The 111,636-nt window shown below is 38.4% G+C and overlaps 1 protein-coding gene across 3 annotated transcripts; it reads left to right on the top strand.

Moving 5' to 3' along the window:
- The first annotated feature begins 53,471 nt into the window (after positions 1-53,471).
- LOC118793131 (protocadherin Fat 1-like) lies at positions 53,472-108,310 on the top strand. Of its 3 annotated transcripts, XM_036551151.1 has the most exons (30): positions 53,472-53,496; positions 56,286-59,571; positions 67,885-68,199; positions 77,852-77,913; positions 81,018-81,347; positions 81,519-81,729; positions 82,089-82,157; positions 82,440-82,579; positions 86,058-86,333; positions 86,687-86,897; positions 87,676-91,749; positions 92,705-92,901; positions 93,165-93,318; positions 94,067-94,300; positions 97,000-97,389; positions 97,766-97,980; positions 98,435-98,572; positions 98,742-98,885; positions 99,071-99,268; positions 100,079-100,880; positions 101,009-101,140; positions 101,520-101,677; positions 101,970-102,432; positions 102,541-102,694; positions 103,080-103,190; positions 103,495-104,126; positions 104,660-104,779; positions 105,130-105,188; positions 106,724-106,759; positions 107,375-107,420. In XM_036551151.1, exons 2-28 carry the CDS (start codon positions 56,313-56,315, stop codon positions 105,177-105,179), a joined length of 13,239 nt encoding a protein of 4,412 aa, XP_036407044.1. In that variant the 5' UTR covers positions 53,472-53,496; positions 56,286-56,312; the 3' UTR covers positions 105,180-105,188; positions 106,724-106,759; positions 107,375-107,420. The 3 variants fall into 3 exon arrangements, with proteins under 3 accessions (XP_036407044.1, XP_036407042.1, XP_036407043.1); XM_036551149.1 differs by lacking the exon at positions 105,130-105,188 and having other exon boundaries at positions 107,375-108,310; XM_036551150.1 differs by lacking the exons at positions 82,089-82,157; positions 105,130-105,188 and having other exon boundaries at positions 107,375-108,310.
- The last annotated feature ends 3,326 nt before the right edge of the window (positions 108,311-111,636 follow it).

The following is a 111,636-nucleotide window of genomic DNA, read 5'->3' on the forward strand; positions in this document are numbered from 1 at the left end:
AATGTACATCGGCCTCCTAATATGATTGAGGGGGGAAATGTTGAGAGGAGGGCTGTTCCCAAATAAGACTTTAGGCCATGGTATAATGGATACGGGATTGTATGTTGTATTCAAGTTGCACATGCATCATTCAACAAAAAAGAATAAAGATTTTGACCAGCACAGCCAATGACTGGTCAAAAGTTAACATAAAGTAAGCAAGAAGTTGTCTGAAGCTTTCTGTTCTTCCTTAAGGATGTGTTGTATATGTATGTTAAATAGTAGAAAAATGTACATATTGGATCATTTCACCTTGTTTAAAATTATTATACCTGTACGTCAATCTTAAAATCACTGCACAATGAAAGTGATATTGTAATTGTCAAATTGTATTTGCAGGTCATGTTGTACAAATAATTATTTCTGACCACATTGGGGTCACATTTATCCTGACCCTTGTAGTTAATATTTTGTAAATCCTCCTCTGGCATAGATTACACTTAGAAGACACTTGTATGAAGTTCTGGTGCTTCTGATTTTTCCTGGCAGGGGTGTGTTGAATGCTTTGGGTCCTTGTTATTTAGTAATGTCCATTTTCAGCCAAGTTTGTGCTTCATGGCAGAGGAAGGAAAGTTTTTGGCCTAAATTTTCTGGTATGTATTGAAATACATAACTCCATCTATCATAACATTGGTTCCAGTTAAAAAACACCGCCAAAACATTAGAAACCAAAAACTCAATTTTCATTTCATTAGATGATCATACTTGTTTCCCACTGTCATTCAGATGTAAATTGCCAATCTTTTACAATCTGAAGTTACTCTGTGTAGTGATATTGAAATGATGATATTAAGATAACAATAAAACAGGAAACAACAAAATTAACAAAATTAAACAGGAAAAATGACCCAATATGTACAATTTTTTATGGCATATACATTTTTCCTCTTTCATTAGAGATATGAATAAATATGGAAGTCACTGTATGTTGGAACTAACCACTACATATATAATACTTTGTGCTAATAATATTATCTAAAATTAAAATAAACAATTCTGAATACCATTATTCACGCATGTGTAAGAAAGTAAGAATATGTAAATAATATGCACCAATGTGTTGCTTTGATTTTTAATATCTTTTGTAGGTTGGTGTGGCTCATTGTTCCAGATTGAAAATGCAAAGATTCTTTAAGTAAGCTTGGGAAAATCATCTTGAGAAGACTTGTTCAATTAATTAAGAACATAAGACCTGATATCCTGTCAAATGTGTTCCAGAAATATTCTCAAATAAAACATAAATTATGAAGTATCTCCCAAAAATTCATTATAGACTGATGTTATTCATGCTCAATTACAATATTACAAGAAGAACATTCCACAGTAACATCAGCTAAGTCAGCAAAAGATGCCAAAAACATGAGTACAAGACTTAAGTTTCACATCCAGGTCATGTGACCAAAAGTGCTTGGTGTGTGACTTTTTGTGAAAGATTAATTTGTATGGCCAGAGAAGAGTGCTTTGGATGCAAGAATTATAAATTCAACCATCTGTGCACATAAAACAAACACTATTAATAGGGTGTCATTTCAGAGAACTTGCACAAGGAAATGATGGGTTGGCATTAACCCACAGGCTACATGACTGCCTCAAACTCAATGACAAAAGTTAACTCATAATGACTTATTATTCTTTCCCCTACAGTAGTAGTAAGTATTTCAAAATCTGAAATGAGCAAAACCAATTACTGCAATGAAGTTGGAAACTGGATAAGTTGTTAAATATATCTCATGACCTGTGCCTGAAATATGTCTGTTCATTTACTATTCAATCACACTGCTGATGGGCATCTACTCTACCTAAGAGGTGTGTAAACACTAATCAAAATTCACTTAATAATTCAGTAAATCATTACTTACAGATTCTTACCAGAAAGAACCCTTTTGGATACACTTACAATATAAGATGACAGTGGATCACAAAAGGTTATTAGCAGCCTACATAAAATTGTTTATTGACAGTCAGGGATCTACTGTCCCCAAGAAGAACAACACTAGAGCTATACCCATTAAAATAATGTAGGAAATGGCCTCAGTTGAAACAGCTGACAGTAAAACTGTGTAAATTGGCAGGTTCCTCTGTCCAGGATGGAAGGGTTGCTGAGGCACCCGTCTCTTTGAAAATCCCATTTCTGGGACAGAACTATTTCTCTGTAATATTCCTGCTGAGGTGTTTTCATAATGCTTACACAAGCATTATATGACACCTGACAAAATCATTCATTAACAGTTCTTCAAGTTGACATGAAGCATCATAGATGTTCAGCATGTCACTTTCTGTGTCAAGGTGACATTACAGGTCTTGACAATAGCTTGTGGCTATTGTTGGCTTGCAGTGTCTTTTTTTCCACCGGGGGACTACAGGTCAGTAAAGTTTGTATCTTGCTTGGCCTGGCCAGTATGAAACCATGATGATGTTATAGAATTCCACAGTAAGCTTTATGGACTATCTTGGTTATCATTATGGTACAATAATTAACAAGCAGCCACAGTAATGGAGACACTGTCAAGACAATTGTGACATTGTAGACATCCTGTCTAATTTATTTAATTTATTTGGTTAGCTTATCTTTCTTGTTATTAGTCATATAGTCATACTACAAGTGAAATCTTTTCAGGAAATCATCCTGCACCCCTATTGTCAATGGATTTTTCTGTGGGCAGGTTGTCAAAGATGTTCTAAGATGATGCCAATGTAATCATTACCCTCCGTCAGAAAGATACTGATAGGGATATATTTTTGTCTTCTAGCAGCTATAATCCTAGTGCCTGGTCTGGTAAAAGCTGATCTCCTTAAATGCTTTACAGACTTAGGGCCCAATTTATTAATGGCACTTATAAGGTCTGTTATTTTGTGTGCACAATTAAGCCTCAACATTACAGATTAAAAGCAACATGCTACTTACATGAACTTCTGTTTTTTCAATATTCAACCCACCTTATTATTTCATTGTGACTAGTCAACTCTAGTGGGATCAATTACATATCTACATCATCAGCTGTGTCCAAGTTCATTTCATCACAAACTTACTAACTCATGTTATTTTCAATCATTTATATTCAATGTCAAAGCATTTGTGACCTAGATGATGCTTAAAGTTTAATAGCACAGTGTTTCAAATTAATCTCACACTAAAGGCCATGCAACATACTCTATAAGTGTGCTACAATTTACATGCAAGCTTTCCCTCAAGAGGGTCCCTGTCATAGTGTCTTTACTGCTTAAAAAATAAAATAAAAATTTTAAAAAAGCATAGCGGAGTGAAAGTAACATTCTAATAGGGGGGGTTGACGACACAGACTGAGACTACAGTGTGGAGCTCAGTGAGAAAGGATAATAGTGTTTAACATGACGGGAATCTAAATGAATGAAGGTCCGTATTCTCAATGATGAGTGAAAAAGAAGAGGACAAAGGAATTTCATCCATGGTTCCACATGTTTAAGTTAAATTTACAGAAATAATGATTCATCTTTTAAATGCCACTTAAATAGATAGGCAGGAACACAGGGCACAAATGAGTTTTGAGCTTTGGAATGCTTAAAGCTTTAGACGTGTGAGCTTTCTGTATGCACAGAATATAAAGTAAATACGTAAGAATAAGAAGCAAACTACAATCAAACCCAGTATTTGTTACTGTTTATTTATAGAATTAACATGCACTGAAAGGTCATTAATAAAGGTTACAAACAGCAACAAATACAAATATTTTTTGACAAAGATAGCTTCGCGATCCAAAGCTTATCAGTTGATGTAAGTTTGTATATTTGTGTTGCCTCAGAGCCATTATATCATTTATCCAGGCTGGCGGTGCAACTTTGAAATATCTGACCCCAATATACAATAACACAACAAAACCATTGTTCTGTGATCTTTCTATATGAAAGAAAAAAAGCGTGTGAATTAGTCACTCCTATCTCATGAAATAGTCCTTGAACTGTTTTGCTGATAACCTGGGCCTGACACTTCAGAAGATAGAACAGCTAGTGCTACTCTTAAAAATTGTATGATATAGACATTCCAGATTCTCAGAGATCTAATCCCTTGATCTGTCTTTTGATACAATCATATTGTTGAAAAAGAAAATACTTGGTGACATTATGAGCTATGGCAGTGAGATGTACTTAAATCAGCTAAACATAGACAATGTCCTGTCATATCACTGATGGATCAATAATGTGTTCAGATCTGTACACCCAAAAAGTAATTGGCCACACTGAGAGTGCAACCGAGGTGAATGACGTGGTAAACTCCCAGTTAGTTAGATATCTTAGCAACTTGAAATGACACTGTTTTATCAAGATGAGGAATTGAAAGATAGAGTGGATTTATTTGTCCTTCTAGAGAAAAGGGGACCTTACTGGATCCCCCCACAACACCTACCACACATTCCTTGTTTGGTATTATTCATTGATAATAAGGGAATGGATGACCTAACCCAAGATGAACTGATTAAAGCAGGCTGTATCAGCCTACAGTGCTATGGAATGGCTGTTATAGTCTAACTGCAATAAGCATTATTTCATATCATTATTTTATATCTTGTTGCCTGTAAGGGATCACATCTACAGTAATGCAATTTTTTAAATTTATTATATAATTAATCTTTGCTAACAGGATGCTCAAATGAGTGCTTTGTTAATTTTGAGAAGCATTAGCCTGTACCTGCTCTGAGGTATGTTGACAGATGGAGTATATATCATGACCTATCCTCCAGTCTGTTGAACAAAAGACCTGGAGTTTACATGTAAAACAAGAGAAAGTATGATCATTCTAAATCTGTGATGCACAAAAGCCTCCAGCATGTTCATTTATTATGAATGCTCCACTCTTCAGCATTAGGAATATGTAGGAATGATTATGGTTACATATCAGGGGTTTAAAGGGTCACTTGGACTCTTTTTTTAGGTGTGCATTAGACAGATGGTACTTAAATGTTCACAGCATATCAGAAGACAGTTTCATCTCAGTGGGCTCACCTTTAGTATACATCTGCAGCTGCATTCAAAGACTAAAGCTTTTTTCATAATCACAAAAGCACAAATTCTGTACAGGTGTGACAGCTTAAAAAAATGTGAATGACAATTGAATGTATGGCACACAGAGGTGTTAACACACCCCATGCAGGTCATAAATGCCTGATAATTAGTTTAGAATGAAAATGAAATAAAAAGTGATTTGATACGACAGGAATAAAAATAAATGTTCGGATGTTTAATATGTCTACACTCTTGTCAAATGTCACTGCTATAGTCATGCAGGCATATTCATAACAAAAAATTATCTGACAATAAACAAAGAAATAACTAAGTAACTGCTATTGCTCCTGTGAGGGAGAGCCTTTACCACCTCTCCCTAGAGACTAAATGTTGATTGATTGTTCACATGTTTGTAATTGGTTTGGGGAACCAGCCTATTGGTTAACAAGCCACACCTGATTAATTGGAGGCGGATTAAACACAGCTGTGGCTGCAGAGCAGGAGGGAAGGTTCATTCTGCCCCTGCTTTTGGTTGATGTAGGCTGGTTTCTTCATCTTTGTTTAGTTTTTAAAAATAAATTATTGTTTCTTTTAACCTTCACTCTTTTTGCTTCATTTATGGGAGAAGTGTCGGCCAGCTTCTCTACAGCTCCCTCCTTTGAACTCTGAATTTGTTTGTATCATTTTATCAGTTTTCTTTAGCTAATGCTCTGCAATGCACAGTATATGTGCATATGATAGAAACTTAATTCTTGATAAATTGAATTCAGAAGGTTCATTTGTCATTTGACTGGTTAGTTAACTCGAATCATTTTATTTATTTATTCATTAGAATTGGCTTGCTTACTGTATAGTCTGCTCACCATCAGCCAATTGTGTCAGTTTCATCATCCAGTGAGTCAGATTTTTGGAATTTCACATATATGACATATTTGCAGGGACAAGCCATTAGCACTAAAGAATATCTTCACAATTTACTGAAATGACTTTATGCACTAATAGTAGCTTGGTTTACATTTAAAGAATGTTAGCCAGATTCACTGCTAGCCACCCTAAAGGACACATACAAGGTTTTTATTACTGTTACTTTTATTTAATCTCACATTATACTTTAGGGCATGTATTTTCCATGACTATTGACCACAATAACAGCTAAAGTGTATGGTTTGTACATTGTCCCATCTGTGCTTGAGTCAACCCTATTGCACAGCCAATACACTGTACAATTCTTTTTTTCAGTTGAGAATAATCCCAGCCTGAACAGATTTGTTTGCGAGAGCATGCACTGTGCAATATGTTCTTAGATCAAGCAGTGTCTCAAGGCTCAAGGAACAGCGAATGGACCTGCACATGGGGCATGGAGGAAAACATAGCCCATGTCTCCTGGCTGAATGTGGGTTATGTTGGATGGGGTTACATCCTAACTATGGCTTTAGCAGACTGAGACACAACTGTAATTTAGTGTGAGCTCAAGGTAAGGCTGTTGGTAGGAGAGAGAATGAAACAGATCAGTGTCAGCAGTAGGCTACAGGCAGTGCATGAGTACTTTTTTCCATGTCCATAAAATTTGATAATTGACCAAAACATGCAGTTGTAGCTAGACATTTAAACCCAGACACCATATCACTTTGCCAAGCTGAGATATTGCAGCTCTACTACCTCCAGCTCAGCTGTCTTCTTTAAAGACAGACAGGGTTATGTACAGAAATAGCCTCTCCTGTCTTAGTATGGGATGGAAAAATGCCAGGATTCATAAAACCACCATCACAAAAAATTGTGTGACTGTCACTTATGGACAGCAGGCCCACCACTTTCAGATATGTAATGAAACCATCTATCTAACGCTTTCTCTAGTCTTCATACAGGAGTGGAGATTTTATTTGAAGGTGTGGGGAGTTCTTTTGCAATAATACACATACCTCAGTGAACAATTCTGAAACAAAAAGCAAGCTGTCTTGAAATATTATTCAGCAATGAATGTGAAGAATGGCTCGCTATAACAAGGCACTTAAAGGGATGCATGTGGATAGATTTTAACTATATAACTCTCCATATCATGTTTGACCTTGCCCCCTCCTGCTACTAAATGGCCCATAATTTTGTGTAGTATTACAATTCTTTTCCCTGTAAATATTATGAACAAGTACTATTAATATTTGTGCAGTGTACAGCGAGCAGAATGTGAACCTAACTACTCATATATGCAGGTGTCCTTTATTGGGAAAGTACAATATGACAAAAATACCAACCAGAGGTTAATGATCCATTTTTATCACCATAAATTACTTATTGAAAATGAACTTTTCTCATAATGTTCATTTACAATTATGAATATACACACCAGAATATGGGACAATTCAGATTAGCTGTTGTGATACAGCAACACAGAGTCAGCAATACCTATAAGGTAAGGACTAATGGTAAAATAAGATGGGCAGGTGTAATTGAAAAGCTTAGCATATAATTATTTTCATTTTAAGGGGAAATTAATAGTGGAGACTTGCAAAACATACAGTATGTATCCTAATTCTGGTCTGAATGAAATATGTTGGGCAGTAAATTGAGTTTTACATGGCTTCAAAGGATAACAGCTATGTTTGATCAGTTTGAAAAGTTTATTTATTTATTTTTTGTAGATCTACCATACACACGTATTAAGCGCTCTTCCTGGAATTCAGAATTATTTTATACTTGTTAAGTATTTTATTCATAATCTCAGATATTATATGACTAATATGGCTAGTCCTCTCTGCATACACTGAATCATTCTTTTGTGGCTTTAATGGGGTGAAGAAAGTTAAAAAATCTCCTGGTCACAACTTTAATTGGCTGGATACCAATTTAAAGACTGCCTTTCCTAAAGGCCTTGTTGGAGAGTGACAAAAGTGATAATAGCTATATTTCAGGCAAAAAAAATGATTAGAGTGTCCTGAAATTTTGTCCAACTATATTAATATAAAAGATTGAAGAATGCAGAGACTACTGTGAATTAATGAAAAGTGAGATAAAAAAAAAAACAGGCAGAAGTGTCTGCATATTTTCAATGGCTGAATATTGCATACCTATTCACAAATAGGTAGCATTCCCCCTAAATGCAATTCATGCAGAATAACAACATAACAAGGTTATGTAGTACTATAAAACTGTGCACTTCGATGTCACACTTCAAAGTAAAATACTTCTAAAGTCAACACTGTCACTCAGGCTATTCAAATGAATAGGTTTAGAGCAGAAATAAGTTTGACATTTCCTCTCAGAAAAAATCAAACTGACATTTATTTATTTATTTATTAAGCAGGGACTCTGTACAATTACTTACAGTTACTTAACCAGAAGTACCCAATTAGCTAAATTACATCTGTTTCTGTTCATCCAAAACTAACCCTTTGGGGATGCCAGTGGCACAGTCAATTAATGAGGAGGTCTCGGTACTAACACTTACACATTGCTGTCTCATTGGTAAATAGCTTTGCACCCATTTCATTACACATTTAATTGTGACAGTTGGAGAGGAGCAAACTATGATTAAGGGTATCAAAAAGCTTTTCTCAGATCTACAGACACAGCTCCTACCATACTATACCACACATTTTCTGTTTGGAGACATCAGTGATATTCAAAACAGATTTGGTTGGATGTGGTGATGACATCTCTTAAATTCTATTCCTGAAATCATGTTCAAGACCCTGAACAGACTCAATGAAATAGCTGGGGATTTAATTTAAGATTTAATTAATCTATTGGATAATATGGTCACTATAGAAGACTAAATATGTAATTTTTGCAGTGCTATACTAAATAGATTAATCTCTATGACAGCTCATCAATGTAGAAAAAAATAGTTATTCCTACGAACAGTACATGATCAGTCATATATTTGCAAAAGACAATGCTGGAAGATGGCGTTGTAAAGGTTAGTTTTTGTCCATTGTCAGAAGTTGCTTGCAGGGTTGGCACTTGTCAGTTGGACATGTCTGACAAGTTAGCAGCAGCTAGTAGAAAGATAATTACATGCCGGCTACTGTTACAGTCCAGTGTGTGGAGCAGACACACCATGGAGGAGATGGGCTTGCTGGGAAACAGCCATTAAATAAAACATACCCACGATTTTACCCTTCGATTTTTACTTAGATTATCCAGTGCCTTTGGATTGTAAAGGTTGCCCTTAAAGTATAGGGATTGTTTCAATGAGTTGCACTTACCTCTGTTTTGTTTTGTGCAAGCAAATGAGACAAAATTTTATTTTATTACTGTGAATGAAAATACAGTGTAATTATTTTTACTGAGTATATACTTTAATGGAGTGTCTAAATTTGGATTTTTAAAATAATGAATCAATATATTTAGTAATTGTCTCTGTAATGGTGTAATAAACATGTGAATGTTGGGACCCCACTGCTTGAACAAAGAGTCAAACATCAAGATGTGTCAGTTGTGAATTGAGTTACCTTGTGAAGTAGAGCGTGCTTACTTCACAGTATAATGCGATTACGGGTATTATGAAGCCCGGCTTACAGTCTGGCATGGCCTACTGGCCTACTCTCTCTTATGGAATAAGAGATGTTCATGATAAATGTCCAAGCTAGAGCAAAACAATAATATTTATTTGATAAACACGCCTTGGAGACATATAAAGAATGTAATCTGTACTTTGTTTTTGACAACATCCTTAGATGACCACATATAGCTTGGTCTCAAATCTACTTTTACCTTTTCAGCAAGAATAATGGAGAAGATCATTCATTCATTCAGTATAATACAATTTCAATCTGTAACACGTTATGAGTAACAAAAATATCACAGGGAAAATGTCAATGGCATTTAAAAAACCCTTATAATATTCAAATTAATTAATTTATAATGTTATGAATTATAGTGTAACAAACATTACTCTTTTTCCTTTCAATCCAACACTTGTATGCTCCTAAATATGTGCTCACACTTTGCACAAGGTTCACAGCCTGGGAAAATTCACTGACGGAAAGCTAATTAATACAGTGAAGCGCAAAAGAAAATGTATCACCTTTCATGTCAATAATCTCAATCCACTTAATCTCCTGTTTTTCTTGACAAAAGTTCAACTGCTCTCATGGTGACCCTCTAAAGGTTTATTCACATTTGGGACACAAGAGATCAATCGTTGTTTTCAGATCTCTTTATAGATTTATTCTTTGGTTTAACTTTGCAGTCTACGTGATGAGGAATCTGAAGGACATCCTCAGGTCAGGTCAAACAGACTATTTCATGCCTACCTCATATTCTACATCCAAAAAATTACTTAGCTAGTAAACTGAGTAACTGAATTGTATAACTATTATTATTATCACCAGACACATCAGCAAGAAAGACTGTGATGTGGATTGTTAAATTAGTTTCATGCATTTACAGCTCCTTTATGAATGTGGGAATAACAATGAATTCAGTCATTTTAAAGAGTAGAATATTACGCATGCTATGTAAGTATACTTATCTATAAATATGTATGCATATATGTGAGTATAATCCTCAGAATATTAAGTATACTGTATATACACAGGGGTTTCAATTTCTAAGAGAAACTTTTACTATTCCTCAGAGACTGTAGCTGCACAAAGGTTTCTGGTGAGTAGAATGCTTGTGAGATTGGCAGGTGCAAACTTTGCTAAACAAGAGGATCGGATAACCTACAGGCTGAACCCTGATTAATGCCCCATAAGCTTGCTGCGTCTCCTGGCTACAGATTTCTGCCGTCCATATGCACGGATAGAGAGGCACAAAGAGCATTAGCTTTTATTGGTTTACAGTTCATCAGGACTAATCTTTTCACTGGGACCGGATAAATTGTCATCTTAACCTAAGATCAAAAGCTCCTCTGCGGGAACTGCTGTTCATTTCAAAATGAGCTGAACTGGTCTGGATAGTCAGTGAAACATATGGTGTATGCATGGTTCTGCTGTTCTCCAGCCCCTGGCTTTTCTCTTTTTAAACTGTATCTATTTCAATCCTTAGAAAATGTTTTAAAATTTCCTTGACGATTTGCTTTGATTTGTAAAATTCTTGAAAATGTCGAAAATAACTAAAAAAAAAGTAACTATACACTTTTCATCACTTACCACACAAATGATCACTTCTGACTCATCATCATTTTCCTCTTTCTTAAAGCAGTGGACATGTTTCAGTCATACTCTTCAATGTTTATTTTAGTTCCTTAAAAATTCATTGTTCAATTACGTGACTCAAAAAAGCTGTGACTGGGGATGCATGTTAAGCACCTGTTAAACTAGACTTGTTATCAGGGTTCCCAAGTGGCTCAGTCAGTTGAGGCACTGGGTCCAAGCGCAGGCTGTGTCCTACAGCACAGACCTGGAGTTGGGTCTGATGTGTATAATTTTCTGACAATGATGAGATTCTACAGCAGCCAAATACAATTGGTGCTGTTCTGCTAGGGTAAGGAGGGCTTCGTTGGACTGTACCCCATCGCCCCATCGCTGTAGCAGTCTTCAGAAAATCACGAGGTGTGTAGTAGGTGTAGGTGTAGGTGAAGTCACTTGGATGATGTCAATGGAGATATAACAGTTGGCAGTGAGGTGCATCATGGGAAACAGCCATTGGCTGCACACAAGTGTATCAGAGGATTGGATCCATTGTGCTCCAGTGCTCCTGTGCAAGCTTAGAAGGGTGTTGTGGAGAGGCAAGCTTAATATAGTTAAAAGATACAAAAGGGGAAAAAAGAATTCTAAAACCTAAAAAATAATAGAGTCTCCAACCTTTGAAATTATATAAATGTAATGTAAATATAATGTAAGCATTTACAAATAGGGAAATGAGGCAATGTTCTCTATTTATCATTTCTTCTTTTACTTTGCCTCTCTGAAGCTCAATTGAAAAGGATCAAACACATTTTATAACTCTATGATCCCCCTACTTTCATCAAAATGCACCACATTCTCCTTTTCCATTTAGTGTAATTAACCACTTCTTTTTTTTTCTTAAAAAAAAAAAAAAATTAACCACTTCTTGATTTTTGAGCTTTTATACTCCTAGAGAATGCAGACAAAATAACGTGAAAAGAGCTCTGTCTAATCTGAGTGAACCCTTGGAATAGGAATACCAAATATTTCTAAGGACACATTTTTGTAGTTTTGTTACATGTCTGCTTATTCCATCAATAATTGTTATTCTACGAACCTCCCTTTGACAGGCATGAAATGAGTGTGTACATGTGCATCTGCATGTGATTATTAAATCAATGCTCTTTTTGGTGGTACTTGTACTTGTTAAAATATCTGCTCGGTCCCTTGACAGAAAACTTATATCTATATGGGAAGGACATATTTGATGAACAGACCACATGGTAATTATCTTGCAAAACTTTTAAGGAGCTTTGAGATATACTAAAGCACAGTAAAGAAAAAAAGAAAAAGAAAGATTCTTCAATATTTTTGAAATAAAATTGCATGCTGGTAAGTATACCAATTTCAAAACATCCAGTGAAGTGCTTGATGAATATTAATTATTCATGAAAACATAAACTGTGATGTGGTTTACTGAATGCCCTGTTCTGAAAGGGCAAGATATCATTTGTGTTTAAATAACCTCTCTGAGAATTTTCAGTGTTCTGAGAAGTGTGTTTCAATACCACTTGGCAATACCAACAACACCCTGTCACTGCTTTAAGGGTTCTAATATGTTATCTTGTAATAGTGTATATATTATGACATGTACTTTGTTCTTTGCAGTGGGAGAATGAGCATAATTATTACAAGTATGGCATTGGATGATTTATTCATAAAGGTACAAAATTCTGAGAATGGCTAACAAATTTGCCAGTGACACCAGTGTGACATCTGTATCTGAGAGCACCAGTTAATAGTGTAGCATGGTCTGTTTAGAAGCAATCTAGTAATGCTGATCAGCAAGGTGTTTAATAGATGACAGATGAAAGTAGTATTCCATCTGTTTGCCTGGTTGCATATCATCTTTAATTTATCAAGCATGCTTTCCAGTATAAAACAAATGGAAGGCTCTACTATTTATAAATGCAAGTTGACCATAGTTTTTCAAATCAAAGCCCATCTTTTTCAAGTACAATTTTTTCTAACAGATATCAAACCAGGGATAACGCAGTTCAAATTGTGAGACTTAATGAAGAAATGACAGCCCTTGACATGCTGGTGAGATGAATGTGGATGCAAATGTGTATTGTTCTCAATTCTAACTTTGCATATTTCCCCTTGACATGAGGAATAGTGTTGAAAAGCACACCAGGCGGTCAAGTTTGGTGTGAAGCAGCTGACTGTTCATAAAATATCAGGAGCTATAATGACAAAAGATTAACAAGTATGCTAATAATAACAGAAGTACAACAGGAAGACAAAGTCATGCAAATGTGATAGGGTTCAGAGGAAAAGAGGAACAGAATTAACAAAGTTACAAAACGCTTCCCATTCACCCTATATATGATAGATGATATAAAGTGATACATGACGTAGAATAGCTGACAATTGCCCAACTCCACACTGTGCAGCTGTGTTAAAGTAGCCCTATTTAATAATGTCCTCAGAAGAAGTTTGTAAGTGAAGACAGCATTCATAACATTTGGACAATTGAAAATCCAAGTCAAATCCATTTCAATTCATGCAACCAAAGCTTTGACCATTCCGTTTTACATATTTGTGTGGAAATTTACAATGCTTCATAAAAAATTCTGCACATCAAGGCAAGTCTAAATCATACAACAGAAAGTTTTCAGCAGCATTAAGAATCCTTTAGGGCCCTGTTTTGATCTGTAAAATGCAGAACATGAAGTTCTGCAGCTCTTATCTAGCCCACTGGGTGAAAGATCTCCAGGCAGACAGGACATGGTGTGCCACATTTGTAAGGCACAAAAAGGTGCCACAATAATCCAGGTCAAGACACTATTGAAATATCAGTATTTTATGTGGTGCAGTTAGCGGAAAATACACCTGCACAGAAGTAACTATTTCCCCCTTGCTTTTCTTAGAGCTTGCTCTGACTGGGTGCATCAGGGGTGTGACATTCTTTATTGGAGTGTGACCTGGTGCAAGCACAGAGAAAAAATGTCACAAAAACTGTGAGGCATGAGACTCAGAATTTGCTAAGTTTGTTGTAACTTTATTGTACAGACCCAGAATACACCGCATGGGAACTGATGAGCAGATGTATCAAATGATAAAACATTGTTTGGTGGTGTGACTGAAATAAAACAATTCCTAGGTTTTGTTGGAACGTAAATTACAGTATTACAGGATGAAATGGAAGTATTGTTTGAGCTGCACTGTTCTGACCTTGATACATATTCGAAATTAGTTACTGAGTTTAAGATACGTGTTTTGAATTTGAATGTGTGCTATGATTACTAGTTTTCCTGGGCTGTGCAAGAAAGGACCCCACACACCTGTATGATCATCTTCATCTCATGTTCTCAGTATCTTTCATAAAACATTCAGGTGATCTAGTTTTATGAGTTTAATAACATAACCTTTTTTGGAAAGCAGTAATAGAAAACTTTTTTTTTCCTTTTGGTAAATTGCCAAAGCAAGTTCTGTTACCTGCTGTAGCCCACACAGATTAGAGGTTGCTTGAATGTCAATGTCTAATACTGTATAAGTTGCAGGGAACTTTCTCCCAGCAGATTTCGATGATTGGACAGAACCAGACGCACATGAATTCAATCATCTTTTACACTCCCCTGACAATAAATGTCTTGTGAATTGCTCTATACAGAATAAGATTCATTAGAGAGATGAAAAGTATTGAAGTACTTATTCTGATCCAGAAAGATATTTTGGATTGAACAGTTTGTTAGTCGTAGATTAACATTTGGTAGTGATTTTTAGGATTCTTTAAGATTCTTTGTTTTGGTGTATTGAGACAGCTGAAACCACAATGCAAATTTTCTTTTCATGTATCAGCTTCCATTCTCTCTTTACAAAGGGAACAAAAGTACTTTTCTAACAATTCTTTAACTTTGACATCATCTAAATAGGGTAATATAGTCGAAAGGAGCATGTTAATGTAAACCACACAATCAGCACTTTATTATATTACTAATACACTTCAAATTCCTTGGCTTTGTCTTTTGGAAAAAATAAAAACACTACAGCACTACAGTAACTACAGCAATGTAGTGGGAACTACATGAAACTACAGTTACTGATATATACTAAAAAATGTTTATTAAAAGCTTGAATCTGTTAATGGCACTACACACTGTTCTGATGAAGACTTGAGTCATACCCAGTGAGTGGTCCTAAAAGGTCACATGGTCAGTCTTTGTATAATGATATTTCTTCCTTAAATTACATTTTATTTGATCACCAGGGACAATAAAATGTAGCTTTTCCTATATATGTAATGTTCTTCAAAAATCGACTACAAGAAAATCAACTTGAATGGTAACAAAATTGCATAAGGGATGTTAACATGAAGTTTCCTACACTGTTTAGCTTCTACGGAGGTTTTTTTTAGCCCCATCACTTGATGTGTCAGAACACATTACCACTCCACAACAGCAAAACCACTAAACACACTAGACATCTTATCTTCAACATTAAATAAATGACCATGACTTGATTTGATGACATTCAATAATATAAAATGGGTATACTGAAATTTTGGCTTTCTCATTGTAGCTTTCTTTAGCCACTGATGTGTAAATCTCGCGTTTGATTTATTTATTTATTTTGTTATTTTTTGTCACTTTAAATTTTACTACTATATTTTGTGAAATAAAGGCAGCTTGTCTGACTAGCTGAAAGCTACATTTTGTGCTACATGTGTCAAGTTCATTGTCTATCTGTACGGAATACAGCTGAAGTTTTCACTACATTTTGCATGACTCATATTAAACCCCATGAAAAAAGATAAATGCTGTTAAAAAGCACTCCTAGGATTGTGATTCCAAAGTGTTAATTAGTTGATTTAGATGTGATTTGAAATGAATTATGCTATTTATGTACTTTGTACGCCTGTATTTTGTGAAACACATTGTGGCCCACCTACACATTTCCTCTTGACTGAAATGTCATGATCTTTGATTAATGAGATGAGGTTTTGCTGTTTTTTTTCCAAATGGAAAGCAATCAAAGCATGGACAAGACTGACATGCTGTTGTGCATTATATATTGTTTATAATGATTGCAGAGTTGTATTTGCAGTATTGCCTTGCCATTTGAAACACAGTTCAGTTCATATAAGCAAAAGACACATGGTTATGTTCAGAGTAGATACCATATGTCATCCAATCTATACTTGCTTCATGTACAAAAATGTCTTGTGTTGTGTACATGTCTTGTGAGTTGTGCACAGTATTTGGGGGGGTCTGTACATTTCAGAGGTATAATTCAGAGCTGAATCTCTGTGACTGCAGGAGGTGTTGATTGTTTCATGCTCTCTCAGTAATGGTGAGTGTTCGGTTTGCAGTTGGTCGATGCCTGAGAATTGTAGCTGACTTAAACGGCATAGAGGCAAGGGCCAGGATGCTGAAAGCAGAGTGGAGGGTGGTGAGAGACTAGAGAGCACTCCACTGTTCCTGCACATAGACATGCAGCACAGCAGGGCCATATTTGTGATTACAGTTGAGGAAATCATGTTGGGAAGGTTCACTGGGGGGCAATGTCTAGATCAAGATGAAATTTTAACAGCTGTGGAGAAAACCCCAGTAATGTGCTTATCCCCTGCTCACCAGTTTTGCTAATTACTGGTTTTGCAATATATACTATTCATTGCAACAAACTCCAGAGGTGAACATGTTCTTCAGGCCATCTTCTCATACAGATTGTTTCAAAGAGGCTGTGCAAACACATAGCTGTTCACATTGTTCTATTGTTCACACAAGCTACTGAAGAGGTCAATGAGTCCTGTCATTACCCGTTACACCTTTTTATATCTTATACACGGGGTTCTCAGAGATCAGGATAATAAACAACAACCATAATAAAAGTAATATTTTTTTAATGAACAGGGAGTCTTTTTTTTTCTCATACATTGAAAACCAAATGAAAAAACAGTAAATGAAATGTCATGTAAATATACTTCTGGATGAAAATATGAAAACATCACTGAAAAGGTTGGATCATCTTGGACAGGAATGGCAGATAAATTGTAGGTCTTGCGTGTATATTATTGGACTTATGGATAGCAGATTAAGCAAAAGGCACAGAATAATAGAAGAGGCACAATGCATTTCAATAAAAGCTTTCATTTTTGGCATTGAAATATTTCATTTCATTTTGCGATCAAATATCTAAATGCAAGCGTTCATGTATCTCATACTGCAATTTAATATGTGTATGCTTTGCATATATGAGTGTTCATGTTCATGGTAACAAAAAGCAGTTCTTTTGAATCAACATAATGTCTAAATACAATTATTCACATCCATTAACTGCATTTATGGGTTTACAACCAAACGTACATTTATTTAATATTGTTGAAATACAGTCTGATGAAACAATGTGAGACATGTTTAACCTTCTGTAGTCTGGCTCTGTTAAAATTTGAACTATTCAACAGTCTTCATATCTTTTTAAAGTTATGGAAATCTGGGTAATCAGTATGAAATTCACTATGATACAATATACATTTTGAATAAAACACTTCATTAATGTTCATTTTTTAGTTTTGAATGTTTCTATTTCTCTTGTCCAATCATCTTCAAGAATCATCTGACATTATATTCTGAATGTGTCTGAGGCTAACGTAAGTATTCTGAATAAGGAAAATTTATGATTGGCTGGCGTAACAAATCCAAAATTGAATTCCATTTGTCATAAATCCTAAGGGAATAATTCTCATACCCATAAGGCAACAGCTGGATCCATATGCCATTACAGTTGTGATGGTGTGACCAATTTTGCAGTCAACAATAAAAGAAAATGATCTTATTACCATACTGAAGCTGAAGCTTATGCCGACAGTCCATCATGTGGGTGATCATCTGACATATTCCCTTTCTTCTTGGAATATGAAAACTTTTCAACATTGGATGGCACTGGAACACACTGGTGTGTGTGTGTGTGTGTGTGTGTGTTCAGTACAAAAATTGTACTGAACACACACAAAAATTGCTTTACAAAAATTGCTTTACATTTTAGTGGATTATTTATTATAATAAATAGTTTGTAAAATAAATAAATAAATAATTTGATAGTTATCAGAAACCTTTTGCAATTTTCACCAATATTTCAGAGTAGTTTACACTCATCACATACGCAAAGTTTACTTGTACTACTACACAGCAATGGCTTCTGTTTCATCATAAAAGTAATACTGTAAATACAAAACACATTTTATTGACACTAGTATAATTTTTTTTACAGAATGGACTATACTTTAATGGACTTTGTATTTATGACTTTCACAGTATGTTTGAGGTTTAGAGTGAGAATTATGGGATTACTTCAGCCACTCTAACCGGTTGTTTTTCCATACAAATGAAAACAGCTTTGCACAGCCATCACCACTGTGGGCACCAGAGAAACCTGCTAATAACATCCTATGGCTCTTCCAGGCAGCCAGATAGGGGACGAAATAGGAAATAAACCACCTACTCTACACTGAAAATTGGGATTTGCACCCCCCTCTGTGTTTAATGGAAGCAACTGTCATGAAATCCGTGCTTCGTTTCATTTCCTGTAGCTGCGTACACCGTGTCTTTATATTCCCAGTGGCCCTCCACCCACCCCCACTGTCAGGTAGCAGTGGACAGCAATGCTAAATAGCACAACACTAATCAAAATTTTTGGTCCTTCTTTGTTATGCCACTGGGACCAATTCTGAAACAGGATTTCATTAGCACTGATTGTCTTCAGCTCAGAAACAAAATGCCTCCAAGGGGAGGGAAGTGGATAGGCCACTGGATGTACGTGGCATCTCATCAAATTCGTCCATAATACCTTTCAAACCTGCCCGATAAGGAAAAGCGTTAGCCGAAGTCAAGAAAAACCAGAGCCCATCCTGAGTGTATGAGGATACTAGCACTTTTATGTCTGGTGACTGCCACAATTGTTTGAAGTTTAAACAAAATTATGGAAAGGATTCCTGTTCTGTCTGTTGATTTCTTTTTTATTTATTTATTGTGATAAACTGAAATTGTTGCTTGGTCATGATATTGTGGCTTCCCTGTTATTCTCACATTATTTTGTCATGTGCCACGTCCTTACAGTTAAAGATAGTGAATTATCTACCTTTATGAAAATTCAATTAGTGGATCTAGAAAGTAGGTCTGTAGCAGATCTTTAAAAAAAATGTTTTTGCTGTCTTAAAGGTTGAAATCAAGACCAGTGAAGTCAGACCTTTTTAGCTTTGTTTAACAACAATATGTAAGTGAATGCCTCAGTTTGTCCAAAAAGTGTTAAAAATAAAAAAAATAAAAAAACTTTGAATGTCTTGGCTGCATATTACTTGGTGAACACACCTTTTGCTTTGATAACTGCAGTGAGTCTGTTTGGATAATTCCTTCTTGTTGTAAATGGTTGTTTCCTTACACTGGCATGCTCTAAGAAACAAGGAGCCCTGCGGAGAAAAGCGACAGGGGCAGCTGATTTTATCCTGAACTAAGCAGAATCGCTTCAGTTGGTCACAGATGAAGTCAGTTAGCTTTGAGCATGATTTGGATGATCAATGGTTAGACCTGAGCACAATTACAACTCCCATAATGAAGGGTGTGTAAACTTATGCAACCTTATGCAAGGTGTATTTTTTCAATTTTAGATCAATATTCAGAAATGTGCCACCTTTTCTTTTTACTTTGATATTGTTGGTTACCCTGTCTAAATGAAAGTGGAAAAAAGTTGAATGGGTTTTCATTTCAGGCCTCAAATCAATAAAAACAAGAAATTTTGAAAGGGCGTTTGTACATTCTAGATCGGCTGTATGCATAGAACCTAATTGTGATGGTAAACCTAATCATAATGCAGAGATGATCTATATTAGAAATTATTCCTGTCTCATTGGCATTTGCAGCTACTGATGAAATGCCTTGTTTTCTGATTTACATGTTAAGGTGATTCATATATAGATATCAACACAGTATCACTATTACAATCTGACTCAGGTGGAGTGCTATGGAATAAGAAAACATTTAAGTACCTATTATATCTAAATGTATCTTCAAGATGATTGCTTATTCGAAATTGCACAGCATAACGATTAGAACTGAAATAAACAAGGATTGAATTGTTGTGTTGTTTTCCATAAACACTTCTCATTCTCATGTTTACAGAATGCTTGCAATAATATATTATTTGACAAAATGAGGTGCTTTCAGTCAGTATCAGTTCAAGTTACTCAAGTATCAGTTCAAGTTACACATGAAAGGAGAACAGAAGTCAGAGTATTAGCATAATGCAGTTTACTATTCTATATGACTTTCCTGTTCTGATTATGAAATAGTTTTCTCAACTGGGGAGTAGGATTCTGAAAAAGGTAGACTGATAGATTTTGTACTACACCTACAACAACACACATTTTCTAGAATTTTTTATTCAGTTGCGAGAGACAATGGAATAGGAATTTTCCAACCTGCAATCTGTGTACATTCATACATAAAAGGCCCATACATCCCAGCCCTAAACAAAGGTATTTAGCAACATTTTTTAAATCATTTTCAGGTTCAATTAATCTATAGTTAAATGTTAATGAAACAATGCTGTCAAGTGTCACTGAAGCTGCATGACAGATTTCATTGGATATGAAAATGGTACATATGGTAAATTCTATTCTATGGCAGATACTATTCTTTCATACTGACATTGGATAAATTTGAGTTACATTTTTTTGTACACACATTAATCTACATTTTTTGGTACCTTGGAAAACAGTTTGTTTCACTATGACAATAAGGTGGCTGATTACATGCATGGAAAGCAAACTGATCAGTAATAATAAAAAGAAGATTGCAGCTCAGGTCCATGTTGCTTAATATGTCAATTGCTTCAATATGTAAATTTTAATATGTAAGTTTAAGTAAAAAATAAATATTCATGATAGGGTAAGCTTGATTCATGACTCATGACCAGCACATTAATACCAAGTATGGAATAATATTTATTTATTGAATACATAAAATGCTCCTTTGAAATGACTTCAAGCAGCTTGACTTCAAGCATGACTTGAGCAGCCTTTGTCATCTGTCATATACAAATTCCATTTCATTCATACAATACATAATGCTTAGCAGAATGGTAACATTAGTAGAATTTCAAGAGGTTGTATCTTGACATGAATTGAATTATATTTAGTCATACAATCATGACATCTTACAATGGTTATTTTTTCAGTTTGACATGCTTATTGTTACCATTGATCATTGAATTACCATACTGCAGTTAGCTTTTCAAGCATTATATTGAAATCCTGGGCATAAGAATGAAGAGAGGAGTAAATCATTAAAATATACTAAAGCTGTTTCCCTCTAATTCAGTGTGGGAACACTGATGCTGATGTTCAACAAAAGATCATACAGTATATAGGCAATGAAAAAACATGCATTCAGCTGAGACAAGTGAATTAAACACTGTTTCCCAATATACTGTATTGGCATTTCCTGAACAAACGGATTTGCTCTTAAGATGAACTGAAAATGAAACATTTAACAGAGTGCATAAATCGGATTGCTGTCTTTGATAAGACCATGGAAATGATGTTGTGGAAACAGTGGTGTGTCACAGATCAGATCCACAGTGTCCATGGACGACACAAGCTTAATTTTTTTCTCACTTTATTTTTTTTGACAGATGAAATGGTGTCACACCATGATCAGGGTTGTTACCAAAAACAGAAAACACCATTAACTTGTCTGATTTGGAAAAAAAAAAAAAAAAACAGTTTTTGGTGGGGTTTGTAAAATGAGTGGCATGTTGTTTACATATGAGGTACTTTGACCATCTAGCTCAGCCATCCAGGACCAGAGATTTGGCAGAACACTGTAGAGGCAACACTACCTTCGGGGAGATGGCAACAACTGCAGTCAGCAAGATTAAGGCATAGATTGACTGAAAGTCAATGGCACACTGTTGCTTTCCTGACAATTCCGCTTTAATCTGAGCCACGCAGATGCCCCCTCAGGCTCTGAGGCAGTGAGATAAGGCCTTTATGTCATGGAAAGTTTAATACAGTACACAAGCTAGTAAACGTACAGTATGTATTAAACCCCCAGTGAAAGCCAGTGTACAGCAGTATTTCCCATACTAAACCTGCAATAGCAGGTGCTGGAGCTAGTCCATTATCAGAGGTGCAAAGTCCATGTGTAGAAGGTGCAAGTACCTTCTGCACCAAGTGAGACTTTTCATTTAGTCATTTAGCAAGTGCTCTTATCTGAGAGACTTACGAAAGTCCATACAAGAAGGTTAGGCTGTTAGCAGAACTGATACTAAATCAAGTGTCACAGCCCAATAGCAGGAGTCATTAGCCAACACATCATAGTCTGTTTACATTACATTACATCATTTAGCAGACACTCTTACCCAGAGCGACTTCCAGCTTTCAGCATTTGCTGTCTTTAATTTGCTAGCTAGCTGGTTTTCATGCACAACAAAAATTGCCCTGTTGGTTGATAGAGCATCTTGATGAGAAGCATAATAAGGGCATAATTAGGATTTCGTATATAATGGTGCAGAAAAAAAGTAAGTCAAATAAGAAGTATATAAAATGGATTCCATATTTCTTATTAGAAAGTGTGAACCAGCGGTGAGACTGTCATAACATTGTTTTTTTTTTTTTTTTTAACACATCCCCTACAGTACCAAACCCAAGAACACAGCATCAATAATAAAGGTCAGAAAAGAAATGAATTTGGATAAACAATGTTTTTTCTTTTGAAGTGCTTAACATGAAGCTGTCTGAGAAAGTGCCTGGAGGTTATTTTAAATGAAAATGCACAGCTGTTATTGACACAACCAGATTCAATGGCGGTGACTGTTTTCTCTCTAGTTTCTGTTCATTTTCAGGCACACCAAGGCACCTGTAACAAACATATGTAAGGCTGACAAAGTGTAGGGCAAAATAGTTTCTAGATTCCATATGAATTTTCTTGTCTAATTGTGCAATCTGAAAAATTCTCACAAAGCCTTTTAAGTAGATGAAATCATAGTCTAACATTGCTAACAATGACTGAAATAATACCAAGTATTATTTTTCAACCAAGGCTCAACCAGCCTTGAACATGAAATACGCATTAATTTCATAAATGCACTGTATAACCAACATGCACTGAAAATGCATTAAAATTCTCATTTCTCATACAGCTTCCACCAAGGTCCTAACTTTTTCTATTTGATTTAATGGCTTTGAGTGTTAGCTGCGCCAACCTGAATGAATTCACGCCATGTCACTTTTCATTTCATTGTATTTTACTCTCCTTATGATCCACCTTTCAGTGTCTGGAGAAATATACTTAGGTTTCATCCTTTGCTCAGGAGGGCCAATTGCTCTATGAGATCAGCGTTTGGAGGCCATATTTACTTTCATCACTGCCATTCACAAGAAATGGTAAAGGGGGAAATACTGTGATTGTTCATTCCTAAACATGTATAACTGATTGAAGAAACTCCCAGGCAGTGCCTCCCTATTGACAAGCTCTGGTAGTAGTAATGGATGGTCTTATAGATTGGTACTGTATGTATCTGTAGTTGTTGTGGCCTTTCCGTGGTAAGGTCAGATAAAACTGCATTCATGCACCTTGATGGAACCTTGGCTGTGCTGCAGTGCATCAGTGTTCCATACTGTGTCTACAGTTTTTCTTTTTTTGTGTCACCTTGTATTTGTAGCACGTTTTACCTAGGTAGCATAGCGGTACTTCTTCGTCCCTTGATTGCATTTGATATACAGTATATTAAGATTTTTTTCCTGCTGGTCTACACAGTATTGTACATCATGACAAATCAAAAGAAACATCCAAGACCCTAAAAATTTAGAAAAAAAAACTGAAACTTTGAGGTTTAAAACGTATTCATACTCTTCGTAATTATAAGGCTAACCTTGCTCGGGGGCAAGATATTGTCTAATAAACTCATCCAATTTGTTGATGGTCTTCACCTGTGTATGAAAGTAGTGGATCAGCTGTTTAGAATTACTTCATGAGCATAAATACTTTCCCTCTCTATAAGGTGAAATACGCTGGTGGGAGCATCATGTTATGGGGGTGCTTTTCAGCAGCGAGGACTGGCAATCTGATCAAGATTGATGGGAAGATGAATGCTGCACAATACATGGATTCTGGATAAAAACCTACTGTACTATACTTCCAAGTGAAGTTTTGCAATTTTACTTAAATTTTGAATAAATATCATGAACCTGAAAAATATCTAAATGTGATGTTCCAACACATTTGAAATGTGTACCTTTTCCTTTGCTGGTTGAAGTTCCACGGTGTGATTGCAACTCAAGATGTGAGGCATAGTGAAATGCCTCTAATGAATAAATACCATGGAGCTCACCATAGCCTCTCAGAGTTGTCTTTGTTATAGACCTCTAAAATTATTTTTGGAGAAAGGTGAGTGGTCCTGATATGCTATTAAGGTTAAGGACTCTGGCCTACACTGAGTATGTCACTAAAGCAGGGAGTGCTTTTTTACATTTACATTTATTCATTTGGCAGACGCTTTTATCCAAAGCGGCTTACATAGGTTATAGTTCTTTACAATGTTATCCATTTATACAGCTGGATATTTACTGAGGCAATTGGGGGTTAAGTACCTTGCCCAAGGGTACAGCAGCAGTGTCCCAGCAGGGATCGAACCGGCAACCTTTCAGTTACAAGTCCTGCACCTTAACCACTATGCTACACTGCTGCCCGTTTTTGCCACAGTTTTTACACTGTGACACAGCTGACTACACAGACACACACATGTACTGTCTGTCAGAGTCAAGTGATACAGTTCTACTAACCAAATGAAATGCAAACAAAGGAGACAAAGACATACAAACTAGATCAGCATCATCGAGATACTATGTCCGTGGCATGCTGTTTGTGTAAAATCCAGTCCAGTCTCCAATATTTTGTTTTAATTTGCTTTATTCCTTTAAAAGAGTGACAGTTTGAGGAAATAATCATAGTTGGAAATTCTCAAACACCATATTGTACTCCTTAATTATTTACAGTTTGGTCCATGTAGAATGTCTAATATAATGTCTATATATATATGAGGTGAAGTGCATATGCACAGTATATTGGGCATTAAGGATAGCAAATGACTGTTTCAATGAAGTTTTACGTAAAAACAGGTTGCCTAAAATACACTCTCATTCTTCTACATAATGAAAGCCAAAATAATATTAATATTGTCGGAGACACTGCATCAAATATTAAAGATTCTGCTTGAGCTTACAAGCAGCATGTTTTTGAAATCCAATAATATAAGCCAACATTAATTCAGACCGGATAATCAACATGGGATTGTGGTTCTGGACACTTTCTAAAGTGATGAATTTTCATCATAGTGAATATAAAATGCAGGAGAAAAAATTGTCAACAATCCATTTAATTATGTTTAAAGATTGAAAGCAAGCACACAGCCCTTACAGGGCTTTGATGCATGATGATACCACTGTTGTAAACAGAGCTTATAGCTGGTTGTGTATCAGGATGTACACAAGGTGAAAATTAAACTGTAGCAGGCAGCCCTGAACATTTACTGTTCATTGAGTATAACCACCCACCACAAGCAGAAAAATACACCATATTATCAGTTATTACCCTGATACATCAATGACCTGAGCTGAACCGTATCTCACATAGCCTCGGTAACCCATTCAGTTTCAACACCACATTATGTTGATCTTACAATATGTGTCTGGCTAAATAAAGTTAGGATTGATCAAGTACTTTTGCAGTCTTAAATTCTTTGTGAGAAAAGGTGTAATTTTTAATCTAGTGTGTGGGGAGATGGTTACATTTTCAAAGCTTTATTCCTGATGGATGGTTTTTATTTTCTGTGTGTGTGTGTGTGTGCGTGTCTGTGTGTGTGCCTGTATGTGATAATTACCTACGTTGAAATACCACCACTACCATATACAATAATGCTTGTTATCTTGTGCATGATTATAGGGAATGCAGTGAGAATAAAACAATGCCATAATAATTACTCTGTAAACAGCCACAGTGATCAGAATTGCACTAGTGGGATAATCTTAACTCCATATGTGAAGTGGAATCTTGAAAGCACACTCAGTCCCAAGTGCAAAACCATGATAATGCAAATCCAGCTGGATATGATATTACCAATCAAGACTTCTTTGGTTCCCAGCACACTACAGTCAGTTGTGCAACATACATGTTGATGATGACATTGTTCCTCTTGCTGCAAGACAGGGCTTAGTATTCCAACACCAAGACCACATAATACCCCACCTTGCATCCTGCATAGTTTGTGTGAAATACTAGAACAGTGCCCTAGAAAACCCCTCTGTTTCACTGTCTGGTGTGCTGTGGACTGCATACAACACTAACATGGCAATTCTGCTGGCACTAGTCTGACTACAGAGGCTAAAGGTATGCATTGAAACCTTCAATTACAGTATGTGACCTCAGGAGAGAGCTTCATCTGCCCTCTGCTAGTCATTACATCCTGGTCTTTACAGCATTGTCTCTCATTTGAGGCACCCTCGCTGGTCTCAATCAATGCATTGCAGTCAGTTATGTAATACTTATCAGAATTCCTGCAATAAACATGGTACAGTTTTCTTGATGACTGTTCTATCAGACAAATATTTTGGAAGTATGTAAGAAAAAATTGTAAGCAATGCAATGCATTATAGGCAAGAGGGAGTAAAACCTAATCCAAATTTCTTACATAATACAGAACAGAGCTGCAATTTAATAAGTTAAAGTTTGTCTTCTGGGTGCCACATCAGCAAAATGCATATTGGCAGAAGAACTGAAGTTCTTCATGAAGGGAAATTATGAACCACTGTGTGTCCGACTATAGAAACTAGTTATTGCTGTCTTGGAAGCAGCCTTCATGGTACTAGGTGATACATCTCAGCCTCCAGCCGTGGTGCTTCTAGCATTCTTTCCAGGGTTCTTATGTGGAGTTAGGATACCCAGTGAATTGGAGGGCTGTCGGAATTAATGCCGTTGCCCTGCTGAAGATCTGAAATGAGCTTTCCCTGGGAGGACCGGACAAGAGGGCCAAGCGGAGAGACAGCCAAAATGTTGACAGTCTGAGGAAAAAGGAATCATTGTTATAGATTACAGACTCCTGCAGTGGAGAATGTGACAGGGTTCTATTTGCAGTGCTGAGTTGGGGAAAAAAATCCCACTGCTATTCAGATCCTTGGCACCAGACTCCTGACAAACAGATCTGAAAAAGGCTGTATAGTAGGACAGTTCGAACAGGGGTTTTCTTGTGCAGTTCATGTCAGGTTTAGCTGTAAACTGTGCCTTGAGGAAGAACCTTTTGTACAGTATACAGCACAAAATGAACAAAACACTTGGTTTGGAATTAGAAGTGTAACTAAAATTGATCTCTCACACACAGTGTAGCACCATGGGTCCCAGGGAAACATCATTTCAACTCTACTGTATACTTGTATATGGATGGGGTGACAATAAAGCTCCCTTGACTTGACTTGACACGGAAATACACACAAGAACACACATACAAATTTTAGACGCTCCTGTAGTGTTAAGTAGAAGTAGCTAAAAAATGTGAGAAGAAAATTATATTAATGGCTTTCTTCAGCACTAAGAGCATGTCCAATTCTTCAAACATTTAGTTTCAGCTGAGAAGTATGATTGACTTATAACAGGAACAGTATCAATAATATCAACAGAGTAAGTACAATGTGACAAGATGGTAAAATTGAATATTTCCAGTTATCACCCATCTGGGAACTGATCTTGTATTAAGAGATTACTTGCATTTATTTACTTACTTACTTACATTTTTCACTACTTTGATGTTTATTGTTTACTATTTATTAGTTTTACTGTAAATGCTGTATGTTGAATGCATCATTGTTCCTCATAGGCATAAACTTTTGTGCATTTTAAAAATGTTTTCAACGGCATAAAATTTTCTGATATATCTCAATGGCAGATTAGTACACTGTGAGCATTCTGGTTCTAAGCACACCTGCAGAATTTGAAAACATGCTGTTAATTTGACATAGGTATGGCCAATAAGAGTATTCAAACTATGACAGCACTGGATAACCAGAAAAAGAGATTTTCAAAGATGATCATTTAAATAATATGGACCTAGCGCAATGGTTGAGGTCAGAAGAAATCTAACTGTTGCATTATGTCCATTACCAGCAGTGCTTTAGAATCCTGGAGTATGGCATGGAACTCTGAAAGAGCCCCCATGTCCAGCTGTGGAAAGTCAATAGAGCTCAGCAGCCTTCAAGACATGTAAAGTAGGTTGGCTGTTCAATCAGCATATTAATGAATCCACAAAAACCTTATCCTCTTCTCTGAAGCGCTTCACAATCACATGCGTATACAGAGAGACACTTAGGTAATGGAATGTTCCATGTATTGTTTCATTATCTTTCAATGATCAAATGTCACGTAAAAAAAAGAACAGTACTGACCTAAATAATTTAAATTCTTGAGTTTGCTCTGCAGTGGTTTACCCTATCAGAAAATGCAAGAGCACATGACCTTTCTGAATGAAAGAAGAAGCCAACGAACTCTGTAGTACTGGCACAAGCACAGGAAAACAGAATGCTTAAAGAACAAGAGGTCACAGGCGTAGTGTTGGATGTCTTCCGCGTGTGCTTGCATTCTCTTGCCAGCTTTGTCTCCGCTGCTCCGTTTTTGCCTCCACTGTTCAGTCAGCAGTATTTGTTTCTTGCAGAGACAGTTCATGCAAGGCAATTCTGAGAAGCTCATGAATATATGTGAGACCATTAAGCATTTTAAAGGCATTGCCTTCCATGCATGCGCTCTAATAATTCAATGCAAATGAGGCTGTGGGGGTGTTAAATAGAATCAGAAGAGAAAATATGTCTAATAACAACCTTTGCTGGGCGAACGCTCATTGCCGCTGCTCTCAGTAAATTGCTCTGTGAATGATTAAAGCCAGATAAGCAACTGATGGATGAAGATTGGTGCTCCAGTCTTATCTGTGAAACAGGCTTATTTTGCTTCTTGTATTAAGAATTGCTCATGTCTGACTCATGCTTTTTACTCACCCTCCATTTAAGAATATAACTGACATTTTCATTGGACTGCTGTGTTATTTCTCAGTGATAGATGTAAGAGAAAGTTGAATTAGAAATAGAAAATTGGTGAACATGTGTTCAAGCATTTTACCGCAGTGCTGCTTTAAAGTAATGCATAATGATTGTAATGACTCTGCAAACTTCACAGGCAGCTTTCTTTCCTGCTTCTACATGGTTTTGTGCTCCTACAACAACCATGACCCATTTGTTGTATTTCCATCCTTCAAGGAGTAGAAATTCACATCAGATGCACTCAAAATTTTTGCTTGGTTCACACACACATTAAAGAGTTCATAATTTATGATGGGCAAATAGAGAAATGGTCTTCCTGTTCACAAACACCCATTAAGGAACAATTCTGCACATGAGTTGCTTCTCTTTCTACAAATTGAGAAATAACACAGTGCAGCTGAATGTTGTGCAGGATCTATGTACGAGTACACCAGCACCTGCAGAAAATGCAGGCAATCATTTTGAATGGCCCCATGCCAGGGCCTACATCTGAACAGAACATAATTCATATGTAATTAAGCCATTTACCACACTGAAACCCAACTCCATTGCATTAATAATCATCTCATTTTGCTGCTCTCCACGGTGTTCTCTTGCTGCAATGTACTTCAAAATAGCTTGACTTTTCCACCTAACAATATTATAATACAGTCATGCATATGAGACGTTTCATCCGTGATATGATTCTACATAAAATGTCCAAAACATAATAATAAGTTATAACACAGAAGAACATAGATGCTGTACAGTGTGGTATCATTTATATCATTGATATTATATTTCCATAAAGGGTTATGGGACAGTGTGAACAGTGTGATATCCACACTCAACCTTTACTGTCAGTCTCCACACTGAGGAGTTTAATTGGGGCTCCCTCTGGAGACCTATATCCGTGGCTGGGCACCTTACAGAAGCACGTGTTAATGGGAAACCAGCCATCGGACATAAATCAAGACCCCATCACAGCACCAGCGCCTGCCCCCTGCTCTTCCCCCCTCTCCGAGTCATTAATTAAATCTTGTCCTTTTAATATGAAGCAAATTAAGTTGCTCTTTAATGAACCCCCTTTTTAATTATGGGAATGACTGCCAAGTGTCTATTCTCTTTCACACTTACCCACAAAACTCTTATTACTTTTAAAATCACTTTTGAAACTCCACTATAGTATTCATATAATGCAACATTATCTGAGGCTTTGGAAGGGCTTTGGACATATTTCTGTCACACTGTGTTATAACATCTATTTTATGTGTAGAATGGTAGATTTGGATGTATTTTAAATATATTTTAGATATTTTTTAAGCATTATTATTGCACATGAGTCTGATAAGTGAATATTAATGTTTTGCCATGTTAAAATGTTCAGCTCCAGGATAAAAGGAAAAAATGTGCACAAAAGGCAAAACATGTGTGCACTCTGTGGAGTAAGACCAAAGACTGATGAAATGAAATTGCACTCACAAGCATGTTTCCCTGGATCATTTTGAAGCTTATCCTTCACATTAAACTGAATGTATTTAGGCTGTTTGTCCATCACTGCTGCTAATAACAATGTCACTCTGCATACTCTCATAAAAAAAAAAAAAAAAGAAAAAAAAATTAATAAGGGCAGAATCTGAGAAGTAGCTACAGTCAATTTAATGAATACCTCTGAAATGACAAAGCTGAAAAAAACAGAACATTATTTGACTTAAAATTGTGTTCTCCCAAAAAGTAAACAATATCATACAGCCTTGAGATACTGAAATATAAATACCACTGCTCTGTCTAATCCTAACTGTGTGCCGTTTTACTCGACTACAAGAAAACTGCAAACATGGGAGGAAGATACACTGTGGGAAAGAAACACTGGTATGATCCTAGGATTTTGATGCCATATTGTTTAAAAACACAAGTAGGGGAAGGCGGTGGATCTCTGGGAGCAAGGCTATATTCCGATGTCGGGAAATCTGAAATAAATAAATACTAGTTACCACATTTTTTTTTTTTGTAAAACATACTTAAAATGTCTCTCCATACTCTAGTTGCAATACCACAGTACACCACTGCAATATACTACAATATCAAATAATCTTCCTACTAGTATGAAATCAAGAAAGAAATGACAATCATAATATACAACATTGTTTATCGAAGTGCATGTCAGACTTTGCAAAGATCACCAAGGTCATATTTTCTGTTCAAGTTGTGTGGCAAATTAATTTCTCTAATGTCAAATGAAATGATTCCCATGACAGCAAAACACCTTCATCCGTATCCCAGTAAAATGCTTATAATAAAAAAAAACCCAGAAACACTTGGGAGGCAATCAACAGTCCTGCCCTGTGCTCATAAGTTCCATCTCAGTAGTCGGCTCTTATCTAGCTCTTTTGTTTGATGAGAAAGGGTAGGAGATAGTGTCTGAAGGTCACCTCCTGGAAACATTCCAGGTCCTGATAAGGACTTTGCAGCAAATGCAGTAGATGTCATGCACAGAAATCCATGATTTGCACAGCAAATATACTTTCACACCTTGGTCAAATATCCTCTAATCCACTTTTAGTTCACACACACGCACACACACACACACACACACACACACACACACATTTATGTATACACTATCTATAATTACAACAACTAATGTGAAAAATACAGAACAATGTCAAGTAGTGAGTTCACAGACTAACTGCACTGATTAGAATAGAATACCTGTGCAAAATGAGTCAACAAGTCAGAGTGCAGTGTTAATTGCATAAGCTAGCCATCTCATTCACAAAAACACACAAGCCATGCACAAAAAATTCAGATTAATCTATTATTATTCATTTGTTATCTTTTCTTTATTAATGTGATCCCAGATGAGCCCCATATTATTAATAACACAGGAGCACCACCACCCAGACATAGATTTTAAATTGATTGCCCCTAACGTACCAGCAAATTGGTTGAATTCTAACCTATGTGCTGTATGTACATGTAAGTAATGAATGTGCAAAAAAAAACACATTTCAGGAGGTTAAATCAGACCAAAACTGGAGGATGGAATATATTCAGCTTTTGCTTCCGCTGATCAGGAGATCTCTGTCTCCATGCCTCAGTGATGGAGCCTCATGAGTGCTGCTCCAGTGTCCTCTAGTTCTAACTAATGGTTCTGTTTTTAAGTGTGCGTTCTCAGGAGTGAGCTAAAAAAGAAAAAAAAAAAAAAAAAAACCCTATCCAAAAACAAGAAGGTACAATGGCAAAAAACCCCAAATGTGTGGTAAATGTAATCAAACAATTTGCAACTCTGTATCTGTAATCTACTCAAAGGATTGTCTTCTGGCATTTATACATAAACATAACACTAATGATGCCTGAAGCACAAAAAGACATTACAACAGATGACATAAAATGCCTTTCAATTAATGTGATTTTCTAATTCATGTGTTTTTCTACTCACTTCACTGTGAGTAAAATTGTTTCTAGATTGCTCTATTTTGCCAGTCCAAAGCAGAACATTACAGAAATTGAGCTTTATTGTATAGTATATGTAAAAACATTCCCAGTTATTATTAAAAAATAAAGATTTATTGTTTTCCCCTGCGTATGAAGATATGGGCGTTATTGATTGTTTTAAACATACTGTTACTATCAGCCTAGTAGCACAGCAAACAATAATTTCAGGAGTGTAATCAATGTACACAGACTATACATTGTAATTCTAGCCTCTGTGGCCATAAATTTGTTGGTGAGAACTGAGGTTATGTCTTCTTTGTATTTAGTTGCCACATGAGAATGATCTTCTCATGTCAGATTACAAAATGTGACAATTATAGTGACAAAAATAAAGCAATGTGAAAACGTAAGCATAAAAAAGAATCAAGAGCACAATTCAGATCATAATCATGATGAAAGCACAAACTCAGAATGAATTCTCTATCCAAAAGCCTCTGTCATTTGCTGTGCTCTGACTATGTGCCAAAATACAATTCAAGTTTCAAATATTCACCAGCAATCCTTAAATCCATGGACCTCCACACATGACAGGTAAAAGCGATAGCAGTCAAAAGAATACTGCAAACCTGGTGCTGCTGGTATTTTTGCCATCTGTGCTGGTAAAATATAGTTCCACTCCATGCATTTGGCAGCTGACATTTTTGCACCATGAAAACTGGGTTCATCGTCTCAAAAACAGAGTTAAAAAGGTGAACTGACAGATTTTTCAAGCTGTTTTTTAAACATATTTATATATAAATTGTTTTTGAGTAATCTGCACTCAGTTCTGGCAGCTTGGCCATATTTCACATTATGCACTGAAATACTGTTTTTGAACAGTATCCTCTTCAGATCCTCCTCAGCTCTATCCCACCCTGAAATAGTATTAACAGCGTACACACGCATACTGTAGAATAGGTCATATAATGAATTGTGTGCCATTAAAGTGAACAGCAACTTTACACACCAGTAATCCCCAGTGTTACCATCACATTTCCATTTGGCATAATGAATGATGGCACGACCTGGAGAGCACACAGCCATGGTATTTATAGACGGCTTCTGCCAAGCATTGTGCCAGTATCCATATGTTATCACATTATCCTTTTAAACATTATATAAATTGGAGGATACTGAAGCTCTTTGAATTCCAGGAATAATCGTCCCTACTCTGAGAGCCCTATCAGCAAGCTACAGCCAGACTCCTGAGGATCAGGGACGATTCTTAACTTCATAGGAGCCTGAAGTTTGTGTGTTTCAAAGCCACTAAATTCCACTGAAAGGAAAAGTCAGTCTCTTCTATGACCTCAAAGGGAACTACTGCAAAAAAATATGTTTGAACCTGACATTTGGAGTCTCCCTAGTGGCCTATTACGGGTAAGTCAAAAAATGCTGAGTTTAAATGAGTAGCACATATGAACAGCTAAGACACGTCAAATGGAAGGTATTGATTTTTAAACGAGGTGTTAAAAAATGACACACATCCTTCTGGCAACATTGGATTGTGTGCTAGCTGGGTAGTGTGAACAATCACACATTTCTGGTACCATGGCACAATCAACAAGTTAGATAATAATCAGCAGAAACACTATTGTGAGACAAATAAGAATTACAATGTGTCTCACCACCAGAGGCACAGGGGAGTGCACAGGCCATAGTATGCAATGCCACATCCACAGATATTTTCCATAATTTAAACATATTGGCACCAAAATATATATCTTTTACAAGTTTACAGAAAACATCACTTGGTGTGTATACTGTATTATACAAAAGAACATTAATTGCTACATACTTTGGGATATCTACTGTCACAGTTTTGTTTTTATTTCATTATAACCTTTCTATGATAAACCTGATTGTCATTTAAAATAGAAGATGGCTAAATCATTCAGTATATACTACTCAGAGAGTAAATGTGAAAGACACACACTCATTTACATTACATTTACATTTATTCACTTGGCAGACACATTTATCCAGTGACTTACAAGTGAGGCAGAATACAACACCAGCAAAAAGCCATATGAGGAGTCAACAATATTAGAAGTTTCAATAACAACAAGTTTCAATATTTAGCCAGATAAGGTACAAGCTAGCTGGTAGAGTGTATGCACACTCCAGTATGCATACAAAAATGGGTTAACATTGCTCTGCAAAGCCTTACATTTGGAAGAACATAAACAGTGGAAGAGCAACAATTAATTGGCTGTCACAGCCACACTGGAGTGAGTCTATATGCGGCTCATTTCCTGGAGTGGACTGAAACCCATAATCTGGAATTACATAACAGGGTGGCAGATGCATGGCTACAGGACTCAGCCCTGCTGTTGCTGCAAAGATTCTCACCTCCCTTTTGTCAAGCATTTTAACAAAACATGAGGGCCAACCTTTCTATGTTGCCTTTGCAAATATATTGATATGCACCAGGCAGCACGACACCAAGGATTATGGTCTGTGATAACTTTGATAAGTAATTCACCTCATGCAATTTTGAGAGGTTAAATAGCTAAAGCCACATGTTCTACATAGTATGCATGCTAAGCAAGATAGGGGAGGTTACAGTTCAAGAAACTCATCAATATGCTTAATTGTTTCCATGTAAGAGCACAGCTATAAAGAACATGTGTAGATGTGTTTCAGATCGCCTGTGGATGTATCCTGGCAACCTAAATTTTTCAAACTAATCCCCACAAGTACTTGATTTATAAGTTACCCTATTACATTCCACAACAGATAAGAGAATTCATGTCCACCATTTATCACGGTAAGATATGAAATGACATGTCCCCACACTCCCTCAGGTCCATCCGTCTCTGGGTGGGTGTTGCAGATCTGGCGCTGAGAGGAAACAGTGGCCGCAGGCTCACAGTCTTTCATTCATGTTTTATAGCCCCAATGCAAAGGAAGTACTATGGGTTTGTCAAGCTTCATTTAATGACACTCAGGACCATTTTGACCACCTTTGACATAGCTTTTTTTTGCCTTGAACACTGGATTCATGCAACATTGAATGTTTGATGTGGCTGATATACCACATTATGTGACAAAGATGCCAGACTTTCTTCAGGAATGATTCCCAGTAATTCCATTTTTTGTTTATATTTGCCTCCTGATTCATCCTCCTCACAGTACACGGAAATAAAACAATCTTTTACACGGGGTAAAAACCCTTCCGGTAGCCTTGAATACCTGGATGCCACAATGGGTAAATCTTTGTGAATCTTTGTGAATGTTAGCCTTCAGAAGAAATGTAGAAATGGATGACCCAGCAACATGCCAAAATGCATCTGAAATGAACAGCTCGCTCATTTTAATCAAGTTGATGATTGCTCTGTTTGCAACCTTCTTTTATGCCCATGAAGTTTCAGAAGCTTTCTATAAATGTCCAAACAACAATATGAAAGTATAATTGTTTCACTGGATTTTGCCTGTAGATAGTCAGACGTATGAATAACTTTCTTATTCACTGTGACTTTTTGAAAGACTTTTTGAAAGACAAACATACCATACAAGGGAATAAATAAATATGGAGGGAACCTTCTGTGCGTGATTCAGTATATAATGGCTGGTAGCACACTGAATACAGGCCATGTCAGGAAGACTCAACACCTCACATAAAGCTGACAAAATCACATGATTGTTACATCTCACATTGAATGGATTTATCTAAACCTCACTGAAGACATCTCAGCAGCACAACAGTCTCACACGTACTTTAATGTTGGTTCGCTAATGTGCTGAATTTCTACCATTGCCAGGAAGGCAATGAGACAGATGTCTGAAGTCTCCGAAACTCAATTTAAAGCTTGAATCCAGTGTTATTTTCTCCATCTTCTTCTCTGTGTAATATAAATGTGTGGCTTTACCTGGGGCATGCTGATAGAACAATCAGAATGGAACACTGGAGATTGTTCCAAGCGAAGGAAAAACTGTTATCACAGAGCCAGTGGACTACTGCTCTGTAGGGAGAAAAAAATACATTGGTAGGGGTTTGGATAATGGATATTTTTATTTTGAGCTTTCCCAGGATGAAGATATCTAAATATAGGCATTATAGATCAATCAAAAGAAAACATTTCATGTGTAGTGAAAATGAGTTTAATGCACATAATAAATGGATCATTTTCTGTAATAAGTCAGTCACCACATAAGATGTTGATGTTCAAGGGACAATGCTTTATTTCTTTATTATTACTTTTTTAACCCACTGAATGGGGGCATCAGGTATTTATTACGGTGGTGGTACTAAGCTAAAAGTACTGCATTGGTTACTTTATACCAAGACGCCATGGAAGTCAAAACTGTAAACAAAGTGTCTTTCAGAAAAAAGTAAGTGGGAAATGGACTTGAAATTGTATAACTGTAATCAACTATACTGAATAACAAGTTTAAGGGTTGACTGTGCATTGGCAAAACAAGAGCCTTGCCACTTTAATTTTAAATGAGCCTTTGGAGTGCCGCTATGGCAGTGATTATCATGATGGCAGGGATACATTGAAGTGATTGGTTGTTGTGAATTGATTAGTTGATGACACATTTAACGATTAATCTCTCCATGTCATCAGTGTTGTATTTCAAATTATATTTTACTGGCAGACATTCCATCCATAGTTCATCCATACTCTGAAATAAAATATACAACACAAACCAAGAAGCCACTTCATTTGTTAGAGCATAATTCATTTATAATGCTTTCACTATAGTGGTTTCTGTAAATCTCATAACTGCGGCCTGTTAAGTATTCACACTTTCATGAAAAATACATTTTATTTGATTATTAGGATCATTAAAATATTACTGCACTCTAGGTTAACACCAATCCAGATCCCAAAAACAAATGATCCAGCCCCTGTCACACCCATTCAGTGTAAACACTAAGAAAAATGAGGTTGCTATAAAAATTTGTTAGACTCTGCATTCTAGTATGAGTAAGTATTTGATAATTGGGAAGCATGTTTAATGTTTTTTTTTTTAATATTATGTTCAGTAGTTTGCTACATGTTTATGTCTACCTTAGCTGAGGGACCCACTATGCCTGATGTCTTTTCTAGCTTCAAAATACAAACACACCACATTTGCCTACGACATTTGTGATAAAAACCTGCATGAAAATATTGTTGTATTGAAATCATATTGTCATGTCACATATGCTTGTGAATTCCTAGCCATCAGCATGGAAGTAACAGCTATAAAAAGTCAAAGTTGTAACAATAAAACCTGCAAATTATTGCTGTTTTGAAAACACCAGAATAATTTGATAAATGTATGTCAAATATAAGGTCAGTTGTATTAAATGGTCTTATCTGGACTTTTTAATTAGTACAGTTTTAAATAACGCTTAATGATAAACCTCATAACCTTCACTGTAGTCCCACACCAATTAAGCAGATAACAAGGGCAAAGATAAATGTATTTGATATGATGGTAATTTCTTTCAGCCAATTATGGTGGAATTAAAATAACAGAAGTACAAAATATATATTAATGTTCAGATTTTGTAAAGGAATTCTTTTGAATGACATTACATTAAATGGTGATCATCTGTAAAAAATTAAAGTTATACAATAAGTTTAATTGTAATATTACCATGAAGCACTGGATAAAAAATCTTTATTCCTTGTACATATACATGTCGATTTACCATCAATTGTATAAATTACATTCTGTCATTACAGTGACAAAATAAAAAGTTTTGTAAAACGTGGTAACATAGATCAATCAATGCTGTCAGGTCAGGTTTGCAACACCATAGAAAATTGAAAACATGGATGGGATTTTGAGCACTGCACCCTGTCTAAGTAGGACATATCTTCTGCTGAGCAATATCCCTTCAAATATATCTTTCTACAGAATTCAGTGTAGTCCCATTTACAAATGAGCAAAGCAAGCCTGCTATCATGAGAGGCATAAATATATCAAGTGGTGTGACATTTGTACCTGTGATACACTATTAGGAGCTAAATAGTTAGCATGCCATAGGCGGGCGCACTTATGTGAAGCTTAATTATGGTGAATTCATTTTATCTGATTTTAGAAAGAAATATGAGGAGTCTGCCTTCAAAATGTCTGCCTTCTGATTACTGATTACTGAAATATGACGTTTTTATGAAACCATGTAACAACTGATTATAAAGTATTACTCTGAACCAGTGTGTGTTTCAGGAGGCTCAGAATTTGAAACACTGAAGTGATTTTTTTCTCTGATTTAATGAATAATGGAACATTTGTGATATTTTTTACTGTTCCTGCCATTATAGTCACTCATACGTCTCACAACCACGCATATGACCTTTTCTTCTATTCTTTTTTATTGTAGTTTTGATTTTCAAAAAAAAAATGCTACTGTGTTTGTTGATTCAGCCTATCAAATGTTTTATGGGTGCTTTAAGCACAATCTTAAAGACTTGCTCTGACTCATAGCAGAACTGATTATGTGGGAAAAGGACAAGCGGATATACGTTCCATGTCAGTCAAATGCCAAGGTTAACATCTACTACCCTGACAGCCATCATCTTCTAAAGTCCAAATGATACCCTGATTGGTTATGTGCGTCCATGTATTTCCATTGCACTTGCCAATTTTGAATGCAACTGAGATCTCTGGCAAGCAGCACTGCAAAGCCAGTGTGGAATGGTATTTCACTGTTATTTGTTACAAAATTTTCCCAAGTGGTGTGAGTGCATAAAGAAAATACGGGTGCTGGGAACCGGTTGATCAGCATTTAATAATGTGTAAGACTGATTAGCTGAGCTGCTTGTCCAATCAGGACAACAGGCAGTCTGCCTATGACTCCCTCTTTCAGTCTTTACTTTAGGCTCTTCCCTAATGTGCTGGTTTAGCCTCACACATACTTGACTGCTGCTACGTAGTTAACACTGATGTAACTACCTATTATGATTTACATTGAAGTTAACCACAGGGACCTGTATTGTATTGTGATTGTACTGTATCCCTGTTGACAAGGGGATGCATTTTCTAATTCTCTGCTCAGTCTTCCACAATTCAAATGGAAAAAATGGCACAGAAAATATATGATAACTGTGCCCCATGCACCACAATAATAAACATGAGTCAAAGGAATGAAGGAAGTTTCAATTTGGGGAGAAACAATGCAAAGTTTTTTTTTAATGCTTACTTAAGCCATATGGAGGAATGAATCCTAATAACAACACAGAACAAAACAGACAAAAAATGTGAAGACATCCTGTAGTAAAACCCTGGAACTTCAACGGTAGACTGCCATTTTCTGGAGAGAAATTTCAACAGCATATTTCCTATAGCAAAGCCACAATTGCCTTATTGTGAAGGAGCTGTTGTTTAGGACACCTCCACAATGTATTGTACTTGTACAATACTTTTATTCTCTGCATTATTTACCGCTATATCATAAGGCACATACATATATTCTTAAAAGGAAATTGATATATCATGGCTGTACAGTACAACTGATTTGCATTTGCTTTCAGTCCACATTAGAAATTCCAGTGACTCAATGTTGTTTTAACATCAGCCTTGTAAAATGAAAAATACCATCAAAGGACCTCTATAAGAATGTGTCATTCATTTCTGGTGGTTAAAGGTGGAGTTCAGTTTTATTTCCCTGAGCTGCTTTTGTGAACTTTAATCAATGAGTAAAATTCTGGTGGGGTGGTCTCATTAAATGACACTCACTGCTGTGGTTGGGAAAGTATTGCCACAGGGAATTAAATTTGTGATAATTCTTTTTATCAGTGTAAGCACTGTGCAGAGCATCGATTACTTATGTTAACTGACAGTAACTTGTCTGAATTCCATAAAAAAGGGATGTTTTTTGTCAATGTTTTGATGTGAATTTGTGACAAACTCAATCCAGCACTACACATCCCATCAAAAGAGAAAAAGAGAAGAGAAGAAGAAGAGAAGAGAAGAGAAGAGAAAAAGCTAATGATTATCGAAATGACAGTGGACTTCAAAAACAAGAAAACATGTCTGACTGAAAACAGATTTAATTGAAACAGTGAAAAGAGTGCAAAGTTACATATTAGCTTTTATAGATTACATTTGTTGGTACAACAAAGGGAATTAGATAATTGTCTGTAGTTTTTCCTTTGAGTTAGCTTTTGCAGGTTCCTCTATGGTTAACCTTACTGTCTCGAATGTCTTGAAATTTATGTTTAAAATGAATTAACTTCATATAACTTCACTTTTTTATGCAATTTGATTTTAGCATCATGCAATATTAAGACATATTAAGACATGTGCACATCTATGGGATGATCATATACATATACATATACATATACATGTACATATACATATACTACATATACTAGACATAAGACAAGCTCTGAAATTGATGGATCTACTTTTTTATACAGCTGAAGGGCTTTAAATAATTGAGAGGAACAGAAAAGCGTGACTACACAGTAACAGAATCAAACTTCAGACTCCATGAAAGTCTACCTCTCACAGCTCCGAAATATTCATAGTGTCTGCTACATAATTCAAAACAACAGTGGGTAAATTTGAGAAAGGCATGGATTCAGGTGTTTGATAATACCCTTGAATACACTGATATGGTGCATACTTCCCTGTGCACATGACCATAGGGCTGTAGGCCAAAACAGTGTTGAAGATACTGCTGCAATATTATCCCTTGTATGCATTTTGAATGAAGGTATCTGAAATATTGGCACATTTTTAAAACCTTGAGAAACCTGAATTTTGTTATGAAATCCTTCACTTTGTTCAGATGTGCTATGTTGTGAATTATTTTGAGTTAAATGCTTTTCCTTCCTTGCAAAGTGCACCATGATACTGTTTCCCCTGTGATGGAAGGAGGGTTTCTGTAATCAGTCACTGTGCTTGAATGAGCAAGCTGTTTCATCTACAGTCAGTTCAATGATTAAGTTTAGTCTTTCTCAAGAAGTATCTACTTCTTCTGACTGCAGTCACCTACCACTTACCCCCATTGATGGAAAAGAACAGGTAAATGCAGCATCCAGAATTATTCCATTGTTTCCATGGATTCCTTGTATTTTAATGAACTTTCCAGTAATATTAAAACGTTTAGTTCTGTGGGTTTTCTCCTATTTATTCTTAAGTCCACCTACGGCAAAATGAGAAAATTAAACACTTAAAACAATGCAATGCTTAAATGCTTAAATCTCAGTCAATACATAAAACACTAATTACTGCCATTTCATAATTACACTTTTTTTTAACAAATATGTTTACATGGTGAACATACTGACCAACAAAAAGATTGGAGGATCTGCCAGTACATGATGACTACAGTTTTACCACTGGCATTATCAAGTTGTAACTTACTCCAAATATGAGCAGCTGAAACTGGTCTGGAACACTATTGTAATGCCCCTGAGCAAGATACTTAATCTGTAATACTCCAGGAAATGTCTACCTGTATCTTGCATTCATAAGTATAATTTCTGCTATACAGGTCACCCTGGATATGGATAATTCTGCTATAAAATAGATTTATTATTATTATTATTAGTAGTAGTAGTAGGACTAAGTAGTATTAGTAGTTTATGTTTATGTTTCAGTCTTGTTTTGCTTTTGTGTCAGTTTCTTCCCCATTGCTGTCTGCTGTTCTCGCATCTTAAGATTGCTGCTCACTTTTTTGTCGGTTATGAGTCTATGTATGTGCCTAATGAAAAAAGAGAAAGCAGCAAAGCAGAGAACTGCATTCCTGACTAAAATATACCCACATCTAATCTCCTGTCATCAGTCAGTCTGTGTGACAGCAAGTAATAGTATGGGGTAAATAACTTTGACCTGTCTGAGAACTTAGAGGGAGACAACTGTGAAGAGGTCAGAGGAGTTTATTACAAACACAAGGTGGTCTTTGGTACAGCACATTAATCCAGACCATTTACTGTATTATACTGGAGAAAACTTTCAATTTGAAGACAAGTGACTGTTGTCAGTTGTGTGTGACATTGTGTAGGTTGCATTGGATGACCTTTTATGTTATGTCATTCTCTGAGACAATTTTTATGGTTCTCTAGGTTTCTGGTGAGACAGAAATACAGTTTTCAAATACTGGATGTCAAGGAACATTTACAACATTCATTAAAGACTGCTGTTGATACATAATCAATATACATGTTGTATCTAATTAGCAAGGAGAAAATGGTTATGCTTCTAGACATGAATGAACATGAACAAACTGTCTTTTAGTGTTTCTTATTTTCTGCAAATATTTCTGGTGGCACCACCTCCCTTTAAATAAACAAGGCTGTGCAAGTGTAAATATATAAGATTTTGATCATTAATGATTATGAATCAATCAGTGGATCAATTATTTCTCATTACCCTTCATACATACTACAACAAGGTACTGAACCTGTACTGTAGAAGCAGTGATCATCAAAAAATGATGATAGAGCTCATCATTTTAAAAAATAGCATGTTGAGAATGTTTATCATTTCATTATTTTGGCATGACTGAGACTGTGTTGTGTATTTTTTAATCACATACCTCCCTGCTTCAGTCAAGGACAAATAATCTCTGCAAATGTATATTCACACCCAGTCTGTTCACCACATGCATCACTGTATAGTCACTGGATGAAATTCCAGTGACACAGCATGTACGGGAGAGAGAGCACCCTATATTTGTCTGTGTGTGTGTGTGTGTGTGTGTGTGTGTGAGAGAGAGAGAGAGAGAAATGCAGAGAGAGAGAGAGAGCGTGAGCGAGAGAGAGAGTGAGAAGCAGAGAGAGAGAGAAGCAGAGAGAGACAGAGAGAGAGAAAGAGAGAGAGAGAAAGAAAGAGAGAGATTAGCAGAGAGGGAGAGAGAGAAGCAGAGAGAGAGAGAAAGAGCATTTGGTTCTGCGTTTGATTCAGAGGCCACCCACGCATGCAGTCTCAATGCGTTGTAGAAGTCCTCTGCCTGAAGAGCTCTACAGTCTCTGCGCTGTAAGGTGGTGAGCCACATGTTAATGTATTACTCTGACATGTAAGTTCACTCTGGGACTGCTCATACTAAGACTGGACAACAGTGTTGTTTTGTACAAAACGGTCACACAAGCAAGAATGTAGGAGCAAACTGATCCAATCACATGTACGTTGGGCAGTTTGTTATGAGTGTGCTATTTAGCTAAGAATGAATTATTATTATATATGATATTAAATTGAAGATCTGCACACAATTGGGCAGGGGCTGATATACAGTTTTTGCATCAGAGGGTTAGTGCATAAAAAGGCTGAAGACCTGACTAATTTTGTCTGTTAGGATAGGCTGCAAAAAGTAAAATCTGTTTAAATTTAAGCCCATAAGTGTTCCATGAAAATAAGGCAGCTAATTAGATTTAGAAAGTGATCTTTCTCTTCGATAATCAAATGTATTTCTACACTGTATTTGTGTCCCCATTTAGTCCTTGTTTAATCCATTTTACCCTTTCATGTTTGCCTAGTTTTCTAGTATTATCCTGTCCTATGTGCCTATAATAAATTCCTTCATTCCTGCATTTTAAACATAGTGCTTCACAGTGCTACAATAATTATAAAGATAAATAACATAGCTAAACTAGATGAGAACATCTGCTTCAATGCTGTTATTTGCAGAAAAGTGCTACATAAAAACCAATGTACAATTGCTACAATTAGAGTTTACCTGACTGGCTGCAGAAACCAGCCTCTCTGGTTTCTCACCTATAATATAGGTTTTCAGGATGAAATTTCAGGAAGGTAAATGCATTGTTGCTTGAAAGGTATTTTCTTTTCAATGCAAACACTTTGGTCAGTGTTACATTTTACATCAAATTGGGGAGTGCAGCTAAGTCAGCTAGTTAGCTTTGATTGGGTAGCTAGAATGGTCACACTGGTCTCATTTAAGTCTCCTTTTCATGCAAGATGATGCAAGCTGTCAGAAATGGAACAACCGTTACTGTGGAAGACCTGACAATTAAAGTATACAATTGATAAAGCAATGTACAATGTACAATTGCTACACTAAACCTTAGTAGTGACTAGAAGTGGCACAACTTGTTTATTTTTATCTGTGGACAGAACAAATGAGCCAGAAAATATCATTGGAAGAACAGGGCTTTTCTTGGAGGAACAATTTGCATGCCTTTCTTAATGCCACATGTTTGCAACCATATATCACGTCATTATAAATTCTAATCAGTTTGGCTTAATATGCGTGGTTCTGTAGATGGAACTGAAGGGTTTAATTGCATTGTTACCATTGTCATTTTTTGAATTACAAACACATTTTTCACCCCAAAGCAAGTGTTTCCTTCTGGGATGTACTAAAGCAGTGTCAGTGGGATGCAGGCTGGGAGCAGAAAGGCTGCTGCCCTTCAAAGCGGTCCCACATGTGCTCCATTTGCTTTCTCTCTAGATTCTCAACTGTCACATCACTCTGCCAATTAAACAGTCATTTGCATTGCTAAAGGTCACTCTCAGATGTCTGGGAGACACAGAGAAGGAGAGAGTGAGTTCAAACCTGAAAAAAAGTGTGATAAACAACAAGAACGATTTTTTTTTTTTTTTTAGGGAACATGAGATTACAACAGCAACAACAACTTTTATCGCATAGTGCATTTCATAACCTAGGTTTGTCACAAAGCATTCATATTTCCAGGGGGAATCAGAAAACTGGAATCATTCCCTCACTGCTAACAAAGAAGCAAGCAAGCAAGTAAAGCCCCTATAAAATATTTCAATACAAAAATAAATACTACACACATATAGAGTGAGATTTTGGTAAGTAATCAGAAATGAATTAGCAGCTTACTGGGCAGCAAGATACAGGGGAATCTCCCAGTCATTGGTGGGGTGGTTTTAAGGATTGCCCCATGGCTTGTGGACAAAAAAAAGAAATATTTCAAAGACTTTTATCAAACAAATTCGGTCACTGTCACAATGAGAGATGTTGTACATCTCATCCTAAATATTTGTTTTCAATCAGTCATTTTGCTCCAATAGAGCAGACAGAAGGGTATGTTTCCCAAGCAGAAAGTCTGTAGTTTTCTCAATTCTTTTGCTGGATACAGGCAATGATGAGTCTATCAGCAAAGGTCTGTTACCTATAACAGAAGATGTAAATTTAACAATTCACGAACCGAACCATTGCCAATAAAACTGGCACACAATACAATAGTGTAGAGAGATATTATACCATGTCTCTTTATTGGATGCCCATGGGGCAACGAAAGCTATAAATATATTTACAGATCAAGAATCCAATGCACTTCAGGCAACCACAGATGGTTTAGCAAAATATGCAATCTGAAACACTAGGACAAGGATTTTTACTTTTGGTTATTGCCATCTCTATGGGGCTGCTGCAATCAGGACAACCAATCTGTTCTTGTAAAACACTGTAACTAATGCACTTCACTTTTTTAATGTCTCCAAATGGAAAGCAACTGATGCCTATGCATCTAAAATATAAACTATTGTAAAAATTAAAAACGTAATTCCTGAGATTGTGCAGTTGTATTAACGCCTCCTGTTTCTACTGAAATTCCTGTCTCCTTGCAGTATTGAGCTTTTCACAACTAAAGAGATGAAAAGAGCACCAACATCCAAGGAACAAAGCAGACGTGTCATGCAGTGCAATCTGGGTAGAAATTCATCGGATTTGTGCTCTTGCAAAATGAACAAGTCCTGAGCTATTGCTGGGTTTGGATTCATCCTCGACTGAATTAAACCCACTGAGCTGGATCTTGACCACCACAGAGCTCAGCTTTTGCAGTTTGTAGAACATATTCATGCATCTTTTTATGAAAGGTGAAGATCTAAAAATTGATTTTTATTGCAGAATCACACCAAGCCTACTGGACATTTCATTCATACAAAAGTGAACCCCTTGTTTGGGCCACCCAAAAAATCAATTTCAAAAACCATTTGAAACAGGAAAAGAGCCATTGCAATCACTCTGAAGGTCTTAATTTGGAAATAAATGAATAATATATTAAAACAAAAATCCTATTTATTCCATTGGTTATGCTTATTATGCACACAACTTTGTCTCGGAGTAAGAATAGGAATATGATTTAAGCAATAATCAGAGAGTTGTACAATGATACAGTATTAGAGATGCAGCACATTAATGGCAGAATTTGATCAATTTCCTGTTATGTTATTTGATGGAGAAAATTGGACAAATGTGTCTATGTTTTTTTTTTTTTCAGCCCTTCCATCCTCCTCAGGTCCAGCAGACCATAAGGCAGCAATGTACTTTCTCTAGATCCTATCTTCAAATGTATACAGATTTTTCTTTCTACTGCACACCATTCTGTTTCTAGGCGCTGCTTCTTGTTGCAGCCCCCCCTTTGGCTTCAGCAATACTTTTGTCATTGCCACTACTCATGCACACTTTACTAAAGTAAAAAATATATAACAATAATCTTCAATGGATATTATATCAGACCATCTAATTTTCACAAATTTCTTGAAGAAATAAAAAAAAAGACATGTTCTTGCAATTTATATACCAGGCCCTGAAATTAAAAAGTTCAGATGCAAATTAAAAAGGATGAATTTCCACTCATGTGTTTCATTAAATGTGTTTTTATTCTGTTTCTGGCATTTTCCTTATCTTCACATTTTCATTCCATATTTTTATTCATTTGGAGATTATCATTTCCACCCCTGTGCATGTGAGTATTGTCTATCCTTCCTGTTGACGCTGGCTCTATCTGTCCTGTTATTTTTTACTTGCTTTGTACAATTGAATTCTCTTATGCCTGTGAAATTAATCTGCTTGCTTTTCATCTCCTTGGCAAGATAATTTGGCTGCCTTACAAATTATGTTTAGAGACTTAACAAGCCAACAACAAGCTTAACAAACCTACATTTGTCTTTTAGCTTTGGCTGGTTATATTTTAGACACAGATATGAATTTCTCCACCTGAGTCATCAGCTTCAAATAAAGCATAACATGGTGTTTCTTAGGATTTGAATGCAGTTTCCAAAATAATTATTCTAACTGGGGAAGATCTGTTTCTTTCGTTTAGGCAACATGTAATTGCATCCCACCGGTTAACTGACCTCATATTTTAACTACTGTACACGTGGAAATCATCTCACTTTCTCCCTCCAACAGTTGAGCTAACTGGTCTGAGACGACAAGTTATGGTTTGGCCCTCCTGTCTTTTAGCTAGAGATAATTAATTTAGTTCTGAAGCTGTGTTAACAAGTCCAATGCCAATAATGTATCAGTAATTTGTTATTATGTCCCATGAAACCAATGCATGCAGCAATATAATTCTGTCACCCTTTTGCTCAGTTTGTCTTGCATATCCCCTGTACAATCACCTCTTAGAAATCAGAAACCTTTTTATCTTTTTTGAAAGACCAGTCTTTCTTGGTCTCAGCTTTCCACATTGTTACCCATGAGGTTCTGTCATTGCTATTTTGTCCTGACAGGATGCTGTTAAACATTTGAAAACCTGCTTCTACCCAAAAACCAAAAACCAAAACCATCAAAGTGCAGTTGTGGAAATAATGAAATGGACAGAAATGGAATTAGTTCTTGAATAAAAAGTATATCTGTCTGTGAAATATGGAATGAAATGTATGACATGTAGGTCCACAGAGGAAACATCAGAGGAAGACACAATATTTATTTATGATACGACAGCATAAAAGCACTGTGCCATTAACCTCTGATCGGTATTGCATTTATACAAATGCTAAACGTGTGCTAAGATTGGAAGGTTCAAATGAAATAACCTTTTATTACAGGCACAGAAAGTAATAAACTGTCAACACTTGCTGTGTGGTACTTGCAGCATTAAAATCAAATGGTTGAAGGGCCTTTGGGAAAGAATGGAATGACCTTTACCTTTTCATTCATTCATTTTGAGAGGAAGTTAAGCTTTTTTTAGAGAACTCTTACAAACATGTTGGTGAATAGCATCTGTGCATATCATAGTTATATTTCTGGAACCAGGAACAAAACAGCTGGTTGTTTTTGTTTCTTTGTTTGTTTTCTTTTTGCACTGATTTGTGTGGTTAAACTTGCCATGCTTCAACAAATGTGTTTTTTACACATGGAATATCAATTCAGTTTTACTTCATGAAGCATTTTGTCATAACATTATAAACACACAAAATTCAGCCATTTTTCTTTCCATATAGTTCATATCACAGCATGCTGCCAAAAAGGTGCCATTGGGCATACATTTTGACCTCTTTTGGCTAATGGGTGGACATGGGCATTAATACAACATATGATTATACAACATGCTGACAATTCAGTCCATCTTCTTTCATCCCAGTAAGACAACACATAGACTGGATTACTCATGTGTGTATTGCAGGAGGGCTTGTCATCAGAACTGGGACAGAGATTCTCTCAAGTCAGACCACCTATATGCTATCTTTGTTGTCCTTATACCAGTTTAGGGAATGTTGTATTCCTGTATTAAATTATGAATGTATATATTACATTTGTGAATATATTGTGCCATATATACATTTATTGTACAAGTTCAGTGTTCCATTGTTTCTGCAACTTTATTTGATGCTCTTTGTATTCTAGCCTTGTTAGTCACTCTGGAAAAGGGCATGTGCTATATGACTAAATGTAAATATAATTCCCTTGATTTGGTCAGGAACTTGAGATAAACTATATACCATTAAGCCAAATGACTCATCCTGAACACAGGATACAAATTATGTTTGACAAAGATCTGAGTGGTGGAAAATAACTGGAAGATGTATACTTATCCAGCACACAAACTGTAATTCAGGATTTCTATTGTTAAATATGCATCTGAAACATAAAAGCAAGCTTGGATTAGGCATTTGTTGTTTAAAATGGAATGTACAAGACATAAAAAACACACTGTAGGCAGGTGATTCGGATGCCAGTGTCTGTACTTTTCCTGATATAGCAACAAAATGGAATTTCTGAAAAGAATGGATTGAGAATACACAGACTGACAGATTACTATTTGAAATAGAATCTTCCTCAATGTATGTGTGTATCCAAGCAACACACTGGCTTTATGCAAACACACAACTCTATTACATGGCTTTACCAATAAAAAAAAAAATGCAAATCCCTGTTGAAAATATTTAATAGTGTTTTCCTTGTCTGCATAATCCCAACACAATTTCCATGGGATTTGGGTCAACATAAAAAAATCCACGTCTTTTATTTTATTCTTGTAATTGTGAGATTCTCTGACGGTACAAGAAGGTGCCAAGAGCAAATTTGAACAAGGTGGCTGAGGGCAGTGTGTTAGCCTCACAAATCAATAGTTGTTGCAGTCTTACTGTTTAAGAGAAAAAAAGAAGAAAGTTAATCAATTACTAAATGTCATTAGAGTATATCATGTAAAATGCTAAGACCTCTCTACTTTCACACCTTCCTCAAGTGCAAATTGTATATGTGATGTCTTGCTATAAATAACGGTTACAACTTCCATTAAGACATCTCTGTTCACACACAAGCAAAGTTGGAAGTTATAGCGTGATTTTTGATGTTGTCAAAATAGGCTAGTTCTGCTGTTAACCATCATCGCTCTTCCGTTCATGCTCATCTATTCATGCCATTGCTTCTTTATGGTGTTTTTGTTTTAAAACCAATTATTAACAGTACTGAAAATGCTATTTAGTTGGCTTCTGACATTTGTTTTAGTTCAGTTGATGAACAGAAATCACATGAAACTGGTGAAGATGATGCCACCTGCAGTGTTTTGCCAAAATCATTTTTACCATTCCTTTTCTCCCTCCAGTGTCGTTCTTCTCATTTATCTCTGTTGCCTGTTTTAACTTTTTCCGTTTTACAGGTTCTTCTTCCTGTGATGTTTTTAAGCCTCAATTCACATTCTACAGGTAAGAACCAGCTTCCAATCGCTGCTTGCGTCAAATTCAAGACCCCGATGCTAGCCTACTGGGCAGTCAGAGCAGGGCTCCTTCCTCCAGTCTATCCTCAGGCTTTACAAGCTTGCACAAACTCCCTGCTCAGGAACCTGCATTCATCTGACGACCCCTACCCTTCGTGGTCACACATCCTGGGCTCATATTTCGTCCTCATTTGCCCATGAGTAGAGGAAAGAGCTACTGCATGCTTCAGAACAGCAGAATCACTCACCATCTTCCAATACCAAATAAAACCCCACCTGTTCAGACTGTACCATCTTCATTTAACATGGATATGACCTATGCCTTGCGCCTCCTATGATGTGATCACTCCAACCTCCAAATGAGATCTGATGTAGTGTAACAAAGCTTTTCCATTCCATTTCATATGATCCCTACTTTATCAGGAAATGTTGCTCTTATTGATCATTGATATACATTATGTGCACTGTAATATGATGCAAAGAAACTGTTTTTTACTTTATTAATTTAAGACAAATGGTGAGCAGGCATTGATATTTGAAAAAGCAGTTGATTGCTGAAGCATGGTTCCACAACCCTGGGCACATAACAAGAAGCTGTGAGTACAAGATTAATTCACAACCATCACAAGGACATCAAGGACAAAATCGATACATCAGAAGCATGATGAATCGAAGCAGGAAAGCAACCAAAGCTCCTGGAGGGAACCCCAATTGTTAAACATACAAATGACCAAATATGAGTACATAAAGAGAACCACGCAAGATGCATTTTCATAATCATTTTTAAATATAAAAATCCTGCATGTAAATCATGTCCCAGAGACAGTATTTACTGAATTTCATTGCGGTATGTAGATTTAAAACTTCAGGAACAGAGATTTCTTAAAGAATTGCGCCATGCTGAAGGGGTAGTTTCAAAAAGGAACATGGTCCTACCACAAGCATGAGAACAATACAACATTATAGGCCGTGGTTTTTTTTGACTGCATCTGAATATATGCTTCAGTCATTTTATTTTCTTGCTACATAAAAAAAGGATCTGTGATTTTTGATTCCCAAACAATCTAAACATATTCAGTTGCCTGCCAGAGAAATCACAGGGGATCTGATGCTGCAGGCATTGTGAGCTTTCTCTTGTCATCCAACAATATTGGTTGACAAGTTGGAAGGTGTGCAAAACTTGAGGACAAAAATAGCTCTATGACCCCTGTGATTCAATAGAAACCTGAGCAAGCGTTCCTTTAATGGCATCTTATATTAATTTCATAACCACTGTCTCCTCAAAGGATTTGGGGGGGGGCAAGAGACTTTGAAACAACATATTCGGCTTTTGGTTATGCTCTTTGCTCATTTTAGGTAATGGAGTGGTACGATATTGAGTGTGCATTACTGAATGCTTTGAAAATTCCAACCAAGACTTTGACAATCCCAATGATTTCTAATTGATTTTTGAAAGTACATCACAGCACATGCCAGATATCTTCCTCCTTCAGCAAATGAGTAAACTGTTTGACTTACAGCTCCTCTTTAGTGCTGATAGGCAATACTCATACTTTGCATATTCTCTGTCTTTTTCTGAAGGGACCTTCTGAAACTGCCATCAGTGAGCAAGGAAAAAATGACCCTTGTGTGCTGAAGTCAATAAATAAACAATTTCACCTCCCAGCTTCAATTCTTTAATTTAATCCCTGCATATTTTCTGAGCCTCTGTAGGAAAACTGGTAGAAGTATGACCCAAAAGTAACTTGCTGAAAAAGGCAAACTAATAAAAGAGTATATTCAAGATCACTGTAGAGCTTTTTTGAGGGTTAAAATTATACAGATTTTGCACAATATGATTATGGATAGAATCCAGCAAACATTTGACAGCTTACACACAGATGACCTAGAGATCTGATTTTCCAAAAGTAAAGCTTATCAAAAAAAAGGTTATTATTTAAAGGTTCAGATGATCTGCAAGAAGGTGAAATAAACTTCTTTCATGCATCTTAACAAAGCGTGTCAAAAGACTGAATTAATTGTCACAGGCTCGTCAGACGTTGCTTCCTAATTTAGCGGCACAGTGAACTGAAGCTTGCAGCTAACCCAACAATGGGAATGTCTAAACACTACAGGGATCAAAGTGCTGGACCAGCCTGGAGGTCACCTGACCGGAATCCAATTAAACGTTTATGGGTAGATCAGAGGGGAGCCGGTTTCTGATACTGTAGAAGTAAAGGGTTTATATTCTTACTGGGGCAGTGCAAGTCTGGAATACAGTTGGAAATATATACAGTACTATTCGTCTTCTGTATCAGGAAATATACATAAATGTGTAGTTTGAATGAGAAATGATGGTCAGTACTGACCAGCACATGTAGAAACTACAATGGCAATACATACCATTCGGACATTTCCATGTTCAATGGTATATTTATGACAGGTTTATAATAATTAGAAACATTACTTTGATAGACTGAACTAGATATGTGTGCATACTATATACAATTTATTTGATATGACTTACTCGACAAAGCACCATAAGCCCTATGCTCTTATGAACAGCAGTAGTAAAGTGGAGTGTTGTCATTGCTGTGTCGTTAAATGCTTGATATTTACCAGACTTTGATTTTTTCACTCGGTGAGATACACAGAACGAGGGATGACTTCAAGGCGTCTGTGTTAAGGGTGTCAAGGAAACGGAGAGCTGACAAACTCGAAATCGAGATTGATGACATCACAGTTTCCGAGGCTCCGACATCCCGGGTAGGAACAGTGTTGCTGTTGTACTCAAGAGTTGGCGAGGCACACAGCACAGCAAGCGGATTCAAATGCATCCAGCTGGTGATATTAAATGTGTTATACGTGGATTTCCAAGGCGCAAGAAAATGTGACTAATGTGGAATTCCCGGACCCGGGTCTCTTTTTAGTTTTGAATTCATTTCTGCGCGATATGGCTTTACACAGAATTTGCCAGCATTCAATGGGATATTTATCCGAATTGCTGTAACTTCTGAACAGCAACGTACACACAGCTGCTGTGGTAAGTATGAGGTGAAATGCATTGCGTCAAATGTAGTTATACTTGCAACGGCTGTCATATGACGACACTAATAACTACCAGTTTAATAATAATAGGCTGATAATAATAACAACAACAACAATAATAATAATAATAATAATAAGTCATACTGGATAATATTGTGGTATCATAACATTATTATTAACTGTTTTTTTTTTAATTATGCAATGACCTGAGTTGACTGCTGTGATCACACACGCGCATATGTGTCTGCATTCGCGCACGTCAATGACTGTTTTTAACTAAATACAAGTTAGCGGCCAATGTCTAAATTAGCAGCATAGTTCTGGAATGAAGGATCACATTGAAATTCTAGTGAGAGAGCGCCATCTGTGCTCCCATGAACTACAAGGTGTAATGTGATTGTGATACCTGTTTACATTTGAATTGTTCCGTAGAAGTTATCTGGGGTATCAGCAAGGATTTCGTTTAAAAAGGGAAACGAATTTTGCCATTTATGCGAATCAATTTACTGTTTGAGGAAAGAAATCTACTCTTGTAATCCTGCAATGCGTGAACATCTGATGAAGTTATTGTTAATAAAGACGTAAATCACTTAGGGAGCACTAGATAAAATCATTAAAGTTCTCCATACGCTGCACCTTTGACAGGCGGTCTCCGTTGTCTAACCTTTACGATATGAAAAGTTTTATTCATTCAAAGAAAAAAATTGTAGTATTCTAAATATAAGTGCCCATACACGTTATGCCATTAACATTATGCCAACGCATAAACATGCAAACAGCGTGCTTCCACAATGACACAAGAATACACTGTATGAGATTTCATACCACTTACCACTTAATTTCCAACTGCTCCATAATAGCGTTAACAAGTAATTGAACAAATCAAACCACCAACTGTGTGTGTATGTGGACCAGAACAGGGATAAGATATATGATCGTAGCAATCATGGCACCAGTAAGTAGATCCGGGCGCTCACAACGCGGAAAGATACGAAGCAAATTTAATGAATGCAGACGGTAGAAGAAAAGATAGAAGACGGGGCTATGAAGGTAATGAACGTGGTAACCATGGGGTCCTGTGAACGGCGTGAAAAACCAACAAATCAAGGACATTAACGTAAAAGGTGTGTCGTTGTTCTTTTTACCTGCTAATATTTTTCTCACTACCATCGGAATTTGGCAGTCCGTGAAAAGTTGTCTTGACTTGAGCGAGTCACTCAGATCACACTGGTGAAGTAGTGTTTTGTGCTCTTTATGTGAAATGCAGTCGCGCAGCTGAAAGTTTTGGAAGCACTCGCGTGTGGTGTTGGCAAAATCTCAGTCGTTCTGAATTACATCAGATGTGCTTTTCTGCAGTATTGCCGAAGCATTGTTGGTGCACTGAACAATGTATATTTGCATCTGGCTTACTCCTGACAGTATTGTTTAACTGAATTCAATAGAAGTGATGGGGGAGGGGGTTAAAACTACACAAAACGCACCAGATTGCATTCAAATAAGCGTTTCGTTCATTTCAGAAATCTTGGCAAAACAAAAATACGCACGGGACCTTAAATCCATGTTAATTGTTTAAGTTCCGTGCGAATCTCCTTTATGTATATGATCGTTTTTCCGCTGTTCGTTTCCCTCATAACCTTGAATTTTCACATTTTATCTCCGAATCTAAAATCCTGACGAGTTCACAGCAGAGACTGATAGCGGAGATGTTATTCCATACCGTTCTTTTTTGCGGTATCATAGAACGATACAACCGTTCAAAACCTGAAAGGTGAAATGTTTGTAGTTTCCTGCCTGAAGGCGTACATGCAGCAACAGTAATTCAAAGTGAAGTATAGTAACTGAAATAGCAGACCGGAGTTAACTTTATTTAAGAAATAATCGAACAGTCAGTGCTGCCTATACATCCTGCATTAGTGGAAGACGTAAGCTTTTTTTCTGGCTTATTGGGTAGGTAACATAGATTGTGTTCAGGCTGTATTGGCACTATACTATGTAGTCTGTATGTAATTTTATATTTCGCTAAATGGACACGTATGAAATAAGCCCAGTGCCCCGCAGTTGGATACATGCAAGAGCCGCGTGTTTGTAGTGAAAGATACGTACGAGTGTTCCCTACTGTGATCACCTGCAGCAAAATCTGTTCTTTTTCTGGTCTTTTGAAACCATACATGCTATGATGCATGTACCGTATGCTGTCATAGTGCAGGTGTTACGATTCAGTGTTAATCGTCATGGAAGTTATTCCATTGCCAGCATTTCGTTCCAGATACATCGATATGTGTACCTGGTAAAATGAAAGTAATAAAATATCTTTTTGACACATCGATTTTTGAAATTTTGTCAAGTCAGTTCAATGCGGTTTTCAAAGATACAATAATATAATAATTGAAAATAAGTAAAACATTACATGAATGGTCTGTATTATGTTATAAACACGTTAAGATAATTTCTTATTGCCTTTAAATCATGTTGACATTTACATGATACATGATACATCTGTCATGTACAAAACATGCCTCATGAAAGTTTTATTATTGTTGTTGTTATTATTTTATTTCACTGGGTTTTTTAAAGTGCCCCCCTTCATCCAGTGGCTCATTTTTTCCACCTTTCCACTTTGGAACCTAATGAGTTTTTAAATGTCAGTTTTACCATCTGCGTGTGCAATTACTGCCTATTTCTAATGAAGAAGCTGCTGAAATTGGCAGTCTAAATTACGCTATGTCATAAAACTCTTGCCTTTCAGAATGCCAAGGATTAACATTTTCTTTTTTCTTCCTCCAGGTTTGGTGAGGAGTATACTGTGCCATCATGGAGAGATGCCTGATAATGCTTCTTTCCATGGTTCTGCAACTCCTTTGCAGCTGTGCGGGGAGCACAGAGGAGGCACAGACATTACACTTTACACATTTAGTTTATAACACCACTATATATGAGAACTCTGCAGCAAAAACCTATTTAGAAAGCAAGGTTAAAATGGGTATATATATCACAGACCCAGCCCTAGACATACGGTACAAAATAGTGTCTGGAGATCCTGAGAACTTATTCAAAGCAGAGGAGTATGTTTTGGGAGATTTCTGCTTCTTGCGAATGAGGACCAAAGGAGGGAGTGCGGCTGTTCTCAATAGGGAAGTGCAAGATCACTATTTACTAACAGTAAAAGCACTTGAAAAAAACTCAGGTGCTGAAGCCCGTGCAGCAGTTAAAGTGCACATTCTTGATACGAATGATCTAAGACCTCTCTTCTCGCCAACCTCTTATAGTGTTTCTCTGCCTGAAAACACAGCCATAAGAACCAGCATCACCAAGGTCACTGCTACGGATGCTGACATTGGCACAAACGGAGAGTACTATTACAGCTTTCGAGACTGGACTGACATGTTTGCCATTCATCCCACCAGTGGCATAATAACTCTTGCGGGTAAACTGGATTACTCCGAGAACAGGCTCTATGAGATGGAGATCCTGGCAGTGGACCGTGGCATGAAACTCTATGGGAGCAGTGGCATTAGCAGCATGGCCAAGCTGACGGTCAGAGTGGAGCAGGCTAATGAACATGCACCTGTCATCACAGCTGTCACTTTAGCTCCATCTGAGACTGACAGGGATCCCACTTTTGCCATTGTGATGGTGGAAGACAGCGACCAAGGGCTAAATGGTGAAATAGCATCATTAAGCATTGTAGCAGGGGACCCACTGCTGCAGTTTAAGGCAGTGAGAACCAGTCCTGGAAGCAAAGAATACAAAATAAAAGCAGTTAATGGAGTGGACTGGGACAGTCAGCCCTTTGGATACAATCTCTCTTTGCAGGCTAAGGATAAAGGGAATCCACCCCAGTTTTCATCAGTGAAGGTGGTTCATGTGATCTCTCCACAGTTTAAAATAGGACCTCCTAAATTTGAACACAGCATTTACCGGGCCAACCTTAGTGAATTTGCTCCTCTTCATACACCTGTCATAATGGTAAAAGCTCTACCAAAGTATCCTCAGATAGAGTACATTTTAAAACACAAGACTGACAAAAGCCCGTTCACAATTAATCCAGATACAGGGTTAATTACAACAACTGGACCAATCAGAGCAGAGGAAGCTTCCAGATTTGAGTTAGAAGTTGTTACCAGTGACAGAAATGCGGCAACAAAAGTTGTCATTGATGTTATTGACATGAATAACAATGCTCCTGAGTTTCTCCAGGCATCTTACAAAGTCAGCGTTGATGAGCATGTACCAGTAGGGACTGCAGTATTGACAATTAGTGCTCGTGATTTGGATGATGGAGAGAACGGTTTTGTTACCTACAGCATTGCCAGTGGGAATCAGCCACAGCCATTTATCATTGACTCTTTCACTGGTGTTATTAGCATCAGTGAAGATTTGGATTACGAGCTCATGCCAAGGATTTACCATCTAAGAATAAGAGCTTCAGACTGGGGTTCTCCGTTCCGTCGGGAAGCGGAGACTTCAGTTACAGTCACACTGAATAACTTGAATGACAACAAGCCATTGTTTGAAAACATAGACTGTGATGTGACTGTACCAAGAGACTTTAGAGTTGGTGAACAGATAACTACCATGTCTGCAATCGATGCTGATGAGTTACAGCTGGTACGATATGAAATAAAGTCTGGTAACGATCACGACCTCTTTGATTTGAACCCAAATTCTGGTGTGCTGTCAGTCAAGGGATCACTAAGTGATGGTGAGGGGGCACAAGAGTATTTGCATTCCTTACAAATCACTGCCAGTGATGGAGAAAACAGATCTCCACCAATGATGATGAACATCACTGTCAGTGCTGCTCAGACAACAGTCCAATTGAAATGCGTTGAAACGGGTGTGGCCGCAATGCTGGCAAAAAATCTGCTTCAGGCCTCCGATACCCACAGCCACGTGGAACTTGAAGATCACTTTATAGACAGTCATTCGATTAACCGGCATGCACCACAGTTTACGGACCCTTTTCTCAGTGTAATCAATGTTAAAGAAGACCTTCCTGTCGGCGCCAGGATTGTTCTTATTGGTGCCACAGATCCTGATAGTGGCTTTAATGGAAAATTGGTTTTTGTGATTTCTGGAGGAGATACTGAGAGTCGATTTGTCATTGAAATGGACACTGGTTGGCTTAAGGTGTATGCTCCACTTGACAAAGAAACAACCAGTCATTATACTCTGAACATCACAGTGTACGATCTGGGAATACCTCAGAGGTCTGCGTCACGTATCCTAGATGTTAGTATTCTGGACGTGAATGATAACATTCCAGAGTTTCTGCAGGACAGTTACTCTGTGGTAGTTAGTGAAGACACAGATGTGGGCACTGAAATCATTCAGGTCGAAGCTACAGATAAAGATTCGGGTGTCAATGGGATGATCCGATACTCACTCGTGGCTGACACAGATCAGTTTGAGATCAATGAGGAGACAGGCGTTGTGAAGGTGAAAGCACCACTGGATCATGAGGTCCACCCCATTTTTGTTGTGAAGATTGCAGCACACGACCGGGCCACTGATGAGCCTCCACTTATATCAACTGTGTCACTTAAAGTGATACTGGAGGATGTCAATGACAATGCCCCTAGATTTATTCCTCCAAACTACCACGTGAAAGTGCGGGAAGACCTCCCTGTCGGCACGGTGGTGGTGTGGTTGGAGGCCCACGATCCCGATGTCGGTCACTCCGGTCATGTGCGTTACAGCCTGGTAGACAACAGAGACGGAAACTTTGACGTGGACAAACTGAGCGGGGCTGTACGGATTACTCGGAGTCTGGATTATGAGAAGAAGCAGGTGTACAATTTAACAGCAAGGGCCAAAGACAAAGGAAAGCCGGTCTCTTTGTCCTCGACCTGTTATATTGAGCTAGAGATTGTGGATGTGAATGAGAATTTGTATCGCCCGCGGTTCCACTCTTTTGCGGAGAAAGGGTCTGTGAAAGAGGATGCCCTTATTGGTACTTCAGTTATGAAGGTGATCGCAAAAGATGAAGACAAAGGCAGAGATGGGGAAATAAGGTACTCCATACGGGATGGCTCAGGCCTTGGAATATTCACCATTGATGAAGAAAGTGGTAAGTGATCTATTCATAAAAGTGTATAAATAGTTTTTTTACATAAATCTTTCAGAAATAATTATAATCCAAATAATCTTTTTTTAATAATCGTGACATGGTCATTGTGACCTTCATGAATAATTCAAGGAAAACTGTATGCTTATATAATGCAAAGATTAAACTTTTTGTTTTCCCACCACACTTACAAACATACTATTTATGCTTTCTGTGGTCATCCTGCTGTATACAGACATAAAAGACATAAGATTTGTTTGTTGCACCAGGAACTGAGGGTGTGCGAGTCTGCTTTGTATTGTTGGAACACATTATTTTTTTCCCCATAGTAAGGTGTGCAAAACACTAAACTCTGAGATTTACTTGTGATATGCAACCATCAAAATGTGCTTACAAGTTGCAGCTGTGCAGATCTTGTGCATAATTCACTTCAGGGCAAAGTAATTTATTCTTTAGTGTCTGCTGAAAGTGTATTTGGGTAAATTGATTCAGTAAAGTCCTTACAGTAGGATGGGAATGCTTGTAACTTTATTGATATACCATGAACCGCCGGTGGATTCTCTTTTCTTTGATAATCTCTGGTGAACTGATATGGAAGAAACTGATATGGACTGTTTCGATTCTGACAGAAAGAAAGTTGTAAGAGTAAGGATCCTGCTTTAATTGTATGGGAGAGGCAGCATATTTTGAAACAAGCAATTAGATCTATGCTTGATCAAGGGGGCTTTACTCTCCCTTTTCAGGTCAGCTTATTGAGTGATTTATGTTCAGTGAAGCATGTTCTGAGGCTTTATTTCTGCGGTTGCTTTGATGTTAGAACTGACAACAGTAGTCTCTCACATTTTTGTCTGTAAGGAACTTTGGGAAATTGGAATGTTCCACCCCATGTAACATTTTTTCACTTGTGTATCCATCTAATCACATGTTGACCTATCTAATACACATTTAGTATGAAATATGCTGATCAACAATGTAAAACTTTTAACCATCAGTGTAAAGAATATTATAGTCAAAATGATACAGTTTGGAACGATAGTCCACCCTCAATGAATTGTGTATGTATGTTGCTATATATATATATATATATATATATATATATATATATATATATATATATATATTTGGACATATCATTTACATATATTTACATATATTATACATATTTACATATGTTAGCCCTTCATTTCAGCTTCCCTGTACTGCACAATGTCTGTGCAAAGGAAATTGAATTCCACCAGCATGTATCCCTGTGCAAATTCTTCTGCCCTCATACTATCCTTCCTGTTCTGAGGCAAGGCAGTTACTTGAAGTGTATTAACACATGCACCTTGAGTGTGACTCTAATTACAGTTACCCTTGTACATTTAATGATGTGGCATATGTGACCATCAATTTGCAGTATGGCACATGGCAAAGGGATCTGGAGAGTTCCACTGTTATTTCAAAAAGCGGTCAACCCTTGATATTCTTGCAACCTCATCCTCGACAGGAAGTGCTTCCCCATCTCCAATAGGTAGTTATGACGCTGTCTAGTGATCTCCATGGGTAAACCCGAAGCCAAAGGACCTAGGGACCCAGGAACTAAACCTTAACTTTTCTCAGGTATGAAATTCCAGTGGGTTCATTCTGTGTGGAAATCACTGTCTAAATCATGTGCTGCGAGGATGAGCATATTACAGTGTGTGTAGGGAAGAAAAAAATGTGTCTGTAAAAAAGAGATGCAGAAGGAAGCTAAGCTTGAGAGCAAAGCACACTGTGAAAACAGAGTGACAGAGAAAACCACTTCTATGGTGTGAGAGACAGCAATTTATTTCTTTATTTAGAGCCCCCCCCCCCCCCCCCCCCCCCCCTTTCGGGGGATCAGAATAGTATAAAGGGAAGCACATTGACAATTTAAAATAGCATTTGACATAGATAGAAATGGAAGTAATAATGAAAGGTCCATCTACTTTCCTCCTTAAAAAAGGCCTTGGCAGGACCCTCTGTGTTGGCATTGAACACAAAGCAAAAAACACATCACACATCTAGCACAGGTCCACAAACGGGTTCACAAATAGTAAAACAATAAAGCAAAAATTAGTACTAAAGATAGATAATATTAATATTGGCTATGCCCTAATTAAGTGATTTGATTCATCCCAAAGATATAGTGTCGGGCTGAGGTCAAGAGTGGTCAACAGTGCTGACCACTGCAATTTTCTGTTGTTGTTCGCCTCAAACCATGTGTAGTCACATCCATAGTAAAACACTTTCCAGCAATCAGGGTGTCCCATACTTTGGTAGGATATTATGTGATGGCATCTAATAAAACTATATGAAAAGTCCCTAAGTGATATCAGAAAAGGGAGGCATGTGGTGGTATTTCCATCTTTAGAGTCAAAATCCAGATTCAAGTGATATTAATTGTGTTAAGCTATCTGCCTCTCATATCCCCCTTTTATGTTGAGCCCTCAGACCAGAAGTGTGATTCCTTTAAAGAACACCAAATAGCCTCTTCTTGAGAAATGTTGTCAGGGCAACCACAAAAAGAATGTAGAGTGAGCTGAAGTTCATTGCAGGATACTAAATTAAAAGCACACTCTCAAATCAATGTCTGGTGTTTTCTCATCCAAGTAAGTCATTCTAAAACTTGTAAAGTCATCTATTGAGTCAGGAATACCATGAATGCATCAGTACATTGTGTCATGAATTGTAACTGCAAGTTAGTTCTGCTCATGAGTTTCCAAAATCTGCATGTGGAAGCCATAAGAAGTATGTTAATTGAGCATTCAGAAGCTTTTCTGTAATAACTACAACATGAGCAAACTGGGACAGATTCATATTAGACGTGCAAGCAATGAATTCTTATCAGAGACCCAAGAAGCTTTTTTATCATGCTTGAATAGTTAATTTTGTGTGTTGCAGAGGACAAGTTAAATAAATTATATTCTGTTCAATACATTAAATCAAATCAGCTGTATGTAATGCAGTACAGCAGTCATATAAAACTGGCATCAACATGTCATAAAGATTTACCACATCTGTTATACAGAAATATTAAACTCATTTTGATTCCAGAATTATTGTCATGTCGCCATCAAGCATGGGCTATGTGCAAATGTTGTTGTTTTTTTTAATTCAACAGATCATTTCATTTATTTTCAATAAATGATTCAGTGTGCCCTCGCACTTGCTTATATATTTCACCCATGGAGTGTCACCCATAACGTAACAGGTAACATGGACCCACAGCCAGCAGGGGAAGTGGATGGATGAGTGAATGACTTTGGAGAAGCTACGGGGTAATGAAGTGGCTTGCTAAAGCTGAGCTCTTCATGTCAGTCAGCAGAGTTTTTGTGTATGAGAACTCTTGTCATGAGAATGCAGTATATTAGTGCCAAAATGGCTTGTATTGTAGGTCTCAATAATAGCAGAAAACAGCCTTCTTTTATTATGAGGATGCCAGGAAAAGCCCCCGGGGGGCAGGGGATAAATGCCCTTTAATAATAGCATGTAATTAAAAAGGAGGCGGTGACATGCACAGCGGTCTGGCTGAGAGACATGTACTAGAGCTTTTGGAATAACATCCAGTGAGATGACAACGGAAGCTGTCCCAAAAGATTTCCTAGACTGGAATTAATGGGCTAAATTCAGCAAAACTTCTGTCAGGCATACACTAATTACATCCTCACTTCATTCATTGATGACTTTTCTTGTTACATTAAGTCATTTTTTTTCCTGTGACAGTGTATTTGTTTGGTTTTTGTGTGTGTTTTTGTCTTGTACACCCATTTGGAGCATCTGTTCACAATAATGTGAATAGCTAAAGCTTTGAGTTTAGTGATGTGAGTCTTCTCGAAAGAAAATATCATTGTGAAAGAAGGGCGGAGGCATATAGCTCAGCATTGTTCTGTAGATGAGTATGCTTTAGTAAACTCCTTTTCTGTAACAGCTGTTATTGTGCTGGCTTTGTAAACCCAAACTATTGAAAATTAAAATTAAAAAAGAAAGCACAATGGAGCATGCAGTGAAAATGTTTGTGGGTAGAAGACTGGTCATTGACTTTATAAGTTGTGACTGTAAGTCCAGGATTCTTGCTAGATAACAGGTCGGTAGGTAGGTTTTCAAAAATTGATTTAAGTATATGTATTAAGTGATTATAAATCAGAACTCCAGTGAACTTTAAGTCATTGTTTTTAAGATTTGTTTTTATTGTTTTTTGTACTGAGCACTGTGAAGCTACATTGCTCACATGCAGTACACAAGGGTCTAGTTTATTACTAACAGCTCTATTGTAGTGGTTGAAGTGACAGTGCATTGCACACGATCAGGTGTGGGGACAATTGTTAGGGCCCTTGACACACTGTGAAGACCGACTCTCGGAATCTTTTTATCAAACTCTGGTGATTGTCAAAGTTTTCAGGCTCATTAAAACATGTTACCCAAATATTTAGTACATGGCTACCTTTAAGTTATTACTGCCTTCCATCATTCTTATAACGCATCTGTGCCTCTGGGGAACAAAACTGTTGAAGGAAAGGCACTTAGACCAAATTATCTTGCCTAATTTACTGCTGAAAATAAGGCAAGTTGTTAACAGCAATTTTTAAGATGAGTCAAATTTAATTCATGCTGCATTTTCAACAGCACCTACTTAAGGGGCTCCCAAGTAGCTCAGTAGTCAGAGTATTGCTCTGACCACAAGCCAACAGTAGGGGATCAAATTGGCTTCATTGCACCAGAGGCTGGTGGTGGGTAAGTTTGGCAGGGGTTTGTCAATTTCATTGCACACCAGCAACCCTCACTATTCAATCGGGTGTCCTCAAGTCTGCCTGTGTAAAGCTGCGCATGAAGTGTCTTCCTCCTCCTCATGTCTGTGCAGGCTTGGCATGGGGTCTGTGGTGTGAAAAGAAGTACCACTTGGCAATACATGTTTTTTTTATGGATGTACTTTGCCTTAGGTCTTTTATGTATGTATCTTCCCACTTACACATTTGAGTTTCTTTAATACTTAGGATTGAAGTACAGGATCTTCTTGTGAAACTTATGGAAGATACAATTTGGTGAGCTATAGAGATTAGTCCTCATTTTTTATTTCTTTTGGTTTTCTTTTGTAGTGGAATTTGAACTGTATTTTCTTGGGGCTGGAAAATTTGATGAGAATTTAATACAAACTTCAGACCTGAAAAGACTGAAAAATGTTGAGGCGGTTGAAAGATGTTCAGAGCTAAGTCTGACTCCTAAGTCTAGGGAGTGTGTATAAATTATAAGCTGACAGTAGAGGAGGTCAGTAAAGGTTATATTAATTTGTATGGTGTAATCAGGGCTGAAATGTTGCTGTTTTTCTAAAAGAAAGAACAATGCATTTTTGTCAGTTTTACAAGATGTATTACCATTACCATTTGAATTTTAATTTCATATTTTTTCCAGAAGAAAAAAAACAGTTTGGCTTCACTTAAAAAATACCTCCTACCATATGAAATGTGTGCAGAGGACACTGTGGATTTAACAAATTATAATCCTCTTTAGACAACAAGAAATCCATCAGTCATTTTAGTTTGTTTTGTTGTTAATTCCATACACTTTAAAGTTGATAATGTCTGAACATGAAGCACTGCCATTATGGTTTAAGTTGTGGAACACTTTCCAAACTCACAGCTTAAGCCTACTCATTTCTTAGAATTTAATACATTTGTACTCTTCTCCCTTCTTAGCGTCTTCTTGAAATTAGTTCCAGTAAGCGGCTGTTGAAAATCGTATTTGTTGGTGGAAGATTCACACTATCAAGAAACATTTGAAATGGATTTATAAGATTTATTACAATAAAATGAGCCCAGTGACCTAGAGTTTTAAGTAGAGGTCTTACAGTTTGTTCTAAGTCTAAAATCTTGACTGTGTTCTTCACCCATAGCACAGTCATTCACAGAAGAGCTAAAAAAAAAAATTGCACCCTGTCATGGTCTGGTTACAAGCTGAGCACTGCCCTATGGAGAACAGCATTTTCATAACATCATCTTCCCTGTGATTTGAAACACTAAAAGTACTAAATAGAGAGGATGCTCTGCTCTGAAGAAATGGGCTTTGAACTGGCAGACACCAGCTTTCCAGCTGGATGTTTTATGTCAGTTTTGCACTTGCATGTTTTATTTATGCACTACATTCCCAATTCCCAATTCAGCTGTTACAGAGTGGGTTTTAATTTTAAAGCCATAGCTACTGTGAGCTGTTTTTTTATTGTTTTCAATCTACATGTATTCAAGACACAGATGTCTTCTTCGTGGTTGTATGTACACAATATGGACAAAGGTATTCGGACGCCTGACCATTACATTGTAATGACACTGTATTCAAATACATAGACTTTAATATGGAGTTGGTCCCCCTTCTGCAGCTATAACGGCTTCCACTCTTCTTGGAAGGCTTTCTACAAGACTTTGGAGTGTTTCTGTGCGAATTTGTGCCCATTCATTCTGTAGAGCATTTATGAGGTCAGGCACTGATGCCAGAAGGCCTGGCTCGCAATCTCCATTCCAGTTCATCCCAAAGGTGCTGGATGGGGTTGAGGTCAGGGCTATGTGCGGGCCAGTGAAGTTCTTCCACACCGAACTCATCAAACCATGTCTTTATAGTCCTTGCTTTGTGCACTGAGGCACAGTCATGTTGGAATAGAAAAGGGCCTTCCCCATACTGTTGGAAGCATAGTTGGAAGTATAGCATTGTCCAAAATGTCTTGGTATGCTGAAGCATTAAGATTGCCCTTCACTGGAGATAAGGGGCCTAGCCCAAACCCTGAAAAACAGTTGTGGCCAAATACCAAATAGTCCATATAGTGTAGTTATAAGATAATTGAAAGATAACTTAAGGGAAAGCAAATAGCATTATTTTCTTCAGTACTCGTTTGAGGGCAAAGAGGTAGAAGTCTTACAGTTTCATCATGGTGAAAGTGTTAGTCTTGTAGTTCAGTGGCGCATGACAATTTTATTTTCTGTGCCTATAGCAGATATCATTTAATTACTTTGTTTTCATTTCCATGAAAGATTATTTTTAATGTCTAACATCAGTGAGTGTAGCTGAGATGTAATTCTGACAAGAAGGCTCATCACCAGAAGGGAAAAGGGAAAGACTTGGAGTCTCATGGTGCAGTAATCAGTAATATGATGGTAGCACCTCTGTGCACAGTGTAGCGCTAATCAGCTTTGACTGTATTTGCGTTGTTGGAAATAATATGAATTGATCAGCATATTGTATGTTAATATATAATTCAGATTTACTCAGTTTATATTATGTTGAGATTTTGAATGTCAGGTCCCTTGCATATGTGTTAACTTTTTAAATCCTTAAAATCCTGAAATTGTAAAGGTGAATAGCAAGAGATTAGTCCAGAAAGTCCAGAAAAATGTGATGTTGCAGTGCATTTCCATCTGACTTATTTTTTGTGTAACGATTGAGACAATGTGTGACGCAGCAAGTGCATTTTTAGCTGTCTAACTAGCTTGCTATATTATGTTATGAATGATTTTTACTTTATTCACTTCTGTACAGCATATAACATGGTAGGTAGCAAGCTATTGAAGTTACAGAATTATATCATAAGACAGCTAGCAAATGAGCCAGCTTTGGTATGTACGATAGAAATCTAGCTACTTTAGTTCCAAATTACAATGTGATCATTTTTAATGGTCATGTAAGGTAATATTTACGTAATCTGTGAATACATATAGGTTGACAAATAGATTTTCAATTTTATTTTATCTTTCTGTGAATGTATAATGTGTAAAGCTACAGCTGATGTGTATGAACAGTGTGAGGCAAGTCATTTGTATTTATACAATTTTCCAAAGTACATTTACAAAGTATATTATTCATCAATATGTTTGATATTATCATTTTCCATGTATTTTGATGACTAGCAAGTCAATAGACTGCAAGCAGACATGGCAGTGCAGTAGAGGACAGAGAGGAGCAGTCATATCTCTTATATATCTCACAGTATGCAAATGTGTATTTGCTTTAACTTAGCTGAAGCATTCTTTGACCTCAGGCTGCTCCTTTCCTATTAGTCACACCTCTTTGTTTCATCAGCTCTTACGTAGTGGGCTGAATCATGCACGTGGCAGAATTGCTTTCCATTGACGGCAGTGTGACCACTGCTATTTGCATTTGAGTATGTCTTCCAATCAGCCTGTTTTAAATAACCACACTTATGCCTGGACTCATTTTTACATAGCTGACAGTCGATGGTGGTGTCGTTATCATTCCCTGTTCAGCGCTCATTTGCCTGAACTCAGCTGTCACAGTAAGTGGGGTAAAATATGTTCTTGTTTCTTTTTGTCATAGGAGTCATAAGAACAGAGGCGCTCTTGGACCGTGAGACCACTCCCCACTACTGGCTGGCTGTTTATGCCACTGATCGAGGCATAGTACCTCTCTCGTCCTCCATTGAAGTTTTCATCGAGGTGCAGGATGTCAATGACAATGCCCCGCAGACCTCGGAGCCAGTGTACTATCCTTCGGTCATGGAGAATTCCCCAAAGGATGTTTCTGTCATCCAGATTGAGGCATTGGACCCGGACACCAGATCCAGTGACAATTTATCCTACAAGATAACCAGTGGGAATCCCCAGGGGTTTTTTGCCATCAATTCCAAGACTGGTAAGTACAGTTTTAAATCTATTGCTTCTGTTGTGCATTAGCACAATTCTGGACATTCATTGAGGAACTCAGAGTGGAGTCTTTGCATCCCCTGTGCTTTGCTTACAAAGTATGAATTTTTTTTTTACAGTTTTTTGATTCATCATACAACCTCCTGAGTATTCTCTGAAAGCTACTTATCACAGTTTATGAGCTTAAGAAGGTTAATTTCTTTAATGCAGCAGAATGAAGTGTATGCAGAAGGTGGGAGCCGATTCTAGAAAGTGATTAATTAGTTCAATATAATAATTAGTTCAATATAACCAAATAAACATGCTTTAAAGGCTCATATTGACATTGTAAAATTACTGACATTTTGTAGGGGGGTCAGAACCTGGGTTTCCACTTCCTTATCACTTCCAGGAGGTGAGGGAATGCTGTGTTCTTTAGAAATAGAGTATAGAAACTAAGAAACCGGTGGGAGCTTTCTCCGCTCCAGAGACATAACATAAGACAGCATAAGGTGAGGACATGGTTCTTTTGAAGTTTAATGCCCCTTTAAGTTAATTCAGGAAAATTCTAGTAAATTAGTTTTTTTAAAGCTGACTAAAGAAAGGGTCATTTAAGTCACAATGAGACTGCACACAATTGTATGAAAGGAGCTTCAGAAAATAAATGCACACCTTTAATTCATGCAAAATATATATTCACATCTCTGCAATCATACAAAAAATAGTGCTTGGAAATGCTGACTGATTTACTTGTTAGTTATATATTGTAAATTAAATGATTGCAGAACCATTCAGGTTTTATTGATTTAAATATTGAAAAGGATCAGGTAACATGGGCTACATACTGACTGCTTTTGGTGTTGCACAAACTGGCCACTTTAGTACGTTCCTGTATAGTGAGTTGGCTTGCTTTTCATAGATAATTGCTGATAAATGCTGATTCTGTACTGTGTCAAATTACACATGTAAAACACTGACAGATGGCCACTTTGTATTGAAGAGAAGCCTCTCTTTAACTGAAGTGGAGGGAATGCATTTATTTTCCATTTATACTTCACAAACCCTCAGTTTGATTGGTAATGACTTGTGTGGTTGATATTTCAAACCAGTTGTATCAGTGAGCATGGTTATATGTGCTTTCAGCTGAAGAAAGAACAAATTGTAGAACATAAGAACATATTGTAGACTGCTCTCAAGATTACCTGCCAGTGTCCTGGTTGATCAATTTATTTAATCTATTTTTCAATACATATGTTATTATTTATAATGAGGACTGACTCTTAACTTCAAGTATGTAAAGTAAATTATGTGTAAATGAAGTTAACATAAGGCACTGTGAGTGGCATTGAGATTTATGATGCAGGACTTGATGACATCCATTGAGAGATATTTGGGGTACACAAGCCTCCTGACTGGCTCAATCAGCAAGGCACTTGTCTGGAGCGCCAGGTGAATCCTATGGCCTGGGTTTGACCCTAGCCTCTGACAACGACTAGGGGCCCATAGCAGTAGAGCAAACTGACTTTGATCTTCTAGGGTAGGTGTATGAAGGTCAGCCAGGGTTTCCTGGTAACTCTGCTTTCAGGCATCTCTGACTTGTTCTAACTATGAGTTGCTCAAATGATGTCAATGGAGCTGTGGCTATCTTTTAGCCGCCACTTACTTCACCCTAGTACATTTTTGGGACTGAAAAATAGCCATTGGCAACAAATAATCTCCTAACCTGAGAAATGGGTTAAGTATGAACACTGTTTTGCTACTGGGCACTCAAACTACTGATCTTGTTAGTATCTTGCTGTAGAATCATATTTGTTAGACTTTTTTCTGAGTTTGAGAACATTCAGTATGATAAAGGGCATGCAGAACCCAGAGACTGAAAACGCATCCAGGTGCACATTCGAATAACTTTTACAGATTGCACTAGTTGTCAAAACAGATGGGAATATGGGACCTGATTAACTAACGCAAAAGTTTAACATATGAATTTTTTTGTCATTTCTCAAGACAACCTCAGGGTGATATAAAAAATTGTATTGTTTATCCCAAACCAAAACATTAAACAATGTATTATACTTTGTTTAAGTTTTTTTTTACAAACCAAATGTTGCTTTTTTTGTTTTGTAGGCTTTTAAAAACATTTTAGCTAATGATGGACACCAATGAGCCGACAGTGATGTCATGTCTATCAATAATGAGCAATGGTATGATAGAGTGGGTAAAACATTACATTGGTGGTAATAAAATATAGTTTGATTTGGTGCATTTCAGGTCATAAAATATATATCCATTAACACATAAAAAATACAGTAATTGCCAAGAATTGGTACCCGATTAAATATTACTATTGAAGTATCTTATTAATTTCTACAAAAAATGACATTAAATCAAATGACAAATAATGGAAACATTTTACTATAAGATTTCCATTTTTATATTGCTTGTAATCTTTGTTGATCTACTATGTTACTTCTTCAGTTTAAGGAACTGGAGAAGAGCTTTGCTGGTCAAGAAATGTAATGAGCCATTCCATATTAAGAGTTGGGTGTAGGAAGCTCCTACACTGCTGCAACACTCCTCCTCTCCTACTCTGGGGGGTAATTTTCCTCTCAATCCGAGCCTGTCTGTCTGTGGATTTGTAGTGCAACGAATGTTATGTACACTTCAGCTGAACAAGCAGTCCAGCCGTTCGTTGTAATCACATCTCTCAGCTATCGCTGATTACTTTTCTTGCCTCCGCATGTAATTTGAGGATGTATTGTGCGCTGAAGTGCCTTGTACTAGGTAAGATTGTATGTCAGATCTGCCATTTATATCAGTTCTCAAAAGCAATTGTTTTCTGTTTACCTGGAAGGCATAAAGTCTTTGAAAATCACAATGGCAATCACTCCATCAGTCATTCAGACAAATTCTGACAGCTTGAGTAAAGAGAATAAATATTGCCTTTAAATAACAGCCTTTAATACAATCTGAAGACTGCTAAATGGATAAATATGTTTTGAATAAACATATTTTGTTATTTAATATTTGAATTGTATCACAAAACCATTGCAGCTAAACAGATAAGCATTCCTTTCCAATTCAATTATTAGTTTTCTATTGACACAAACCATTTTTAAGAGATAAAGATTCACTTATGAATGTACCAGGATCCTTGAATTGAACCGACTGAGCATGAAGGTAACAAAATGATCACATTTCTCACTGTATCACCAGTTTACTGGGTGCTTTCTGGCAGGTGCAATAGATTCCATCAAACGTGCACACTGTGTATCTGGGAGGATGAACGTGTTCCTCTTTATCACGTATGGCCAACCTCTTTATCTGCTGTCAACAAACAGGTTTCAACTAAGGATGAATAAGTGAGCTAACATCATTTCTGTGCATGGCATATGGATTTGTAGTTTTGAGACAACTCATCCTATTGAAAATCAACTTTCCTTTCTGTCTGTAAAAAAAGCTAGACTGAACACCCAATATAAAAAAGCTGTAATTAAAAAATGCTCCAACAAAATTAATGTTGGAATTACAGTTAGATCCAAGGATTGAATTTTTTTTTAATGTGGGATTGTGAGATGCATATATATATATATATATTAATTCATCCCCATATATAAGACTGCAGTGGGATGACAAAATCCTATACACATTCATGCTGCAGGCTATATTTTTTCCAATCATAATAACCCTTGGGGTTAAACACTTAACTAACTTACACTAAAATGCTGCAACAATCTGTAATATTACTAAGTTATGAAAGCATTGTGCTATACATGTCTAAACCATGGGAAATAATGTGACACTGTTTCTGGTTGTGGGGACAAATTACACCTGAACACTGCCACTCTTAGGTTAATCAGTTGACCATCGTCTACAGAATGTGCAAAGACGTGTGTGTGTGGGTAGTTTCTGTTGTTCTGCATGAAAAAATAAAAGCATCACTAGTGGGAAAGGAGAAAAGCCTCCTGAGAACGAACAAGCGATTCCTTCTCTCAGAAAAATGTGCCCGACAGTGAGTCAGTGCCAATGGCTGTGGGCTGCACTGCTGCTCAAACAAATAACAGCAAGGAGGGTGAAAAAACACCAGCGCCAGTCAAAATGATTGATGGTATATATCCATATCTAGTGTGATATGGGTGTGATAATGCTGAGATTAGTTGCCCAGTCTGCCATCAGCTTTGATGTTTATAGTTCAGTAAATGCTATAACAGCTCTTAATTAGATGCTCACAAGCAAGAACCTGAAGATGTATCAAATCCCAGATGTTTCTGAGAGACAGTTGAAAATCTCCCAATTTTTTGTTGTGACACTTGGTCTAGATCCCAACAAAGAGGCTGTTTTTTTACTAGAAGATACAGTAATTTAATATTTATTATCATTCATTTTCACAAATTAGGATTAGTAGTATTGACAAGGCATTAATTAATCTTTGTATAGCAGAATTACCACATTTTATCTGTCACGTGGATGGTGCCTAGACGTGGACATGGGAGAGGAAGTGGAACCCTGTGGTGTATTTTGATTTGAATCTGTACCTGTAGTTGTGCATTTAAACACATTTTAGCTTAATATTTAAAGAGACTTTTAATGTAATCATCCTAATTAAAATGTCAGTCAATTGTCTGCTTGTGGGAATACTGGGTTTTGGTTGCTTTCTGTTGATGTTTGGAATTCAGCAGACCTTGTGTTAAACATGTTGAACAATAAAAGCACACAAGGCTTTATGAATATTTACTCAACTTGTTCTGATGGCTCATTGCTATTCTGTCCACATCACAGAGAGAGACAGACAGAAGCAAGATGTATTGTAGATAGGATGGGTGCACAAGAGTAGAACTGACAAATCACGCATGTCGGAATGATGCCTGCATTTTGACTGACAGCAGGGCTTGCAGATAATGCTCATATTAATTTATTTCATGTCATTAACTGCTTTATGGTGAATAGTACAAATGTACTACTATTCCTCTGCAATTCAGGAACAAATGTGTATGTACATCTCCATGATTATATCTTTGCTGGAGAGGAGTGGAAACTTTGGAAACTGCTTGGGAGGGAGATTTTTACTGAAGGCAGTGGCTGCATCTATAGATGAATTGTATAGATTTCAAAAACTGAATTCTCTGCCAGTCAAAAGAAGTTCCATTTTGTCATGACCGACAAGCTAGAGAACTCAGAGTAAACGGGAGCTGTTTGTTTAAAGGCTGTTTTTTGCCTTCAAAAACAATTTATTGTGTCATTTGTAGCACTTACATAGTGTTTTACCAGGTGTTCCAATTCCTTAGATAGCTATGATAGCATGGTCCTGGTTTAGTTGTCCTTTGGTAACACAGTTGGCAGATGCTCTCATCCAGTGTGACTTACTAGAGGTGCATTTGATAATGTTAGGCCATGAGCTACATGGGCACTGAGACATTAGTGCCATCCTTGAAATGTAGTGCCATAGTGGAAAGCATTGCCACAGTGGAGTATGTAGTGATATACAGCATTGCCTTAAACTTTTGCCACCAATTTTTAGTAACTCTAGTAACACAAGTCTGTATTGCCACACATTTACCACCGAGCTTAGGATGCTGCAGTAGCTTCCAAAGTATCTTCTTTCCTTAAATTTAATCCATTATACATCTAAATGCTTCTATTACTGTCATAGGAGGGGAGGGGTCAGAGTTCAGAGAGCATAGATGTAGTCTTAATTGGTGGATTTTGAGCCTGCACTAAAAAATGACAATGATCCTGCTGTTATGACAGTTTTGGGGTGCTCATTGCACCACTTGGGGGCAAGGGTAGAGGAGGGACATGAATTAAATGAATGAGCCTTCCACGAAGGGACTGCTAGGCCACCAGAGATTGAGGAGCAAAGTGGTCTGGCAGGAATGTTGGGTGTGATGATACATAGGTTGTAGGTTCTTAGGGGCAGTTTTTGGTAATGCATATTTGCAAGAAGAAACACTTTGGATAATTACAGTTGACAAACATTTGCCCATTTTCCTGTTCCATGTTACTGTGTTCTGAAATTAATTCAATTTTCTAGTTGCAAATGCTTTTCCTGTCTGTTGCTCTTGGATTTTGGTCTCCCTGTTCAAAGATAGCTTGCAAAAGCCACAGCACTCTGTGGTTGCTGTGTAGTATAGGTGACTTTTTTCAAATTGAACACAAGATTAAAAGGATTGCTATATTCAGGTGATTTAGTGGCAGGTGAAATGAAGTCAGACCTGCCATGTTGCCTGGAGAAGAGAAATAGTCTTTGCTGTAAATTGAAAGAACTGTCTGGGTGATTCTTTAGAGTGTGGATACTTCTGTCAAGTTTATATGCATTGCTAATCCCATGAGTTGCATGAAAAGCCATGTAGCACTCATAGCCGGCGGGTTTAGCAGCAAATCATCCACTTCATAGACTCATATCAGTTTCCAACAACACTAGCTCTCTTCATAACAGTGTCAGCCTGTTTTTTTTTTTCAAAGGCCCCATGGAGAGTAGGGCAAGCCAAGTAGGAAATGGATACTACTTCAAACAACTTCCTGGCATTTCCTGCAATTCCACTGAACCAACAACAGCACACGAAAAAGATTATTTACCAAAAAAAAAAAAAAAAGCATACAGCAACATGTTTCTTTGTGTGTGTGTTTGGGTTAGTGGTTTTGGAATGGTTTAGCAGTGCTTGACATACAGTAGCTTTCCGTAGTTTGCTGGCCAGATGATGTGAATTTCAATGCTGATTTACCGTGGTGTCAGACATTGCTATGAATGGATTATAATAGCCGTTCACTGTGTAGTAGTAGAATAGGCAAACGTATAGCCTGCTATTATTTCTCTGTTAATCAACCTCTTAGGCAGACTGTGAATTCAACTATAATAAACGTCCTGCCTGTATTACTGTAAGTGGACAGAATAGCATTTAATTACCAAATTACTCCAGGATAGAAAAGGTTGATTGATTTTGACCATACACGCACCCAAACATTTTTAAAGATGATTGCAAATACAAGTTTCCTTGAATAAGCACTAATGATTTTTGAATTGTAAATTATAGCAAAGCATTGTTGTGGGAGAGTTTTTGTTCTCAAGATCAAATTATGTTGTTTTTTTTATTTTAATATTTTGATATAAGTATTTTGCTAAGAGTTTTTTACTTCAGTTTCTTCATTCACATGGAGAGTTTGTTTCTAGTTTTTAGTAATCATTTTTTTTCTTAATATGATTTTCATTTGCTTTGCTCAGTTAAACACCCAATAGGGGGTTAATAGGTTTTCAGTAATGACATAATGGTGTCACCATTGTATTTCTCATGGAAGTTTAGGGTTGCACAGGGCAGGCAGAGCCACAAAACATTTTTCATCTCATTTTTCATCAACATCTACTGCAGTTTGTGCTTTGGAAGTTGTGGGGTGACATACTTATATTGGCATGTATGTGTTACATGTGATTTTGAAAAATTTATAATTAAGTGTCGGAGTGTTCTGTGGAGGAATGAAAGTAAAAGGAAATGCTTACATAAATTGCAGTATCTAATCTGTAGGTTTATTTTCTGAACACTGTTAAGAACTGTATAACTTAAATGAAATGTAAGTCCATGTGCCAGTGGACTCCCCATAGTTAAAGCTGTCACAGTAGCGTGCTGGAATTGAAGAGTAAGCAGATAGAACGTGGTCTGCTAAACACATAAGAGTAATCTAATGAGGTGGGCACAGAAAAGACTGCAGGTTCGTGGCTGTTTTAAACGTGCAATAGAATTTGTTGACGCAAAAAATGAGCAAAAACCTGGAAAAGCAAGCAGCTGAGCAAAATGCAGTAAAAGAAGACCTGAGTGCCCTCAGCTATTTGAAGACATGAAAGTGCAATAGGGTGACTGACAGGTACGCACAGAAATGGCTGAATTCTGGCGTGGTTTGGTTTTCCACTCTGAAAGCAAGCTATCCATTTGTCACCTCTGTAATCCATGAAGGGTAGAGTACCAGGAAACTGACGGTCATATGAAAGCAGCTAGCCTTGATTTGGACTGTCAAGTGGATTTCAGTATTCTGACTTTGTGTTTTATTGAGATGTCAGAAGTGTTCAAGCCAACATCAAGGCATCACTCTAGGGAGCTTTTTTAAGATTGCTTAAAAAATCAACCTTTATGTATTATATTATTTTTCAAATGTATTATTATCTTAAATCTCTAAATATGCAAGAGAACAGACATGGACTAGTCATGCAAAGTTGTGCGGATGCCACATTGTAAGACATCAATGACATGATAAATGTGCTTTTACATTCACATGGTCTGTACCTCAAAGCAGTTTGTTTTTTGGTATTACTTGTAATGTATTGACACCATTATTGTATCATGTTTTTCCTTTTTTTGTGAAGACAAAGTTTTATAATGGATTAGGTCTACATGTGAGGAAACAGCTCAGAATTTGTCATCTGTATTTACCTGAATTATGTGCCTTTCAATCTACTACTATCCACTGAACATTTGTAAGTTATAGGTTCAAAATATTGACTACTCAAGTATGGTAATAGATACCATGTCTTTTATGGGGCAGGTCTCCATTGTAAAGGATGCCCAATCCTGAAGAGATATGTAAGGCCTTTATTTGATGGAGAAGTTAAAGTACTATTTTTAAGAAATTATGGCTTGCTAATTTGCACTGGTTTGTGTACCATCAGCAGTCTGAGCTTTTAGGAACCTTTTTTTATGCCAGTCAGTAGCATTGTGGTTGTAAAACTCACTTTCATGTGGTTTAAATTGGCGCACTCACCCTGCATTCAAGGCTATGGTACAATTGAATGGGGAGTTAAAATAGTACGTTTTACTTGAAAGTGAAAGCGGTTATAGTGGCAATGTTTTTTTCATCTTATGAAATTTGAACTATTCATTCATGTGTTTTCTCATGTGTGACTGGTGCACACTACTACACTATGGATACCAGGATCCTTATTTCAGATTATGAGTAATTGCAAAGTAGCATACTGTAATTGAACTGTTATGCATTGAGGCCTGAATACAGAGAAGAGACTCTAAGCACAGTGTTTTGGGGGAGTAATGTTCTGCTTGAGGTAACAGAGAGGTTAGATTGTGTTTGTATACTGTCTACCCCTGATTTTCACAGGTTGTTCTGGTATTTGGCATTTAATTATGAGGGTTGTTTCAATCCATTAAAATGTGTGGATACAATGAGGGAAGGATTCCATTTGTTGATCTCTCTCATAAGAAGCACAGAATTGTACAATTAATGCACGTATATCAAGAGACATCATACCTATGCATATACTGCAAATGGTTTTTGTAGCTGGTGACTTTTGGTTGGTTCTCTGTGTCTTGGCTATGATGTATACATGTGGCGGCAGTGTAGCATAGTGGTTAAGGAGCAGTTCTTAACCCACAGTTGCCTCAGTAAATATCCAGCTGTATAAATGGATAACATTGTAAAGAACTGTAACCTATGTAAGTCGCTTTGGATAAAAGCGTCTGCCAAATGAATAAATGTAAATGTATATTTACCTTGGATTCCTACAGCTGCACGTATTCAGAGAAATGTACTGTAACTGGAATTACCCATAAAATGTTTCGCCTAACGGATCCAGAAAATAGCTTGCATATTCGAAATTGAGTTAAAGGATGAATATATTAATTTCTCCAATTTGTAAAATTATGTTTTGATCTTACTGTTATTGACAGGTTTGGTCACAACTACCTCAAGAAAGTTGGACCGTGAACAGCAAGAGGAGCACATTCTTGAGGTAAATATTTTGTGTGTGTGTGTGTGTGGCAGTAAGTGCCACCAAAATAAACATACATAAAAAAATCTAGCAATATCCTGCTTTTATATGTATTGTTAGCAGAGGTGGACACCCGGTGGGCTTCAGAAAGTAAAAGTCCTGCCACGTATTTGTTCCATCCATGCACTACGTCATCTGAATTTAATGAGCACAACTCTTCAGCCAGGTAGAGGAGCTAATTAGCGAAATCCCCCTTTTTAGTGAATGGTTAGAACAAATACATGGCAGGACTTCTACTGGGGTGTCCACCTCTGATTGTTAGATAAACCAGTTACATTTTTGTTTGGGTTTTTATATGTCAGTCCAGAAACACTCTTTTTTGTTTTGGAAAAATGTTCTGCCTCCATGTAAAATATTCATACTTCCTGTTTATTCTTACTGTATAAGGAGAGATAATGGGATTGCATCAAACAGCCAACCTTATGATGGATTGCACATCCTTCCATTGTATCTGAAAGGCAATGCTTCAGGTGTGAGAGTTAAAATATAGCCATGCAGCAGGACAGCTAGTGCCATAGAAAATCACAGATGGTAATACCAGACAGAAAAATAATAATATGTAGTCCCAGTGAAATAATCCAATCAACAGATTTTATAACATGCAAGGAGGCTTCGATTTGTTCTCTTCAGGCTTTTTGTGAAGGGAACTTACTTCTGGTCCATGGCTTCCCATCTGGGTATGTGAGAGTGGAACTCTTTTCCTTGTTATTACTGAGTGGTATCCATAGAGACTGTACAATTCTTAGGGGTGAACGTCTTTAGCAGAAATCCAGGAGGAAGCACTTTTTTGACCCAGGGCTTTTGGGGAACAGAACAATAAAGGTTCTGGTTCCTCACCTCACCACACTGAACCCCCCCCCCCCCCCCCCCCCCCAGCTGGTGCTATGCCAGTGCTTATTAAACTCTGTAGGGAGTTAACATTCAGCAGTGACTGGCAGTCGTTTACCACGTGTCTGTTTCCACTGTGGCATGAGACCAGAATCTGGCTCTGTGCGTGGTTGTACCTTGCAGCAAGTAAGGCATCAGACAGTGCTGTTATCTGTTATTAATACAAGCCATTTGTCCCTTATTATCACTGTGTACAGATTTTACAGATTTTTACAGAAAATGAGTATGTGGTTGCATTCTATGTTTTTGAAAAGAGACAAGAGAATCATGATTTTTATTTGGAAAAACCACCACTCGAAAGAAAATGTTATCCAGAGGTTACCTCAACACTGATTTCTGCATTACACAGAAAGATCGAACCAAATACAGAAAAATAAACTAGTTGCTTTTAAAAACATTAAAAATGAAAATTATTGCTTTCATCTGCTTTCATAGTTTAAGTTACAGACTGCATTTATATTAGCACGTTCTGCAACAACCAGTAGTGGTAGAAGCTGATGGGACCTCATTTTTGTGTATCTTGGCCAGTAAATGAAGGCATCTGCAATTTTTAATAACTGTAACAGGCAGGGTGTGGGCAGCTGGTAAAAAAATGCTATAAGCACTCTCATTTAATGCTACAGTATAGATCATGGAAATATATACATTTAGTACAATTCTTTTGACATGAACACTGGCTTTTAAATTCACTGTAATCCTTATAATGTACGTTCTACTACCACAATTTGATTGGCTGTTCGTTACAGTATGGAATGTGTTAGCTGAAATGTAAGCTTTCTCCTGTTTTAAAATACTTTAAGAGTTCAGTAGAATCCAACAACCTTACAATAACAAGCTTGTGACAAAAAGTCCAAAAATGCATCATTTCAAATCCTTCTCAGGGATGCTAAACAATAGCGATATGGCTATGCCAGATTCTGTTCCAATACAGAAATGCATGTCAAGATGTTTAGTCTGGTCTTTTCATGCATAGTTCTCACATGGTTGTCAGTTTTGCATATGGACTAACTGCAAAGTGATACGTGGGCATTTGTATTAAGCAGTTGCAGCTTGAAATAGGTTAGGAAAGTAAGCCTTTAGTACAATTTCTCATTTCTGAGGGACATGTAAATTACCAGGCAGTGTGTTTTATCTAATTTGTCAACTGATCAAGATAGAGAAGAGACAAAAACCTAATTTGAATAAATGGAAAGGTTAACGTTTGTACACGCCTAATGTTCTTTGGTGCTGGACTGACTGAGTGAAATGCAGCAAAGTGGATATATCTGAAAACTTATGAAAGTAAGTTTTCAATAGAAAGAGTTAAGATCGCATAGTGGGCCATGCATACATCTGTAGCTACTCTTAATGCAAGTAAGTGGCCACTTTGATGCAGTTATTACTATGCATGTGCAGCGACCAAGCAGTCCGAAGTATGCAAATAGGCTTTTAAGTGAAAGTAGGTAAGATGCAACACTTCCTCATGCATCTCAGGTGCATGGTTGTAACCAGATGTATGAAAGGCTGGCTGAAGAAAGGCAAGACTACTCACTGCCTGTGTTTATGGGAGTACTTTACTCTAATATTAATAAAATATTGTGAGCTAGTGCTTTGTTAGTCAAACTCAGTGTACTGAAAAAAATGAACTTGTGAATTGTAAATTGTAAATTAAACGTGAATTTTGTTATAATTGTAGGTAAAAGAAGTGTGCACACTGTAGGATTGTTTCAGGTGGTTTTGATTTGCGTCATGAATTAATCAGTGCATTCATGCATTCATAAATAATGAAATAACCATGATGCATCGATGGTTTGAAAATGACCCAAGTCCCTGCCCTGATTACACAAACAACTTTCTTATTTTCATGGGATCTGTGACCTCTTTGAAAAAAAATAAAAACAATAAAAGATAACATAAGGAGGCACCAACATTTCCACCACTGATATTTTTCACCTTATATCTCATATTCTCATATTTTTGCACATCCTGATGTTTGCAGAGCTTTTACTAAGTACATATTTGAATGGGTAAGGATTTTAACAATTTTCATCTTCGAAATCATAACAGGAGATGTTTGCACTTGAGGTGCCGCGCATCCTCCAAGCCCCAAGCGGGGACTTAGATGTGAAAGCTTGTTTGAGTTTCTTATCTGTTCCACTCTGCTTTCAAGCTCTACCTCTGCATGTTCATCCTCACAGATCACAGTCACCGATCATGGTGTTCCTGCAAAGTCCACGGTGGTGAGAGTCATTGTAAAGGTGCAGGATGAGAATGACAACAAGCCCCAGTTCCTGGAGAAAATCTATAAAATCAAGCTCCCAGAGCGAGGGAGAGCAGAGCGGGAGAGGTCTGTCAGTCGGGAGCCTATTTATAGAGTCATAGCCGCAGATAGAGATGAGGGCCCCAATGCTGAAATATCATACAGCATAGAAGAGGGGGACGAACATGGCAAGTTCTTCATCGAGCCAAAAACTGGGATGGTGTCCTCCAAAAAGATTTCCTCCGCTGGAGAGTATGACATTCTCACGGTAGGTTTGTTTAATTATTAAAACAAGATGTGCTCCGCATGCTCCTAAAGCCAAACTCTTTGTCATGCTGACTTATTTCCAAATATCTGTGAAAGTGCTAAATTAGATATGCAGATGGTGGTGACATGTGCTTGTGTGTATTGTATTGTAACCCCGCTTGTGTCGTTGCAGATTAAAGCTGTCGACAGTGGCCGGCCTCAGAGGTTCTCCTCCTGTCGGCTGCATATAGAGTGGATCCCAAAGCCGAAACCTTCCGCCAAGCCTCTGAGATTCGACGAGTCGCCCTTTGCCTTCGCCGTCATGGAGAGTGACCCTGTGTCTCACATGGTCGGAGTCATTGCCACAGAGCCCACTGACGCGTCAGTCTGGTTTGACATCACAGGTATGTCAGACTGGTGTTTAGCAGCTCTGAGAGGGAGCTGCTTGAGCTGACAAAGCAACATTCTCATACAGTATCACTGAACTCAGTGCCTTTGCTGATGCATGTCAGTTTGTAAATTACTTGGCTAAGTGTTATGTTTGGTTCCAAAGGAAAGTATTGAACCTCTTGAACCTCTGAGAGGGACTTTCTTTGCATGGTGTGAAAGACAATTTTATGATTACGAATGATCCTCTGACTTTCTTTTCTCTATCCTAATCCACTCCCTTCCTAACTGGTCCCTAACTGACAGCTCTCTTTTCTCTGTTTTTCTGCTTATCCACTTCCTTTTCCTTTTGAATATTCTCTTTCGGATTTGCTAGGAGACATACAGGCAAAAGACGTGTTTTACATCGTTCAGATGGCTTGTGACCTGAACTGTACAGCAGAAGGTATCTGCTGAGATCTCATTGATTTACTTCCTGGTATATTAAGAGATCCGTGTTGGTGTTGGTGTCACTGTGTTGTGTGGTTGTCAGAATTTCATTGTGAAATGTTTATGGTGTATTGGTATAAAAGTTTGTTGGATTTGTCAGGGAAAACATATGAATTGTAACTTCAGAGAAAGAGAGTCGCATGTGCAGAGAGTAATATGCCGGTGTTCATTAACCTGTCCAGTGCCAAATGAAGGTTATTCATTTAAACCACTGTCAATTTTCATTAAAAACAAACAGGTGGAAATTACGACAGCCGCTTTGATGTGGGCAAGGGCAGCGGAACCATCATCCTGGCCAGACCCCTCGATGCAGAACAGAAATCAAATTACAGCTTGACAGTGGAAGCAACAGATGGAACCAACTCCATCAACACCCAGGTAATTGAATTGCTAATGAAATGTTTATAGAAAGTAGAATGTATTACAGTACTTTCACCATGTATGCCTTGTCATAAGGAAGCCTCATTATGGCAATCTACGGCAGGATTGGCAGGAGAAAAATTATTTGAAACAAACGAAAAAAGTAACAACAGATATGAACAGGCTATAAAATGAATGCTTATACAGCATTATCAGTCAAAGGTGAACATCATAAGTATCATCAGGTTAATAAGAAGTCTCGTCAGTAGTCTCTGTCATGTTTTTATAATAAAAAATCTCATGGAAGATTGTTCTTTTGTTCTGTTACATTTGCATATGCAATTTTTAGTTACATTCTTTTTTTTAGGTTTATATATGTTCAGAGGCATTTCAACAATCATTTAACAAAGTATTTCTAGTGAAATTGCTTTTTCATTATGTAGCGCAGCATTTTGGCTGTAGCTCTAGTAATTTTACAGTGCCTTGTCTCCAAAATGGGAACGGATGCACTCTAAACCGCCAATGCATGTATGTTTTCCTCAGTCTTTCTCTGAATGCTCTTTTTCAAACTCTATTTCAAACTCTCTTTCAAACTTTGCTTGGTGTTTACAAGTACATTTGTTCCCGTCAGTATTTACTGAATAGAGTGGGAACATTGCAATCACAATTAGAGGTCAGACTGAAAGGGTACAACTATACACCCCGGCTATTACCTAAGAACTATTACTAATTGTAACATGTCTCAAATAGCTTTTATTGCGACCATGGTTTTCTCTCTTAAAAGCTTCTTTAAAGCAGATTGGCAGCAGTGACTGAACCTTACTATTATTAATGAACATTTTAAACTGATGTAACAGTGTTTTACATGAATAATGATGATGAATCTAGGCACTAAATGGAAATGACTTAACACAAATTAAGTATAACTGACATTTTCTTCTGAGAGGAACGATGTACAAAGATGCAATATAATTCAATTAGTCAGGGGGGCATACAGTTCAATGATAATATGTATTTTAAGTCAATGCAAATTAAATTGATGGCTTTTGTGAGACCTTGTTTCCACCAGACTAAAGCAGACACTGGTGTGAGACATACAGGGAATTTCCATTTTAGTTCTAGTATTGTCTCACATTTTCAAATATAGGAATGTATTAATTACAATATGTTTTTAGGGCCCTTTTGAACAAATGGGATGGTATGCCAGACAGTAGAGTATTGTAGTAGTTCAAATGGAAGGGTGTGAAGGCATGTATTACCTAATTCGGCCAAAAGGGAAAAGAATCATTAGTTGTCACCAGTTTTAAAGTAAAAAAAAAAAAAATCATCAGATTTGTTAAAAAGGGACCCAATTTTAGGAGTCTCATAGTTAGGCACAAGGAAGCTCCTTTGTGTCCATGTGTTAATGTCCTGCTCATAAGCTTATCCACCTCTCTTCTCCTGTGGCTTTACAAAGCAAACCCAACCCAATGAATTCCCCTCGAGGTGTCTAGAGTTGCCAAGTCACAAGGCATATGATCAGCAGACAGTGGCATGGGCCAAAGAGAGCCACCAGACAACACATCCAGTTATGAGAATCCCTCTTTTCACAGCCAGGCTCATTGGTTTCAGATGAAAGAGTGTGGCAGTATTAACTCTGTGAAATGTGTAAGCGGAGGTGTAGCTTAGATATCCCATCAATTTTAAAGGATAATCCACTTCACATGGGATGAGAGAAATGAAGCTTTCTTTCTTCTATGTAAGAGACACTTCAGGGGAAATGTAAGACTGAAATGGACTGCCAGAAGAGGTACCATTTCCTGGAGAGTACAACTTTTAACCTGTGTACCCTTTCTCTGTCTTTCAGTCTTCATTACAGTTAGCAGTGGAAATTCATTTTCTTTTCATCACCATTATTTCAAAGTCTACTTTCGAGAAACCAGCTCTTCATGCTTTATTCAATACCCTGCTTTGAGGATTTCTTACACACTCTGAATTTTTACATAAATTATACTGGCCTAGTCAGCATTTTAAACCAGTATGTAAATAATGCATTTTCTTTCAGCTATGCTTCATGTATCTTCCTAGAGATGCATGCATGAGAGGTGATATTTAGTTTTAATGTCATAGCATTACTGCATTTGTTGCATAGGCATTAGCATGCATGTTTATTGAAATATTCCTCAATTCTGAAGTAATCTTCTGTGCTATCCCCTAGCTGACTGCTGATTCTAAGGTTTTATATGGTTTGTTGATATCAATATTACAAGGCTTTTTAGAATACTGAGAATGTAAGTTATACCATACACATGTGCAGTAAAAAGCTGAGACTAACAATTAGTTATACTGACACACACACAAATGTCTACCTAGGGTCTGTGTCACATATCCATATCATGTATTACTTTAATACAACAGCACAGCTTGACACGGGTCATACCTTACCTGCTGTTTAAATAGAGAGTATTTGTTTGTAGGAGTGTAATTATAGGGGTTAATGTACATTCCGCAAACCTGTAAATTAAGCACGTTTCAGTTTTTAAGCAAAAAATGTGTAACCCCTGAAATGTATAAAGAAAGGCTATTGAAGAAATGTCTCATAAACCACAAACACTAAAGTTTGCATAAAAAAACATATTTAATACCACAGCGCTTTTCTACATCAGGATGGTCAGTCAAAGGCAGGGATATGCATGTAATGTTTGATCTGTCCTTTTCAGCTAAAATCTTGTTAAACACTTTTCCAAATTACACTTGGATCCCATATGCAGTCTGCACAAACATACATTTTTTTCTGTGTTACACGTCTGAATGTGTGTTGAACTTCCTCTCTCAAAAGTTCCGCTCTTGGCATATTCTGAATGGGTATAAACCAACTGCACAGCAGAAAGGGAAACAACACTCTGGAAATCTCATCGTAAAACATTTAACAGCAATGGAAATATTGGTGGCCAAAGCTGCCACCTGGGAAGATGTATACCACCCATTATAGTGAGCTGGTAGCGGGTGTTAGTATTACACTCACTTCAAGCTGAATGCTCTATGCTAGTGACATGTGGATCCTTTGTGTTGCCATATGACAATGACATATGCTTCTCCTGGGACTCCAGTATCAGCATGCTGGGTCATGTCATTGGGGTTAATACAAATGTAGGTGACTTGTCATTTGAGGAGGACACCAGCAGCGCATTCCATCCCTCACTGTTGTTATTGGCTGTTCCAGGATCAGTTTGTACAGAGCTATATTCCTCTATGTGAACAGCCCAACCTGCCTATTACACAGCTCCAGATGCCAGTGGCATTGTTGCAGACACTAACTGATACTGCAACAGCCTATCATACTGTTACTTTATATATATATATATATATATATATATATATATATATATATATATACTTATACATATAGCATCTTATATTGGCAATATAACCAATGATTTTCTTTGAATTGTGTTGCACAATATATACACTGAACTTGTATTGACAGGGGCTTCAGATATCTGTCTTTGTTGTTTAGGTATTCATCCAAGTGATTGATACAAACAATCACAGGCCGCAATTCTCCCAACCCAAGTATGAGATTACCATCCCAGAGGACATAGCGCCGGAGACAGTCATCCTACAGATCAGCGCCACTGATGAGGATGAGAAGAACAAGATGACGTACACATTGCTGAGCAGCACCGACCCATTCAGTCTGAAGAAGTTTCGTTTGGACCCCGGAACTGGCATGCTCTACACTGCTGACAAACTGGACCATGAGACCATGCACAGACACACTCTCACAGTAATGGTACAGTGATATTTAATTTAGCCATTCCCCTCTCTTATCACAGGGAAAATAATATATGATGATGTTGGCTCTAGATGAGGAACAGCTAACGAAGCCTCTTTGAAAAAACCTGGTGTTTTGATTGAGTATTCTTTTTCTAACATGTGTCACATTTCACTTTTATTTGACGGGGTGGTTCACATCTGATTTTGCTCCTCCATTTTTGCGTTTCTACTGATTAGTTTATTTACTGATCTGCCAAGGGTATATAATTACTGCTGACAGATGAAAAACAATGAATCAGGTGTTTGTTTTTTAAGTATGTGTAACATTTGCTGAAAACTTTTTTTAATGCTTTTATAATGCTTTTACAGGTACGTGACCAGGACATACCCATAAAGCGAAATCTGGCAAGAGTGATCATTAATGTGGAGGACGCAAATGACAACGCTCCATGGTTCACCGGCACCCCATATTCCGGGCAGGTGTTTGAGTCTGCCGCAGTGGGCTCGTCCGTACTGCAGGTCACTGCTCTGGATAAAGACAAGGGACAAAATGCAGAGATCCTCTACAGCATAGAGTCAGGTACCAGTCGTGTCACGATGTACAAAATGAACCTGTTTGCTCTTGAGAGTTTCATATTTGTCACCCTTTGTGTCACACAGTGGAGTCCAGTTCTTGACAAGTGCACATGCTGCACAAATGTGTGAGCTGAAAAGGGCGAATATCATCCAAAGTCCCCTCTATTTCCAGCCTACCCATTGCAACAACTGCATTGTCGAACATGACGTGTCTGATATAGACTGTGAAGACACAAAGTATGAGTCAGAAAAGGCAAAGAAAGTCTGGAGTCCTTCTTCCCCTCTGAGTTCCCTGTAGGAGTTAATTAGAAATGGCCTCATATTTTCCCACCATTGTTTGGTAAATAAATGGGAGAGCTGGGGGTGGATGCTGTAGATATTTTCCTGTCTGGAATGTGCGTTTCTGAGATGTTTGAAATGTCTGATCTAATTGAAACAGTGTCTCGAGAATGACGGTCTTTAATGTCGAGACTGACAAAACCAGAATACAAAACAGTTGAACAGGCTTAATGTTTATCAGTTACAGCCTTGTTATGGCACCGTAAAATGCCATAATGATTTTTGTTGCTTGAAGGATCTGGAAAATGTGCAGTTCCCTCTGAAAAAAGTTAGAATAATGCTACTGGGAGCTCTTTGTGTGGATTTTGCTTTTGATATCGTCTTGGTTTTAATTTAATTAGCAATCATCATGAAATACAAGTTTGTTAATGTAATGGTTTTCTTAGAAATACATATTTATACTAATATGGTAATACATCATTTTCTCTCTGTTGTTTTCACAGGCAATGCTGCCAGTTCCTTTGCCATTGATCCGGTCCTGGGCACTATTACTGTTGCAAAAGAACTCGATCGCAACAGTAAGAGCCAATTTGAGCTGGCAGTAAAAGCTTCAGATAAAGGGCTTCCTCCGCTGAGTGTGCTGACAACTGTCCACATCACTGTCACCATCTCAGATAATGCCAAGCCCAAGTTCACCAAGAAGGAATTCTCAGCTGAAATCAGTGAGACAGCCCTTGTCGGGAGTTTTGTGAGCGTAATTACAGCCTCCAGTCAGTCCTCTGTCTCCTACCAAATCAAAGAAGGCAACACAAACAATGCCTTTGACATAAACCCGAGCTCGGGTGTCGTTGTCACTCGGAGGGCGCTGGACTATGAGACTTTGCCCTCATACACTTTGACAGTGCAGGGCACCAACATGGCAGGGATGGCAAGCAGCACCACACTTTTGATACTGCTGAAGGATGAGAATGACAACGCTCCAGTTTTCACCCAGTCCGAATTCACAGGGGTGGTCAGTGAGTCGGCCCCCGTGAACAGTGTGGTTTTGACCAAAGACAAAACTCTGCTGGTGATCCGGGCAACAGATGCCGACAGAGACTCAAACGCAAGGCTCGTGTATGAAATCGTTGAGCTGTATGCCCACAACTACTTTGCAATAGATTCCAGCACGGGAGCCATCAGGACGATTGCCAGCCTAGATTATGAACAGAGGAGCAATTTCCAGTTCACCGTCCAAGTCCATGACATGGGAATACCACGCTTATTTGCTGAGACAGCTGCCAATGTAACAATCCAAGTCATAGATGTTAATGACTGCTCCCCACAATTCAGCCTTGACGTGTATCAGGCATCTGTTATAGTGCCACTGTACAATGGGGTAGAAGTAATTACAGTAAATGCCACAGATGCAGATTCTGGAACAAATTCTAAAATGATTTTCTCTATTTCAAATGGCAATATTGGCGATAAATTTCAGATCGATCCAGTTTCCGGTGCCATCTCCATTCTAAATGCCACACAGCTGCGAAGCAGATATGAGCTGACCGTGAGAGTCTCTGATGGGAGGTTTGTCAGCGCTGCGACAGTGAATATAAATGTGAGGGAGAATAACAACAGTTTGCTGAAGTTTACCCAAGAATTGTACAGTGCCTCCATTCCAGAGAACTCGTCTGAGAAGAAAACTCTTGCAATAGTCGCTGTTGTCGGAAGCCGAGTGAACGAGCCTTTGTTTTACACCATTCTGAATCCAGACAGGAGGTTCACAATTGGACGTACCTCTGGGGTACTGTCCACCACTGGAGTACCTTTTGATCGTGAGGAGCAGAGCATGTTTGATGTGGTTGTGGAAGTGACAAAGGAACAGAAGTCATCTGGTTTTGCTCATGTCTTAGTAAAAGTGACCGTTGAGGATGTGAATGACAACAAGCCTGTGTTTGTTAACCTGCCTTATTACACATTGATGCGGAGGGACTCTGAGGTGGGTCAGACCATTAGGCAAGTGACTGCAGTGGATAGAGATATTGGCAGAAATGCTGAGATCCACTACCGCTTGAGAGAGCATAATGAGCATTTCCAGATAAGTACTTCAGGTGAAATTTCTCTGAAAAAGCCATTTGAAGAGGACGCTTTTGACAGACAGTTTGCGATCAACGTTGTGGCTGAAGATGGGGGAGAACCGGCACTTTCAGCAACAGTAGAAGTGCCGATCACTGTTGTGAGTAAGGCCATGCCAGTATTTGAAAAACCATTTTACAGCATTGAAATTCCAGAGAATGTACAATTACATACTCCAGTAGTGCATGTCCAGGCCAATGACTCAGAGGGCCCCCGCATAGTTTACTGCATCACTGAGGGAGATCCATTCAGCCAGTTTTCTATTAACTTCAACACAGGCGTTCTGTATGTCATCCAGCCTCTGGATTATGAAGCCCACCCTGCCTATAAGCTGAGTGTGAGAGCAGCAGACTCGCTAACTGGTGCCCACTCAGAGGTTTTTGTGGACATAGTTTTGGAGGATGTCAATGATAACTCACCAGTGTTTAATGCAGAGGCATACAGCGTCAGTCTCTCAGAAGCCTCCATAGTTGGCACGTCAGTACTACAAGTCACAGCCACTGATTCTGACTCTGGAAATAATAAAGCACTGTTTTATCAGCTGGTTAATAATGGAGACAGGAGTTTTGATTACTTCAGCATTGACCGTGACACCGGGGTCATCTCCACGGCTCACATGTTGGACCATGAGGAAACAACACAGCACAAACTGGTGGTGAGAGCTGTCGATGGAGGTGTCCCCGCCCTGTCTAGTGAAGTCACAGTGCTGATTGACGTGAACGATCTGAATGATAACGCACCGGTCTTCACAGAGCAGGCGTACAGCGGTAGCGTCAGCGAGCTCGCCGTCAGTGGGAACTTCGTCACACTCGTGCAGGCCACAGACGCCGACAGCTCTGATGCCGGCAAGCTGGAGTACACTCTCCTCTCTGGAAACGAAGACCGCAACTTTGCCATTGACGGAAAGAGTGGGCACATTGTCATTTCAGACCACCGTAAGCTGCAAATGGAGCCGTTTTATAGCCTCGGCGTGTCCGTATCTGATGGAGTCTATCGGAGCTCAACCACAGTTAATATCACGGTTGTTGGTGCAAACTTTCATAGCCCCTCTTTCGATCAGATCGATTATGTGGTTGAACTCACAGAGAACTCGCCTGTTGGAACGCTGGTTACAGAAGCCAAAGCTACAGATGAAGATCGTGGTCCGTATGGCCATATCACGTATTACATAGTTAATGACTTTGCAAAGGACAAATTTAAAATCAATAAAAAGGGGCAGATTTTCACACTGGAGAGCCTGGATCGTGAGAATCCCATTGATAAATTAATACCCATAAGTCTTATGGCTAAAGATGGAGGAGGACGGGTGGGCTTTTGCACCATCACTGTGATTCTAACTGACATTAATGACAATGCCCCTCAATTCCAGGCAGCCGAATACAGAGTGAATGTTGCGTCAGATGTCCCAAGGGGAACCACAGTAGTCAAAATTGCAGCATCAGATGCAGACGAAGGAACCAATGCTGATATTGCCTACAGTATTGAGCCAGGTGCTGAAAATGTTGTGGAAAATTTTGAAATAAACCCCCTCAGTGGTGTAATCATAACAAAAGAAAGCCTTATTGGGCTTGAAGATGACCTGTATTCCTTCTATGTGAGGGCTAAGGATGCTGGAAAGCCATCCAAGCAGTCAGTTGTACCAGTTTCTATTAAAATATTGAGCTCTGAAGTGCCATTGCCAAAGTTTGTAGAACAACATTACAGGTTTGCAGTTGCTGAAGACCTCCCTATTGGATCAGAGATTGATGTCATCCAGGCTGAGAGTGAGCAGGCTGTGGTTTATAGCCTTGTTAAAGGCAATACTCCAGAGAGTAACCGAGATGAGGTCTTTGTAATTGACAAGGATACAGGGAGACTAAAACTAGGCAAAAACCTTGACTATGAAACCACTAAATGGTACCAACTTATGCTGCTAGCACACAGCAACCACATAGGCAGTGACATTGTGTCTGCTGTAGATATTAATATTCAACTAAAAGATGTCAACGACAACCACCCTGAGTTTGAATCCAACCCTTACAAGGCCTTCATTGCTGAGAATTTGCCTGGAGGAACCTCAGTGATCCAAGTGAAGGCCACTGATCTAGATGCTGGGACAAACGGCCAAGTCATGTACAGCCTCGATCAGAGCCAGGAGACTGAGGAGATACTGGAGCTGTTTGCCATTGGCAGCGAAACGGGCTGGATCACCACCTTGAAGGAGCTGGACAGGGAGAAGCAGAGCAGCTACACCATAGCTGTGGTGGCCTCTGACAGAGGGGAGAAGGTCCAGCTGGTCAGCACCACAACAGTGCTGGTGACAGTGGCGGACGTGAACGACAGTCCCCCGCTGTTCACGGCTGAGGTGTACAAAGGGACTGTGAGTGAAGACGACCCAGCCCCAGGTGGAATCATTGCCATCCTGAGCACCACAGATGCTGACTCTGAGGATATACACAAACAAGTCAGATACTACATCACAGGTAAATGCTACTGGGCTGTGCTACAAAAAAAACAGCATAGTGAAGAATAGTTGCATGCTTACTAACTATTACATTTATATGGAATGTAATGAAATGAATCCTTTTAATCTGTAAACAGACTTTGAAATGACTAAAATGGAAGCTTACATCTCATAATTAGGTTGTTGAGGAAAAAAGGGAAAAGTACTGTATAATTATCTCTGTGCTATATTGACTAGGGACACTCAACCTCTGATGCTAATTAACTTTTGCGAATAACTGTGTCAGGCTTAATATCAGGAGATATGCTAAGTTGGTGCTCTCATTTAAGTTGTGATTCGTACTGCTTTGAACATGAAACATGGAACAATCTTTTTTTTTTTTTTTTTTTAAACAAGCAAATAAGTCCTGCCTCTAGGATTTCACTAATAACATGGGTAGACTTGGCATGTCAGATGCATTTAATTGTAAAATGTTGTTTTTCAAAAAATACTGTTACTCTAAATTGACAGCATTAAAGGTAACACACATAATATTAGGGTTATAGATGTATGAGTACTGCACTTGCGGCTGCCCGATGCAAGTTGTATTATTCCACAACATATTTGGTAGTGTTAAACTTGTGCATGCTGGATCAGTAATAATGTAGAGCAGTGAAAAGGTTAAATAGATTAAATGGATTAAACAGATTAACTTGCTTCTCTGAATACTAGACATGTACCTGGTGAAAATGAAAAACTGAGAAAAGTTTATAGTGATTTACAGGCTTTTGTATTGGACTTCAGTTTTAGTGTTTGGCGTGCTCTCCCAAGCCGCAGTTATACATCACTATAAGCCACCAGACATTTCCTAGACTATTCAATACCACACTGCAATGAGGCTTGTTGTTGTACTGCCAGAATCTCTACTTCACCTCTCCTGCTAAATGTCTGCATTGTTCATTAGTTTGAATGACATCTTCCCATTGACTTTACAGGAGGAGACCCTTTGGGACAGTTTGCCGTTGAGCACATTCAGAAGGAATGGAAGGTGTCTGTCAGGAAGCCCCTGGACCGAGAGGAAAAAGACAATTATCTCCTAAATATCACAGCCACAGACGGGACCTTTGTGACAAAGGCAGTTGTAGAGGTTAAGGTCCTTGACGCAAATGACAACAGCCCCGTTTGTGAGAAGGTACGTCTCCAAATGTCACTACACCTGCGGTGTTCTTCCAGGTAACCCCTTGAATGATCCATTCATGTTTAACTGTTAAGGGGGAAAAAACAGCTGAGAAAGGTTGAAAGAGGAAGGTCAGTTAAATGCTCTGACGCATTAAGAAAGCAGTTATTAGTCGATTGTGTGCAAGTGTTTATTGGGATGTATGTATTATAATTTCTACCACATGTTACATAAGATATGTGTGACTATATACTGATCTAATCTTATGATTTCCATAGTCCTTCTATGCTGAAAGTGTAGCAGAAGACACCCCTGCAGGAAAGATGATCTTACAAGTCTCGGCCACAGATGCTGATATTCGTTCCAATGCTGAAATCTCCTACGAGCTCTTTGGACTAGGATCAGACCAATTTAGTATTGACTCAAATACGGGTAAAATTCATTATATGTTTATATGTTTTTTTAAAACATTTTTTTCCTACCTTCATTCATAATACTGTGCACTTGTTTAGATTTTTTGCAAGAAAATATTGTATATTTGTACAGTATATACATTGTTTTCTGTTATGTTTTTTTTTTGTTCCTATTTATTCAGTGGTGAATAAATGTGGCAGACACTGTATGTTGCATTGACCAAGTAATATCACTCATGCATCTCAGTACTACAGGTACAGTATGTTGAGGTGCTGTAGAGAGATGCTGATAAAGTGTCTCCTTGTTATGAAATGAAATTACAGGATAGTTCATAGTAATTACACCATGTCATGTCACTAGGGAAAATAACAGCAAGATATTTGAAGTATAGTGACCCAAATATCCACTGAATTATGCATTTTAAAAAAAGAAAGTAAAAGTTACATTTGTAACAAAATTGACTATGTGTTAAATTGTTGTAGTCGTTCTGTTTTCAATTTGGTTGAATGTACTAAGGTTCTTTAGGAGAACGGGCCATAAATGTAGGCTATTTGTCATTTCAGTGACTGGGTACCTTTTAGCGTTGGAAGGAAAGATTGTTATATTTTATTTAAATTGAGTATATAGCCCATATACATCTCTTCTTGGTGGTTTAGCTTTGATAGTAGAATTCAAATTAGCCAAGGGTATCTTTTTTATGAAAATAGGAACACAGGCATCTGGCTGGAAGGTCAGCCTGCGGTTTGAGCTTGTGCTTCTTTTGAAGGTGAGCTGAGAACACTCCTACCTTTGGACCGGGAAGAGAGGGATATGTACAACCTGAAGGTGCGAGCGTTGGACGGGGGCGGTCACAACTGCGAAGCTGACGTTCAGATAGCCATAGAGGATGTCAACGACAATGCGCCTCAGTTCATGTCCGATACCTTCCCCATCACCGTATTCGAAAACACAGCGATTGGCACGTTTGTCGCTCGACTACAGGCCACTGACCTTGATTTGGGTAAGTGGACCAATGTACAATATGTGGAGCTTCTGACTATGGGAGACAAGTCAACATTGTCAAAATAGTAAGAGAGAATGGGACAAAAATGAACTGTGTGTGCACAGCAATCAGAACACATATAAACGTATATAAATCAATCCAAAGACAACATAAGTTTGGGTAGTGCTATGGCAAACAGTGAATTTTCTGTGTTCATAGTTGTTTATTAGTTAACTTTCTGGCCTAAATGAGAAAAATTCTACATATGGTGTACCAACACTGTCATCATGTTAGTCTTGTAGAATATGCTCTTGTGAAGAATATGTTTTGTTAATGCTATAAAACTGGCTGTAAAATTTTGAAGTACAAAAACATAGTATTCCACAATTTTATATGTTTTTGCCCAAAGCGACAAAAAATGGAACAGTTTGTACAAACCTTTTTCCACCAAATCCTCCTATATGTGGGCTGAGTACAGAATGTGACAAGAATCTGCAAGTGACATGTAATCTTGATGACAATCTGCCTCACAGCATTTGTCTTGAATATCATTTCCTAAAAATAATTCACAATTGTAATCTCTTTTTATTTGAGAAACAGGGCTGATATAAGACTGTAAAACCCAATTTCACCCCAAATCCAATTAAGTGACAGCAGCAGCTAAAAACAACAGAATGTACAGAAAAACAAAAGGATTGAAATTCATTACACGCTTCAGGATTGTACACAACCAATGAAAAGAATTTCATAGAGCTCCAAACAAGCAGAAAACTTTTCAGGTGTATCCTTCTCCCTCACTCTCACAGGCCTTAAAACACTGTGAGTCTTCACTTTGGTCTTTTTAGTTTGTGGTATAGTTGTAAATATACTGTTTGGAAATGGTATTTTGTAGATGCTTTTTTTATATTATAAAAAAGAGTGAGGACATCTAAGTCTGTATCTGAACAGTCAGATTGTGGTTAAGGCATTCAGATATGGGAGGAATTTGTATTGAAATAGTGTATATTGTCACTTGTTATGTTGAAATTGAGAGGGCTTTGTAAGCTAAAAGGGGGGAAACAAAGTTCAATTTGGTAATGGTCTATAAATTAACTTTACTTTTAGTATTTTGAATGATCAGTAAGTATACTACTTTAAATGAGGATTACTCCTTTAGAGCTGAGTTCATTTTACGTGATTGCATCTAATACTCAAGTAAAGTAACATTGTGCGCTTCGCTTGAAATAATTTTAGTTATTATGAATGGCATTACACTCAGTAGCTCAGTGGTTAAGACATTCACAAGCTGAGCTCTGTGGCCCGGGTCACTCCCAGTTGTGTCGTCGGCCGACTTTGACTGGAAGATGACAGTAGCAGAACAAATTGGCTTCATTCCACTGAGGATAGGGTTGGGTAGATCAGTCAGGGGTTTGTCCATCTTACGGCATACCATTGACTCCTGCTGGCCAATCAGGCTCCCTCAGTGTGTCTGTATAAAGTTCCCTGTACTAAATGTCTTCCTTTGACTCATATCTGTGCATGCTTAGCATGGAGACTGCGGTTTGACATAAAAACCTAAGTCATATATGAGAGAAAGTTCAATTTAATTGCAGGTGTGAATTATTCGGCAGCTGTTATCTTATCGACAGCATACAGAGATTCTAAAAAATACAGAGATAAATTCTAATAAATATTGATTGGATGTCTGTATGCAACAGAGCCAAACAGTTACAGTATGTGAAATGCTTGCTGTTCAGCAAAATATGGACCTTCATTATATTGTCTCTACTGTCTGTTATTTTCATCGGCTAAATTAACCTTTCTACATATGATATATATTATTTTCATACTTTCAAAACAACTGGAGAAACATCTCCCATTGCACTTCACTGGGCTGCTTCCACGCTGAACAATTTCATTCCTCATGTCAGGCTCTCAAATGCTGTCTCTGGAATCTATAAGCCCTTCTTCTGAAATGTCAGCATTTATAATGCATTAAAAAGGCTTATAGCTGTACTCTTTATGAGTGTGCTCAACTGGATGCTTGCTTGATTGCTTGCTGTTGCTCTCTTTTGTGTGATATTTTATATTTACTCACACCATCATTGAGTAAGCCATTGCACATTGCCTGGTGGTTATCTGTGGTCCCTGGTAAGCAAGACATAAAAGACCTCCTCAGAATCTGTGTCAAGAGGAAGTTTCACATTCCATTCTCTTTCTTGCCATTATCTGTTTGCCATCACTAAGAATATCTTCCTGATCATAAACACCATTGTATGCACTAATCACAGACATCCTACTAATCGAGGCTGAACGGATGTCTTGATAATTGGAGCCAAACACATTCTCCCTGAACATGTACATCAATTAGGTAGCTGCTAAGAATTAAAGTCAACAGGGTTTGTTTATGAATGTTTACTGATGGCAATAAAGATTGCTAAATGATTTGGCTCGCTTCCCATAGCAGTCATTAAGCAATTTGAACGGAGTAATTTGGTCAGATAAAATCAATCTGGACAACAGGCTTGCAATAAAAATGTTATCCCTTCTGGATGATATATATAATAGGAGCATAGAGGGGAAATGTTACTTTATAAGTGTGAATTTAATCACAAATTATGAATCATTCACCTGGGGAAAACATTAAAATTATTGCAAAGATCTATCTTTTTCTTTTTTGAATTGGTCTGTGCTGAGCTGGTGAGTAATGTGCTTGAATTGTGCGATACCCTTTTCAGGTGAGAACAGCAATATCTTGTATTCGTTTGTGGATTCTGCGGATGGATACTTCTCCATTGATGAGCAATCAGGGATCATCAGCTTGGAGAAGACCCTGGACAGGGAGGCGCAGCCGGTGCACACGCTCAGAGCCCGGGCCACAGACCAGGGCGCCCCCAGGAGGCTGTCGACTGTCTGCTCGGTAGTGGTGTCAGTGCTGGACATCAACGACAATCCTCCGGTGTTCGAGCGCAGGGAGTACGTCGCCACGGTTTCGGAGGACGTGGCCGCTGGGACGCCGATCCTCCGCGTCTTCGCCGCCAGCAAGGATGCCGAATCCAATGCCGAAATCTCCTACTCCATCCTCAACGGCAACGAGCGCAGGATATTCAGCCTCGATTCCCACACAGGTGAGCTCATCCATCTGACTGTGACTGCTGATGCTGTTACTTACAGTACACGTTATTACATTACTTTACATGACATTATTGGCATTTAAAGCAGACGCTTTTATCCAGAGCGACTTAAATAGGTTACATACAATCTTAACATGCTATACATGTATACAACTGGATATTTACTGAGGCAATTCTGGATTAAATACCTTGCCCAAAGGTACAGCAGCAGTGCCCCAGTGAGAAATCAAACCTGCAATCTTTCAGTTATAAGCCCTGCTCCTTACCACTATGCCACACTGCTGCCCTGGGGATGAGTGTTTCCAAAAAGTCCATCTTGCAAGGTACTGAGCCGTTTACTGTTTCTGCTGGCCTTTTCTTTTGCCTGCAGGTGACATCTTTGTAATTGAGGGCCTGGATTACGAAACTGCTCAGGAGTACTACCTGACTGTGGAGGCCACAGACGGAGGCACGCTGTCCCTCAGTGACGTGGCAACCGTCAACATCAACGTCACAGATGTCAACGACAACAGCCCCATATTCAGCCAGGACACATACGCCACCGTTGTCAGTGAGGACAGCGACCTCGGAAGGACCATCCTGACTGTGAGAGCTTAGCACCTCTCTTCAAGACTGTGCCATAACTGTCAGCTGTATTCCTTGTATCAGAATGTTTTACGATGCATGTTTTATGAGGCATGTTTTACGATGTCAATGAAAACAATCAACGGCCAATCACGGTCGATGAAACTTCACGATTAATGATGATGAGGTGTTGATTTAAATTGATTGTTTCTTGTTGAAGAGCATGTTTCGCCAGGATTAACTAAACATCAACAATGCACCGCTAATCAAGCCGTGGCATAAATTACGTGTCTGAAAATTAGATTTTAATATCTTTCACCGTAACAGTTCTGAACCTGTTACGTCCTGATTTCCCCAAGGAGCGCAGAGGCAATATTTATTGGGCCCAGAACATCTGCGTCCGCCATTAAGACACAGATGATTAAAACAGGTGCCTGCTGTGTGAATCATAAAATGCCCCTTGTCATTTCATAAGGTCATGGCAGAAGATGCAGACGGGCCTTCCAACAACCACATCCATTACTCCATCATCAAGGGAAACCAAGATAGCCCTTTTACCATTGATTCGGTCAAAGGGGAGTTGAAAGTTGCTCGCCAATTAGATAGAGAGAAGGTAAGACAACTTTTTTTAAGGTAATAAATAACCCTGTTTTTAATTTGGAGTTAGCTTAACTGCATTGTGGATACCAGCCCGAGGAACAAGAGTGCTGTGTCTAATTGCTTGTGGAAGTTGATGAGAAGTTTAAAATAGTCCTTCTTTATCCCCCCTCTGTTTGAATTAGATATCAGGATACACGCTGACTATCCTGGCCTCCGACAATGGAAATCCTCCTAAATCCAGCAGTGCTACAGTCAACATTGACGTGTCTGATGTGAACGATAATCCCCCTGTCTTCTCCCAGGCCAACTACACCCTTGTCATCCAGGTAAAATAGCAGCACATGTCTGCCTCAGAGGAGGGGGAAATTCAGTCCCACACACAGTACAACCCTGCAGCTAATGAATTCCTAATAGAGGATTGCTTTCATAACTGCTGAATGGTAAATGAAAGTTGAGCTTGAAAGACTTCATGGACAGTTTTTGTGACTTTGTTCCCTTCTTTCTGTTTCAGGAGAACCGTCCGGCAGGGACGAGCGTGCTCCAGCTCGGTGTGACTGACAGGGACGCCTCCCATAATGGCCCCCCTTTCTCCTTCAGCATCATCGGGGGCAACGAGGACAACGCCTTCCAGATAAACCAGCAGGGGACGGTCCTCACGTCAGCGCGGCTAGACCACAAAACAAAGGAGCACTACTTACTGCAAGCTCAGGTGTGAGAAGAAGCTGGCAGAACCTGAGAGAACAATGAGAGAATAATGGTTTTACTTAATGTTTCAGATGTTCACAGTGATTCCTCTAACATTGTGTGTAATGAAAGCGATGATTTGGGTGGGTTATTAGCATGTGGGCTTTCTGTGCTGCAAACATTTTAATAATGTTTGTACTATTTAAGCGGTTAACCAATTATTATTGTTGAGGATACTGTTGAATGATCAAAAGTATATAATAATGCTCATACAGTCATAAACGTATGTGTATATAAAATACAGATTCATATATTGCAGGTCATGCAAAGTGCACTGTATTAATGTCTCCAATGCTTACACAGTGTTTAGATTGTACAAATGTTTACATGAATGCACAATAGTGTAACTATTTTTAAAAAAAGATCTGGTAAATGAACTGATAGGATATATAAAATCTAAATTTGTTCAACATTCGACATTACTCTTCCATCCTCCAATTCTTTGGTGTATGTGAACATTCCATTTGTATCAAAACGTGGTCACCTATGCATCAGTAGCCATTTATTCTGAGTACGTTTCATTCAGTAGTTAGACTTTTCCCCCACAATAGAAACATATCAGTTTTCTGCACTATACAGATTACTGCGCTCAAATGAAATATTGATCAGAAGTCAACACTCGGTACTGTTCTGTACACATTTGTTTGCTTCTTCTTTTTCCAGCTGAAGGGAAAAAGCAGTGTATTATAGAGAGTATTATAGCCTGGTGTGTATTTTTTAACAGAAATCATTACTTGAATTTGTATTCATCTGGGTGCCATTGCTGTGTTCTCAGGTGGCTGATAATGGGAAACCTCAGCTGCTTTCATCCACATTCATCAGCATCAGAGTTATCGAGGAGAGCGTTTACCCTCCAGCTGTCCTTCCCCTGGATGTTTTCGTTACCACCCAAGGAGAGGAGTACTCCGGTGGGGTCCTGGGGAAGGTCCACGCCACTGACCAGGACGTCTACGATACGCTGTCGTACAGCCTGGCACCGAAGTCGCGCGGCCCTTTCTCCGTGGTCAGCACCGATGGCAAGCTCGTCGCGCGGAGGGGGCTGGACGTTGGCCACTACCCCCTCAACGTCACCGTCACCGACGGCCGCTTCACCGCGACGGCCGGCGTCAACGTGCACATCCGGCAGCTCTCCCGGCGGGCACTGAACAGCTCCGTCGCCGTGCGCCTCGCAGGCATCTCCCCCGAGGAGTTCGTCGGGGACCACTGGCGGAATTTTGTGAGGGCGCTGCGCAGCGTTGCCGGTGTCCGGAGGTCCGACGTCCAGGTGGTGAGCCTGCAGCCCGCGGACCCGCCCGGCAGCCTGGACGTACTGCTCGCCCTGGAGAGGCCCGGTGGGCCCTACCAGTCCCGGGAGGGCCTCTTCGGCAAGCTCAACTCCTCTGCGGCCGTCATCGAGGAGATGACCGGGGTGCATATCATCAAGGTCATCGACAAGCTGTGCGCCGGCCTGGACTGTCCCCGCAGGTTCTGCGATGAGGTCATCATCCTGGACAAGAGCGCCATGTCCACCCACAGCGCGGCCAGGCTGAGCTTCGTCACCCCTCGTCACCACAGATCTGCAGTTTGTCTATGCAAAGGTACGCTCGAAGCGGGAAGCACTCGTGTGATGTGATTTTAGTGTACTTTTATATATTTACCCCTGCGTGTGTTTTGTCCCTTTTCAGTCACGCTATTTAAATGTCCTGTGTGCCCTTTTTTATTTAAGGTAGAAAATGTCCCATGTTGAACACACTCTGTGAGGGTGACCCTTGCCCTGAGGGCAGCGTATGTGTGGCTGACCAGAGTGAAGCCAAATACAGCTGTGTGTGCCCTGATGCTAAACCAGGAAAGTGCTCAGGTAACACCTTGTTTCTTCACAAATGGCCATGCATAGAATGGAGTCTGTGTTACGAATCTAGGGCAGGAGATAAAAGAATGCCTCCGCAATGCAGGATTGTTCTGCAATTTGTCAGAAAAGTCAGAAATGATCAAGTGTAAAATCTCAGGCAGCCAAGCTCCTCTATGCACGGTAGCTTTCATGTGGTGCGCTGTTTGCCTATTATCTGCAAAGGTTATGTACTCTCATTCCAGAGACCTTCAGCTAAGCTGTTAGTGGGCAGTGATTTCACATCACTTCGGATTTCTGTGGCGGCTGTGCCTGCAGACTAAAGCAGACAGCCCCTGTCTCCTCTCCCCTGCTTAACCTCTTTGACGAATCTGTCATGCGCTTGCTTCAGGGGGGCCTTCGCTGACATTCAGTGGGAACGGCTATGTCAAGTACCGGCTGACAGAGAACGAGAACAAAGAGGAGATGAAACTCTCCCTCAAGTTGAGAACATTCTCCAGCCACGCCACCGTAATGTATGCCAAAGGGACAGACTACAGCATTCTCGAGGTTTGTGTCTTTCTGTTTATGCAGCTGACATTGCTGTCATATTTATGAGCACAAAACTGTTCTAGATTAGTCTTACAACATTTTTTTTTATTCATAAGACTCTGTACACAGAGTGTCTCAGAGCAAGCACAGACCGATGTAATTTTAGACTTGGACAAGAATCAGTAAAGCAGTCCTTCTCACAGGGATCCTCTGCTATTCAAACATTTATGTGAGCAAAGAAAATGTCTCTGAATGCCTGGCAGCTTCAGAAATGTCTGACTGCATGCCTTTAACACCTCCTACCCTTTAGATCCAGAACGGCAGACTGCAGTACAAGTTCGACTGTGGCAGTGGGCCAGGTATCGTGTCTGTGCACAGCATCCAGTTGAATGACGGAGAGTGGCACACAGTATCTCTAGAGGTAGAGGGGAACTATGCCAAGCTGGTCCTGGACAAGGACCATACCGCCGCAGGCACCGCTCCGGGTACCCTCCGCACCCTAAATCTGGACAACAACATCTTCTTTGGGGGCCACGTCCGGCCGCATGGCCAAAGGCGCGGTCGGAGCCCTCCCGTCAGCAACGGCTTTCAGGGCTGCCTGGAGGCCATCGTCCTGAACGGGAAGGAGCTGCCCATCAACAGCAAGGGACACACCTATGCCATGATGGAGGATATGGTGGACGTCTTCCCCGGCTGCACCATGACCCCGCCTCAGGGCTGCTCCAGCAACCCCTGCTCCAATGGAGGGAGATGCTCCTCGCTGCCCAATGGAGGTATCATACTCTCCACCCAGCTCGGATGCATCCCAAGGCACACGTTATGATTCTGAGCTGCTCTTTGAAACTATATACTGCTCTGAGAAATATTCAATGTTTTTGCAGGTTATTTCTGTAAATGCGGTGCCTTGTTCATGGGAATTCGCTGTGAAATTGGCATTAGCCCCTGTGCCTCCAACCCATGTCTGTATGGAGGAACCTGCATTGCACACAATGGAGACTTTTACTGCCAGTGCAGAGGACAGTATTCTGGACGAAGGTTTGTAGAGTCTTGGCTGTTATTCTGTTGTACATTTCAGAGCACCAGTGCAAAAACATGTTGGACGATCATAAAATGTGTCTGTTGAGCTATAGACAGACTAAGAGGATTTAGATCCATCCGTACAAGATCTTCACTGTGGAGGCCGCCGCTGATGATGTCATCGTAGAGCCAAATTATTTAGTTAGATGTCGCAACACACTGCAGTGACTTGGAAAGCAGCATAAAAGTTACAGTTGGTAAAACTAGTCTATTCTGTTTGTGTCCAAAATGTTTAATCAATCGCTGGAGAATGAATATTGATTTTACTGAAGGCTCTTGCCTTTAGAAAGTAATAGCTGCAGTGATTACAGTCTTCATATATATTCATGGTATTTACCTGCAGGTGTCAGCTTGGGCCCTATTGTAAAGACAACCCTTGTAAAAACAGTGGAAAGTGTATCGACAGTCTGGATGGACCCGTCTGTGAGTGTGAGCAAGGGTTCCAAGGAGAAAGGTACGTGTTAATCTGATGTGCAAGAGGAATTACAATGGATTGCAATAGTGGGTGGCAGTCTAGCAAACTGGTAAGGAGAAGGACTCATAACCAGAAGGTTGCTGGTTTGATTCCTGCTGGGGCACTGCTGCTGTACCCTTGGGCAAGGTACTTAACAGAATGGCCTCAGTAAATATCCAGCTGTATAAATAACATATAAAAAATTGTAACCTGTGTAAGTCATTCTGGGTAAGTGTATCTACTAAATGCCAGTAATGTAAAGTACTAATGTTCTTCTGACTTGCCACTGCCTACCTTGCCTCAGGTGCCTCAGTGATATTGATGAGTGCGTGAAGAACCCCTGCGCCAATGGTGGTCATTGTGAGAACACGTACGGCTCGTACAGCTGTAATTGTTCCCAGGGTTTCAGCGGGAGGTTCTGTGAACTGCGGTCACAGGTCAGGAATGAGTTTGTCTCCACCTCCTGGAACATCGGCCTGGAGGAGGTCGTCGGAATAGTGGTGTTCATCATGAGCATCTTCCTCCTGGTCCTGCTCTTCGTCCTCGTCCGCAAGAGCTTCTGTAAGCCCGGCAAGTCTAAGCCGGAGGAGGGCAAGCATGCGCCCGTCAGCTCGTTCCTACAGGGCCCGTACTTCGACGCCAGCCTCACCAAGAACATCTACTCGGACATCCCGCCCCAGATCCCCGTGAGACCCATCTCCTACACCCCCAGCATTCCGAGCGACTCCCGGAACAACTTGGACCGCAGCTCTTTCGAGGGTTCTGGGATCCCGGAGCACCCAGAGTTCAGCACCTTCAATCCCGACTCGCTGCATGGCCACCGGAAGCCCGTGGTGGTGTGCAGCGTGGCTCCTAACCTGCCCCCTCCCCCGCCCTCCAACCCCCCCTCGGACAGCGACTCCATACAGAAGCCCAGCTGGGAATACGACTATGACGGTGTGTTCCTCTCTGATGCATTTCATTATGGATTAATGGATTGCGGCAGGCCGGGAAGAAAGTGTTTCCCTTAATTGGGGTTTCCTAATTTGTCCTCATTAGAATCTCTGCAGTGCTAATCTCCCCAAGGTTTACCGTGTGAGTGGTTTTCTCACTCTGAGGCTGTGAAAGCACAGCATGGTTGTCAGCACCCTTTAAGCAGTTGCTTCACTATGAACAAAAATACAAAAATTATGGATGCAGAACAGCTATAAATTTGCAGAGTTTACCAAGAAGGTTTCAGGTTTGTTGACCTGTTGATATCAGCTTGCTATAATATGGGAGAAGGACTTGTAAGGTGAGTGTATTTGTATTACCGCACTGCTACTCGGCAGAGTTCCTCAGTATGAAATGGAGCATGAAGGAGGTGTGTTGCTGCAGGGCTTGGGGGCTGCTGCTATCTTGTAGTTGCATCAAATAATGTGCTGTACTATGTGGTGATACATGAGACACTCATTTTGAACAGAAGCTTTTGTGTGTGGTTTCTTTCCCAGCTAAAGTTGTGGAATTAGATCCATGCTTAACAAAGAAGCCCACAGAGGACCACACCTGCCGGAGCATCTCTGAAGTCCATTCACTTGGCTCCTTCCATTCAGAACCTTATGACGATAGTGGTACGTATGCAGGAGCAAGCTGTTTGGCACAGATACCGATTATTTTGTAGTGCTAGTGTTACTAAAGCTGTAAAGTATCTGTAAATAAATATTTTAAAGGGGAAGATGCTCCCAGCCTAAAGACAAAATATGAAGCAAGTTGTATCAATTTGTACGAAGCTGTTTCCTCAGATTTTGTATGTTACATACACAGTATTTTTCTCTTTTAATTTTTCTGCTTTTGCTGCCAGAGAACTATATATGCTAACCTTTTTTTCACTGTTTTCCTCTGTTAAACTGTAAAATGGTGTTATTGTGTGAAAGGTGGCTGTGGGTCATTTGTTCTCTTTTCCCCTCTGCTGTGATCTCAGCTCCCATATGGATCAAATCTGTCCACAGAACCAGAGCAGGGTTTAACTAGGGCCAGCTCGTAAGTTTGACTTAAATCGGTAAAGAAGGAAGTGGTTTAAAGAGGCTTTGAGATTCTCCAGTTTTTTTTTTTTTTTAAAAAAAGGCTTTTCCACCCTGTGTCTCCCCTCCACACCTCCCAGTGGGTAAATATGAACTTAACATGCCCCCAGAAGCTCTGTTTTTATGTAGCTGTAGAAAATATGTGCACTGTAATGGGAAAGTGCAAGATTAACCACAAATTATTTTTGTTCTCATAACCTTGTTCTGAATGTTAATTCTAAAAACAAGGTTTGTCTTTTTTCTGCTTTACCTTTTTGCAATTAATTCAAGCTGCATGCGGATGTTTGAAAAACCTCATGGGGCATCACAGGGTACAGATGATGGTCCTGTCCTACATATTTTTTACATTAACTTTCCATATAATTTTGGGATAAGGATCAATAATGCTGTGAAGATTGTGAGATTTTCTTTTCATCTGCTTTCCCTACCTTTATAAATATGTATCGAAACCATCTTGCAAATTAGTATGAATTCATGCTGTATTGATTTTCTGAAAAATAAGGATCATTTTTGGGAAACATGGGGAAACCATGTAACTCCTCCATACCCATTTACCACCCTGGGGGAAAAAAAATCTCATATCTTATCTGAAAACAAATGTTTGGACAAAATTAAGATGTGAATAATAAAGTAGCCAGCTTGATCTGCACTTCAGGGCTGGAAAGGCGTTTTTTATCCTTGAGAATTTCTCTGCCCCTTCCTTCAGCATCCCATCCATCATCCCAGTGCCTTGTAAGTGTATGCTGTCGTGCACAAGACCGGCCCCTCCTGTTGTCTTCAGTTCTGTGTTTGTACCAGTTGTGAAGTCCTTGATCTGTACATGCTGTCCTTTGCTCTCCGGAGTTATTTCCTCCTTTTCCCTCCCAAATGCGTCCACCCATGTAGCAAATACCAAATCACAGGAAGGCATTTATCCAGCCTTCAGTATTTTTTAGTTTTTCCTGATGTATTTACCCTAATGGTAGGTTCTTTTTTGCATCTTCACTGCTTTTTGCAAGCTTTCATAGTGATTCTTGCATACCTTGTTGATTCTGTTGTTGACTCAGTGACAAAAGAAGGTATTCATTGTGCCTAATGTATAACTGTGACCTTCTTTGTGTATTGTTTTCTTTAGTTTTGGGCCATAGAATTCTCAAACACAGAAGACATTTACTTAGTTGGTTACACAGTTCATATAAAGACTTATCTTGGTTTCATATGTCTACACTTATGTTAGTACATTTTACAAAATGTGTAAATGTGTAAATTAGGGATTTTGTTGATGTGGTATGGAGTAATACTCTGTATCTAAATGAAAAGGTCAACCAAAAAGATTGCATATCTGATGTTCTGACTGTCAGTTAAGTACAGCTGAGTAAATGTGTGACTGTGTCATGGCACTGTTTGTTACTTGCTTAGATAGAGGATTGCCTCTTTTTAATCCTCTCCCAGATTTCATAATTTTTGTTCTGAACATGAAATGTTTCTTCTTCTCTTCTGTTCTCTGCCATCAAGAGTCCTTTGTGGCTCATGACTTCAAGAATCCAAGAGGTGACTTATGCATGAGATTCTTTTATTGCCTCATGTTCCATGTTATCATGTCCTATGAGCTAAATCTGGCAAATACAATAACACCTGACACAATCTGAAAATGTGTTTGCTGGTAAAAAAAAAAAAAAAATCCTACGATAACATCCTAATATTGTGTGTATCATAAGATTTCACACAGGCCCTTGATGTTTAATTGCGTTTCACATGGAGATTCGAATGTGTCTTTTCTAAGCAATGCTGAGAAATCACTAATTAGCCATATTCACAGCCAAGTAACCAACTAAAAAACCTCTCCTCTAAGTGGTCTTCAAGCAGCACTCTAAAAATCAGTTTGAAGTTTTCACCTGCCACTGCTAATCAGTTGTGTGTGTGTGTGTGTGTGTGTATGTGTGTGTGTGCTGATTTGCCACTGGGGAGCTTGAATTAATTCAAGTCATTCTGTTGTGATATCGCATGTCATTAATACTGCCAATAACCTGTAAATATTTGTTTTGAAAACGTGTAACCAGAACCAGATAGTTTTGTATTAGCAATGTTTTTTAGTGCTGTCTTGTGCCATAACAAAAAAGGTCATTAATGAGAACAAAATCTAACAGTATTTACTGCTTCAAACAGGTTACCATTGGGACACATCTGATTGGATGCCGAATGTTCATCTTCCTGGAATCCAGGAATTCCCACAGTATGACATTCTGGAGACGCATGCCCCATTGTACAGTGATCCCGATGTCCTGGACACGGACTACTATCCCGGCGGGTTCGACATTGAGAATGACTTCATGCCGCCGTTAGACAATTTTCCGATCCAGGACGAGCTCCCCCCGCTCCCAGAGCACAGCGACCAGTATGACACTTTGCGGCCCCCCAGGGATCTGACCCCACCTGACAGATCGGGGTCCCCCGAACACAGCCAGCAGCAGCTGTACAGCCTCCACAAATACCTGCCACAGCACCAATACCCCACGGACCTACTGCAGCCGCAAGATACGGCCTTGGGTGCCAGAGGCCACAGCAGGCTACAGTGCTTTCCCACCCATCCCCAGGGACAGGTGCGAGACACCGAGGCTCCCAGCGCAGACAGTGTGTCCCTGTCACCGTACACCTCCGCAGCCTCCTATTCTGACACGTCAGACGCCGTGGTGAGCAATTACGAGAGTGGGGACAAGGGCCACTTAGCTCGCGTCACTGTGCCCGCGCTGGACCCCTCACAGCACACTGAAGTCTGACACTGTATCCAAACTTTCAAGTGCCTCCACTGTACCAGCACAAGTTCGTAAGCCTGCGCATACGCCACAACAACTTTCATGTAGCAAACAAAGCTGGTCGAGCCTGTTTTATTACTGTGGTGAGATCACTCGCTTTCAGCAACCACGTGACAGCACTGGATCCTGTAGCCTGTCCTCCTGCTACACTGTAAACCGACTACAACTGGCTGTGTAACTGGCTTTAGGCAACTCCAACCCACAGACCCAGCAGAAACAAGGAAGAGATGTACAACTAACAAAGAGACTGCAGATATGATGTCTGTGTAATTATACATGTATAGTTCCACCAGTGCACACTAATTTTTGAAGGAAAATCCTGTCATTACATGTAAATGTCATGTACAGTAATGATTTCAAAGTTTGGTTTTGTAGATATTTTATTTAAATAAAAAAGTTAAGTGGTGTGACATTTCAGCCTTTCTGCATTTATCTCGGAATCTGAAAACAAGAATTTGTCAAATGCAATATGTATAAGTGCCAGTAACATTTTGGTCTTAAACAAGTGACTGCATATTAATGTATTTTATTTGTGTGCAGATTTCAACTGTAAGCCTTTTATTTTTATACCACAAACATGGGACCCATTATAGTATGACAGCTTTCTTGGACACATGATTTTTTCCTTGTGTCTGTATGTGTAATGGAGTGCTTTTACTATGGTTTCTGCTGGATACTGCCATTAGCTCACTCATTCCTACAGACAATAAATTATTCATAAACCTGCTTATTTTCCCAATTTGTCTTTAAAAAAGCACAGTAAAGTTAGAAATCCAAATTTAAAATCCAGTATTTGGCCTGATATAATCAGTTTTCTGTATACTAATATGGAGCCGATTTGTCAGATTTGGAATTTCAGTGTCAGTTTGAATTTTGGTTAGTACACGATCGGATGCCACCATTCAGAGCTGACTCAAAAAGTAGGATTCCTGACATAATATTATCATACTATCTTGCATTGCTATGCTTGACATTTCTGAGTGACAGTGTGCTAAAAATGTAAATTATGTGGTAAATTTTTGTAGACACAGTCACCCCCTAGTCATTTCATACAAGTTGGTCTGAAGTCATGCAGTGACTCCATGAAGGTTTTTATTTTATATTTAGCTTTCAGGTATTTGTATGATTATACACGTGGATTTGGATTGAAAGAACTGAGGAAGAATTCAACAGAGACAAAGAGCTTACTTACTTGCAGAGCAGGAATGTAATACACACAGTGTTAATGTTTGAATGGAATATTTGTATTCTTACAAAGCCAGCTTTACTTTAAATGTCTCTGTTTTCTAAAGGTGAAAGATGATGAAAGAGATTAAATTCTAGTCAGAAAGTTGATTTGCATGAGGGGTATTACCAACACCCCAACAGAAAAGTAGCTTAATTTTCAATCCTATATTTCAAAGATAGGGAGTAGCCTAACACTCCTTACACCGCACAATATAAACAAATGGGATAAACAACACATGGACAGCATTTTATGCAAAGCTTATACTTTCGGTGAGGTTGGTGTATCTGGTCATTGTGTAGGGCACTCTCAGTCTCTCCACAGCAATTCACATACCTCTCAAATGGATGGCTAAGAAGGGGGAAAGGGTGTTTGAAGTGGGTCATTTAATGCGAGTGAAAGCAAAGTGTCCAGAGTCCATACACTCTCCCTTTCAATGGAGCTGTTCCTACTGCTCTTTACTGTTTACATTCTACTAAAATGAACATTCAGGCAAAAAAAAAAAAAAAACTCACTTCACTTTACTTTGGCACTTGGTCAGAATTTTCATTAGCTTCATTTAACTGTTTGAAGATAGAAAAGTTACGGTTTAAAGTGAGTTGGTCTTTTTAGACTGGATGCTGATGCAAAGGTTCACCATTTTATTCCATAGCACAGGCATAGCACAAGTCAATTACATAAACCATTATCATACAATCATATATGCCAGCAATGCTTTGATTTGTATTAAAATACAAAAATACAAAGATGAGGCACATATACTGAAGCTCAGTGCAAATGTTAAGCCTTCTGTTTTAAATCTGCTTATTGTTATTCTTTAACAACCTAAGTATGGATGTTGGGTGAATACTAATTACAGTGAGCTCTGCTCTTTTTTTAGCCTTGCCAATGAATGGAAATCATTTTATTTTCCCAGACATGACAATGGTATGCTACCATTACTGAGATTAAACATGAGAAGGACATAAGGAATACAAATTAATATAAGGATAAGTGACATAAGAATATGCGTGGGTTATTTAATAGGTTAAAATATGACAGTATCTTTTATGTCAGTCTGTCAAAGTAAAATTTAATTCACGTGGCAGATTTTGATCATTTGTTTTGAATGGGGGGATGGGGAGTTTTCTCTGGGAACCTAGAGGAGACTAGTGTCTGCATTTTAGAAACTGGCAACACTAATAGAGCTCACTTTAAGTGAAAGTTGTAACAAGGCTGGTTGGCTCAACATCAGCATGATCTCTTGAAGAGGTCCTTTGTAGTTTGATGTATTGATACCAGGTGTTAGGTCTGTAATCTGAGTCAATCTTTGGCCTTTGTGAAAACTCCACAGCTCTCTCTAAGAGAGATGGTGATGGAGACTTCCAAGGAGCCACACCAAGGAATAAGGAGGAAGCAAGAGAGGTATGCTTGGGTCCTGTCACCCACTGCTGTTGAGATGTTGTGCACAGAGAACAGCGGGGCACAGATCAAAAGAAACCTCCATCTGTACGCCTCCCTCTCTGCCTGTACTTGATGCAACTTCTTGAATGAAAATTGTTGTAATCAGTAAGATCAGCATGAAGTGATCATGGTTTTCTGTGTATAATGTTTTTTTTTTCATGATTTGTCTCCACTAATATTCTGTTTTGTGGAAAGATGAGGATACATTTCAATATAATTTCACACCTTTAAGGAAAGCAAAAATACTTTTATCAGATTACAGATGAAATGATGAGACCTTGTCCAGTACTTGCAGGCTTATATATGCATGTACCACATATGAAAATTCATTCCTCTCAAACAAAAAAAAGTAAGTCACAAAAATGTTGAGGGGTCTGAACTGCTAAGAAAAAAAATTCAGTTTCTGTCACTCATTTAACAGAAAACAGGCATGATACTTCAGGCGAGACACTTGTTACAGATACATATTTAAAGGTCAAATGTTCCCACTAAATGTACTAATTGTTTGTGCCTTTCATCTCATGCTTCATGATTCCAATTAACTTCTGAAATGACATTATGCTTTTTATGAAGCACACTAGCATCAGTCTTCAATAAAAAGTTGCTCATGTAAATTAATGTGTGGCCTTGTGTTTGCTCATTATAGTCAGTTCAGATTAAATTGGTTAATAATGCACCAAATCTCTGGCAGGACATTTTTGGAGCGGAAATTAATTCCATTGCTTTATATGTACAGTCAACACAAGATGGCGCTGTATACCCACATATATGAACCTGTCTTCTACTTCTCAGAGTTCAACGTGTTGAGAGAAAGTGGATGGCATGATTGACTGTAGTTGATGAGTTTAAACAAAAAAATTGAATTTAATCTTTAAGAACTCTGATTATCCTGTTAAACAGAGTTAGAAGTAATTAGTTCTGCATGTAATTATGCAATCTAGAGGCAA

This window comes from Megalops cyprinoides, chromosome 18 (genome assembly GCF_013368585.1).
Source record: "Megalops cyprinoides isolate fMegCyp1 chromosome 18, fMegCyp1.pri, whole genome shotgun sequence".
NCBI lineage: Eukaryota > Metazoa > Chordata > Actinopteri > Elopiformes > Megalopidae > Megalops > Megalops cyprinoides.

Bases quoted from the DNA above. Each gene is read 5' to 3' on its own strand.
- LOC118793131 (XM_036551149.1), top strand. From the start codon at position 56,313: ATGGAGAGATGCCTGATAATGCTTCTTTCCATGGTTCTGCAACTCCTT. The intron at 81,348-81,518 runs GTAGGTTTGTTT...GTGTCGTTGCAG, and splicing joins GAGAGTATGACATTCTCACG to ATTAAAGCTGTCGACAGTGG. The intron at 94,301-96,999 runs GTAAGTGGACCA...TACCCTTTTCAG, and splicing joins GGCCACTGACCTTGATTTGG to GTGAGAACAGCAATATCTTG.